This window comes from Coturnix japonica, chromosome 23 (assembly GCF_001577835.2).
Source record: "Coturnix japonica isolate 7356 chromosome 23, Coturnix japonica 2.1, whole genome shotgun sequence".
Classification (NCBI taxonomy): domain Eukaryota; kingdom Metazoa; phylum Chordata; class Aves; order Galliformes; family Phasianidae; genus Coturnix; species Coturnix japonica.
Window position 1 is genome coordinate 3530712 of NC_029538.1, and position 121896 is coordinate 3652607.

Consider the following 121896-nt stretch of genomic DNA (forward strand, 5'->3'; position numbering starts at 1 on the left):
AGGATCCAAACAGAGCACAAACCTACAAGCTTATAATGCAGAACAAATCCCTCCCGTGCTCCTGCTCATCTTTCTATTCTCCCCTCTCACCCTGGTGCTGCTGGAAGGCGCCTCTTCTCCAGCTCCAACCCTACAGCACTTCTTCACTTCTGCTCCCTCGAGGGTCTGCACGTTGTTTTCCCTCCTTCCCCTTAAACAGAAAACATGCCTTTATTTTTAGCTGCTAAAAACCATCGCCTGCACCTTTTCCTGACCCATAACCCTTCAATTATTCTCCACTTCTTCTCCCATCAACCACTGTGACCCTGGGAGAGCAAAAGCAGCAGCACGTTGCCAAGCACTGGAAGAGAGCCCAGAGAAGCCCCCCCCCCAATGCCAACAGCTGGAGGGGACGTGTGGGGCAGCTCTCCCTAATAACAGGCAGCCCTAATTTCAGCAAAGGGAAAAAATAAATGGCTACAGGCCTATATATTCTACACATCAGCACAACAAGATGCTTAGTCAATAAAATAGTTCAACTAAGTGATCTCAGCATGTAATTCCATAAGGATTTTTTTTTATTTTTGCTATTTTTTTCAAGGGGAAACGCTATCATTTTCCATTTCTGTTTAATGAATCATGTGAATTATAGTAACATTACAAATGGTTCTCTTTGCAGCCTATTAGTTTGTTTCTGTAGGGTTCTAATGGAAGACATGCTTCATTTAGATCTTAGCTTGCCCCTAAGCCATCAAGAATAAATTGTATTATCATAAGCAGTTACCTTTTAAAATGATCTTATCAAAAGAAAGTATCCTGCATTGTTGAGGAGGGTTATTACCATTTTAGGGGAAGTGCTGCAAGCACTTTGCTTTCCTTCAAGTACAAATTGCAACAGCAAAGAGACCCAGGGGCTGGAAGTGCTGAGGCACCCCCCCCACCCAAGGATGAACACCAATATCATCCCATGTAAATTGAATCATTCACAGGTTGACTTTAAGGCCACGGGCAGCAGGCTGGAACCCTGAGCATCACAGCACTGAGTCTATTTACACACCCTGCTGAAACCAGAAGCCACTGAATTTGGGGTAATGTGGCTGTGTTTGCTGAAGCACACCTTTATAAAGAGCCTCTAGTCCAGCACGGAGCACAGGGGAAGCAATGATATTCTATGCATCTAAAGAAGGTTCCTTGGCATGGATCAGAACTGCTCCCCAGTTAGAAAGCAGGTCAGGAGGCACCGAGGCTTGAGCAACAAAAAGCAGCAACCAAAGTTAGGATGCAGGCCACAGTGAGCAAAGAAATATTGCTGCCCTTATCTTTACCTGATGCCAGAGGCAGGAGCCTTTATGGGACCAAAACATGATCTGGCCATAATTGCAAGTCTCTCCAGCTACCAGGCTTTTAATTGCTTCTATATAAGCTTTGCCTAAGAGCTATTTTAATTCCAAGCAGCTGTCTTTTAAAAGAAAACAAATAGCAACAAGGAAACAACTTCATATGTAGTGCTTTCCTGTGATGTCTCATTATTGATGGAGGAGACAGGAAATAATGAAGTCGCTGAAAAATGCCTTTTGTTCCTCTGAGAAACCACAGCAATGGGCTGCGAGGTGGGTTTGTGCATCTCAGCCCAGCAAGAGGCAGATGCCCACCATGCCAGGCTGCTGGGGATGGAGAGCAGCGAGTCCAGGTGATGCTCTGCCACCTCAACCAGTGATTCTCCAATACAGCCCTGCTGGACGTGAGGGAGCTCTCCCTCTCAGAGGGGCTTTTCATCACTTATCTCAACCCATCTGGCTCCTTTTCCAAGTTGCATTGATTACGAGCATCCTGTGCCCTAGAGATAAAATCCAGCCCCATTTCCCCCCCTGTGCCTTCTCCATATTGGCTCGTAACGTGATGAGACTGGTGATGAATAGCCTGCCGGGAAATCAATAGGAGCCCAGACATGTCACAGCCCCAAGATTAATGGAAGTGACTTGGCACAGAAAACTCCCCATCATCTGCACAGCCAGCCCACAACGCCTGTCAGTTCAAGTTTCCTTAACCATGGGCACAGCCCTGACTCACACAGTGATGCTCAGCACAGGAGCCCACCAGCAGGAAAGTCCACACCGGGTCTAAACCAGGAGAGATCTGTAAGATTGAAGAGGATTTTTCTTCCCAAGAACTCATGGGTGGAATACAAAAGCAGCTGAGCAGAAGGAGCCAATGCTGCCCTTGCAGACTGGTTCTGCCAGGGTAGCAGCTGTATTTCATTAATGACAGATAATGGAGAAGACTGGGAGATGCCCACCGAGCATCCTGTTATCACCTTGCCTTCCTTGATCCCAGTTCTCCTATCCTTCCAGTAACAGAAAGTTATTCAAATAACTTTGTGTTAATTCTAAGAACTGTTTCTTAATTTCTTCCCAGCCCTTCTTCCTTCCTCAGGAAGCAGAAAATTGGGGTTTGTGGTTGGAAAGCTGTCAGCTGGTTTTGCTCTCTGGGCATCTCCAGGGGTTTGGATCAAGGCACAACAGATTGGGGCCATGCATGAGGCACGTTGGCCAGCAGCACGTCTGCAATGACTCACACAAGCATTTCAGCAGGCTGAACCCCACGTCTGAGCAATGTCACAGCAGGCAGCATCCCCACCCATAGCTACAGCAGCTTATCCAGACATTAAGCACCTTCCCCAAAACACAGGAGCAGATGGCCCACCAAGGTCACCCAGGTGCTCTGCCTTCTCCATGAGATGTGTGCAATTATCCAGTTATCCTGAACCTCATTCTGCTGCTTCCCAGGGTGCTGATTAGCTTCAACTATCACATTTCTCACGTGCATCTAATTTCAAGCACTTTACCCAACCTGTGCAGTCCTGTTCTTACCCCTGAGCACCCCACAAACCCACACAATACACCCACACTATGACATACAACTATGAAGTCTTAAAGCACTCCATGGAGCTCAATGGGCACCTGGCTCTGGGTCCTTTGCAGATGCAAAGACACTTTGGCATCTTAAAGCACAGCTCATTCAGAAGGCTGTAAGATGAAGTTTAAAATGCACACCAGCTCCCACATAAAGCCTGGATCAGAGGGTCCCCTGAGCACCAAGCTCCCCCTCTCCCCCCACCCCGCTGTCAGAGCTCAGTTCTGACCCAATACAACATGAAAGAATAATGAGGAATATCAATATTTTTTAATGTGACAAGAAAGCCATTCCTCAGCCCTGCTCCTTCCTGACATCTCCAGGGCCTTTAGTGAAAAACCTTGAAACTTTCAATCTATAATGTGCACCCAAAGGGGGTATAATTAAAAGTGCTTTTGATTAACTATCATCTAGCAGATAATAGCTGCCATTAACTACAGATTTACAAGGTCATGCAAACTCCAAGAATCCATCCTATCACTGATTCCATCCCAGTGTGCAGTCAGAGGCTGCACCCCAACCCAATGCCCTGCACTGCACCACATGCAGCCCAGCACTCCAATAGAGACACGTTTTGCAGGAAGAACTTCATGGTTAACGTAGCCAGGTGCTAAATAAACAACAGTTTGGTTTCCAGCCTGTTCTCATGGGGCCCAGCAAAAACACAGAACAAAGCTGCCCCACTGTATGCAAAACAACAGGGTGTGCTGGGAAAGCCAACCTGGATCCTGAAACAGAGGAGTGGGAGGAAAATGAATGAGCGTGTGTGTAAAATATAGATAAGAAAGCAAATCCCAGCTGTCTTCCTTATCAGCCTTTCCTATTTCTCTGGCAAGAACATGCAATTTTGAGCCGTAATAGCAAAGGTTGGAGTGACTGATGTCACATTTGAATGATACTGCTATAGCTTCCTCCTTTATATGTATCTGAAATAGGAATCTTGGAATCTGTTCTCTGGGTGCCATTCGTTTTCCCAATGCTTGTCTTAGTCCCTCCTTCTCTACAAAACGCACCTCTCTGAGATAAATACCAATAGGGCCTGGTGTGCTCAGAGCCCTTTAGAAACAGCGTATTAAGTATCCTTTCAGTGAGCTATAATTTGTGCTCAAACATAAAGAAAACAGAGACCATGGCATTAAGATTTACCCAGGCTGCAAACAAATCCCTGCTGTAAGAAAGTTCCTTCTGCCCAGGTGTGAAACACGCACCTAATTCCTTCCTAAAAGGACCAAAGAGCCTGCTGGCACTGCAAACATAAAGGTAACAGTGCCATTGTATTGCATCAATGGGAAAAGCATTAGCTCAGAGAAGAAGCAAGTAGGTCCATATGGTTGAATGGAACAGCTGCCCAGCTCAGGGAGGGACTCATGGGGACTCCGCCTGGAAGAGAATTAAGCAGAGCAAGCACATCACTTTGCCAGGCTGTCACAGCTGCTTTCAGCCTACAAGTTCCCTCTGAAAACTTTATAAAGGATCTGCTCAACAACACGTAACATGGCAGCACACACTTCATTCCCACTCAGCCCTCGAGACTTATTTCCCTAACCACGAGAGTCAGCTCCACACGGGGACAGTATCACACACAATGAAATCTGTATGAAAGAAATAGGGATTTCCAGATAATCAACTATTCTGCAATGCAGCTGTGAGCAGGAGATGAATTAGTCTTACGTCTCAAACCTTAAATCTATGCTTAACGCGCACCTAAGGATGTAGCTTAAACCCGACGTGTGCACAGTTGTTGGGATGCTGACTAAATTAATGTGGTAAATAGCTGTAGAAAGACAGATTGGGTGAATGAAACCCAGAGAGTTGTGACAGCATCACTTTGCAGGGCAGCTTTCAGGAGCTCAAATCTACTTCTGTTCTACAGCAGGGGAAAATCCAACCTGTGCTGCACTGATGGAGGAGCAGCCCTGCATGGCTCTGTGCATTGCCTGCACCCAAAGACTGAGCTCTGCCCCTGATTGATAGCAGGAAATTGAACTGCACAAAGCACTCGTTAGGAAATCTGATACATATTGTTTGGAAATATAATTGAGCTTTAATCGGAGCGTGGATTTTTTTCCACTCAGAAGCAAAGATTTCTCCACTTGTTTGTGAAGGAAGATCCAGCGTTACAAACAACGATCACAGCCAAGATAAATGTTAACCCATGTTATGCCTCCTACAGAGCCCTTTTAATGCTGTTGGTCAGTGCTGCACTGGAAAGAGCTGGGATCGCAGGCCTCCATCCCATCTGGGGGTCCAAATCCTGAGCTGCAAGTTGAAAGCGAAGCAGCCCTTATCTCAGCACCAAATGTAAAGGGAAGAGGATCCCAGGTGAGAGCTGCAGGAGACACAATGCATCATCTCACTGCAGCTCTGCACACATAGAGCAGGTGACATTCATCCCCCAAATCTTCCAACCTGCGGCACCAAATGCAGACACACCATCAAGTGGGGAGCAGGAGAGCCAACCCCATTTGATTTGCAGAGCAGTCAGCATTAAACAACACTCACACGCTTCCCTTTCCATGGTGCTTTCACAGGTTTAGTTCTGCATTTGAATGCAACGAGCACTCACACTTCAACTGTACAAACATGTGCTCCTCTAATCAGCTTCGCTAACAAGGAGCTGCTGGTATCAGCCAACGTTCTATTAAGTCAAGGATGAGCATTAGAAATTCCTATATTGCATCAGGTCAGGGCCGCTGCTGGACTTGCATGCTAACAGCTCAGCCCTCCTGCTGGATCTTCCTATTAACACTACTTCAGCTGTGCAAACAAGATAGTAACAACACTCCACTACGCAGCAAATGCTAAATTCAGATCCCGGCTCTGTGCCTCATAAATTTTCATCCTGGCATCACTTCTTGTTCTTTTTACAGCATTTTTAAAATGTAGGTTATCCTTTGCATGTTAAGCAGGAGCGATGCTATCAGATGCCTGGGTTTTACAGCAGCTGAGATGTTCCTAAGCTTGATGAACTGATCTCAAGCGAAATACGTTGTGTCAGTTGTCGGCTTTGCCAGTAGATCAGGAGTTGGCATTTCAACTGGTTTGTAAAGGTCTGATGTTACAGCGAAGGAAAGGATGCTCTTGAATATCCACCTGGCAAGGTGAGGTTAATAAGCAGTATAAAGTGAATGTCCCAATGTAAAACACTTGGAGCATCCACGCTCCACTCCAGTACATTGAGATTCTCTTCTCCAGGAGCTCCAAGATTCTATATAAAGCATCTGACACAATATTCCATCTGTGTGCTCCTTTGCTTTCCAATAACCGATGACATTTACCTCCCTCCCCGTGTCACACCACGCTGTAAGTCTGCACACAGACAGTTAAAACTGCTCAGATTTAAACACAGCATTAGAATGAGGCTCAGGAGCAGGTTGCACTTTGGATCTGAACTGTATCACTCCCAGAAACAGTGGATAAATGGAAGGGGCTGCTTATTGGAACAGCTACAGTATAGCCCTTAGAACTCAACCTGTTATTGAAGGGATAGGCATGGTAATAAAGTACGGAGATACGCAGCTTTTACACACTTCTAATAGGAAACTAATGGAAGCAATAAGGCTCTGAAACCACCTCTAAGTGAAAGGGATTCGCCGTGGAATGCACCATCCTATATCTTCCACATTAAGTTCCCTATAAAGCCAGCAGAGCGCTGGTGTAGGAAGCACTGTGCCCTACAAAAGGCCAATTCCCTATAGCAGATGCTGCAGGGATGGATGCAGCCCGTGGCTCAGCTGCCCAAACCCAAACCTTCTCTTCATGCTCCACAGCAGGACAGTGGGTTTGGATGGTGATGCTGCACTGCTCAGCATGGCAGCATGTCCCACATCAGGGCAGAACTAAAGAGAGCAGCTCATGTTGTGAAGCCATCCTTAAACCTAAGCCAGTTTAACCCAGTTTGCCTTCCAGAGCTATTTGTATTGCTTGGAAGCCATAATTTAAAAGCACAGATGGTTCCTGGAAGGAATCAAAACAAACTGTACTTCAGCCGGACTGAGAAGTGTTATATGGGATGTGTTATATTATGTGTTATTATTTGTTTGGGTTGGTTTCCCAGCCATCCCAGCACAAGGTTCTTCCCATCCCATGCACCTCTTACACCTCATCTAGGCAAAGTCCTTCTGAAAGGAGAAAGGACAAGATTTAATACAAGAATATTCCGATGGAGTCTAACATTAAAAAGCAAGAACTGAAAAACTTAAGGATACCAAAACTCTTCATGTAAATACTTGTAGTAACACATGAAAAGAAATTGGGAAATACCGAGTATATCACAGCCTTGTGAGATTATCTGTGGAAACAAAATGCAGCTCTAAGCTTGCTAGATGGCACCAAGAGCTCTTTACCTTGATCTCACTTCGTTTTATTCCTATTTGCATTACAATAGCAGCGAGAGGCTGCAGCAAAAGTCAGCACATGGCGTGCTCAGCGTTTCCCAAATAGCAGATATAGATGATTCAGGCTCTGAAAACCCCCCGAGTTCACATTTACGATGATGGGAAGAAGAAAGATTCTAATTAACTTCGTGCCACAGGAGCACACTTGAGCTCAGGCACTGAAACTGAGCTCAAACGGAGCAGTGCCCACTGCTGCTGCTATGGGCTCCCTGCTCTCAACCCTTTGGAAGGTGGGGATGGCAGCAGGATGAAGTTGTGTACATGCTGCTGCAAGTTAATGAGGCCTCCAAACAGCGGATTTCATATAACCCACGTGCTCAGGTGTGTTTAAACACTTCTCATACTGTCAATAAAAGGTCAAAGGCAAAACGTAGTGGGAGGCAGCAGCAAGGTCAGGGGGCAGGAAGCTTTAATTTCCATGGCAAGCAATACCAATAAGCCTCAAGTGCAGCCTGGGGAACACACACACCTCCTCCCCCAGCAGTCACTGATGCTTTCCCTGCATCCACTGCACAGCAATGAGCTGCAGGTAGCAGGGATGGCAGCCCCCTTCTTCTAGATGAGGTTTGAGACCGAACTGAACTCTGCTGGCTTAATTAGCGAACCATAAATAAACACCATTTACAAGGCCTAAACATTTAAAACACCCTGCTTAAGCATCTAAAACGTAAATGCTTTAATTACAGACTAGCTCAAGATTTACATAACACTGGGATAAATGCAGTAGAGCAGCTGTCTGTGAATATTTTACTCTGAGATTGCTCCCCAGGTCCGTGGAGCTGTGAGGTTAGGAAGGATGCATCCATTTACAATACATTATGTCTGCTCCCCTCTCCCTGCAGGGTCACCACCCAGCTCCCATGACCAAACCTCAGTCTCCTGTGCTCTGCCCAGTGCTGGATCCCAGCCTGCAACATAGAGAGAGCAGCACCAACTTCACCACCTGCATTCCTATCCCATCAGGAGAATTCAACACTCCTCCAGTTCCACTTAGCATAACGTGCTGTAAGCAAAAGTACCCAAGGGTTCTTGTCCCAAATATTAACATGATGGTCACATCTCTCTTATTTAATGTAAAACATGAGCAAACAGACAGTAACTGAATCAGCCTTCCAAGAGCAAAAGCAAGGCAGCCAATTTCACCTTCAGATGAGTAACGCTCCCTCTGCTAAATCTGTTGAGCATCTGCAATACACTGATTGCACTTAAACAGCTGCCTTTAGAATGCTAAACTCTGCTCTGCCACATCCAGCACTTCTGAACAGGCAGCACAAACTACCCAGGTTTTTTTTTCCCCTTTTTTTCTTCTGGGAATAAATGGAGCAAGTGATTTTTTTTTTCCCCCTTTAACTACAGACCAGAATCTTCATTCCAATTAAAGTGACAGGAATCTATTAGTTAAGGAAATAAAATCCCAGCTACAGGAAGGAAAAGATACTTAAGGCTGTATCTCAGTTCATCCTCTATTAATGGCCAACGTTTGAAGCCTGGCAGAAATCTCTCGCATTTATTGTTATGAGTACATTAAGAATTAATGGCGGGCAGAGCAATGAGTGAGAACAGCATCTTCCCTCCATCCTTCCCAAAACAATTCATGGCTGAGACAAACAGAATCGTATACAGAAGGAATATGAGAGCAAATAGCAGCACTGCATGGCAGAGCTCAGCTCTTAGGGGGGATGCACAGCAGATGAGCTGGGAGCCATGGGGAGAAGGGCCACTGTTAGCTGCTATCAGTGATGAAATCAGACTCCAGCACTCATACAGTATCACACATTCTGCTTCTTCTGGCTTCTCCCACTTGAGGTTGCCATATTCCAAAGGGTTTACACCATTGCAAGAAGCCTTCAGTGTATTCAGTTTGCATTACTTTCCATTTTCTGCATGCATTTGATCCCCTGCTTCCAGATGTTGGGCCCTAATAGGCACCAGACGCATCTTTATGGGATACTTCAAGGCATTGGGAACCACCTCAGATCAAAGCAGCTCATTTCTATCAGCATCAATAACAACACGCACAGAGTGCCTTCGTGAAAGGCTAAAGCTTCATTTGATTCCTGGTGTAACACATCATCCAACAACAACTGAAGGCAACACACTCCACAAAGAGCTTACAAAACCAAAGGGCTTATTTTCATCCTCTCTTTGGACATTACCCCTCTGCCCATCCCACAGCCCTTCTAAGCCCATTAGAAGCTCTTCTAAGCAGCCCTTCCCCCTTTAAATAGCTGCATTCTGTTGAGATGTTGCCTCCCAGGTGCTGGGGTGAGAGAACAAAGATGCTGTTGGGTTCAGCCCTCCAACCAGGCTCCTCACCATCCCATGACAGTCCAGAGTCTGGAGGCACCAACTCAGAAGTGGTTTCTGTTACAACCTATTTCTCGAGCACTCTCTCGTAGAAGCATTTATATCAGGTCTGAAGGAAGAACTGAAATTAGAAAACCCCGTGAATAGAGCAGAACACACATTGTGGTACATTTAAATGCGGTCTTTTCACACTAAACAGCGAAATTAAATCAAGGGGGAAAGGAAATCTTCCAGCCTTCAGAAGGCTTCAGGAGTGACTCGCATTCATATCTGTGTCTACATCTCTATATTTGAGCACACAAGGGATGGGAATGCATCAATTCCATCCAGCAAACGGAGTTAATTCTCATACCGAAAATGTGCCATCTAAATTCCAGGAGGAATAATGAACAGCGCTGGAAAAGAGACCAAGAAAAACACGATAAGCAATTGAAAATAGCTTTCAATGACTACAATGTCTCTTTCTATATCTGCTGTTATTTCATTTGCTGGAGATATGGCCTCTCGCCCAGTTTGCTGGAGTAGGTAAAGCAGTGCAACCTATCCACCATCTGTTCCAATTGGACACGCAGCCTGAAGGAGAGGCTATAAATATGCAGAGAAGTACAAACAGCACCCTGATGGCATCGCTGGATAACAATGGCTTTAATTTTTCATTTGTTTATTTGATTTGCCTTGGAATGAATGAATGAGTCAGTGGAGCAGCATCCGGAATGAAGGAAAAGAAAGGAATGAAACTTTATAGGGCAAAATAAACCCTTTTGAAACAAAGCTGCATCTTTAGTTTTGATGCTCGTTGGGTCGCTGAGCCCACTGCCATGAATGGGATGGGGATCCTGCATGGTGTGCCATCATTGCAGATGACAGCAAGGGGAAGGTAGCTGAATTCACACTGCATCTATATGGGACCCTACAGCAGATTGAGGCCTTCAGAACTGTTAGTTCAAGTAGGTAACAAGGCCAAAAGAGCCACCAGAAGCACAGACAAGCAACACAGGCATGCACCTATTGGAGCATCCCAGCCATCCTTAGCATTGGTGATGAGGCATTAAAACAGCACAGAGCACAGAAGCTGCCCACAAGCAACACATCCACCCTCCATCATTCCCTCCCCACTGTAAGGAAAGACAATGGAGCAGCAAAGAGCCCAACGTATGGGGGCAGATCTCACATCCCCCCAAGCTTTTCTTTGCCCGTGTTATTTTTAATGGGGTTTTAGATCGGAGGTTTCAACAACGGCGCCATTAGAAGTGAAGGGAAATAAGAGGAAAAAGAAAAAGAATAATTAAATGTAAAAGGTTCTTTCCGAAGGAAAACAGCCTTATATCATTTTGAATGCTCACAATCTCGCTGACTCCAGTGTTTCTTGTGATGACTTCAGCAACTTGCAGAGCAATTTAGAGCTATGAAGAGAGCTGGGAAATACAACCTCTAGTAAAACCACGTAGATGATCCCATTTGAAGAGAGAAACACAACAGATGTTCTTGACTCCTGAGGAGAATCCCATAAACCATGCATTCCTATGGGGTCTGACCATGCCAACACCTGCACTGCTGTGGGTCAGGGATGCAAAGCCCCACTGCTGCTGGGACACCAATGCAAAGCACACACAGACAAGCTGCTGTTCCAGTACTGTGCAACATCCAAAAGCATTTAGCATATAACTAACTATTTGATCTATTAAATTGCTTCCCTCTGTGCCCCCACGTAGGCAGGGAAAAGGAAGCTCTGGGTGTTGAGGAACCATACAACACTCATTAAGGCTTGCAGGCTTCCCCTGCACTGCCAGGGCTGAGCCCTCCTCCCATAGCAGAAGCAAACCCATCTCCAGAGAGGAGCAAAGGCCATTCAGGTCATGCATCCTCACCTCTTGTTTGGTAGGAGCCCACAAGACTGCAAAAGCCATTGCAATTAAGCAGCTCTCCATCACACCTGAGCCAACACCTCCAACTAATCCATGCCTGGCCACAGCCCACCTGGCTCCAAACATGCTTTGCCCACCTGCAACCACCTCCAGCTCCCAGCAAAGCTCTCCCCTCCCCCTGTGCCCCAGGGGGCATCAGTGTTAAAAAGCCATGCAAAGTCTATCAACGAGCATCCAGCAAACCAGCAGCTCCAACACACAAGCAACAACTGCATTTATTGCAACGCTACCAGCACAGATAAAACCACATATCACAGCAGGGCAGCACCCAGTGCATCACTGGGAGGCTCATCACCCTTCTCCATTAAAAACCAGCATCTCGCTTTAAAACAAGCCCCGCTACCAGCAGCAAACGACCACCAGGCTTCACACCGCAGGGCACTGAGCAGCGCCATCTCCTACCTTTAGACGACAGCAGTGCAGCCATTGCTCCTCCCGTTGCAGCTCCATGTGCAGCAGGGCCGGGGTTGTATCTCTGCTGCTCCTCCTGCAGGGTCAGCTCTGTATCTTCAGGTTAAGGGTCCCCCCCATCCCTACTCTGCCTGTAGGGCTCCGGGAGCGTGCAGACCCCGCACGAGCACGGTGATACCGGAGCACGAGGGAGGACGGGGCAGCACCGTGCAAGCGGAGGAACCCGGGCCGGTTCCGGGGAGGTTCGGTTCGCAGAGTAACCAGCCGTTCGGTATCGCCCACCGCCTGCAGCAATTAGGGTATCCCTACGCCTCGGGAGCACCTGGTGCAGCTGGATGCAATAGGAATCCTTAGCCCTGATGCTCACATTGAGGCACGGCTGCTGATATCCTTCGGGGATCCTGCAAAGCAGCCATAGAAAGTAGTGGGATATCTTATAGCACTGAAGTGCTTTTCTTTTCCTTCTGAGCTTGGAGTTGGTTTATTTGGGTGATTCTAAGGGCTGGAAAGGTGGAAGGGCTGCCTGTTGTTGGACATGGCAATGGAGGTCCTTACAGAGCCACCAGACCTGCAGGTGTTCCAACCATGGCAGCTGTGTTGGCAGCTCACAGAATGGGCTGGGTTGAAAAAGCCCACAAGAACCATCTGGTTTCAACCCCCTGCTGTGTGCAGAGTAAGCAACCACCTGAAAAGGCTGCTCAGATAAGGAGATATGGGGCAATGAGGGGATAGAGCAGCACCTTCAGTGTTTGCACTGTTTGGGCTCTGAGGTTTCTAAGTGAAGGAGGAAGGTTGGGAGAAGGGAGAGAGGAAGGAGGAGTGGGAAAGGAAAGGAAAGGAAAGGAAAGGAAAGGAGAGGAGAGGAGAGGAGAGGAGAGGAGAGGAGAGGAGAGGAGAGGAGAAGGAAAAGGAGAGAGAAACGAGGAAAGAGGAAAGGAAAGGAAAGGAAAGGAAAGGAAAGGAAAGGAAAGGAAAGGAAAGGAAAGGAAAGGAAAGGAAAGGAAAGGAGTGGGGAAGCTGATCCCAAGCGCTGTGAAAAGGTCATCTGCTTCGATATGAGTAATTAATTTTCTTAGAGCGATGTTGAAAAGGTTAACTTGATGTATGGAATGCAATTTAATTTAAGATGTGTTGTGTACCTTGTTAAAAGGCTCCAATTACAGCTGCTAATTCTGCGGATTGACACATGAGCCAAGGGCTGATAATAACCCGGAGTGAGGGGGAATGGATGCCTTTCAATAATCAGATGTGGCCTATTGGAGTTGGAGGGGGAAGGATGGAAATGTTAGAACAACAACTGCTTGCTTTGTATCCAGATCCCACAGTGCTGCTTTTCATTCACCTGCATTGCACTCCGTGGCTCATTGGCTTGCACTGAGAGCAGCAGCCCCAAAGCAACTGTGGTGAGATTGGAGGCTCCTCCAATGCTTTCTACTGGCATCCAATGTCTCTCTCTTTGTCTTTTGCAGCCCCTCCTTTCCTGAGCAATTAATGCAGAGCACATTAATGCACAGTGACTAATAGCTGGGGAGGGAGGCAGTCCTGCGTGTGGTACACGGTGTTGTGAGCAATGTTCTCCATTATTCCCTCCAACAATGAGCCTGAGCTCGCTTTGATATGCTTAAGATTAATGGGGGAACAGTTGTAACCCAAAGAACTGGTTGACAGAATACATTTCCCTATAAAGAGCCGAATAAATGAATTGATTATGCAGCTCCAAGCTGCATTTGTTCCCTGTGTTTCTGTGTTGATGGGTTTTGGCCAAAGCTGTGTGGGTACAAATGGTACCTTTGGAAGCATTGGTCCAAACTGCTTGTAACGGGCACCTGCATTGTGTCTGGTTGAGGGCTGCTTGGCTCTGGTGTGTTGGTAGCAAAGGGAGCAAGCAGCTAAAATAAACTCCTGTTGCAGCCACATCGTGAAGCTATAACAATACACAGGCCCTGCATTCCAAAGAGAGGTTGCAATCGAAAGCAGAAAGGAGTTTCCAATGTCAAAAATAGGTGTGTGTACCTCCAGAATACTGCAGGCTGGGAGTGCTGAGCAATTGCTGTGTGACAGATGCTGTTTCCTTGCTTCCTGGTACCCTCTCATGCATCATTTGTCAGCGGTGTTTGGGGAAAACAGGTTGAGATGTGCTCAGGAAGGTCTGTTTGTTGATAAGGGCAGCATTTCTGCTCCTTGGGTATTACATCTGCTGGGGAAGCATCTTGGGCTCACCTTAAAACCATTAATGAGGTGCTGTGCTGCTGGGGAAATAAATCAGCTCTTTCTGTTCCGTGGCATTGGAGATGAGCAGCCTATTTTTGTGTGACATTGAGCTCTGAAACTTGGACGTCTTGAGTGATCCCAAGGTTCTGAATCTTTGTATTGCAGGGTTGTATTTGAGTTGATAGCTCAGGAAAGGGATATAGTGATGATTTAGACCAATGGATGGGGACACCAAGGCAGTGAGATGGCTGCTCACTGCTCTATCTCTGCCCCATCACAACAGCCATCCATTGCCCTCTCTCATGTCCATTTTAGCATCTCATGGGGCTCTTTCTCATCCCGAGAGGATTCTGCCTGCAGAGGAGCAGACAATGATGAGCATCATCAGATGAAAAAACTGCTGTTCATATTACCAGAATCTGTCATTTCTCAGCCACAAGGAACACTTAAAGCAAATTACCTCAATTAAGAGAATAAGAATCAGGGAATGGCTCGAAAACTGTTGCATTCAGATAGGATGCGTGGTGTCTGCTTGTCATTTGGGGTTTAATATTTACTTCTGTTGATGAGATTTCGTCACGCTCTATTACAATTCATAGGCTTGTGTCTCCAAATCTCATGCACCAAAATGCTTTGATTTATAAGGGTACAGGTTCTTCTTTTCCCCCTGCAGATTCCCTTCCTGTGTTGCCAAACACTATCAGTGGTGCTTATCTCCTAATATTAATAGGCCTCTTTTAATTGTATTGTCTTGCTCAAGAGGTTGTTGGCTGATGGTGAATGCACATTTCTGGCTGCAGAGCTGAAGGATCATGCTTTCCTCTTGGGTCTTTGGCTGCTTTAGTCTTTCTGCCTCTGCTGGACCCCTAACTTCACACCTCCAAGCTGTTGCTTTGCTTTGCTTGCTTTCTCATGTCCTGTTCTGTGGTTTCTCCTTCCTACCACCAACACCCACTGCAGCCCATCTCACAGCATCCCTGCCCAGTGCTCCCTGCTTACCCTGCCCAAGGAACTACAAGCGTGCCATGGGTTTCCACTTCCCTTCTAAGGGTCGGGGTGGGATGATTCCCTATTGATTACTTGATCTGTGTAATTGCAATCAAAACGACGGGGATTTCAAGCCTGATTGGCTTCAAATTAGGAATCTATTGGCTTGGCTGAACTCCTAATCAACAGGATTAGGAGAGAACATCGTTTGGGTCTGTTTTTTCTCTGCAGGTTTCATTTTAGGTAACGAAAGATTTGACAGCAGAGGTCTGCATAGGGAGGCACTCTTCCACTCTGCAGAGCAGGGCTGGTGAGTGATTGAGCTCCTTTATTCCTGACCACAGCTGTGTGTGTGAGCTGTGTGCACAATGGGCACCCAGTGCTTGTGACCTCTTCCCAGTAACAGCGTGTATGGGAGTGGGAATGGGCTGGGAGGAACCTCAAGGGGAGATGTCTGAGCTCAGACAGTGCTTGCAGCTCTATTGAGGTGTCTCAGTGACGTCCATGAGGATGATGGGTGCTGTCAGCCCATGTGTGAGCTCCCAGCTCATGGCAAGCAGTGGGTCTTCATTCCTACTGTGTTGGGCAGAGCCAGGAGTGCCTGGATCCTAAAGAGGGACTCCATCACTCCATGGGGTTGAGGCCAAGGGCTGTGCTGCAGGGCTTGCTTCATAAAGGCCCAGAGTTTGCCTGTCTGCCCCCAGAAACTGAATGAAGGAGCATCAGCAGGCAGGGAAAGGGCTTTTTTTTTTATTCTTTTTTTATTCTTTTTTTTTTTCTTTTTTCCAAAATAGGTTTTCATTTAAAAGATGCCAGAGCCAGCAGATTAGTGTCTCGACTATATAGGTTTCCTAAAGATAAGGCAGAGAAATTGATTTCAATTACCAAAGTGGATAGACAGGCTGCTCTGCTCTCCCCAGAGGATTGTTAACCCTCAAGAGACAAGAAGTAAAAACCAGCATGAAGTTCAAAACCCCTTCCCGTCTCCTTGGGAGCAGCTGTGTCTCTCACACTAGCATAAATCCCCACAAAGGGCGAGAGGCAAAGAAAGAGGGTTTATTTAAGGATGTACTATGATCCTTGTGATACTTGGGGATTTCAGCCAGCTTTCAGGTCCTTCAGCGAGGCTCAGGAGGCCAAGGGTTAAAGCAGCTGCGGGGATTAAAGGATTTGGTGGCTGTCAAGCAGCAGGTTCTCCTTTGGAAGTGCAGCCCGGCTGCTGGGAGGGTTTGCTGCAGGGCTGAGCAGTGCTGGGCTGCAGTTGAGCAGCTCCTCTCCCTGCAGGGTGGTGGGCTCTGCTGGGCACAGAGGGCATGTGGGCCAATGTAAAATCAGCCCCACTGGAAATGCACCCCCAGGGCATGCAGGGGGATGCCACCCTTCACCTCCACCTGCAAAGAGTGCTGTGATGCAGGAGAAGGATGTGCTGTGAGCTGTGGGAGAAAGGGAGCGATGCCACCAGCATTGCTGAGAGCCCATGGTGAGCATGGGGGCAGAGGGAGGATGGGCAGGGAGAGAAAAGCAGGGATAGGGGCTGGGATGGCAGGAAAATGTCCTCTGTGTGCTTCTGGAGAGGGGAACAGCCTTTGAGAGCAGAGTGGGGTATGGAGGGGACAGCTGCCAGGAGGAGGACCACAGCTGCTGCAGGAGGTGGCAGCGTGTGGATGGGGCTGGGAGGATGAGCTGGGAGGGCTGCTCCTTCTGACAGCTGCCATTGCTGCTCCTGCATTTACACACCCAGTGATTGCTGAAACATCTCCATAATTGTGTCCGCAGGGTGCCTGCTTTCCTTCCCTCCTCAAATTCAATTCTCTTTTCTTCCTTTTTTTTTCCCCCACATCTTTGCTGCCACTCAATAATGGGCACCTTGCAATAGATTTTTTTTTTCTGCTGTTCACTTGCTGGGCGTCTTTTGTCCTCCCATGGGGAGTTGTGCCCCCGCAGGTCTCACAGTCGGTTTCTCAGCTGGGATTCTCACAGGCTTTTATTGCCAGCAGCCATCTGCTCTCCCCTCCGATTACTCCAACTCATGCCTTTGATAACGTGCTTTACAGGTTTCACCTGCAGAACCTCCATGCACACTGCATGGTCCACACAGGGTGTCTTGGTGCTGGGGAGGGGGTTTGCTGTGGTCAAACCTGATGTTGCACATTGCTATTACAGAGCAGGAGGAGTGCAGTGATGCTGTGCAATGGGATGAGTGCATTTAAGCCATCTGAAACACGCAGCGTGTCAGTAGGGCTCCATCCCAGTTTTGCTCCTGGGGGCAGCTCAGCAACAGCAGCTTTTTGTCCTTTTAAAGGGCAATCCCGTATCTCAGAGAAGCACCCCATGATGCTGAGGGTGTGATGGTGCATGACATTGAGGTTGTGCAGCTTTACTGTGCCCTGCTCCGTGCTGAGCCTCACATAGGACCTCAGTGACACAGTGATGGACACGTTGCCACCATGTGAGAGGGCTAATTGGGTAACGTTGGGTTTCAGCCATTCAGTACACACTCTCAGCTGCTGGCATCATTAATGCTGGGTTTAAGATGACACAGCTTTAATTGTATGGGACTAAGGCACCCGGTTCTGTGCTTCACTGATCAATCCCAGCTCATAAATTGTGGAGGAAACAAAACTCCTTTGCGGTGCTGACAATTAAGTAACATCCTGATAAACATCCCCCTTTTGTTTTATATAAATGAAAATGCCTTTATTCCCACGGAGTCGTATCGCGTAACAATAAGATTCACTGTCCCCGAAGCTTGGTTAATTAAACACAGCATTTGCAATCTACCCAAACAAGCTGTTTTATGCAAGCTGATAACAGGGTTTCCATTTCATAATGTGAACAATTGGGTTATGCAAATGCCAGCGTTTTAAGCCCCCGTGATCTGTTTTTGTCGCCTTATTATCTGTTTCTGTCTGCAAACTCCAAATATAGACATCCCAATTAAAGCAGCTAAATGCCATTAAACCCAACTAAAGATGTTTTTATCAGCCCCAAACTTCCACAATCTCATTAAGAATACGGTTTGATTTTGACCTTTCCCAGCCCAAACTCCTCTCCCACGCTCCCATCTGCGGGATTTCATCCTCCCACCATGGCCTCCCATTCCTCAGTGCTGTTTTAGAGCCCTTTGGGGATGGGGAGAACCCATTTCTCTGCCAATACTGCACCCACCCATTGGTACGTGAGTTGTTATGGCAGAACCTGCCACTCCAGATTGGAATCAGGATGGGGATGAGATGGGTGGGAGATGCAGCCCAGGCTCCTGGAGTGGAAGCTGACCCCATGTTGCTGGTCTCATTTCCACCATGGGGCACACAATGTGTTTGCTGTCACAGTGTGCACCGGGCACATCTCCTACCTGTGGATCAGCGGCTGTTTGAGTGCTCCTCTAATGGGATTGATGGATTCCTCCCAGTTTCCCCCAGGAGGATGCAGCCTCGCTCCGAGCAAGCTTTGTTCTGCTTCCAAAGTGCAGTAATTTAACGGGATATCAGCCGTGTTTGCTGCAGCTGTCAGTCACCACGACAACAATATTAACACTCTTGATATCTGTGTTGTGAGCAGCAGAGAATGTAATATTCTTGAGGGAAGAAGCAGCAGTCGCTCCAGCAGTTGCTCACAGCCCAAGTGACTCTCGGTTGAAGTGGGAGATGTTCAAAATGCATTTTAAACACGGAGGTAAAGAGTCGCATTTAGAGCTTAAAGTGACTTGAATGAACTTCAGGCTGACAAGGGGAAGTAAAGGGAGCCGCTGGAATAAATGTATGTGTGAGAGGGGAACATTAGAAAGGCAATGAGAAAAATACCAACTCTTTTCTTTTTCCAAGGTATTGACTCTGTAAGGGTAGATTTACATTCCTTTAAGCATGCGGAGGGTGATTAAAAAGGGATTTCTTATCCCTGTGGCCTCAGCTGAGCACGTGCAGTGGCTCAGAGTGGTTCCAATGCTGGAGCACCACATGGGGTGACCCCAAAGGAGGTCCCAGAGGGGTCTGAATTGCGGGATCAGAGAACCAAAGAATGGTTTGGGTTCGAATGGACCCTTAAAGGCCCTCTGGTTCCAATCCCTTCAATGTACGGGGGCACCCACAGCTCCATCAGTGCTCAGAGCCCCATCCCCTGAGCTGGGGATGTCCTGTCCTGTGTGCCAGCAAAGGGGACCCAACACTTTGTGCTCTGCAACAGCATGCGACAGAGAGAAGTAATGGAGCCAGGAGGATGGCTTGCAAGCTCATCCATCACAGGAGAGCTCGTCTTATCAATGGCAAACATCCCTTTGCTTTTGTGTAATGGGGCATTGAGCAGAGCACAGGGCGCTGCTGGGGGCTGCAGTGAGCAGAACTCAGCATGCCAGCAAAGGAGCTGCTGCCTCACTGCCAAGGGACCCTGCAGCAACAGTTGTTAGCCGTGCTATCAGCTGCTGCTCTCAGCTCTAAAATAGAAAGTTTTGCTGCTAAAATTAACACCGCACCAGCTGCAACGAAGGAAAGTGGGATGTGGTTCTGATGACTCCAAAGTGCAGGCGAATGGGATGCGGGCTGCTTTATTGCTGGTGCACTCCCTGCTCGCTGGGTGACTTTTGCATTGGAGGAGCAGCAGCACAGTGGGGAATTGAAAGGCAAAATCAGGCACTGTAACACAAAGCAGGGCTGGCTGGGGCAGCTCCTGGGCAGGCTGCTGAGTAGTTCAGCTCTCTCAGCTTCTCAAGGCAGAAGGGCAGATGGGAAGCCATCATTTTGCAAGCAGTGTGCAAAACAAGCCAAGGGGCCAGAGCTGTAGTGGGCCCAAATTTACCTCATTTTAAGGATTCCAGATGGTGGAGAAGGTTTGAAGGAGGTGCTGCAGCCCCTGAAGCTTTCCTAAGGATGCCCTGCTTGGAGTTCCACCATCAGGACCGTGATTAGCTGTGATTCCCACTGCTCCTGCTTTGGGAGAGCGTCAGCTGCCCTGATATCCCTAAGAGAACACGGTCTGAAGAATAACACAGATGGTAAATCAATTCTTACATCTTCCCTCCCTCCCATTTTATCAAGCTCCTAACACTGTCCTGCTGGGAACGTACTTATGAACCATAAACATCTGTCAGTTCGCTGCATACAATTCCCAGCCCACAGCTGATTTCCACCCCCCAACACCCCCCCTCTTTCTTTGCCATCTCCCTTTCTGGCAGCACTGGGTACATTGGGATGACTGGAGCACAGGTGCCCTCAGGCAGAAGCTGGCTGACATTTGGCCATCTTGAGAGCTCGTGGCTGCTTTTCCACCTCCAGAGGCAGAAAAGAAGAAGTCAGGCTGGCTTTACAGAGAGCACTGTTGCTGTTTTATGTTATTTCCCAGCAAAATTCACATATAGTGGGATAAAGTGCCGTGCACATGGGAAGATTTAGTCCCTCTTCATAAAGTCCTATATTACAAGTGAAAGGGGAACAAGCATGGGCTGGCAGCAGAAAATTGAATTAGCTCAGCAGCACGCAACACAAAATAAGATAAATATTCCACCGAAACATAATTGAAGCTGTATTATTTATCCTCCTTTCTCATGTTATTCATCAGGAAGTGTGAGCTGCAAGTTGCAAACTAAAACAGCTCTTGATACGAAAGCTGCTTTAAAATATTTTCAGCCTTGAGATCTTTTGAAACAATTATCTCCAAGTGTCATCAAACAGCCAAATCCCTGTTTGTATCGGGCTCGGGGAGGTAATGCATTGCCAGCCTCCATCCGTGGTTTGCAGGCGTTTTAAATGATGCTTTTTAATCGAGATTTGTTAACCTGGGGAGAAGCAGACGTGGAGCTGTGCTCAGCAGGGCAGTGGGTCTGTGCTGCTGAGCCAGATGTGTGGTTATGGGATGGATGGCACCCATCTGCCTTCAGCAGCGCTGTGCCCTCCCAGCAGGGATCGGCCCAGGGGTGGAGATGGGCTCTGTGCTGGATTATCAGTGCTGAAACAGAAGGGGAATGCTCACCATCACAAGTCCTTCCTCCATGGAATAACCCCAACCTGAACACCTCCATCCTGCAGCCCTGAGCACCATCACCATGGTTAACCAGGATTCAACAGAGCATTCATCCACGTCTGGATGAGCTAAGGACTAATGAACTAATTAAAGAGCCTCTTTTGTCTCAACGAGGCAGATCGATACCTTATTACTGTTTCTATGAGAAAAGAAACAAGAAGGAAGGGGAGGCCAGAAAATCTGCTTCTTCTGAAGGGTTTGGAAGCTGAGGCTGAGGGATGGTGACCTCAGTAAGAAGTGCTGGGAGGAGAAGCACACAATGAGCCCCATCCTCCTGGATGGAGCAGTGGGAGCAGATGGGGCATGGACCACAGCAATGATACCAACTGGGTTGTTTTCTGCTTGCAAGCCTCCTCTACAGACAGGAATAGGCAACAAGAGGGGAGATGTGGGTGGAAGTAATTTACCAGAGTGCTGGAAACCACTGGCCCACGTTTTCTGATATATTTTTCTTGCAAGAGTGACCACATCCAAAGAAAGCATCAAGCAAAACTCATCCTGTGCCTCAACAACGGGATGACGCACTTCTCATTAGTGCGGAGGAGCCGGGTGATAATTTTGCTTTGACTCCCACTGCTCAGCTTGATAACCTGCAATGCGAGTCGCCATCTGCCCGACAGCCAACAGCAAACAGCATCTGCATGGAAATGGCTGCAAATGGGACCCAGAGAGAGTGTGCTCTGCAGCATGGCCAGCCAGCAAGTCATGTTCCTTCTGTCCTCCTTGTGCCAGTCACAGCCCTGTGTACCCAGTGCCCATCTCCCACTCCATCAGTACCAGCACTGTGGGCAGCAGTGGACACCAGCCCCAGCTGTGCCATCATCTGGGATGCTGAGCTCAGCCACTCCAGCCTTAATGTACCCAGCAGGCTGCCTGCAGTGCAGGCAGAGCAATCCTCCTTTCCAAAGGCCAGGCTTTCACCCCAGCATCAAACATCTTTCCTGCAATGGAATTACATTCGTGCATCCCTGCTACGTATTCCCACTGTTACAAGAGGGCAAACACTCCATCCGATAATGTTGACTGTTCTTATTGCAAACCTCCACCAAAGACAAACACCTGGAAAGGTCGTGCGTGCGTTGTGCCCCACCGGGTGGATGGCAGCATGAAGGCACAGCATTCCACTTCTTTGTGGCAGAAGATATTGAGTCGAGTTGTGGGGGGGGGGTTCTTTAGGGGGGAGCAGCTTCTGTTTTGCAAAATAAACAGAAAACAGCCCTTGTGAATACAAAAGCAAAAACATAAAGCATCAAAAAATCCATCCGCTACCACGTTGGAGCCATTCTGCATGGGTCCTCCGAGTCTCTTACTGTTTGAGTTAAGGCTCCTTATATAAAGTTTATGGGTCCCATCGGGGTGTTTTTAGTAGATTACATTCAAACCAGCTCGTGCAATGTGGGTATGAAGCAGTCAGTAAATCAGCGAGCTGAGCTCGTAAGCTGGTGCATGGCTTTCACAATGGGTCTCAGTGCTGGTATAATACCTCTTATTATTAGCTGACATCTGGTAAACAAAGATCCTGCTTCTGATACACATTGTCGGTGCTTTTATAGCCCCGGCATACACGCAGTGCTTGGGAAAATTGCCACTTTAATAAGGAGCTGAAGATCTGTCTGCACAACAGCAACAGCTCACAGCGCAGCAGTGCAGCCTCGCAGCCCTTATTCCTCCTGATGCTGAGAGGTCAAACCCAGAGGATGATGGCATCAGGACATCGCAGATCAACTGCAGCTGTTGCAGCCAGATGGAGGTGTCTCTGTCTGATGTGTTTTAAGGTCTCCCAACTTTTCTTGCTCCAATCGATGTGATTTGGTTCCTGGGGATGATGGGTTTATATGGGTGCCATGACTCTGGGCTGGGCCAGCTGGTGGCTCTGACAGCTGTAGGGGCTCTGTCTGTTCCTTGAGGCTGCAAACCAGAGGCTGCTTTATTGTAGAGGTTTCTATCCCTGCCAGTCACTTCCACAGTGCTGTGTCGTCATCTGTTCCAGCAGATGCCTCCAATCCGAGCTGCCCCACACTCGTGTTGTGGTTGCTCTCAGCAGTGTGCTTTGATGTAAGCACCAGGCTGCCGAGCAGCATTGCTCACCCACACTCCTGCTACAGCCAAGAGCAGCAGCGATGGGATCTGCCATCATGATCTGCATGAGGTGTGCTTGCTTTGAAGAAACAACAACCCATTTCTTTGATACGTGGCATCAGTCGATACGTGATTTGCCAGCAAACCATCCTTGTGTTGGCAGCTGGGTCAAACCCACTGAGTCCTGATGGATCTGATGGATCCCTCCCCACTCACAGGGGCAGACTGAATGTCTTCTCTTACCAAAATCTTTTGGTTCCTGATGAGCACCAAAATGGCATCAGTGGATGCCATCTCCACCACTTCCTGCTAATTAAGCGCAATTGTTTAATTACAGGGAGACAAACTGCAAACTTTGCCATTTTCCTTCCCAGTTCTCACACATATTTTGGCTTTGAGAGCCCACTGAGAATCTCCTTCACAGCTGGAAGCCAAGGAAAGCTGCTCCTTTCTCCCCGCTTCATATGGCAAGAGCTGCATCTGAGCGTTGGCAATGTGACCGCGGCGCTTTGGGCTCCAAAAATGGGAAAACAGAATTGTTCTCCATTTAAAACCCATTTTTGAAGCTCTGCATTTTTAGAAGCACAGCCCTGAGATGCTCAGCAAAAGCCTTTTCTGCAGGGAAAATCTGTCGGAATAGACAGTTCTGAACAAGGCTGTAATTGCCGTGAAGTAAATAAACAGCTCTCGTTATCGGGACCCGCAATAAAAAATGCTGAGAAAAATAACATTTTAAGATCCAGAAGCATATCTGGTTTTTGATAAACACCTCTGAGAGTGGCACGGCTCCCCTCCCTCGGGCCCTGTCCTTCCCTGCTCGTTATGCTCTGTGTTCATCATCAGAGAGCCGCGTAATTCAGATGGTGCAGCAGATAGCACTGCGTGCAGCATGGCTGCAAATGGAAGCGTCGCTTTGATTTCCATTAGGCTTTACCTTGCTGGGCTCCTTCTCATTGTGTGCTGCCATAAATGACCTCCCAGATATTCAGGTTCAGATGTGAAGGTAAATTTAAGTCCTGAAATTTCCATCCCGTGATAAAATGGAATCATAAAAAGAAATCACTTTCTTTTGCTAATGCCTGAGCTGCTTTGGGCTGTCACGGCAGCGTTACGAGTAGATCATACCTGGTAATATATAAGCGTGGCATTCAAACCATGTGTGCTGATTTCTCTTGTCACAATATAATACAGCAAACGCATGAACGAATCAGTAGATGAATTGTTCCACATTCATTGCTATTAGTTTTACAGCAGCCGGACAGATGATTGCTAGCATCAAGTCCACTGAGTATAGAATTTGATGAAGCAGCTTTCAATTCCTGGTGCCAAACACCCCCCAGCCCCTCATTGAGGCTTGGGAAGGTGTTATCCCAAAGGGATAACAGTGATGGGAGCTGGGCCAGCAATGGCAGCAGTGAGCTCACCATCAGACACAGTGTATGTGATGCTGGTAGCCCATTATACTCACAGCTGTGTGCATATAGGATGGGGCTAGTTCTGCTCCCAGGCCTGTGCTGAGTGCCACAGACCCCCAGCATGACCCTCTGCCCCATAGATGGGGCATTTCTCAGCATCTTCTGCAAGTTAATGAATGGATGGACCAAGAGACAGAGCTTTGCATTAAAACATAAGCAGCACAGAATGCAGTGCTGCATTACAGAGCACAGCACTGTGATATTACATGGGATGAATGTCCTCGTGTTCATCTGCAGGAGAAATTTATCTACTTTATGCTGCAGCTGAGAAACATTCGTTCTTTAAACTCAAGTAATCTTTCTTTAGAAAACAACTCCCCAATTACTAACGTTACTTATTGGATTGGTTGCTTTCTCTATTAAATGGGACACAGTGCCAATCAAATCAGATAATTCAAGCCACAAAATCAATGGCACCACATTTACTCAATCAAATCCATTGCTTAGTAAATTATATCCATATGAAATTAAATAGATGAATGTACTCGCTGCTCACTGGAACTGGGCTTCATAACTTTGGCACACGCAGCTTTAAAATAAGGAAATCGATGAGCAAGAGAGAATGTATTTGACATCAGTCACTGCACTTAATACATTAATTTCTTCACTAGATTAATCAGCTATTGATCATCCTTCAGCCTTCCCAGAAGCCGAGCACGTGGAGGCTGCATGAGGAGCTCTGCCCACCAGAAACCTATGGGGTGGGGGCCAAGCAATGCCAGCCCCCCCTAACAGCACCCTATGGGCTGAGTGGCTGCACTGGAGCCACAGTTTGTAGACAAGCACCAGTTCTTAACCTCAGCCCGGTGAGGGCTTTGATTTACACCCAGACTGCTTATCTCCATGCCATTGCTCACCCCCTGCTTCCCCTTCTCAGCACCGTGCCAGCAGCACAGCTGTTGTCAGTCTCCGATAGAAGGGAGAAAATAAAGTGGTGGGGAAGGGAAAAAGCACAACAAAACCACATGGTGAGACACCATGAATATAGAGATCATCAAAGCACGTGCCCTACTTTAGGAGATGCTGATGCAGGCGCACAGTGTTTGTAACCAGGAGCTGTAGGGAGCAGGGATCTTCCTCAGCCCTGAAATCAACTCTGCCAGCACTGCCCGGCTTTGAGGAGAAGATGACAAGGGTGATAAAATTAATTAGCAAAGCAAACGACAATCCTCCAGCCGGCCTGAGTGGTTCAATGTGTTACCCATCACCGATGGCTTTATCTCCCCACAAAGAGGGACACGCTGCTGCTGAAGGTTATCACAGGGGATGTGACAGGCACAATTGTTTCCATTTCACAATTCTGCATGACAGAGCCAGACAGGTTATTGAAACAGCAATTTTCTGGCTAACACATGCCTGCCAGTCAAGTGAATTAGTAAATGCAGGCTCTGCTCACATCCTCAAGTTATATTAAAGCCGTGGATGAACCGGAGCCTTCTCCTCGTCTGTCTGGGCTCCCAGCCCAGCTCCTGGGGCAGACAGGTCTGTGATGTGACCCATTGGCAGTGGGATGGCCTCCAAGCTGTTGGCAATGGGAACCATCCCTGTGCCTGCAGACAGAGCCACAGACACCCTCCAGACCAAGGCGTCCCAGGGGCTCCATCCCCTCTATGCATGGAGGGGCTGACAGATAAAAGTGCCTCGGTTTGTTTAGAGTGATACCTTTAACCACAGCACAGCTCATAATTCATCAGCACGGGGTCTGGAGTGGCTCTTCTATTCCCGAGGATAACAGCAAGTTGTTTGTTTCCAGTCACAAAAAGACTTATTTTCTAGGGAACAAATAAGGACCGGACAGCACCCCAGGTCACCAAAGTGATCCCATGGGCAGGTGGGCTGCGTGATTCACATTCATTTAATCTCAGCCCATCGATTCGCTCATTCATCAATAACTCACTCACACCGGAGCCGTGTAAGCAGGCCATTCAAATGAACACAGACAGATCTCTAATAGTCACCGCTGCTCTCGGAAGGAACAACGCAGCTTTCTTTCCAAATGCTGAGGCAGTTAATTAAAAAGGATCGGTTTCTTGATTGGACTTTTCCTGCAGCTGCGAGAGCAGCAGCCCATGCAGGGATGGGGGAACCATTGGGACATAAGGAGCATCCTTCCCATGGCAATGAGATCCAATTTTCCCCCCAAACCCAAGGAGCAACAGGAGCTACAGGTGTGCCACAAACATCTCTGCAGTGTAATCCTTTCCTGGTATCTTTGGCAAGACGCCCCATGCTTATCAAAGCAATTAAAAGCTCAAATAGACATTGCTGGCATGGGGATTTGTTTGATAACTTGGGGGGTCAAAACACACTCTGTGTGGCTTTTCCTCCCAGCTTTCCATGTAAGATATGCAGAGCAGCAGCAGGGGGTGACCTGCAGCCACATTCTGAGCTCTGCTGCTGGAAATGAGCACTGCACACTGTGCCCATGAGGGACAAGAGATGCAGCTGTTCCTTTTGCTTTACCACCAGCAGCAACGTGCAGGCTGTGCTCCAATAAATGCTGCTCCATGTATTGCACTTTGATTATTGACTGTCCCTGTGCCATCAGCTCTGCCCCATGGCCGTGCTGGGGAGACCCACAGGCCCCCCAGTGCCACCCCACAGCCCTGCTGCTGCAGGAGGCAATGCACAGTGATGGATGACCTCCGAGGTGCTGCGCCCGCTGCTTTTACAACACTTAATGAGCTAAACTAATTGTAAATTGCAGCGAAATGGGAAACTTAATGACACTTCAGCTCTTGAAAGGAATTTAAACACTGAGGAACTCACTAAGATTTTCCAATGATGGGAAGTAGGGGGAGCTCAGTGCTTACAATGGATGGGCTTCCATGGCCCCAGTGCTCCTCCCACCCACACGTAGGCTCATGCCCTGCTGGAAGCTGGGTTCAAAGAGTGTTACCCTTTAACTTGGTGGCTCCAAAGGGGTTGGGGATGCTGTGGTGCGGCCCAGATCCCTCTGCCCAGCCCTGTGTGAACAGCAGAGAGCAGGTCTCAGCCTCCAACCAGTCCCAGAGCCTGTTCTCACTCCCCCTCTGATGTGGGACTCCCACCAGCTGCTCTCAGCCTTCTGAATGAGAGTGAAACTGACGCTAGGAATGCTGAGATCTTGGAACAAACTCTGTCATATGTTCCTGCTGCCCCTCAGTCACACATCACCGCGCTGCCAAGTCTGCCAGAACCAAAACCACATCGTAGGGTATGAAATATTCATCCTGGCTCCGCAGTGGCTGTCAGTGGCTCCACATTCCTTCCTCTGCACCTGTGAAACTCTCTGCTCTCCTTCGGATGCTGCAGATTCTGCGACCCTGCCAACCAGTGGTAACATTTCTGTTCACATCTACGTTTGCTTTCCTGCTTTCCTTTGCATGTCTGTGGTTTGGTGGAGGTGGTTCTGAGATGTGCACTGGGTTTGCAATGAGGGAAGGATGCTCAGCTTGCCCAGTCCAGGTTTCTCCTCCCTTCCCATCACACTGGGAATGCTCAGGTCCTTCAGAAGGCTGCAGCCCTTGAATGGATGGGCTCTGGTTTGAACCATCCCCTCCAGCATCTCAATGAGGTCTCTGTGCCAGTGGGGATGGAGAGACAGAGCTGCATCTCTCAGCTGACCTGAGTGTGTGGGGTTTTTCCATCTGCCATCCTGCAGGCCAGCAACGGGCTGAGTTTTCTGTGAGCTGATGCAGAACCTCTCCTCGCCCTTTGATAGACCTGGGAAGTTTTGCACATTCAAATATTGACCTTTTTGTAAATCCTTTCAGGTTCCCCCGGGGCTGCAGGGAGCAGGAGCTGGCAGGACATGAGCAAGCTGAATATCATTCACCTTAAGCAGCTCGGAGATGTTCAGGGGCATAAAACCTTTCAGAGCTCAGCGTGGCATTTTTCAACATGACGCTTCCCTCTAGAAAGGTCAGGCGGGAGTTAAACCTGGGGCCCTTCTTCCCTCCATCTTAATCAGCCCATGCAGAAGCTTTATCACATTTCCCTCCTGTCTCCTGACTGATACAACTGATAATGGCTCAGATGCTGACTCAGCACCTCCCTCAGCCCCGGGCTGCACTGAGCAGTGCAAGCAGAGCCCAGCACACCATCCCTACAGCAGCAGCTCTGCTCATTTTGCAACTGCTGCAACAGGAAAAACCCACAAAGTTCCAATGAAAGCATCAGAGAATCAGGTTATCCAACCCTAACACTGAGAATGAGGGATGGAAGTCAGTGGGGGAGGGATGGAGTGGCCACTACTGGCCATATGGGCACAGTTGTGAAGGATGCTCAGGGAAGGATGGGTTGGCTGTGAGCTGCACTTTGCTGCCCAAGCCAGGCAGGGAGCACAGCTGTTCAGCCTCCTGATGCTTCTGCCTTTGAAGAAACGTCCTTCCAATGCAATGGGCTGGGGGTGGAAGGTCTGCCTGTATTTCAGGGGGGAATCCATCATCCTGAGCACTCGTCTTGGATGCAGCCCTGCTGGCTGCAAGCAGGTGCTGTGCCCAGATTGATTCCACTGCCGAATCTCAGCTGCAGTTTGGCAGCTCCATGTTGTTGGAGTGCTTTCTCCTCTCCTTGCCCTCTATTCCCTTCTCTCAGGTGAGCTGCTCACATCTTCCCATTCCCGGTTCCCATTCCCAACAATTCACACTGCTTCTCCCTCGTGCAAACAGCAGCTTCCATAGGGAAATGATGCAGCAGGAGCCCCTTTGAGTGATGTTCTGGTTCTCTGCTGCCTCAAAAGGAAGCAGTTTTAGACTGGGAAAATCCCTGCTAACATTCACCAGCTGGTCGGATGTTTGCTGTTCTAAAAGCCAAGGTGCTGTGTCACGTGTCAGAAGTGGTCAAATTAACTTAATTTGACCTTTAAACCCCATTGTTTAACGCCTCGCTTTGGCATCCAGTGTGATTTGCATCCAGCCATCCAGACACTCAGCCTGACAAATGGCTTTCCTTCCAAACTGCCTCGGAAGTATCTGAACTTAATGGACTGTAACATTTATGAACATGGGAGTTCTCTCAGCGGCTGCACGGGGTTATTGATGGCCCAAGTGGAACGCTGGGAGCACATCCCAGCAGAGCAGGGGAGCAGAGCTCTGCAGCACAGCCCATGTGGGTCTGCTCTTCAATGCAGGGTATGTCAGCCATGGAGGAGCAAAGACAGAGAGCTTGAGAAGCAGAGCAGCCCAGCTCTGCTGCACCACTGGGCTCCAAACCACAATGCTCTGAGCCCCATGGGGAGCTCTCAGTGCTTCAACATCCTCATTGGCCATCAACTGCTCCACGAGTTAAACACCTCAACGTTTGGAAATGCCCATTGACGTCGTAATGGCTGCAATTCCTTCGTGCTCAATATTTATCCAGCGACCAGCTGATAGCGGCTGCTTTGGCACATAATTAAGCGGAGGAAAGCAAGTCATAATGTTTAGCAGCGGCGTCGCTTGAGTGTTCAGCAATAGCTGGGAAGATAGGAAGGCTGTGCTACTAAAAATAAATAGAGAATGTCTTATTAGGAGGTGTATTTAGTTCCTGTGCGGCAAATAGCTTCGGGCACTCCATTCCCTTCTATTTCATTTCAATTGATAGCATCCGATTGGCACCAGGGATAAAACGGGGGAGAAAATGGAGAAAGAGGAGAAAATCGTGACACAAAGATGAAGATGAGAGGAAATCAGATTTGTATCTGTGAGCAGATGGCTGCCGAGCCTTTCCTGGCACCATCCTCACTATCGGCCTGGCTGGGAGATGCCAATAAGCAACAAGAGATGCAGATGAGTGCTCCCCACCTTCCCGGACAGACGGGGATGGAGGTGCTGCTCAGAAAGCAATCTTTCATTTAAAAACGTTGTGCAATTTATATCTCGTGCTTGACAGAGCATCCAAAAGTAATTTCAGTGCTGTGTAGAGTGCTGCAGCTCTGTGCTGAAGTGGCAGGCAGAGCTGGGCCGGGTCCTTTCCCCCTCCTTCCCAGCTCTGCAGTGCTTTAAATGCAGCAGGGCTGTGCTCTGATGGCGACTGTGGATGTGCCAGCAATGGGAAGGTCAGCAGCACAAAAGGCTGCTTATGGCTGGAAACTGGGTGGATCTGGTGCCAGGAAACAGCATTCAGCCTTTGTGAAAGCCAAGAGAGAGGCGTCAGGGCAGTGGTTTGCTGTGGAGGAGAAGCCATTCCAAGCAGCTTTCACTGAATGCCCATTGCAGACACTGAGCATCCCATCCTAACGGGGAACACAACTGGGACTTCTCAATCTAAGCATGAGGGGCACAGAGCTCTTCTTTTGGAGAAGGTGCTCTCCACTGCTGTACCCCCAAGCATCAAATATTCCTGCTTCCTTCATTGCAGGGTGCCACGTTGATTATAGGTGGGCAGCACAGATTGCCCACACTGCAGCTCCAGAGCAGCAGGCAGCACAGCAGAGCAACCCCTCTCACTGCAGATTCCATCCCTATGAGCTCCATCCCCACTCATGGCTGCAATGTCTGGGGGATGGGCAGTGGTCCACGAAATCAATTTCTCCAGTTCCCAGAAGTGAAAGGATTTACGCTCTGGATGATAAGAAAAGGGCACTAAGGCAACAACGTGCCACTAATTTTGCAAATAGATGTTGGGTGGGAGGATTAACCTTTCCCCCCCCTGGCTCACATACTGTGCACACTGTGAGGATCACAGCTGCCCCCTCTCAAGCTGCAGTATGTGCTTCATCCTCTCTCCTCCTCCTCCTCCTCCTCCTTTGCAAACAGTGAGTACCAGATTCGTTCTATGTGTTTGCCACTTAAAGCTGCTGTCAGGAAAAGGAGTTCTATGTTAAAGCATGGGAGTTTGGAGGAGGAGACACTGGGAACAATAGGACCCTTTGGTTTGGGATCAGGGTGCTCTGGGGCTCAGAACTGAACACAGTGGGGATAGAAGGCAGGTTACAAACAGAGGGATGTCTGCAGCTCCTCCATCAGTCTGTGTGTGCTAACAGAGCCCAGGTCCTGCTCTGATTGGAAGTTATGCAAAAAATGCACAATATAAATCATAGCGTAAATCACCCGACTGAGCTTTGCCGGGGTCACAAGCAGAGGGAGCCTGGGAGTCTGGTTCCCTTCCAAAGCCATAAATCATCCTAAAGCGATTCCAGGCTCGCCGGGGTGCCCCATAAACCTTGGGAATGCTTCCAGCAGCGCTGGCTCTCATCCCGGCATAGGATGGAAGTTCCTTAAAACCTCATCAGTTCCACCTGAAGTGTCACCTGTTCCAAAGGCGTTGGATGTGAACTCCTGGAGCACCTCTGAAGGGGAATTGCAGCACTCAGGGGCAAAGCAGAAGGGATCAGAGGAGAATTCAGCTTTCTGCTCAGGAAGAAGTGAGCCAGCATGGACACTTATGAGACTCAGATCAGGGCAATGTGAAATAGGGATTATTAACGATAGAAATAATGTTGGATTCCATTGATTTGGTTGAGTTACGATGCAAGAGCTGTAGCAGGGCTGGCCTCAGAGACCTGCAGGTCACTGACACTGATTTATCTTCAACCTCACACCACCAAGTGCAGTTCAGTGGGTCAAGGTGAAGGCGCTATGTGGGAACATTGGGTCCATTCTGCAGCACCAAAGCTGGAAGGGCCTCCATCAGAGAGCAGAGAGGTGCCCCCCACCATCCCCACATCACCCTATGCCCCTATGATCCCATGGGACATCTACAGACCCTCCAACCTACACTGGTTACTCTCAGTTCCCCACTGTTGCTGCAGGGCTTTGCATTACGGTTTCACGTAGTGAAATATCAGACAATTATTATCTTTTCTTTTTTTTTTACAAGGTTTTGGTGTGCTTTTTTTTTTCCCTCCCTAAGTGAACACAGCGTGTTTTCTGATCTGCATTTGCCCGCTTTGATCATCTGTTCTGCAGATCAGTTTCCATGTTTAGAGGTACAGCAGCACATGTAATGAATGCAAATGCAATGCGTGCAGAGATAAGCGTCGGGACTTCAGAGCCTAATCCTCCCAATCTCGCACCCCGATACAATGTTTTCATATTTAATACATTCTGAGGGATTTTGCTTTTATAAATAATGAACTAATCTCATCTTCAAGGCATCACTTCGCCGTTTAGGCCTTAAAAAGAGAAAAAGGGGGGGGAAAAAAAAAGCAATGCTCTGTGCTCAGATGGATCTATTTTAACCAATATCAACTGCTCTCTCTTTGCTATGGCATTGCTGCTCCCTACACAGATCTGAGATGCTCCCACAGCTCCTGGCTCTCACTTGGGTACCCCAAAGGTAAAAGACCCACTCGTGGATCACAGAGCCCATCGCTGCCCATCCCCATTGCAACACCATCCGTGGGGAGGAGTTAAGATAATTGACCATTGCAAGGGAATGTGCTTCAGTTGGGAGCAGAAAAACAGCTGGGTTGTTTCCAGGCCAAAGGGATAAATGGGTTTTTCCCAAGCATGATGTTGACTCTCATTGGATTTGCTCCTGCTGTCTTATGAGGGGACTGGTGCCTCATTGCAAGGTGGCTGGGAGCAGAGCTGGGGGCAGAGCTTTCCTCTCCATCCCACCCACGGTCACTAATGAAGACAGCAGCAAACCCCCCATAGAGCAGAGCTGTGCCCAGAAATCCCAACATCTCTTCCCTGGGTTTCAGCACTGCATCCAGCAAACAGAGTTCAAAGGGATGAGGCTGCAGTTTGGGTGCTTTCCTTTCCCTTTTCCCACACTGGGCTGCTCCCAGCAGTCTCTGTCTTCACTGTTCTGCCATAATTACTTTCTCCTCTTTCTCCAGCCAACCTCCAAGCGCTGCTTTGCGAGGGGAATTGCTATTCCCTTGTCAGGAGATGGGATTCTGGTGTAATTGAGAGAGAAGCAGCAGCCTCTGCTCCTGACCAGGGAGCTCCCTCCTCCCTCCCACTCACCATTGTATGGGAAGCAGAAGCCCTCAAGTTATACTGGACAGACTCTTGGAAATAACCTTTTTCATCTCAAAGATCCTGCTGAATTTTAGATTAAAAAGGAAGCTTTTCTTTCAATAATGTATTTCCCCCTTGGCTCCCTGGCTATCAAGTAACTTTCCCTGCACCGAGAGCTCAAAAAAGATGAAGCTTCCCCAAATTCAGATTCATGAGCTGAATCCCACACCTCCCCGAAGCCTGGCTGCGGAGAGCAAAGGCAAGCAGGGCATGAATTTCACATTAAGAAGAATAAATAAAGCACAACCTCTTTGCTTTCCTTCTCCCTGCCCGTGCAGGTGAGACGGGGTTATCGAGCACCGTTTAAATGAGCACGTTGGGAAGGTGAGGGGTCACTGTGCTCAGTGCTGTGTTTGGCCTCAGAGGGAGCTCAGCATTGCTGTGCACTGAGAGTCTGGAGGGCAGAGATGGAATAATCCATCCCTTTGGATGCACCCTCTCCTCTAGAGCTTTAGATCCTGGAATAGCGCTGGGTTGAGCAGTGAGGGGCAGGGGATCCCCAAGCACTGTGTGTGCACCCTCTGTGTAGCTGCATGTGAGATAATATTGGAGATAAACTTCCATGGAGCAAACAAATCACTCGTGGTGCTCTCAGGGAACACACTGAGCGGCTGCTCGGAGCAGGGCAGCCCTTCTCAGAGCCCATTCCCACAGCAGCTCCCCTGGGAGTTCTGGTTTTCCCATCGTTAGGGCTGTGTAATGAGTACCTGCAAGCCACAGATCACACCACAGCCTTTCATTTCTACGTTCAGACATGGAAACACAAAGCAGGACCAGCAGTGCTCAATGAGGAGCCCCAGCAGCACACACCTGGGGCAGCATTGGTGGCTCCGTGTCAAGGCAGGGCTGTACTCCTGCACAGGGCTGTGATGCAGGGACAGGTTTCAGGGCACAGATTAATAGAGCATCCCCTATAAACCCCCAGCCCATGTTGGCACGCAGGTACAACTATTGCTTTTGTTTAGACAAGCAGCAAAAAGCAGAGACGTATCCAGAGTTCTTCCTGCTTTTTGTACCACCAAACCCTGCCAGGACACACAGTGCAGACAGGGATCTTCCATTCTTAGCACTGAGTATTTCCAACACAACGGCAGCAGCCGACAACGTTGCGACTCCATAAAGCAAACGCAAGGTTCTAATTTATGCACGGAGCAAATGGATCATTGCTCCTGTAATAAACTGCTCAGAGTGGGTAGGATTTATCAGCCAGAGGGTTGCCCTTTGCCCGTTTTGATTTCATTTTGCCTTGTTTCGCGAGGTGCCGAGTCAACAAACGATTAAACAGGAGCAAATATTTCTCCACTGGAGTTTGATCAGGTTACCTAATGCCGTTACGAGATGGGATGTAATTGCTTCTGGAAAACAAAGCTTGTTTTCCACCAGCATCCTCAATGAGAAGAAATGAATGCTTACTCCTTCCTGAGTTAAAGAGGAGGCTGCAATGTGTGTAGTGTCACCAGCCATCACTGTGAGCACAGATAGAGGGAGGCTGCTGGTGAGAGCTGGGTATCCCCTCTCCTTGCTGGCGGTGGGGCAGGGGATTGCCCGCAGCACATCGCCTGCTACACTCGGGATATTAATTACACTCAGCAGGATGAGGAGCTGCTCCTGCTCGCCAATGCTGCCATCTATAGAGGCTGTGCAGCAACATACAGCTCTGCTCACACAACCAAGCTCCATCCATACCAAAGGGCAGAGGTTCTGGGGGAACAGGAGCAGCATCAAGCCCTGGTGGGATGTCCTGCAATGGGAGGAGCTCAGCACTACATACAGGGGCTGAAGGGCACTGGGAACCCCCCAGGAGGAGCTGAGCTCTGTGCATTTACAGCCACCTCCCTGTAATTGCAGCTGCCAGACACAGTGTGTTCCTGCAGTAGATGCAGAACAGCCCGTAAATATTGCAGCTCTTTTATTATTATTATTATTTATTTGGAGCTTCCTTTTGAACGGAGCCACTGAATCCTCAGAGCATCAGCTCAGAGCAGGCAGCATCTCCTTAACACCACTGCACACTTCAGAACTTCTCCTCTTCTCTGTGGGAGCCCCTGGTAGAATTGAACTGATAGAGGCACCTCCCACAGCTCCGGCTAATGATCACAATACAAATGGCATTTGCATGCCATGTTATTCCTTTAGTGCAGGAGATGATCTGCACAATAATATCCATTCATCCCCTGCAGCTTGTTTTCAATCCATCTGATGCTGATCCCCAGCCCAGGTAACACCCAGCAGTGGTGCAGGTGGGGCTGCAGAGCCCCATCCCTGCCTGCCCTCATAGTGGCAATGGGTTAAAGATCAATAAATAGGAAAGATTTGGGGCAGACTGTGGGGTTTTAGGGCCAGTTTTAAGGGGCAATGCCCCCCGGTGCCCCACTGATTGATCAGATCCTCATGTAACATAACAGCCTATAGGGGAGGGGGGTGGCTTTGGACATGACAAGTTCAAAACAGCCCCAATTTTACTCATTTGAAGCTTTTCACATCTCCGCTGCCCCAATGCGTAATGACAGCAAGCAATAATGTTTGAGCAATGGAAGCCCAAGTGACACGAAATCAATGCCCTGATATTGGAATTCCGGAAGACTTTGTTAAATATTTTGTTTCTTATTGTTTGCTCACTGTAAATCCAGACAGCCCCACCAGAGCCAAAGGAGCTCATGAATTAAAAGCTCCCGGCAGCAGTTTGATAATAGCATTAACACTGTAAAACACACCATTGGGTCAGCCACGTCAGTATTACGGCACTGGGGAGAGGAGCAGAAAGCCAGGCTGCTTCCTGGAACCAGATGGACGGAAAGATCCCCTCCTTTTAAAGGGAGATGTGAACCTTCCCTTGTTAGGAGCAGCAATGAGGGGACCTGAGCTGCTGTCTGTGGGTCCATCCCTGTGCTGCTGGCCATGGATCCATCCTTATACCTGTCAGACCATGGGGTTGCATGGAGCAGGATGGATCCCAGCTGTGCTGCTTCCCAGCAGCTCTCTCCTCCTGTTGTATTTGCTTCACAGAAGGGATATGTGGACCCCTGGGATGTGGGTTGCTGCCATCCCCGCATCCTTCTGCCCTCCAAGTGACATTCTGGGAGACCCAGGAGCTCTGAAATCCCAGGAGCTCCATCCATTACCGCCCCGACCAGCTCTGCAGAGATTTATGATGGGTTTTACCACCCGTGGGAGCTGCGGTGTCACATCTCCATCCCTAACTCATCCCTGGGCTGAGATTTACAGCCCTGCACCTTCAGTCAGCGCTGCCAGTGTGGGATGGGGCAGCAGGGAAAGGTCAATGCAGAACCACAGAACCACAGAACCACAGAACCACAGAGCCATTGGGGTTGGGAGAGACCTCTCAGACCAATGCTCTCCCAGTGCTCCCCAGTGCTTGTTCCCCAGCCTCTCACCCCACACATCCCCATTGTGGCACACACTGTCCCTCTATACCCACACTGTGCTGCTGGAGGACACACAGTTCCATCCACGACCCAGACAGCTCTGTGTGCTGTGAGCTCGGTGCCGTCTGGCTCCCAGTGCATGTGAATAATGCATGGTGCTGCTCTGCCCGCAGCACTGCTGTGTGTCTCAGTGCTGATGCAGAAGGACAGACATCATTTCTAAATGGGTGATTCAGAAGGAAGCACTCCTGACTCCCACATCAGGACGCTGCTGATGGGCCCCTTCCTGCCAGGCAGCGGCTCAGGGGATGGAGGATCAGATGGATTGTGATGGGATGATGGAGTTCCCACTCTGCTCTGCTCTCCAGATCCAAAGCCCCAGCTCTGCAGGCCCCAGTGCATCCCAGTATAGTGGGTGGGTGCAGTGGGATATAGGGCTGAGCTTATTACATGCTTTTATTGCCACGTGGCATTGAGGGATGGAGGGGCTGCTGGAGAAGGATTGGTTTACCAATGTTGTCCTTATAATGCACATGGGAATATTAGCTCGGAGCCTGGGTTACGATGAGAGCTAATTAGTTAATCCATGTAAAGTGCTGTAAGGCTCTCAGACAGAGGAAGAGCAGCTGAGGGTGGTGGGGCTCAGGAGGAGCTGTGCTGATGCAAAGTGAATTTCAGACACGAAATCATTACCGTGCAGTGTTGGATTACAGCGAGGGCTCATCAGAAGGAAAACTTCAGCTCTGAGTGTGTCCCAGTGAATGAACATCACTCACTCAGAGCAGCTCTGTGATCCCCAGCACTGCAGGGAGCTCAGCACAGGCTGCTGCTGCCACCTATGGAGAGAGGGGTCTATGGAGAGTCCTATGGAGTCCTATAGTGCAAGTCCTATAGAGCGAGTCCTATAGTGTGAGTCCTATGGTGTGAGTCCTATAGGGAGTGAGTCCTATGGAGTGAGTCCTGCAGTGTGAGTCCTAGGGAGAGAGTCCTATAGAGAGAAAGTCATAAGAAGACCCTATAGAGTCCTGCAGAGTCCTATTAGAAAGAGAATCCTATGGAGTGTGTTGTACAGAGAGCAAGTCCTATGCAGTGAGAGTACTATAGAATGAGTCCTATAGGAAGTGAGTCCTATAGAGAGAGTCCAGTGCAGAGCGAGACCTATAGAGTGAGTCCTGTAGAGTCCTATAGAGAGAGAATCCTATAGAGTGAGTTGCAGGGAGTGAGAGTTTTATAGACAGCAAGTCCTATAGAGAGTCCTGTGGAGATCAGGACCTATAGATAGAGGATCCTATAGGGAGTCCTACAGAGAGAGAGTCTTATGGAGGGAGTTCCATGGAGAGAGAATCCTATATAGAGTCCAATAGAAAGCATAGAGAGTGGATCCTATAGAGTCCTGTGGAGTGGGGATGGGATGGGATGGGGATGGGATGGGGATGGGATGGGATGGGAATGGGATGGGATGGGAATGGGATGGTGATGGGATGGGGAATGGGATGGGGATGGGGATGGGGATGGGGATGGGATGGGATGGGAATGGGATGGGATGGGATGGGATTGGGATTGGGATTGGGATGGGATTGGGATGGGATGGGGATGGGATGGGAATGGGATGGGGATTGGGGATGGGATGGATGGGATGGGATGGGATGGGATGGGATGGGATGGGATGGTGTTGAATGGAGGGCAGGCCCAGGGGTGAATCCCCCACTGCACCACATTGCAAAGTGCCGCCTGCCCAGACCTGATTGCTCACGGTGCAGATTGCCTCTTGACATTAATTACGACGTAAATGTGTGGATTAGCAGTGCCAGGTGAAGAGAAGCACAGCGCACTTCACAGGGAGCAGCTCCGCCGTTCTATAAGTTGCCATAGAGATTATTTTTTTTTTCTCCTGGAGAAAAAAAATAAGGTGATAATAAAGCAAAACAAAGCAGTGACATCCTCACATCCTCCCATCCCACCCTCTGCTGGGGCTCTGCCTGTAGGCACAGTGACCCCGGTGACACGGTGCACATGAGGAGCATGGGGCTCCCTTTGGTGCTCCAACCCCTGGGCAACTCAAGGAGGAGTTCAGTTTTTGTTATCTCAGAATGGTTAAAAAAGAAAGAAAATGAGAATGAAAGAAAGCAAAAAAACCCTCCTTTTTCACTTGAGATTAAAGATGCATGAGAGGAATGGAGCAGGGCCGTGAGATACAGAGGCTTTGAAGGTGAGCAGAGAGCTCACAAATAAATCAATCCAATGCCTCAGATCTGGGGCTGGGAGCGGAGCAGCATCAGCCTTAAAGCCCAGGGCAAGCGGGGGGGCACAGCCCCTGGGATGCTGTGGGGTCTGCCTGGAGCTGGGACCAGGGGCGGTGTGGGGCAGGGTGGTGTGGGGTGGGATGTTGTGGGGCAGGGTGGTTTGGGGCAGGGTGATGTGGGTTCTGCCCCCAACCCACACCGATGGGGCTGTCCCTGCTCTATGTTCTGCATTGCATCTCAAAGGGAGGAGAATGCTCTTCAGCCTCTGCTAAAAGCACCAGGCCCAGCTTCTCCCTAATGGCAGCTGAGGAGCAATATCTGCACCATAATAGCTGAGAAACAAATTCCTCCTCACCCCCAGAGAGGGCTGATTATCTCATGGAGCGCTGCATTAGCAAATCCCTATGACACAGAGTGACGCTGATGCCTGGGAGCACAGTGCTGTCACCCAATGGGCACATCTCCTCACCCCATAGATTTCCCACCACTCCAGGTCCCTCTGTCCCCATCAATCTGTCCCACTGCCCCAGAGCTGAGATGTCCTATAGGGCTCCATGGGCTCCATAGGTGCTGTGCAATGGTTAACAACCACAGTCAATGACAGCAATGCCTCATGGACCAACCTGAGCCCATGGCCTCCTCCTGCAGTCCTTATGAGTGAAGGAGATGGGATGGAGGGAACAAATGGAGTTCCCCGCAATGGATGTACATTTCCATTACGTTTATGTGCTGAGTAATTGGCAGTAATGCAGGAGATACGGGCGCTGTTGCTGCGGACCAGGCTGCACTGGAGATGGATTATCCCCATCCGTCATTATCCGGGCGTCCCCACGGCTGCTCCGATTGTAGAACATGATTTTAATAACCCCAGGAGGCAGGAATCATTTTTCTTTTGTCACTTAACAACTTGGCCTCATTCACCGGTACCAATGAATACAAAGGGGGATTCATTTCTGGAGGAGGAAGCAAAGCACCAGCACTGCTCTCCTCTGCATCCCCATAGCTTCCATGAACCACAGCCCCAGAAGCACCATCCCCATCCCTATGGCATCTATGGGTCTGGGGTACAATGGGGACAGCAGGTGTAGACGTCAGCCGTGGAAAAAGCCAGCAGTGGGAGAGTGGCAAATCAAATTACAAGGCAGCTAATGAAAGTAATGGGGAATGAAGTGCTGCTGGAGGCGGCGTGGTCGGTTTCCATTTCCACGTGTCACTGCGTTTCAATTGGGGATGTTTATAGCCCCGCAGAAGCGGTGGTTAATTGCTCTTTGTGATGAGATGAGGCGTAGCAGAGACTCCAAAGGGCCGGGTGCTGCAGGCATTGCTCCCAATGGTGGGTGCTCAGTGCTGGGTGCTCAGCAACAGGGCTCCTGTTTGTCTGCAGCCACCTCGATCTGCAGGCAGTGCTTATGGGGTGAGGATGCTTAGGGTGCAAGTGGGTCCTGCCCCAAAGGGTGTCCCCGGGGGGATCTTTGGAGCAATGGGGCAGGACTTTGTGCACAGCTGGGTTTCATAGGGGAAAAGGATGGGGATGGAGATGGGAATGCAGGTGGGGAGGGCCTGGCTGCTGGGTGTCACAGCAGGAAGCAGCTCAGACCCCTCCATATCCCTTTGGCATATCATGGATTATGGAAGAAGAATGACAATGGGGATGGCCTGAGGATGGGGCAGTGGCCATCCTGCAGGCACAGAGTGCAGAGACACTATGGGAGTGGTACTGCTGCCCCATGTGCTGCCCTGGATGATGCCAGAATACCCAGTCACAGCAGGGACACTTCTGCCCCCACCCCATGCATGGATACATTGGGAACACCCAGATCTGGTGCCCCCACACCACCCCATCCCACAGACAGCCCTGTGGGTGTATGGATGTGACTCAGTGCCAGACAGGAACTGAGAGCAGCATCACGGGGCCATCCACCCCACATACACCCCATGGAGAAGCATCCATGGATCCAACCCCAGTGTGTACAGCCCCATGGCTGCGTGTCCCCCCCCTGCATGTCCCCATCCCCAGCTCTGCACAGCGCAGCCCCCAGTGCTGTTATTGCTGTTGTTGTTGTTGTTGTCCAACCTCAGCGCTCACAGCTTTCGCCATCCCTCACTGTTCCCACGGAGATGCCATGGTTACCACACCACCATCCCAGCTGTAAACATCCCGCATAGAGCTCAGTGCTGGAACCAGGGGTTGCTACAATCAAGGACAGTGTCGCAAGGGCAGCTGTGGGAAACAGCCCCAGTGGGGCACAGCACCCCAAGGCCCAGCCATTGGGGCACCCAGATGGGTTTCTGTTTAGATATGTGAGCTCTGAGGCCATAGTTCTGCATGGAAGGTAGAGCTGTGAGCAGGACCTGCAGTAGGAAGGTGTCATTGAGGAGGGATGGGGAGGTTTGGGGCTGGGATGCTGAGAGCAGTCAGTCCCAGCCCCATGGTGGGTGATGCTGGGGGATATGGGCGATGCTGGGGGCTCATGTCTTGTACCCACAGCACCACAGCCCTTTGGGGAACAGCACCATGGGGATCTCATTCTCACAGCCCCATCCTGGCAGCCTCGTCCCCACAGCTGGTTGTAGATGGGGTTGCATGAGCACCAAACACAACATGTGCTGCAGGTCCCGTAGTAAACAGTTTGCACAACTGGCACCGTTGCGAAGGCTGTGGGTGCGTGGTGGGTTGGGCAATGCCTTGTTGACCCGTGGGACGTGGATTTCCCCGGGGAACAGACAGCACTGAGCAGGACTGGCAGTGGGGCATCGTCCAGGGCTTAGAGCTGCTGACAGCCCAGGCCTGTGGGCAGCATTGGGAGGGCAGTCCCTGCCCCCATGCCATGTCCTTATACCATGTCCCCATGCTGTGTCCCTATGCCCTCCTGCTGTATTGCCATGCCCCCACATCATGTCCCCACGTCCCCCTATTGTGTCTCTTCACTGTGACCCCCAATGCAATCCCACTGGTGGGGCCCCATCCTGTATTGGGGGAGAGGAATGGGGCTGGGTGCTGCTCCCCCCGGGATGCGTGCGTGCCATTCTCCTTCCTGCGGTGCAAGGCAGCCCAGCCTGCAGGGAAGTGTTTTGCAATCATCTCCTTCAGAGAGCAGCAATTAACGGCACTGGTTTTGAGGAACTAACGGTGAGAGCAGCATGCTGGCGAGCAGGCAGAGCACAGAGAGCCATCGGGAGATGGAGAGCAGCACCGGGAGCGGGTAGTGACAACGTGGGACACAGAAGGTGCAGGGTAGAGGTAGGGATTGGGCATAGGGTGCAACTTGTCTGCATATGGCTCTGCTGTCCCTGAGCGTTGGGGTGTGCAGGTGCCATATGGGGTGGATGATGTTCTCCCCCCTGTGCTGGGTGCTGAGTGCTGGGTGCCAGCACAGGGCAGGAGCCCGGCACCAGGAGTATGTGCTGGGATGGTGAGAGGAGAAGGGGAGAGCTGGCATCGGGACCAGCCGTGGATACAGAGAAGCACCGGCAGAACCTCCAGGCCCTGCAGAGCTGCCGGCCCCGCTGCAATGCCCTCATTCATCTGTTTCCTTCTGCCAGCTTATCTCTGCGGCACAACCTCGGCTCGCCCCTCACTCTGACCACAAATCTCTCCAGCAGCAGCCGACGATGCTGCGATACGATCAGACACGGTGCAGCAGGGCATGGGGCTCTCGTGCCACAGAACTGGGCAGTGCGGTGCCAGTGAGCACAGTGTGCAGGGGGGGAGGTTGTTCTCCACCAACACCCGGTTGAGCCCTGACCCTGAGCCCCTTCCCCATTCACTGCAGTGAATGATGTGATGCCTGAAGCACAGAGCAGAGCATGGCCAGGCGTGGTGCTGGGACCCCCCTGCTGCTGCAGCTCTCCCTGCTGCTGCTCCTCAACCCAAGTGGTGAGTGGGGATCCATCCCAGGATGGGGCCGTGCAGCTCTACCCAACCCTCTTCCCCTCCCATGGGGCCCCATGCAGGAAAGAGGCCCCTCCATCCTGGATGCTATGGGGCTGACATGTTTCCTCGCCTGCAGGGACCCAGCAGAGCGGAGCAGAGCTGGACTGTGCCTCAGTGGCCGTGGACTCTCCAGTGGTGCCAATGGGGTCAGCCATCACTGCATCGTGTACCATCCGCAGGGAGCGGTGCCGGGGGCTGCAGGATGGGCAGCCACGTATCTCCTGGCTGCTGGACACTGAGCCCATGGCTGGGAGGCAGCGCCGTGGGGTGGGGGGCACCGAGGTGTCCGAGCTGAGTGTCCCTCAGCTCAACCGCCCACAAGCCAAGCTGTGGTGCTGCATGGAGTGGAACGGCACCAAGCAGCGGGTCGGCATGGCTGAGATCCGAGCAGGATGTAAGTGCACGGCTGTGCAGAGCGCCCATCTGCTCCACATGATGCAGCACAGCGGTTGGTGGCTATGGGGCTGCTTTGGGGTTATCCCATCTGGGGTGTGTTGCTCAGCTCCTCTCCTGGCTGCTCTCCCCAGACCCCCCTGGCAAACCCTCCAACCTCAGCTGCCTGCTGGACCTTGGTGACTATGGGCTGACGTGCCGCTGGCAGCAAGGAGCTGACGGCCACCTCCCCACCAACGTCATGCTCAAGTGTGCCATGTAAGCCACATCCAATTCCCCTAAAACCACCCTCGCAAGGGCATCATACGGGTCCCAAAACCACCCCATCCTCACTGCAGGAGCAGATCCCCAGCGGTGACATGCTGCACCCCACAAAATGGACACAGTCAGTGCACGGTGCCGCGGCGGCTGCTGCAGCTGTACCGACCCATGGAGCTGTGGGTGACAGCCAGCAATGCATTGGGCACAGCAGAGTCAGAGCGGCTCCGCATCGACCCCATGGATGTGGGTGAGTGACAGAGATCAGGGATGGGGAAGCTAATTAGCAGCGAAAGGAGGACATTAGAGAGCCATTAAAGCACGCTGGGCTCGTAGGTCATATTTTGCCATGATGAATGGCTTCAGGAGATGAATAGGTGCCATGGGCACGCTGCAGAGCCGCACCGGGTTATGAGGCAGCAGTTGACCCTCTGCACTTCACAACTCTCTCCAGCAATTGATTACCCATTTATTCAGGAGCTCTATGAATAATAAATCCAGCTCCCATCAACTATTTATTGGAGGAACCTTCCCGAGCAGCATGAGGCAGTGCTGGGCATGGGTTGCTCAGAGCACAGAGCTCTGCATCCCAGCAGCAAATTGCACTCTGATTCATGTACCCCTGTCCTGTGGCTCTCCCTGCAGCCAAGCTGGACCCCCCCACCCTGCAGAGCATCCACTCTGTGCCTCCCCAGACCAACTGTGTCACCCTGACCTGGGCCCTGGCCCCACGCAATGCACATATGGAGCTGTGCTGTGAGCTGCGTTACCGTGCTGCCAAGGACCCCACCTGGGATGTGGTGAGTCTGACAGGGGCAGAGCCAGTCCCCCACCTCTGCTCCAGGTTCCCTGCCCTGGTTCCTGTACCCTGGGGCTGTACTATGAGCCCAGACACTGAGCACAGCTGGGGCAGCCCCCACTTTGTGTGCCCTGGTGGGGAAAGATGACAACAGGACACACACGGTGACTCAAAGAGGATGGCTGTGGGGATGGCAGTGTCCTCTTTGGTGCTCCAACACCCGGCACTGACCCTACTCTGGTTGCTCCCAGGTCACAGGCATCGCAGGCCATGCAGGCAATGTGCAGCACTGTAAGTTCCTCTTTGGGATGCTGTACCACTTCCAGATGCGGTGCCGGCGGGACTCAGCACGAGGCTACTGGAGTGAGTGGAGCGTGAGCAGGAACTACACCACCCATGAGAAAGGTCTGTGGGGGGCTCCAAAGATCCTGCCCACCCCTGGGCATTGTGGCCATGGCATACTGCTGCTCTCATCCCCCTTGTCCCCACTCACAGCCCCTGAAGGGAAGCTGGACACATGGTGGAGCACCCAGCCAGCCATGGGCAGGATGGAGGTGAAGCTGAGGTGGAAGGTGAGAGCAGGCAGGTAGAGCTGGGCATGGCACAGCACCACTGTGCACTGAGCATCCCTGGCATGCTCTATGCCCTGTGTCCAGGCCCCACGGCCACAGGAAGCAAATGGACGTGTGCTGGGGTACCGGGTAGCCCTGGGGTCCAGAAGGAGAGGCAAGGAGCCACAAACTGTCTGCAACACCACCGACACCCAATGTGACTTCACTGTGCCGGTGAGAACAGCAAGGGTCTATCTCTCAGCCTACAATGCTGCTGGAGAGTCATCAGCAACAGAGGTCGTTCTACTGGAGAGGAAAGGTGAGGCAGCATTGAGCTCCCCATAAGGTGCAGAGCTATGGCACAGCCGTGGCTGTGGGAGCAGAGCTGGGATGCTCTCTGCCCTCACCCTGGCTGCTTATTCCCTTGCAGGTCAGCCCCTGGCCGGGCTCTGGGCTGTACCAGGGGGTGAGCGCAGCCTCTGGGTGCACTGGGAGGCAGCACCGGTCCCAGTGGTTGCCTACGTGCTGGAGTGGCAGCAAGTGTCCTCAGAGCCCAGGCACTGCCATGTGTGCTGGCAGCTGGAGCGCAATGGGACCACTACCACCACCCTCATCCAGGGTAAGCTGGGGGCTGCTGTGGATCCTGTCGCTGGTCACAGTACAGTGGGGCTCTCAGCAGCCAGAGCCCTTAGACCTGCTGTCCCCTCTCTGCTCTCTGTTGCAGACAGCATTGAGCCCTTCCAACAGTACAACATCTCGGTGTATCCCCTCTACAAGGATGCTGTTGGGACACCTGCCCACGTAGCAGCCTACTCCAAGCAGAAGGGTGTGTGTCCTTCTAGTTCTTTGGGGTCCCACAGGGCTCACCAACCCCAGCCTTGCATGTGCCCATAATTTAGGGGCTGTGCAGAAAGGCTCAGCCCAGCTCTGTACAGTGCCCAGTCTCATGTTTTGCTCCATTTCAGCACCATCCCATGCTCCAAAACTCCACCTGAAAAGCATCGGCAAGTCCCAAGCTGAGCTCAGCTGGGAGTCAGTGGCAGTGGAGCTGCAGAATGGCTTCATCACCCACTATACTGTCTTCTGGGCCAACAGCACTGCGGAGGTGTCCAGTGAGTCCTAGCCCTGCTCCCTGCCCCACCTGGGTGCTGGGGGGGATGCCAGCAGCCCCTGCCCCAGCCTGGAGGTGCATGAGGCCCAGCATTTCCACCAGCTCCTGTGTCTCTCCAGGTGCTGTTGTGAATTCCTCCCTCAGCTCCTTCACCATCCATGGCCTGAAGCCATCTACTCTCTACAAAGTGCACATCATGGCCTCTACAGCTGGTGGAAGCACCAATGGCACCAGCCTGACACTGGTGACCACGGTGCTAGGTGAGGCTGTACTGGTAGGGATGGGACTATGGGGCAGAGGTGCCACCACTGTCCCCACATCTGCAAAGGACACTCCTACACTCCTTGTCCCCTGCCTGCTTTCCAGATGACATCGAAATCCAGTTCCTCTTCCTGACCCTGGGGTTGGTCTTTGTCCTGCTCATCATCCTGTTGATCTGCTTCCAGAAGAACGGGAGGTGAACATTGGGAACTACACCACAATGCTGGGACCCACCTCTGCCCTGTGCTGGGAAGCCCCAGCCTCAGTCCTGGCCCTTATGAGGCTGCAGGAAGCAGGGAGGGCTCACCTCCTTCCCGAGGTTCCCCTGACCCCTTTCTATCACCCCCAGGGTGAAGCAGCAGTTCTGGCCCAGTGTCCCTGACCCAGCCAACAGCAGCCTGGGCACATGGGTGCCAGCAGAGCAGGAACCCCTGCAGACCCCCGGTGTGAAGGAGCCCGGCCTGGCGACCATCTCTACTGTCACAGTGCTCGATAAGGCAGTGGGAAAGCAAGCCCCCATGTGGGGCAAGGAGCCCCCAGCTGAGCCCCCTGCCCCACCGCAGCCCTATATGCAGCAGCACAGGCCCAGCACGCTTCAGCCCAACGCAAGGCTGGGGGCAGAGCCCGTGCAGTACGTGCAGGTGGTCGGGGGCAGCTCGCAGTGCCCGCAGCACGTCACCCCATGCCTCTACTTGCGCTCCAGCTCCACACAGCCCCTGCTTTCAGATCCCAGCCCTGAACCCTATGAGAACTTCTGGTTCCGTGGGGTGGCCCCGAGTTGTGGCCGGGGGAGCATGGAGGAGCCCCTCCTTGACTTCCCATTGCTGCGGGGGCTGCAGGTGAGCGGGGCCGAGGAGCTCCATGACTTCCAGCCCTGCTGAACCCCGCAAGCCCCACCTGCCACTCTATGGGGTTGAAACCCCATAGGGACCCTTTGCTGTCCCCCTCCCACCCTGCAGCCTGGCTCTGGTGCCACTGCTCTGCCCTAGCAATAAACATGGAGGTTCTCGGATCTCTGCTCGCATTTCTTGGGGTGATGAGGGAATATGGGGTAACAGGGGAAGGCAATGTGGGGCCTGAAGTCATTACGAAAGGGGAAGCAGCGCCATAGAATCATAGAATCACGCCCCAAATCGATGAGCTCGTCTATCGGCTGCACAGCCTGGGTCAACATGGCGGCGCCCAGAGGAGAGGGGCTGTGAGGCGATGCTGGCGTTGGGACGAGGCCTGGCGGGGGTCGCCCGCGGGGCCCTGACCGCATTGAGGGTCGGCAGAGGAACGAATGGGGCTGGTGAGAGGAGGAGGGGTCGCCATGGGCTGTGGGGGAGGCAAGGAGGAGGAAAGGAGGCTGAATATACAGTGATAGGAGAGGCCGGGCCTGCTGTGGGGCCTGTTGGGTCTATGGGGCTGTGAGTGGAGGGGATGGAGTGCAGGAGCTTTATAGAAGGGTCAGTTTATGGTCTGAGTGGTTTTTTTAGTCATTTTTAGGTCCAAAAGTGCAAACAATGTAGTAAACCAGGACCTTGGTTCAGTGTGAATGGTGCTGATGGGTTGGTGGTTGTGTTTAATGACCTTAAAGGGCTTTTTTAACCTCAGTGGTTCTATGGAATCTTTGTTTTCTTTCCATCAAGCTTGCAGTGCTTTTATTCAGCCAGCAAGATGTTACGCCAGACCTGTGAGAAGAAAGCTGAAAGGTATATCCATTCCATTCCATCATCTCTTATGTTCTTGGTTCTTCTTTGGAGCATTCAGTCTGTTTTCTTTGCAACATGTTTCTAGTTGGCAGCCAGATTCATTGCTCCAACTTTGTGCTGTTCCTCAAACATGGATCTTTCCCTTGTAGAAATCCCCAGCCATTTGGATGACCTCCCTCCAACAATGCTGAAGAAAGATTATGCCAACGTCCCAATCATAAATAGGTATGAAACACTGAGAGAATGATCAGTCTCTTTGGAACTTTGTATTTTATATGCATAGAACCAGTTTGTGGAGCCTGTCAGCTGCTCATTAATTAATGTTCTGTGGTCACTGGTGTGCACAACAGTTGGAAAGTTGTTCAAAAGTCAATCTGCAGAAGCAGCCACTGATTAGCAATGTGTTACCTTTACTAACATAGGAGCATGAGTGCTGCTTGTCCACATCTGTCCACTTTGTTGTGCATAGAAAAAGAAATAATATTGGTGTAATAGAAATAATAATCTTAGAAATAATCTTGGACTCATGTGCTAAAGAGGATATAATTGAACAACTCAAAATGCACAACTGCTTCCAAAACTTGGACCTAGAGTTTTGCATTTGCATGCTTTGATTCTGGAGCTGCTCATGTGTGGTGCATGGAGAGCCCCCAGTGGCGTGAATGAGACATTCACAGATCTTTGAAGAAGCGAGTCTTAATAGCCATCATTTTGTTCTTGGCTCCTGAACTTGGTGGTTAATTTTCAGCATCCATTTTGCATGCGGTGTTGGTCTGGAATTGGATAAGACTTCACTGTGACTTGAAATACTTCATGCTGTTCTTTCTAGGGCAGCAAAACTAATTGATGTTTGTGTGATCTCAATCATTGTGTATTCCTAAGTAAAATAAATATATGAAAATTTCAAGGAGAGGAGGAGAGTTGCTGTAAACTTGTAGAATAAGTTGAGGAAAATTAATGTGTTTTGAAAACCCAGCTTTGTTTATGTTGTTATACTTGTTTCTAAGCTTATAGACTAATCTTCCTCCTCCTTGCAGTGTTGATGACGTAGTGAAAAGATTATTGTCACTGGAAATGGCAAACCAGGTTAGTTTCATTGCACTTGTATAAAAACTGGATGGATTAGCAAACACTTTCATGTGAGACTTACCTATATTGTTAAATGCCCTACATTTACTTTCTCAGTGTTGCTCAGTAACTGCAGCTATGGGGCTATTAAATACACGAAGGTAATAAGTCTTGCATGCCTTTAAAGTTTATCCTGGAGTCTTATTATAAGAGAATGAAGTGTCAGACAATCACAGGAGGAGATGCAGCTGCTTTATGTTACTGCTGAGGGTTGGGAAGTGGTACACTGGACTATGGATGTTCTTCAAATGACTTATTTTTTATATGCCCAGAAAGCAAGTAAGCAAACAAGAAGGGCATCACAGAGATCTTACTGTTTCTTACCACTTAAAGAAGTGCAAAAATTAAAGGTTACTGCCGTGTGAGATCAGCTTTAGTTCTGTGTCTTTTGCTCGTGAGAATAGCATGGCCTCTTCAACACCCTTCCCTTGCAGCTTTGGGATGAGGGATGTGCCTGGACTCTTCCTTTGAACAAGGGTGATTCTGTTTCCTGCTGAAATCTTTTTGTGCTCCCTCCCTGCTGTGCTCTTTTTTCTTTTGCAGCACTTCTTACACCTTTTTGTGGTGGACTTGGAGTAAAGCTACAAAGTCTTTATATCTGGGCATTTGGGAAAGGATTTGGGATGGCTCAGACATAAAGCGTTCATCAGAAAGTGATGAGTTCTTTTGTTATTCACAGAGGGAGAAAATGAAGATAAAGATACAGCAGCTGGTAGAGAAGGTCAGGAGGTCTCCCAGTGACAATGGCTCCTTTGAGGTGCAAAGTAAGTTAGAAGAAACAGAACCATATTGTTGGCAGGTGATAGTTCACTTTGCTTTTATTCAGCTGTTCCCACCTCATCACTCCAAGTTTCCTGCAGCAACAAGGAGAATCTCTTTCAGGAGAGCACCTGGGAGGCAGGTGGACCTGCTCAGGGTTTGGGAGTGTGACCAGGCAGTGCACACACTCACAGACAGAGCGAGCAGATCGAGTACGTTGTTAGAGGTGCCAAAGACATCCAAAAGGTGCCATGAAAACAGGTTGCTGCCTGCTGACAACAAGGACGTTTTGTCTCAGTTTATTTATCTATACAAATGTCTTTACGGGGTGTGTTGGAAAGTCACTTAAGCCTTTATGGTACTATCATGTCATTACTCAATGTGATGTGAAACTGCCCCTTCTGTCAGTGTATGCTCATAAGGGAGTCTTTTATGGCTCTGCTTCGTGTAGTTATGTTAAGGCTTCTCTGAAACAGCCTGTGCTGCTGCAGCCCTTTTACAGTGATGTACATCCATCAGTTTGTTTCCATGGCTTCTGCACCTGCAGCATTCCATCTACGACTGAATGAACTGGGCATGAAAAGAAAAGCGAATGGCAGAACTTGAGCTGGAAGATCTCTCTCTGAGTTAGGAAATAAGTTCTTTTTCCTGGCCATATGCACCTTTTTAACCTGAAATCACAACAGATTTGGGAAGAACCAGGATGGGGTTGCTGCAGAACCTTTCACTTGATAGAGTATAATAATTTCCATAATTTTTGAAGGGATTCATTCATCTGTTCCCTATAAAATACCTACCCTTGCACTAAAGCTTCATGTAGTTTGGCAACATTTTCCACATTGGAACTGTAAAAGATATCACTGAAACAAAATGAGAGATTTAGCCATGGGAACCAGATTTCTTTCTGCATAGGCAAGCTCTGTCTGAAGCACAGGGCAGTGATAAAGGACACATAAAGTCACCAGAGAAATCCATCTGATTAGTTGGTGGAATTTTAAGTTCTAATTAGGCTTTATAATGGTAATAGTTATCTGAGATTATGTAGGTTGCGTTTTGTGTTTACCATTTACTCTGACGGCTGTGTGGAAGTATGTGCTGTTATGCAGTGAGTATCCATAAGAACAGCAGTGGTAGTTTGAAAGGAATACAGATGATACTGCCTCACCTTGGAAAGCTGCTGCTCTCACACAGCTCCCTACATCTGTCCTTTACAGCTGCTATTCTGACTGCCAAGATACGTACTTTTGAGGAACATCTTCAGAAGCATCCCAAGGTAACTGTCAGTAATTTGAGCCCACGTGTCTGAGACAGCAGCTGTTCAGATTGTTTTCTGAGCAGAGAACAAAAGGATTTTAATGCTGGGGATGATGGCTTTCCTAAGATGGTCTATAAAATAGCAGTAACTGCTCCTTGCTGTCAGTCTGGGAAACTCAATTGCAGCTGCGTTTGCACCAACTGAAATGTGGAACACGTTCTTTTTGGTTACTGAGTTGTTGGAGATGGTTGAGCAGATACCTTGGAGCAGAGCTCAGCTAAATCTGATAAGGTTTCATTGCTGAGCTGTCAGCACAACTAATGTGATTTTTTTCAGCCATATTCTTCCTCTGTTCTGCTGTAAAAATATTTAATGGACAAGACTTCATTAATGTCATAATGGCTGTTTCTCTATCTAAAACGACGTGGGTTTGAAGCTGAAGTTATATCAGCAGAGAAGACCTTTTGAAAGTACTTGAGCCTATTTTTAGATGAATTGCTTGTAAAGTGGAGGGAGATCGCTTCGATGAGAGAGAGCCTTGGATGGCATGGACCAAGCTATGCGCAGAGTCAGATTTAAAGTCTGTGTTATTTCTGGAGCTATACATCTCAGGGAAGGGAGCTTTTAGCCAGCAGACCTCCACTGCATTCCTTGCCACCAAGACACTGATGCTTGGAGAAAGCAATTTCACTGCAAAATAAATTAAGTCTTCCTGAATCTTCTCGTAGTGACCTAATGTTCTTGCAATATCTGTTAAGAAAAATTACTCTCAGATAATGTCCTTAACCCGATTGCGTCCTTTTAACCATAATCTGTTCAGTTCTAAGTGATTTATTGGGCTGGAAGTGCAATCTATCTGCAGTCTGGTGAAGGTAAAGTCTTTTGCAGGATAAAAACAACCGTCGTCGCATGCTGATGGCCATGGATCGCCGCAATAAACTGCTTGCATATCTCCGCCGTGTCCGCTACGATGTCTTTGAAAACACCTGCAAACAGCTGAACATCCAATACACACCACGACCTGCCTATTCCAGGAGGGTCACCAAGCGTTGGGTTGTTAAGAAGGCTTTTTGTGTCAAGGTATGGAGCGAGATAGGGGGAAAAGCTGAATAACTGGAGCAAGAAAAGATCTTGTAGAGGGTGCAGGCAGCTGATAGATGAGCTTCAAATCAGCGTTTTAAATCTGATGGGACAATGGTGATATAATGAATGTAGGGCTTAGTGAAAGGTGGGCAGTGGTGGACATATTGAGGATGTATTTGTGATTAAGAAGCTCAAGTTGAGCTGCTGGTTTGCAGCTAATAACAGGCTGTTTGCAGACCCCTATGGGGATGGGAAGGAGCTGATCTCACTGCAGCACATTACATGCCCTCTGTTCTTTGCTGCAGGGACTCAGGCCATGTATTATAGCAAGCAGATGGTTGGGATGGCCATGCTGTGCAATGCACACCTTTATAATCTTTTTTTCCTCCATTCTTAACCATCTTTATGCAGGTTTTCCAGGAGGCCAAGAAGCTGAAAGCAGCACAGAGACTCAAAGAGAAAACGAAGCTGCAAGAGAAGGACGGAGCTGCAATGGAGAAGCAGGTTCAAAGCGAGGGGACATCCGTGTAGCAGCACATTGTGTCTGCGGTGCAGGGAGACAAAATAAAGAGCAAAAAAGCAAACTTTACAACAAAAACCACTTTGCTTTTATTGCACGCGCGGTGCCAAGACGGCTCCTTCTTATTGGTTGAGCCGTTGCCTAGTGATGGTGGGTAGTGACGGTGTCATGTCGGCTCGGACGCTGCCGCTGTTGTTCCTTAACTTGGGCGGAGAGATGCTCTATATCCTGGACCAGCGGCTGCGAGCACAGAGCATCCCCGGAGAGAAGGCTCGGAAAGGTGAGCAGCCCCTTTCGAGGCCTCACCGAACCCCGGCTGCCTGCGTTGGGTCTATGGGGAGGGAGGCCGGACGTTGGGGCCTGGCCTAGGCCTCCCCTGAGCAGCAGCAGGCCTTGGGTAGCCCTCCCTCATTGCTCCTATAAGGCCAAACCAGCAGAGATCTGTTGTTCCTTTCAGTTTCTTGGTAATAATCCCCTTAATAACGCAGGAATGGGCACGCTATGGAAGGACAGAGCAATAGGACATCACTCAGCCATAGAGCATTTCAATGTGTCCTCATAAGGAGCCTTGGGGACATGGTTTCAACCCCCCCACGGTGTCACAGTGGTTGTTCACACGTTTTATCTGCAAACAGAGCCCCTCTGTAGATATCTCGCAGTGTTTTTATAGCAGTGGCTGCTGGAAGGTGTTAGTGAAGGTAATTTGTGAGGGGTTACAGTGGGATTGAGCTGGCTGTGCTCAGAAGGGGAGCTGCCACTTTCCCCTCTGTGCTGCTGGTTGTGTAGCCTTCACTTTGTAGCTCTGAGTGATCTTAGCTGTGTGTGGTGAGGATCTGAATGGGGTCTGCACCATCCCTGCATGTATGAGCTCTGCTGTCATCTACACTGAGGTGTTTCTTAACGCTTAAAGCCGCTCACTGAAATATTGCTCGCTAATAAGTGCAAAAAACACAACCCCAAAGCAATGAAACCTGCTAAATTTAAATCAAGGCTGATGTTTTTAGCTTCAATCAAAGGTTGCCAGGTAGCAGAAGGACATCAGGCACCACCAGGGTTCTTTCTTGATAAGAAAAAAACCAAAGACCATTAGTTAGATTATCTCTTTTTCTTTATTTCTTTTCTCCTTGAAACTCCCATTCTTACTTCTCGAACTGATGTTTTTTGTTTTGTATGCTTCGTGTAGATGAATGGACAGATGTGGACAGGAAACGAGGTACTGTAATCTCCTGGCTGCATGCAGTTGATAACACCACTACATGCACACATGAGGCTCGTTGTATGTGAACACACTATATGCTGTTCTGCAGCCCTCCAGTGATGGTGTCAGGGAGGAGTGATACTCATTAAAAGGTTCTTTAGCTGTAAGTAGGAAATATTTCCCAAAAATATTCATTAACTTAATGAAGGTGATGTCTGTAAGCAGATCATAATCTGTTATCAGAGTGATTTTTCTAGCCAAAATGATACACGTGGTTTTCAATGTGTCAGCATTGTGAAGTTTTTCTGCTTAATAGCATGAATTTCACCTGTATATAATGCATTTCTCTGGGATATTTCTAATTCACTGCTTAGGGTTTCAAAGAGTGAACTCCAGGAGAGATTCAAGGCGCTTCCATCCAGCTGCTTACCCAGCCCTGCCTGCGGTCACCGTCCTTGCAGCAGAGTGATCATAAAGGAGCATTTATCCACACTTCAACCAAGCTCACCTTGACTTGAATGATCACCAGGGATGGTTTGAGCTCAGGTTTTGCTGAGGTGTGAGTGTGATTTCCTCCTAGATTCAGCTTGCAAATGGTGGCCTCCAAGGTAGGGGTGCAGTGAGCAGCTGGATGAGAAAGTAAATCTCTTAAATGATCACATTTTCTTTCTGTCAGGTGAACACCAGTGTCTTTAAGCAGCTCCCTTTTAAGAGAGATCAAGGTTATGATTTCTCTTCTGTTTTTTTCAAAGTTTGTGGGTTCTGAACATTTACTGAGGGTAAATACTAATAGCTTGGATTTATCCCCCAGCTCCTCACTACCATTGCATGCTGTTTCTAAGAACGTGCCTTTCCAGCATTTAATATCTCAGAAGTATAAAGGATTACATGTTCCTCTCTTTTATCACTACTTAGGAATAGAAACATGCAACACAAATTACTTTAATTTTTAAAATATTTGGTAGATTTTACTATTTGCTTTTATCACATCCAAAAGGGAGATAAGCTTTATAAAATCCTGCTTTATCAGATTCAGATGATAAAGGCACAAAAATAGATCTCTTGTTGACAAATCAGAGAGGAAAAAAGCCCAGTCTGTGAGTGCTGCTCTTGGGATGATCTCTGAAACATGGACATAGAGCAGCCAGCAGAGCCTATGGCTGCAAATAAAGGCAGCCAGCAAGGCACTGCCTGCATCAGCTTTGTTAGGAGCTACAGACCTACTGCAAACAGAGTGTGTGACTGCCTCGGACTCGTACCATTCCCTTCACTGTCTTGAGTGTCTCTGGAGAAGCATGAGCACAATCCAGATGTAAAGACCACAGTCTCATGTCATGCATACAAGCCATGTTCCGTGATGGCACAGTAGGCGTTGGGATGTGTCTGTCTGCAGTGACATGACACATGCAGGCAAAAACCTCCGTAATCCTCAGCTTATCTTCTGTCCATTGCATTGTCTGTACTCGGTTTCCCTCTCCCCATCCCGGTTGATGAAATCCCCCTCTGCTAAATTGCTTTTCTGCTATGTTGCTTGGCGTGCCATTACCCCTGAGCTAACGCTCCTTTCTCTTTTATTTTCCATTGTCAGAATGGTGTAAGTATGTCCTTAGGGACTGCCTATATTCCAAGATCTCTTCGCTGTGTCATTATCAAGCCTACCTTGCGAGGTTTGCCCTTCACTGTGATATTTTATGTCTTTCTCAGTGATTTTTCATAGCCAATACAAGAGATTTTAATTTAAGAAGATCATCTTTGAGGCTTCTCATGTGGTTAATACAGATTCCATTCTGAATATCTCCCAGCTGCAGTTGCACAAAGTATTCCTCTTGATTGCAGAAGTTCTTATTGTTATCATAATTGATTACATGCAAAATTCAATATCACAGAATCACAGTATATAATAATATAATCACAGTATATCACAATAATATACAATATTACACCGTGTTTTATTTTCCCCGTTGAAAGAAGTGAGGATTTTTGCATCACGCTGCAAGTAGAGGTTGTTTTGTGGCTGGTTCATCTGAAAAAGGTGCGAGAGGAGGGAATTCTTTTCCATTTGTAATGAGGCTTATTTTTAATCCACACTTCAGAAGGCACTCGCCCTCTAGAAACAGCTGTCAACGTCCAGGTGCTCTGTATCTATGACAGACCCAGCAGTGTTCCCTAGGTAATAATCATACAAGAAAAGATGAAGTGAGTGGTACATTAACTTTGCTTTGCTTTTTCTTTGTTGCTTCCCCTGAGATGTCTCTAATCCATCAGAATTAGCAATCATTACAAGCTTCAGTAGCAGTGATCTGCTTAGGGAAATTCATGCTTGTACAATAATTTCTGTGAATTGAAATTGATTTTTTTTTTTCTTCAGTATTTTTCTGATAGGGAAATAAATGTTTGTTTATGGTAACGCTGTAGAATGTATCAGCTATATGATAAAGGCATCGAATCCAGCAGGAAAGCTGGCTGGCCCTGCCTGGATTGCATTGCTGTGAATGCACCCTTAAATACCTGTTGGTTGTAATCTGGGTCAGGGCATTTCCAGTCATTCATAGGCTTCTGTTTAGAAGAGAAACAATGGTTTTAAGGGCAAAAAGGGAACAGAGAGAGAGAGTTAAATATGGCTTGTAAGAAATACATGTAAAATAAACCAACCAGACTGATGAAAACAGTCTTCTTAGGAAGCAGAACTGAAGCTTTTCCGGATAATACATGCCAGCACAGCCTGTAAACAAAATTATTTTAAAAGAGGATAGTGCTAGTCGTCAGTGCAAAAACAAGACAACAAACTCAGCCTTATTCCCACTGGAAAACAAGGTTTGTTGTCTGCATCTCAGAAATATTTCTGCCTCAGGGGACAGTAGGAATCATGCTGCTTGCTTAGAACAACATGGCACTGAAAGAAGTGCCTGAATTAAGGCATAGTGTTCCCCATACTGCTGCTGGTGTGGCTCTGCACCCTCGTCTCAGAGTAAGTGTTGTGTGAGCCCACAGTGTCCAGGTTTGTATGGAAGGATGAGGTGAGCGCTGTGTTTCTGAAGCAGAAACAGATCCTCTCTGTCTTTACAGTTATGAATGACATCATCACAACCATGTTCAATAAAAAATTTATGGAAGAGCTGTTTAAACCACAGGAACTCTATTCCAAGAAAGCTCTGAGAACCGTGTATGACCGGCTAGCTCATGCTTCAATCATGAGACTGAACCAGGCGAGCATGGATAAGGTAAAACAGTGATCTGTGCTGTCCTCACTGTGCTGTACTTTGGTGCTGTAATTTGGGAGCATTTTGTAACAAACCTCTTCCCACTGGATTTCTTGGTAAAAATGGCTCTAAGATGAGAAAAGAGTGAGAAAATCTGTTGTAGTTCCAGATAATTCAGCACCTTAAGTGGAAATACTGGTTTGAGTTTCATATGTAAGTGGTTTTGAAGAGGTTTAGTAAGCACTCTTAATCAGATTTTTTATATACAAAAAGTCTATACATATATATATATAAAAATATATATATATATTCCTGTGTTGACGCTCACTATTTTCAATTACAGGCAGAAGAACTCTTGCCTGCAAACAGCATATATGGTGGTAAAAGCAAAAAGTCACAGGAACTTGCTTACCTGTCATATGGTTGAAATTGGCCAGCAGTGTTAAAGACTGCTGGAGAAACCAATGGGACAGTGTCATTGTAGAGGTGTTATTTTCTTGGGAAACAAAGCTAAAATGGTTTCCTTACCCTTAAGCAGGTGCTAAAAGAAAAGAATGTTTAGAACCCTTTCTGCACGAGCATGGAATTGTTGCTGTGTGCATTGCAATGGAACCAAAATCTCCCGTGTTACTTTGCAGCTGTATGACCTCATGACTATGGCTTTCAAGTACCAAGTCCTGCTGTGTCCCCGGCCCAAAGACATCCTGCTGGTCACGTTCAATCACCTTGATGCCATCAAGGATTTCATCTGCGATGCCCCTGGCATTCTGAACCAAGTGGATGAAACTTTCCGACAGCTGATTGAGGTAAGAATCCTTAGCAAGGTGGAGAGATTTTCCTCTTCCAAGTTGGTCTTAGGGACTAACTGCTGCATCAGGCAGTGCCCCATTGAGTGTGGAGCTTGATACACATATCAAGCATGGATTCAGTGGCATGGGTCCCTTACAAGGCCTCACCTTGGGGTGTTTCTCTTCCAGGTATATGGCAGTCTCTCTGCTGGTGAATTTCAGCTCATCAGGCAGACGCTCCTCATTTTTTTCCAGGACATGCACATAAGGGTAAGAGTCCAGCATAACTGGTGGGTTAGAACAGAAGGAGGTTTGATCGTGGTTAGAATATGAAAGTGTCTCATTATAACCACACTACATTTGGTTTTGTTGCTTGAGCTTTTCGATCATCTCGATGTGCTCGTAATTTCAGCCTTTATCGTTTCACACCCTGAGCACATCTAGTACAATAATACTGAATAATTCTAAGATGTTCTGGAGGAGAAAAAATAGACCTAATTGCCTGTTTATTTCAAAGGTGACCGTGTAGAATAATTTCAGATTCAGGTTTACATTAGTGCATGTTTCTGGGAAACCAACCCCAGTCTAGGCAGGAAGACTGCAGAGAGTTCAGAACAGAAGAAATGTAACTGATTTTCTAGAGGATGGAATGTTCTTTTTCAGGTCTCTATCTTTCTGAAGGATAAAGTGCAGAACTCTAATGGTCGCTTTGTGCTGCCAATATCAGGCCCTGTTCCTTGGGGTACAGAGGTTCCAGGACTCATCAGGTGAATACTGTGTCTCATGTTTCAAAGATAGCTGAACCTCCAGTAAGTTATTGGTAGGGCAAGGTCTGGCACTAAGTGACCCAGCAATGAGATACTAACTGTGTGTCTGGTACTCCCTATTCCAGTAAATTAGCTACTAGTCCTTTATCCTTTAAAACAGATATTTACCAATGTACAGAATAGGGTTTTATTCCCTTTTTTATGTACAGTAAGCAAAGGGTACAGGACTGAAACTCAGTAACAGATGTATTAAATATGTTTCAATATTGGGTTGTCTTTAAGGATGTTTAATTGCAATGGAGATGAAGTTAAAAGAACCGAGTTCACCACTGGTGGAAATTACGTCGCTCCTCAAAGGGAAGGATCTTTTGAACTTTATGGAGACAGAGTCCTCAAACTTGGAACAAATATGTAAGTCATTTTTGTCCTACATAGAAATATGAATTAAAATGTGATTATGGATTTGTTCAGAAGCACGTCTTCAGCCTTGGCTGTTTATTTTTTGCATCTTTGGCACTATCAGCTACTTTACAAAGTGATTGTGGAGAACAAAACGCACAGATAAATGCATGCAAACAGCTGTGGGAAGGAGCCACAGTTTGATGCATGACTATGGCAGAGCTGAAAATAGTGTCCTCATTGAGTACTGCGTGTTCTGTGAAATGGAAATGAAGTTTAATTGCATTCAAGGAATTATTTTTATTCCCTTCACATTTGCCTTAGGTAATTCTTCCATTCTCAGAATAAGAGTCAGTTATGTTCTTTCTTATGGCTTTGTTGCCTACATGTTTTAATGCCACCATACCCTATAAAATAGAACTGTAACATTGCAGTCCTCAGAAAAAAATATCCTGAAGTCACACTTAGGTCCTGTGCTGCTCCCTTCTATTTCTGTATCACAAATAAATAACAGGTTGCTTTTCCTGCTGTGTTCTCTCTAGGTACAGTGTTAGTCGGCCGGCAGAGACGCACACGTCAGGATCATCCAAAACCTTGGCATCCAGTGCAAAGGTTACTGCTTTTCTGATGCTGTCACTGGTAAAACTCATGACCCTGGCAGCAGTGTGTGTCAGTAAGGCCTGCAGGTGGTCACACACGGGAGAGGGGTTTCCTCTGGGCAGTTTCACTGCACCCATCAGACTTTACATTCTGTTTCCCCCATCTCTTAATAGCTGGGGTCACTGGATCAAGCACACACGCTGCCCTTCTCCAACTCATTCACTGGATAGCTGCATTCTCTTTCATTTATCTCCTTTCTCATGTAACATCATTTGAGTTAGTGCTCTCAGGGTACCTGTTTACTTCTTTCTCTCCAAACCTCAGCAGTTCTCCATGACCCCATCTGAGTGAGGCTATGGGCACGTTTCCCTAAGTAATAGTAGACATAAGCTGATGAAGTGGCCTGCTGAAATCTTGCTTCCTCTTTTTAACTTCTTCAGAAAACAGGGAGCTGAGTTTGCTGATTTCACTTTGATTTAGCTGGAAAACTGCCTTGTCCTGGGTCTAGAAATTCAAGCAACCACCTTATTAACCCATGACTAATAATGATGAGTTGCCTGTATCATTAACAGTACATGAATGTGTTTGTGTATATTGAGGTAATATGAGAATATAGTAGCTTTGTTAGTCCTCTTCTTCCTGGTAACCTGACCAATGAACCCATTGCTGTTTTCTGCAGGAGAATATAACCCCTAACCCTCTTGCTAAAGAAGAACTGAACTTCTTGGCCAGGCTGCTGGGAGGTCTGGACATCAAGAAACCTAGTGGCAGTGAGACAGGATTCCGACTGAATTTATTCATGACAGATGAAGAAGAAGAGTATGATGCAGCTGGTTGTGGTCTGGGGGTTGTGATTTAATGATACGTGGACAAAACCTGGAGGCTGAAGCTGATCCTTAACAGCTTTAATACTGCCTTCAGGTGATGCTGGGGCACTGACAGTCTGGTGTGTGCCTTCAGCACCCTTAGCTTTCCTGTCCTACAGTCACTTCAGAGAGATGCAATAAGTGAAGGGAGGTGAGGAGGCAGATAGGCTGGAGCACTGCAGCCCCCTCCTGGCAGGGAGACGTTTCCACTGCTTTACATTTAGCATCAGAAAACCCAAAGCAGGGTTCAGTCTCCAAAATGGGATCAGCATCCTAGTTTGCCTGCTAGAAACAGCAGTGCTGTCTAAATTTCTCATAGGTACGAGTCGCTTACCACCTTCTTGCATGGACCATTGAAAAACACTACTGACCTGTGGAACGGGTGGGATGTGACAGGATGGCACCACATTAAGCACTCTATATTTTCAATTAAAGGCAGGCGGCGCTGACAAGACCCGAGGAGTTCTCATACAAGGTTGTGAACATTGAAGCCACCGAGGTACGTTCAGCTGCAATTCACATACATTCAAACTACTACGATAAGAGCTTTATTTATCGCCTGGCTGAGCCTTTATCTCTACTCAGGAGCCGGCGAGGAGAGCGGAGCTGGATCGAATCATGGGCGACCTGCAGGTGGCGGAACAGTGCGAGGAGAGCTGCGGGAAGGGAGAGGACCTGCTGGCTCTGATGGACGGGTTGTGAGCCATTAAAGGCGTTTCTTCCATCCTGCCTCCGAGCCGACGAGTGGGGCGGGGACGAACGGGGAGGGATCAAGCGGGGCAGCGAGAAACAGGGGCCGCCCCTTCATGTTGCCGGGCGGTGAGTGGGATGGGGGCTAAAAGTGGGGTGAGGGAGCTGCGGGGGTGAGTGTGGGTTTTGGGTGGGGGTCTGAATGTGTGGGGTGGGAGTTGTGTGAGTGCATAAAGGGGGTGGGGGCACCCCTGTGTGCAAAGGGGGGGATGTGATGAGCACTGGGCGTGCAAGGGGAGGAGGCAGGCGATGGAGCTGCCATGCTGGTGTGTATATACACGAGTCCTGCAGGTGGAGGTGCTGGTGGTGCATCTCCCCATTCATATGCTGCAGCCCCACCATGGAGGTCAGCCACTCAGTCAAGGAGCGCACCATCGCCGAGAACAGCCTGGTGATCCTGCTGCAAGGTCTGCACGGCCACGTCACCACCGTGGATCTCCGCGACGAGAGCACGGCCACGGGACGAGTGTCCAACGTCGACGCCTTCATGAACATCCGCCTGGCCCAGGTGACGTTCACGGACAGACGAGGGGAGGTGTCGCAGCTGGACGAGATGTTCGTGGCGGGCAGGAACGTGCGCTACGTGCACATCCCGGATGGGGTGGACATCAGGGCCACCATCGAGCGGCAGCTGCAGGCCATCCACCGCGTGCGCTACTTCGGGGGCCGCGACAAGGGCAGGAGGGAGTTCCCTCGAGCCAAGCACAAATGAGCCCCATTCCTCAATCAACAGCCCAGCTTGGAAGCTCCATCCCTGTGTAATGGCAGCTACTCCTTTATCCCTGTCCTTATGTTTTTCCAGCTCTCAAACAAAGCCCTTTTGGCCTCAGTGCTTGGCTCTGCAGTGATCATTGCCTATAGGCTCTATAGGGCTGCCAGCTACTCCTCCATCCCTCTCTTTATGTATTTCCAGCTCTTAAAGCCCTTTTGGCCACACTGATCATTGCCTACAGGCTCTATAGGGCTGGCAGCTGCTCCTTTATCCCTCTCCTTATGGATTTCCAGCTCTTAAAGCCCTTTTGGCCTCAGTGCTCGTTGCCTATAGGCTCTATAGGGCTGTATCTATAGCTCCTGGGGCCTGGCTGCCTGCATGGGCCTGGTCTGAGGGTGGGCAGTGGGCAGTGCATGGGGTACTGCCATCATGGCGTCCATCTTAAGGCCTAGCACCACGCATGGGGGCGGTGGAGCAGTGCGCATGCGCGGGTGGGAGGGGGCGGGCCTTGAGGTGTTTCTCTTCCAATCAAAGCGCGGATAACATCCCGCCCGCCGACCAACCCGCTCACACAGCATGCACCAATCAACGGAGAGAGTTATCTCTCATCAGCCAATCAATCATCACCACTCAGCCAATTAGTGCTCGCCTCCCATCACTCTATCAACACCCCTCTCGCAGCCAATCACATCCGGGCGCTGCTTCAGCTATCCAATGAGCGCCGCCGTTCCTTCAGAAGGCGGGGCGATGACTTGGGGGCGGGGCCGGGTTGTGCGTCACTTCCGCTGTCAGGTGGCTGAGAGGAGGCCGCGCCGAGCGGCCGCTCCGGCCCCGGGGCCATGGGTGAGTGATGGGCCGGGATGGGCCGGGATGGGGCGGTGTGGGACACTATGAGAGGCCGGAGGGGGAGTAAACAACGGGTCACAGCCCTGGGTTCGGGTCTGTCCCCCTTTGGCTGCGTGTGGGGGTCTATTATCCAGCAGCAAAGCGGCCCTTAGTGCTGCCCGGCTTGTGGTGGGGCTGTGTAGGCCCAGTGTGAGGCCTATACAGCAGCATTAAAGCCCTTAGAGCTCGTTAATGCTTCGAGGAAGGGCTGCAATAATCCTCGGGGCATTAAGTGTTATCCCCTCCTGTATCCACACAGAGCTCTGTCCTATAGGCCCTTACTGAAGAGGAGGGTCACAAAGGTGATCAGGGGGCTGGAGCAGCTCCACTGTGAGGACAGGCTGAGGGAGCTGGGTTTGTTCAGCCTGGAGAAGAGAAGGTTGCAGGGTGACCTCATTGCAGCCTTTCAATACCTGAAGGGAACTTACTCCCAGGAGGGGAGTAAACTCTTGGAAAGGGCTGACAATAGCAGGACACGGGGAAATGGTTTGAAGTTAAAAGAGGGAAGATTTAGGTTGGATGTTAGGGGGAAGTTCTTCATTAGGAGAGTGGTGAGGCCCTGGAACAGGCTGCACAGGGAGGTTGTGGATGCCCCGTCCTTGGAGGTGTTCAAGGCCAGGTTGGACTTGGCCATGGGCAACCTGATCTATGGGGTCTCTATGGGGTCTCTGTGGGGATCTATGGGGTCTCCTGGGCAACCTGATCTAATAAATGTGTATGTTTGGTGGCCCTGCTAGGCAGGGGGGTTTGAACTACATGATCCTTGAGGTCCCTTCCAACCCGGGTCATTCTGTGATTCTGTGAAGGGTTCACAGCCCCTGCTGGGCTCAGCCTGTATTTAGAGCTCAATGCTGCTCTATGTCCCTGCACTGCTCTCATTGAGCCTCAAACTGTGCTGGTGTCTATTTCAATGCGAAATAACCCTGTTTGCTTACCAACGCGTGCTTCTTTCTTGTACCCGATACCATCTATCAACGTGCTTTCGTGCTGCAGACAATAGTAACGTTGGCGTGGCGGTAGGATTTACCCATATGGGTGACGTCTATGTTTCTCTCTATCTCATCCCGGGTTGATGAGTGGGGCATTGTGAGCAGCAGCCACACCTGGCTGTAAAAGTGTCAGCACGTGTGAGTCACACGCTGATGTGTGTGTATATGTGTGTATATATCTGTGTGTGAGGAAAGCCCTGCTGTGCTGTCGCTCTGCCCATAGCAACTGTAAACCAAAATAACCCCCTACAGCAACACGCCTCCCCCCCCTGCATCAGGATATGGGGCTGCACAGGGACGTGGCTGTGCTGCTGTGAAGCTGGAGCTGGTGTTTGTGTAACCCAGCAGGGAACTCCCAGCGATGAGTCCTTGGCGAGCCCTTGTGTTGATGCATCAGAAGGGTTTGGAGCAGCCCAGCCTGCTGCCAGCTCGTGGTCACGGCACTGGAATCTTGTGCTATGGAGCTCCCTGCTGGGGGCTGGGAAGGGATTTCCTCTCCTCCAGTGGGTTCTGCCCATGGAAGTGGTGTGTTCCCAGCACTGCCTGTGCTCGAGGCTCTGAGTGCTGTGAGCCCAGCTCTGTGCCTCCCTCCGAGCTCACTTGGTGCAAGGGGAAGGAGCTCACTGAGCTCCGTGTTTCCAAGAAATCAGTGACTCAGGGCTGCTGTGTGCTCTGTTGAAGGCAGCTCTTCCCAGAGAGGCTCGTGGGTTTGGTTGTACTGTCGCTTCTGAGTCATCCAGTGGACTTTTTCTTTGATTATTTGTGTTTCTGTTGCAGAACTGCTGAACTTCCTTAACTTTTGGTGTTCTTTCCGGCTCTCTACCAAACGTTGCAGTGTTGGGCTCCCAATAAACCCAAAGCTGTCCAGCAGACACCGCTGGGCTCTTATCTGCCACTGCCCCAGCACTGTCCTGTCTCCTCTCTGTCACCCCATTTCCTTCCTTGCAGAGACCAGCTCCTCGCTAGGACAGCACTGTGGCCTTTGGCATTCACCTCATAAGCCCAGACAAACCCTCTTTGTGCCCCTGTGATATAAAGCAGCAGAAAGCACCGCTGGGTTTGTGTCAGCTCTTCCAGTTCCTTCACTAGTTTCTGTGGTGCTGAGTAATCCTGCTCACACCCCAAAGGTGCTGTTTTTTCAGCTCCTGCTATTAATGCTATTATGAAGGCAGCTGGACTGCAGGACCTGCCCGTTCCTCACCCTGATGCACAGTGCAGCCTCCTCCACTTGCTTTCCTTTGTTGCTGTGCTGGGCACTGGGACGTTGCGTGGCAGTTCAGGAATTAGACAATTTCCTTAAGCTACCTAATTAAAAGACATTAGATCTGGGCCTCCACAGTTATTTGATTAACGGTTCTATTAAAGTCATGATGCAGTAGGAAGCTCTACAATTCTCCACTAAGGTTTGGATGCAGTGCTTGCACTATACCAGAACTCAGAGATGAATTCCTATGTTAGACTTGCAGCCTCATTGTCTGAACCCTATGGTGTCACAGATGGAGCGGGGGTGGCAGAGCTCAGTGTGAGCAGTTCCTGCACTGAAGGGGGTGGGGAACCACTGTGTGAGCATCCATGGACCTGCTGGGATACACTGTGTTGAGATGGATTGTACTGATGTTGAAATGGGGTTCCCTTTGCAGTGGGAAGAGCTGGGAAAGGGCACAGTGCTGCTCATCTCCGTGTTGGGATTGCTCCATCACAGCAGGATTGGTTCCTGTGCTGCCTGCTTGCTGTGTACCCATCACAAAGCACATCACCTTGCTGTGCTTTGAGCTGTGGGGCGATGGGCAGCTGGGTCCTGGTGTGCTGCTCCTTGACTTGAGGTGTCTCCACTCACAGCCTGCAGCAATCCCAAACCCAGACTTCTATGGAGCTGCTGTTTGTGTCTGAGCAGCACCAGCTTTGTGTTGGATGAGCTTGTGGCAGGGCAGCCCCTTGGAGTGAGAGCTTTGCATCAGTGCAGCTCAGAATAAGATGGATTTGTGGGCAGAAAGCAGCAGCTGGCTCTGCAGGAGGGAACCTCCCGCTCTGTATTTGTGGCTTCTACATACAGTGCCTTACACCCTGGCTCAGAGCACTCCTTCCAGCCCCATGCCAGCCTGCTGCAGCACAGCAGGATCTTGCACAATGAAGCCGTGGCCCTTTGACCAGTTTCCCTGCTCTAATGGGGGTTACACAACATGCAGGAAAGGCAACAGCTCTGCTCTCTCACAGCAGCTGCCTCAATGCTCTTCCTTTGCCCCATGACCTTCACGTAAAGCACTTTGCGTGCTCTGTGCCTGCTGGGACCCCCAAAGCCCTTTGGCTTCTGTGAGCTGTTGTGCTTGATGGGGGTGTAGGTGTGCTTTAGGAGGGGAGGAGGTGTAGGTGGAGCATTCTGTTCAAATCCAGACCTTAAGAATCAGCTCCTGTGATGGTTTAGCAGCAATGAAGGCTCTGTGACATCTGCAGCTGGGGAGGGCAAACACAGGAGCACCGTAGCATCAGCTGCATCTCATTTCACATTGCAGAGCCCTCGACCTTCCAAGCAGCCAGGCTTCTCCGAGCTGAGGACTCCTGTCTCCTGAGACGCTGGAAAACATAGTTTGGGAGAAGAGTGAAGATACAGTTGATGCTGAACTACGTGAGTCCTCCGGTTGATTTTGTTTACCATGACACCGTTTGCACCAGAGGTTCCTACCCGGTTCCCATTGCACAACGCTCGTTATCTCAGAGTTTCAGTGCAGTGGGGTTTCTCCAATGGAAATCTTACTCACACGTTGCCAGCAGAGAGCAGAGGATCCCACAGGGCTGCTCACACATTGGGTTGGGGGTGATGGGGAGCAGGAGGGAGATTTCTTGCTCAAAGATCTGAACTCGGGATGGAATCCAACAGTGCAGGGGTGTAAATCCGCTGGAAGATTTCTCACCTTATCTCTGCTGCTATCTCTGACCTTGGTGACAGATACTGCTCCCTAATTAACGAGATGAGATCACTGCTGTGTCCACAGAAAGGGTGGGGTTGCCGGAGGGTGAATGTCCCGGCTTCCTTCACAGCGTGGTGATTTGTCACTCTCTTCCATGGTGAAACTTGGGGACTTTTTTGAACCCAAGTGCAAGCCAAAAGATTTGATCAGCTTATAGGGAAGTCAGCAGGGCTTGGCTGGGACTTGCTTAGAGAAAGCAAATGGATCCGGGCTCATTTCCTCCTCTCCTAGAATGAATGCACAGAACTGAATCAGAAGGAGGCAGCCACACAAAGGATAACTGCAGCCTTAGTTTGCAGACTTTGTTTGGAATATATTAATTAACAGACTTGGGTTCTGCTGTAGAGCAAGCTCTGGTTATTTTTCACTTGGTTTCCCACCACGTCTCTCAAACCTCTGTTCTAGGAGACGTTGCTTTGAATAATGGAGCTGATTTATACCTTCAAAATGCATCCAGCCCACAGCTGCTCTAGCAGTAAATGAGCCATATTTGTTGGTTGCTGGGGTTTCCTTTGCAGAAGGATGAGTGGGCAGAGCAGCGTATCAGTAAACGAAAGCCTTCCCATGTGAAATAAGGGGTGATATAAGGAAATTAATTCAGTTGCTCGTCCAAATGTGATCTTTTCTCTCTTTCAAGAGCCAAGGATGAAGCGGCGAGCATCAGACAGAGGAGCTGGGGAAACATCCGCTAAGGCAAAAGCTCTTTGTACAGGGATCTCTGGAAATAATGCCAAGAGAGCAGGACCTTTCATACTGGGTGAGCAGAGGGGCTTCTCTTCATCTTTCATTTTCAACTGGTTGCTGTTGATGGCAAAACTGAAAGCAGAAGGCAAAGCAGATGTGTAATGTAGAGCCTATCAGCTCCCTTGGCATCACAGGGCAGCAGTCTAAGAAGTGATGGATTTTCAGCTGGAGACCAGCAGCAATCAGTAGCTGATTTGACATGGAGTGTCCTCTGTCCATTTTAACTTGCAGCATCGAGTGATCCATGTGCCTGAGCAGTCCCTGCAGAGGTGGTGGTTGGGTTGGGAGGAGCAGTAGCAAGAGTTGCCAGGGCTGTTGCTGGTATATGCAAAAGCTGCATGGTTCAGGCATGCAGAAATATGAATTTCACATCATTGCTATTGTGATTTTTCTTTTTTGCCAAAGATTTTGCAGTTAACAACTCAAAACACCGTCCAAAATGGTTTCATTTTTGTCATTAGATCGTGGTTTGCAGAAGGACTCTTGGTGTCCTAAAAAAAAAAGAGCTTGATTTAAGCTAACATAAACTGTGTGACACTTGGATACTGATGTAACCCTGAATTAGTCATTGCTGCTTGAGGAAAACAAGTCTGTTTTTGCTTTGTGCTGTTAGGTCCACGTTTAGGTAACTCCCCTGTGCCAAGTATTGTTCAGTGTTTGGCAAGGAAGGATGGGACAGATGACTTTTATCAGCTAAAGGTAAGCAAAGCGCAGGGGCTCCAGCTCTTCTCTAACTTTTGCTCTCATGGCAGTGCTTGGTGCAGGCTGAGCTGAGGGGCCCTGCAGGCAACACTCTGGGCTCGAGTTCAGCTCTGAGCTGAGGCTCTCCTGGGGCTCTGCAGTGCTCTCCCAGAGCCCTGTGGTCTCCTCTGCTGCACCAAAGCAGGAAGGGCCTCTTGGCTTCTTGGCATAAACCACCTGAGCCTCTTCTATGTTATTCAGGCTCATGCTATGCATTCTGTGCAGCTCTTAGTTCAGACAGTCTTGTCTCAAGTGCACAGATAGCAGAGTAATTACACCCAAGTGTTAAGTATCCATGTGATTACCTAAGGTGTGAAAGAGCTTGGGGGCATTTGCTTTTCCTTTTTTCCTTTGTTTCTGGGAGTTGTAAAAGTCTTTTTCCTTTTCCCTGAAGATTCTCACCTTAGAAGAAAGGGGAGATAAAGGAATAGAAACACAGGAAGAACGACAGGGCAAGATGCTGCTGCACACGGAATATTCTCTCCTTTCCCTGCTCCACAATCAGGAAGGAGTGGTTCATCACCATGGGCTCTTCCAGGTACAGCTGGTGACCACACAGCTCAGGGCAATGCTGGTGATTGCTGCTGGCTTGAGCTGCTTTTGTGTGCTGTGCATTTGGTGCTGACCCTCTTCTGGCGCACAAAGAGTTCACAGCACATTGAGGATCCTCAGCACTGCTTCAAACAAGCACATTTTGTGGCAAGGCCTTTGGGGTGTTGTGTGTGATATAACAGGGTTGGGATCTGGGAAGTGTGAGAACACTGAAGACAAGGCAGGTGCTCAGCACACCCTCTGATGCTCACAGTTTGACACTGACTGCTGTCATATTGCACCTGGGGCCTGTAAACCTCATGTAATGACATTTATGGGCTGCCTCCCTGCTTTACCAGCAAATTAACTTGTGCTCACAGAACTGAGGTTGTGTTTTATGGTGGCTGCTAAGAAGGAGCAAGGTGCCAAGGAACTGTTTCGGTGTGTTGAAACAAACCAGTAAATGTGCTGATCAGCATCCCCAGTGAGTGAACGTGCTCTTAACACCTTCGGGGCTGCTCGTGGGTAGGAGTTACTACTGGGATATGCTGGTATTGCTTTGCTTGCTGCTTGTGTTTTGCCAACAGACTTTTCATTCCAAGCTGTCTGTACTGTATCTTAAATAAAGCAAATGTCCAATTTGGTTGTATCCTGCTCACTGTTAGGAAAGAACTGTTGATTTTTCTGTTCTTCTGCTTCTTAATGATCCATAGGGTTTGTTCAGGTTTTACATATAGTTGCACGTCTTGCTGTCAGTGCTGCTGTAAGCCAAGAGCACAGACTTTCTCTGGCTTCTTCAAGCAGAGATCATGCATCATCTCTCTGAAATCCTCACTTGGGACAAAGATCAAGCCCTGTAACTGCTTCCACTTATTCTGGGATCAGCCTGTATTTATTTTCTAGTGCTCTGTCTGATAGCTGCCTGAACCATTGCTCATGTGTTTGCTTCCCTGCAGGACCGAGCTTGCGAAATTATAGAGGATCTAGAAGCCAACAGAATGGTCAGAAAAATGAAGAAGCGCATTTGCCTGGTGTTAGACTGTCTCTGTGCTCACGATTTCAGTGACAAAACAGCAGATCTGATCAATCTGCAGCATTATGTCATTAAGGAGAAGAGGCTCAGTGAGCGAGAGACTGTTGTGATCTTTTATGATGTGGTACGAGTGGTGGAAGCATTACATAAGGTGAGGTCTTTGCTGTTCCTTTCAGTGCTGGAAGACTTTGTTTTCCCATGTTAAATATCTTGGAACTTCCTCATGTGGGCTGTGGGGAGGTTACAGAGGATGGAGCTGCATGTCAGTAACTGTGTTCTGTGTAAGCCCTTGTGCCCCAGGCCATGGGAGCTTCCCCTCCCCTTTGGTTTTGAAGCATGGAAGGGCCAGCTGAGCTCAGTGGAGATGGGGTGAGCTGTGTTATGAACCCAGAGAAGTGGTGGTTGAGGAAAGGAGCAGAGGCTGATGAGCTGCAGGAGGCACTTGAGGCTGTTTCCCTTTGAAGCACAAAGAATCGATTCTTTTGAGTTCAAAGCTCAAGTTACAAGTTCGCAATCTATCTGCTGTGAAGCCCTGCAACAAGAACAGATTAAGCTGCTGTTTGACCACTTGCTCTATGAAAAGGAGTTTCCATCTTTAAGCCTGGGCAGTGATGTTCCAGGCTTCCTAATGCTGTGCATTGATACTGGAAAGACTTCAGGTGTCGTAGTTATTTTAACATAGTTGTCATTCAGTGCTCTGCTGTATATTATCATCAGCTCTGCCTTTCTTAATTTATATCTAGAAGAAATTGATGTGATGTCTGTTTCCCACCTGTATTTTTGTAGCCTGAGAATGAAGATGGCCTCATTTCAAAGGATGGATGCTCAGTGCTTTTATGTAAGCATCACATTCAGACCAAAAAGCCTTTGCTCATTGTTACACAACTCTTTATCTTACAGAAAAATATCGTGCACAGAGACTTGAAACTAGGAAACATGGTGCTAAACAAAAGGTAAGTGTGCTGGAGAGTCCCTTTGTGGTGCTTGCCCTGAAGCAGATGTTTCTGTAGGAACAAAGCTGGAGGCGGTGCTGAGTGAGAGCACTCTGTGAGAAGGCTGAGGGACACGGAGTGTGGAAATACAGACCCAGTTCAGGGCTATACAGGCTGATATCCAACAATGAATCGAGCCTGATGGAGGCAGTTCTGTCTTTATAACACTTGGTGACCTCGTGTCAGCATTTCCTGTTGGATTCTGAAAACTAAGTTTTGTAGTAATCCAGAAACCTGTAAGAGAAGCAGTTCTTATAAAAAAGAAGGAACTAAACCATGTGGAATGGTTCTGTTTGTGTAATTCACTTCCCATCGTGCTGCAGGAACTCCCAGCGCTGCACTGTGCACTATAATCACAGCACTGTTAAATCTCTGGCTGCTCTGCTGCTGTGTTGGTTGTTTTTTTTTTGCTAGCAGCAAAATATTTACTTATCTAAACAAAGTTCTTCTGTCTGTATGTGCTCTTGAAGCGGCTTCCTTGTTCCCATCAGCTGCTTGGTGCAAGGCTCAGCACAGCACAGAGATGCATCCATGGGGCACAGCCTCAGTGCCCGCAGGGGTGGCTCTGCAGGGTGCTCCTTGCAGCTTGGTGTGTCTTATATATGCAGTTACTCAGCTGGCAAGTTCAGATCCGTTGCTGTATCCTTCAGCATTACTTTACTGGCTCAGTATTTTGCACTCGCCTTAGGAATGAGTGGAATTTGTCTTTTCACACTGTTGTTTTAACTGTGGAATGAATACAGACTTGGAAAGCTTTGGGTCCTCAGGCTCCCAGGCTGTAGGAAGCAAGTGGATCCTCTGTGATTGCAGCTCGCTTTGCCCTTATTCTCCTCCCTAATACTATTTGAAAGCAAGCAGGTTTTACCTACCAAGGCTGGTAGGTTTTCATACCAATCCCCATATTATTCAAGAATACAGAAGATGGTGTTTTCTGAAGCATATAAAGGATGTTTTTTCTGCTCAGTCCAGTGGGTTGTACATTAAGAGCCAGACTATCTGAATGATGTGGAAGTTGAAACATGGTGGTAGTTCTGGAATGGGTTCACTTTCCCTTGGAAACTGCATTATCTGCCACTGGCAAAGCCATACTTACAGTGTTGGAGGCTTCCTATGGCTCATTGCACGTGCTCCTTGCTCACCCATCCCTCTGCTTCTTCCCAGGACTCATCGGATAACCATAACAAACTTCTGCCTGGGGAAGCACCTCGTGAGTGAGGATGACCTTCTGAAGGACCAGCGGGGGAGCCCTGCCTACATCAGCCCCGATGTGCTCAGTGGTAGGCATTGCTTCCTTCGTGCTGGGAGCTCACAGCCCTGCATATAACACATATTTCACTTACTGTGGCTCTTAAAGTGGCTCCAGCAGGCACTGGGGTGCTGGGTTTGCTCTCATCCAGCTGATCCGTGGTGATCCTTGCCATTCTTTCCCTAGAACACTGAGAACACCTCTGCAGAAGATTTGAGTCCTCCCTTATTAGTCTGTGGTCTCCCAAGCAGCTCTATATGGGAGATACCCTCAGAGGGAGCTGTTTTTTTCTGCTCACCGTGTAAGATCCAATAGGCCACCCCAGTAAATTCACTGTCAGGTTCACAGGCAGCAGCAGCCAACGTAGCTGAGCTCTTCCTCCAACATCCATCAGGCAGGTCTGAGGCTGCTTCCCCTCCTGGGCAGGACTAGGCCAGGAAGGGAGGTAGAAGCCAGCAGGGAAGTGGAATTCATGCTTTTTGCAGGCCTTTCCTGTTCTGCAGGATATCCTGAGGCCCTTGGAACCAGATGGGTGATGTAAGCCAACTGCTTTATAGGAGTATGGAGCAGTTGCAGCTCAGCTGGATGGTTATGGAGCTGCTCCTTCCTGCCAGCCTGGGGTACCATGCAGCCCTGCTGTCAGCATCCAGGCTGCATCTGATGGCTTTGAATGGCCTCTGTGCAATTGCTGCAGGGCTCCCGTGTGCCTCAAAACTGCTCCAAAGTGGCTCAGTCTGCAGATTCCTTCCGGAGACAGAAGTTACTTGGGGACATCTCAAGCTTCACCATCTGCAGGATCTGAGCATCCCTCTGTCTGTGTTGCTAAAACTCCTTTGCAAAGGGAAGCTGAAAAACCCAGAGAATTAATCATTGTTTTAGTTGCTGGGACAAGCTGTCTTCTATGGAGAGATGGGTTGTGTTTTATGGCTAACGAAATGTCACTGCAGGAAAAGCTGGGGGAGGAGGGAGAGGTGCCTTTTTTTTTGAGCGTATAAAGCAGAGAATAATTAGTACAAATAACAAATGCTGCAGCAGTGACTCACTGTGTGACTCAGAGGAAGTCCTTCCCTCCATCCTATGCTGCGGTGCAGTGCTGGAGTTTGAGTTTTGAGCCTCACACATGCTGCTGTTGGCTTGATTGAGCAGCACATCCATTACCTGGCTGCTGGGGGGCAGGTTCCAAAGGGGGAGGTTCACACATTGGGCTGCTCCATGTGCTGTATAGTCACTGACCCTGATGTTTTCACCTCCTCCCTCCCTGCAGGTCGGCCGTACCGGGGCAAACCCAGCGACATGTGGGCGCTGGGCGTCGTGCTCTTCACCATGCTCTATGGCCAGTTCCCCTTCTATGACAGCATACCTCAGGAGCTCTTCCGCAAAATCAAGGCTGCCGAGTACACCATCCCTGAGTGAGTGCCACCTTCTCTCCCCCTCCCCTATGGAGCCCTATGGGTGGGCTCAGCCCTCCCCTATGGAGCCCTATGGGTGGGCTCAGCCCTCCCCTATGGAGCCCTATGGGTGGGCTCAGCCCTCCCCTATGGGTGGGTTCAGCCATGCTGCTGGGGAGCAGCAAGAAGAGCTGGGATGTGTAATGTAATGGTGAGGAAGGCATCGTGCTGCAGGGTTCAGCTCCAGGTTAATTGTGTTGGCTCAGAGCTCTTGTAGCTCCTGCTGCTGGTGCTGCCCACCTCAAACCCAGCCTCACCAGTCATTTTGTCCACAGGGATGGTCGGGTCTCAGAGAACACTGTGTGTTTGATCCGAAAACTGCTCGTTTTGGATCCGCAGCAGCGCCTGACGGCTTCTGAAGTGCTGGATTCTCTCAGCTCCATCATCGCATCCTGGTATGTTGCAGAGGATTTGGTGTCTCTGTCTTTGAGTTGTGTTACAGCAGCTGCAGGTTCCAGGAGGACTCTGCAGCAGAAGCTCACCCCGGCAGTGTGTGATTTGTGCTGCCCTCTCCCCAGCCTTGTGACCTCCTGTCTGCTCCCAGCAGCGCACACAGGCCAAGTTCTTGTTCTGCCTGGTTGAGTCAGCTGCTCAGCCTGTGATTTTTGGAGCCGTGGCTGTTTTCTCTCCCACCTGTGAGAGGCGTTTGTTCCACATCCTGTCTGAAAACTAAAAGCAAAGCCCTGGGGGGGGAAGGGGGAATAAAGGGGGGTAGTATGGCTAAGTGTGGTCCTGATGGTGTCTCTCCCTGCAGGCAGTCCATGTCGTCTCTGAGCGGCCCTTTGCAGGTGGTGCCGGACATTGATGACCAGGTGGCCAACCCTGAACACCCACAGGAGGTAACTTGAGCGTATGGGGGTGTGTATGTGTGTGTGCTGGGAGCGGGGCTGCACTCTGATGGGCTCATTGTCCCTCAGGCAAAGGTGACGGAGGAGTGCTCACAGTACGAGTTTGAGAACTACATGAGGCAGCAGCTGCTGCTGGCCGAGGAGAAAAACACATTGCACGAGGCCAAGAGCTTCCTGCAGAAGAGGCAGTTTGGGAACATCCCCCCTGTTCGCCGCCTGGGCCACGATGCTCAGCCCATGAACCCTCTGGACGCGGCCATCCTGGCCCAGCGCTACCTGAGGAAATAACTTCCACACCTCTGGGTAGGAGCAGAGCACGCCCTGCAGCCCACAGCACAGCCCAGCAGCAATACAGGCTGTCCCACAGCAGAGAAATCATGTAGCAGTTCTGAGCTCTGCTCTGGGATACGCAGCAGAGGGAGAAGAGACTTTTCACAAAGCTCCTTTTGGAAGCGACGGCCTCAACGGTGTCTCCTGGAATCTGTTTTTAAAGCGAAGCCTGGGTGACTCATCTGCTTCTCATCACGACTGTAATCTACCTCTCTTGTCTTTTTAACCGTGCTGTTCTCTGGACCGAGCGAAGCCCTTTGAGGGGGGGGGAGTAAAGGAGTCTCCCTCCCAGGGTGAAGCGCTGGCTTTGTTGGCACGAGAGTATGGCTGTGTAGCATGGAGAGTCGGCCGATCGCATTCGCTCCATATGGTTTGAATAAGCTTCGATTTTGATCCGGGTTTCTTGAAAGTCAGAATTTCCTGAAGCCTCCCCCTCAACCTCCCCCCCCCTCAACCTTCAATCTATCCTTACTGTGCCCCCCTACCTGCCATGCTGTGGCTGCACTGCCCTGGCTTGGCCCAGCTTCCATCACCAGCTGTTGGCACAGGGATGGAGCTGTCCCTGCAGCCTATGGCTGTGCAGACCCCCCCCTTATGGCTGTGGTTGCTGAGGGGGCTCCCCCCCTTTTCCCCCCCCCAACCCTTTTAGTTTGGTTAAGATCACACGTTTTTAATCTTTTCCTTTATTCTGGTGTAGCTTATCCCAGGTGCGGTTCAAGTTGCATTAATTCTCACCAAGCGTTTTTTTCACACTTCAGTTGTGGTACAGATCTAATAGATGGGTTATAATGTGAACGAGCTGCCCCCCTTCCCCCCCATCATCCCCATCATCCACCTGAGCTCCGTGCTGCAGTGGGGATGAGCAGCAGCTCAGCTGTAGCATTGCCTTCTCTTGCCCCTCATGGTGGGGCTGCTCCCCTGGCCGCAGCCCCCAGCTGAGCCAGTAGCTTCGAGCCCTCGCCTTATTTATTGAGCTGACAGGTCTGTCCCCTGCCCTGACACCCCCCTTTATCCCAACCCCCTTTATTCCTCCCCATCTCTTTTCCCTTATCCCAAAGTCAAAGCAATACTCTGGGGCCTGCAGTGCGCTGTGATATGGAGTTGCAGTGAACTGGAACCAGGGGGGGATGGGGGGTAACAAGTGGGGTGTTGGGGGGGGGGGAAGGGGGGGAAGGATCTTATTGTAAGGAAAAGGAGGAAAATAAGAGAAACCAAACCAACCAAAACCCATTTGTATAAAGATGTTATTTTTGTACTGCATCCAAACCTCCTGCATGTCGGCAATAAAAGTTGGTACGGAGAGCCAGGTGCTCAGTGAGCCCCGGGGGGGTGGGTGTTCAACCCCATTGCTATGCAGCCCCATTGCTATGCAGCCCCATAGCTGTGCAGCCCTATAGCTGTGTAGGGTCCCAATCCACTTGGCTGGGAGGAGATGGGCACACAGCTGTGTTAGGGCTGCTGTGCTGCACTCTGAATGGAGGAGCAGCTCATTGCTGTGAAGCTGTTGGTGCTGGTGGATTCAAAGCAGAGTGTGAGCTCTTATGGGGCTCAGAACAACCCCACAGCTGCTGTTTGCATCTGAAGGATGATGTGAAGTTGGTCCCGTGGCTCCGTACTGCAGTGATGTGCAGGTAAGGAGACCCTGCTGCAATATAAGGGGGGTGTTTGTGCTGGAGGGGACCCCAGCGGCACATGAGCTGCCCCCATTCCCCATAGCTTCGTGCTGTCCTGGCTGTGCAATGCAGATGGGGCTGGGATGGGACTGGTCCCATGGCTGGGAATAGGGCCTTGCTGCCGGGCTGTGCTCCGTGCATCCCATGGGATCGGGACGGAGCTGCCATTGGCTCCAGCAGGGAGTGCTGACCGCCAGCCTGCGCCGAACTATTTCCTGTTGCTGCAGCGTTAATGCTAAACAGACCTTTCTCTCTTTCTCTCTACAGCCAAAGTGCGGAGGCTGCGCTGCCGTCCCGGTGAGTACAACGTGGGCTGATGGGGCTCCTCTGTGTGTGCTCAGCATGAAGGTATCGGCTCTGTGATGTCCCATACACAGGGATGGGGTGTTGGGGATGTGGGGAGAGGGGAGGCCGTGCTCAGTGCTACGGGACGGCTCCGTGTTTAGGGGGATGTGGGGTTGTTCAGTGCTTGGGGGGATCACAGTGCTTGGGGCTTTGGGGCTGTCCTTGTGGTGCTGCTCTGGGGAGGGTTAGGGCACCAGTCCCCATCCTTATGGCCGCAGTGGCCCCATGGCTGCCCTTGTGTTGGTCTTAAAGCAGCTTTGTGCTCCAGCACCCCATGGCAGGGCTGTGTCTCCAACCCAGCATTGGGGCTGGGACCTTCCTGTGCACCCCGACAGCCCCGTTATGGGGTCTCCCCACTGCAGCAGCTCCGGACGGTCCAGGGCTGGTTCTGCTGATGTGTCACATTTTCTGCATTTCTTTCCTCATTCCTTCGTCCGTGGAGACGTTTCTGGGAATTGAGTTTCCTTCTGCCAGGGCCTGAGCTCTGCATCGCCTCCGCCCCATAGAACGGCCCCATAGCACGGCCCCAGCCCCACACCAGCACTAGGGGGGACCCCAGAGGGGGCTGTGACTCCCTCCGTCCCCTCCCAGCACTTTCCCATAGGAAGCTCAGCACTTCATCCCATGGGGGTCAGCGCCCGCCCCACGTCCCTCCCTCTGCTCATCCCACCGCTGCCCTTTGCCCCACGGCCCCGTCCTTGTCCCCATGCCACAAGGCAAACAGCCCAGGCTCGTGGTAGGAGGAGCCCTGGGGTGCACAGGGTGAGGAGGACCCCGCAGGTCCCATCCCGGAGCTGTGTCCCACGGCGGAAGGGCCCATCCCGGTACCACGGATCCGCTTGGAGGAGCCACATCCTGCCCAGCCCTGCAGGAAGGGCAGAGGGTGGTGGGAGCTGGACGGTGCCCCACTCACCCCATGTCCCACAGATGTGCTGTCCCCAGAGGCCCTGATTGCAGCCATGGAGAGCCGCAAGCAGGACATGGAGCTGCTGAGCAACAGCATGGCCGCATACGCACACATCCGAGGTGAGGACATGGGGCACGTCCTACTGGGGACCCCTTAAGGCTCCTGCCCACCCGCTGAGCCCCATTGTTCCAACCCTGCAGCCAACCCCGAGAGCTTTGGGTTGTACTTCGTGCTGGGTGTCTGCTTTGGGCTGGTGCTGACGCTGTGTCTGCTGCTGCTGCGCATCTCCTGCCGGCCCCGCACGGCCCGGCCCGGCCCCTCCGACCTCAGCGAGGATGATGATGATGATGATGATGAAGATGAAGAGGACACTGTGGATCGCGCCGCCTCCGAGTCGCTGCTGCCGATGACCGAGATCCCGTTGGAGTGTCACAGCCCTGGGGACGGTGCTGCGCCCATCAACGTCTTCGCATCGGCCGAGGAGCTGGAGCGGGCGCAACGACTGGAGGAGCGAGAGCGGATCATCCGCGAGATCTGGCGCAATGGGCAACCTGACCTGCTGGGCTGCGGCACCATGAGCCGCGGGCATCACTACTGAGCAACCACCACCGGGAACAGGGGGACAACGAGATGACCAGGAACAGGGGGACAATGAGATGACCAGGAACATGGACCAGTCCATCACCAGATGCACTTTGAGCCGTCGGTACGAACCAGGCCGGGGCTGAGCAGCCCCTGGGATGAAGGCAGCGCTGCTGGTGCTGCCCATACAGCGCGGTGCTGTCCCGCTTCCCATCCCTGTCTCCATCCTGATGCATTTATCTGCCCCCTCCGGATGTTTCCCGGTGGGCTCAGAGCTGCTCCCCCCCTCCATATCCAGCCCACATCGCTCCCATCCCCGCCACTTTCCTTCCATATGGACAAAAATAGCTCCAGCCCCGCCGGATCCAGATGTTTTCCAGATGTTCTCCCAGTCCTACAACGGTGGCCAAAGGCCAAACCGAGCCGAGGGCGGCGGATGGGAAACAGTGCGGGGGCTGCGGGAGGAGGAGGAAGAACCACCACCCCCCCATCAAAGCCAGTGGGGCATCAACCCCACAGCAGCCACAGCCCTGCATGGAGCTGAGTCCTCCCTATGGAGCCCTTCGCTGCTGCTGGGTATGGAGGTTTGAGTGGCAGAGTAAAGCTGTGAAAGGCAGAGATTGAAACACAGAAGGAAGCCGTGACACCTAACCTCATTTATTGTGTTTTATTTGCATAAACAAACGTCGGGGGGTTTGGCTGAAGAGGAGCCGTAAGAGTCCAAACAAACCCAAATCCTACTCGGTGTGTGCAAAGGGGGAGCACAGCAATAAGGGGGGGTAGAGCGGAGCAGGCCGTGCCTTCAGCCTGGTGCTGCCACCAGCTCCTGCTGAGGGCTCTCATTGCAAGCAGAAGCCATAAAGCAGGACAAAGGGAGGGGGGTTGCCTTCATTGTTATAAAAAATGAATAAAAAAGACTGAAAAAATCCTCGTTTTTGAGCTTTTTTTAAGCCGGGGGGGGGGGCTGAGATGCCTTAGGAAACCATTAGCAGGGCGCTGGGGGGGCACAAAAGGAATTGGGGGGTACAAAGAAGGCAGCAGCACACACCAGGTCTAACACTGCACAATACCATGGGGTGGGGGGGCAGCTGTTCCTTTTGCTTTCAAACCAAGCTCATCCCGTTGCCTCTCAGCCATAAAAAGGGGAAGGGGTGGCTTATAAAGGGGTGATTTTAAAGGGGTGGTTTTTAAAGGCCCCCCCCCCCCCAATTAAAAGGTGACATTAAAATAAAACAAACCCCCCCATTTATAAAAGCGAATGGTTTGGTCCCAAGGAGTCAACACTGAGATCTTTATTCACATGCTTCAAACGCTTCTTTTTCAACGTAAAGAACCGAAAATGAGTGTTGAAATGACCATCGAATGGATTTCCCTACGTAAAAGGCCTAAAAAGGAGAGGATGGGTTAAAAAGAACTGAATACACAACAGGGATGGGGGGGGAAATGGGGCTGGGGGAACCAACCCCGAGCTGCACTACTTCAAATGATAAAAGAGAAACAAAAAACATCAACTAAGGGGGGCACGAACCCGACCCCACGGCGCCTTCAAAGCCTGATAGCAAAATAAACCCCAAAGAACAAAGTGAGGAACCAACCATCCTGGGAGGGGACGGGCAGAACAGCCTCAGCCACAACTGCACCTCATTCAGTCCATAAAGTCTTTGGGAAGAGACGCGCTCGGTGAGCGGATCCCAAGCAGAAATGATGCATCAGTTCCGGCCCATATTGAGGGGGGCAGAGCTCTGACAAGGCGGGGGGAACATCGGGGTTAGAGCAGGGCCCCCCTATAGGGGCTCAGCTCCTGGGGCTGCCCTGAGGCCCAGCACAGCCAATGGTGCTCCCAGCACTGCAGCTATTCGGCCACAGACTGCAGGCTGTCCTTATCCTCCCTGTTCTCCGTCCCGCTCTCGTCGTCTTCGATTTCACCTTCTTCCCCACTGAATTTATCGTGGGCCCATTTGGGGCTGGTGCTCGATTTCCTGAACATGAAACGGCCTCGTCCCCTTGGGAAAGCACCGCGGCCACGGCCTCTGCTCACCCACTTCTCTGCGCCTTCACCCTCGCGGTCGTCGTGCTGTATGGGAGGAAGGCAAGGACAGCGGTAACACAGAGCTCAGCACCAAGGGAGGGGGATGAACCCAACCCTGAGCTGCACAGAGATAGAAATTAAGTGATAGTGAAAGAAATGAAACCCTGAAGGTCAATTAAAGGCAAAGCACTCCTACCAGGTAGTACTTCTTGCTCTTCGGTGTGTACTCGGGATCCCAATCCTCCTCCCTGCTTCTCTTCTGGAAGTCGTTGTTGCCGCCGCTGTTGCTGTTATTGTTGCCTGAAAAGTTGCCTCTCCCCCATCCTCTCCCCCTGGCCCTGAATTGCTGTAACAGCAAAACACAAAAGGGAAGTTAAACAGATGGACCAGCAGTGCTACTTCCAAGGCACCAAGAGATGCAGGGCAGCTTCTGACTGCACAGGGGGTGGGGAAGCACTTACAAAGGTCCCTCGGGCTCTTCCTCTCTCATTTGGGCCTGTGAATTCCTTAGTTCCAAGTCGGGACTTGTCAAAGCCTGTGCTGCTTTCCTCCCTCTCCTCGGTCTCCTCGGGATACTCCTCTGCTTTCACTGAATGAGAGGACCGTGATGATGATGAGCTGGATCTGGATCTTTCCCGCACCCTTCGGTGCTTCCTGTTCCAGCGATAGGAAATAAAGGTGGGGAGGGGGGAAAACAGCACCTGGATTAATCACTCAGCAATAACCTGCTGGCTAACAAACTATTTCATCAGCCCCCCAGCAGGACAAGGCTTTCCTTCTCCTGCTATGAGGAGTCACAGTTCAGCATCAGCTGCGATGTGCTGATCTAGTGGAGGCCCCAAGGTTCCTCAGTCCTGGTTCTGCTGCTTTTAAAGCAGCCCAGTAGGAGATAAGGAGCCATTGGAGACCAGCAGCCTCTCTCCTCTCAGCCTCCTTCCCATTCACAGACTTTTAGCCAGGCAGAAAAATTAAGCTAATAAAAAAGGTTCAAAGTGAACTCGAAGCAAAATCACTTCAACGCTGCCATCGCCTGTAACTGGAACAAGAAGAAAAAGGAACTTACCCACTGCGACACACGGAACCTTCCCATTTACCTTTACCAGTTACTTTACGTTCCAGATAGACACAACGGCATCAAGGAGACACGCAGGGGAATAATTCACACCTCAGCAGCAGTTATGTCACAACCACATAAACACGAGGCTGCCTCCAGCTTTAACAGCAGACACACGAAATGCAGAAGGAAATCCCTATGGGGGTTTTCTACATACTTTTTCTTTGAGCCTTTGTGACTTTTCTCCGTTTTCTCAGTCGATCTTTCCCTTGAGTGACTGGAATCCCTGGACTCCACCGACTCTCTGGATTTATCACGTTTAAGATCTCTTTCCTTATGTTTTTTACGGCGCTCGATATCAAGGCGCAGGTCAACAGGGTCATCCTTGTATTTCCCTTCAGCCTACAAGGGCAGGGATGGGGAGAGTTGAACACACAGACCTGCAGCACCCACCATTCAGCACCATTACTTTACTACTGACTGCACTGAGCAGGGCTTTATCTGAATGCTACTGCATCACTCTGCATCCTATAATGGAGCATTGGCTATCAAACTCAGGTTTGATCTGTGAGATTTCAGCCTTTCTACATTAATAACCCTTTAAAACAGCATTAGAATAGCCTGCTTATAGGGGAACGCTGATACTTATTGTACACCACAGCCAGTGAGATGAGAGCAACTTGGAAACCCAATGTGTGTGTGTGTAATGCTGGAAGGCCTGGGGTACATCACAGGGCAGCAGCATCCAGCAGGGCTCTATGAACTTAAGGAGAAGCAAAAGCTGTTTGCCAGCTTGGATTCACCAGGGGCAGTTCATTGAGTGTGCCAAGAGATGGAGGCCACAGGAATGCAGCGATCGAGGCTGTTTGTTTGGAAGGATCCCACTGCTGTGTTGTCTTTAACAGCTTCCCCTTGTCTAGGGGGCACCAAATAGAAGGTGCTCAAAGACCATCCAGCTCTATAGAAAGCACCCAGCTCATGGTCTATGTGTGTCAGCTACACGATGTGGCAATGCTTGCTCGAGGTTCAATTCGAATGGCTGCTTAAACGCCAGCATCAACACAGCCCCCAAAGCAACTGCTGCTACACAGCTCTAATCTCAAGGACTTGATACACGACATAAATCAGATTAATCGCCTCGAATGAAATACAACAGGATTAGTAATTCTCCAGCTATTAAACTTTTTACTTACATGAGTTTCTAAACACTCTCTTTTTGTTTGTTTGTTTGTTTAAATAAAAATGCCAAATAACGCAGGACTGGGAGCAGTTTTGGTTGGGTTTTTTTTTGTGCTCTTCTGCTTTCCCCAGGCAAAGAGCTTTAATTTCTACTCTGAGAACACAACTGCTCCCAACACGGTGGATGGCAGATAAGTGATAAAATCATCAGCAGCTCCCTTATGTGGTACAGCAAACAACTATCGGGTTTGGGAGGGCACGTCTGTTTCACGGAAGGCTGGCGAGCTGTTTGGAACCCAGGTTTATAATATACTCTGCCAAGCTGATGCTCAGAGTTCAGGCCCATCAAATCCATCTCACCATCGTCCATGTCAAGCCACCAAGTGTTTGGAAAGAATCGAAAACAAATATGAAACAAGTGAGGTTTCAAGCAGGACTGTTCAAAAAAATCTCTTCAATGTAAATATGCACCGAGGTGAATAGACAAAGGTTACAATCCCAAACATCGCGTTAAGCCGCTTCTAGGATGGTTTAAGGTAAGTAATTATGGCTTAACACGAGCTACAGCTAAACACACTCCATTCCCAAAGGTCTGCTCTATGACAACAGGTGCTGAATGTTAACTAACAGCAATCAACAGAAACGCTACAGCAAGTTGTTAGAACAAAATCCATCACCCTCTTAACAGTGTATTTCACTTATGTATTACACTTATTTACTCTCCTCTCTTTGACATGCATGTCTCTTTGAAAACATGGTTGGCAATAGTGCATGGATACAATTGATTTGATAATACTTACAAGCAGACAAATATCACAAAAAGTCTCTTCTCTCATCATGGGCACTTGTTCCAAAAATCCTCTCATTTTTCTCAAGCTCACCTCAATTGACTTTGGGGTCATTTACCATAGTCTAAACCACTTCACAAAGGTTGTTGATACATTTTTAATAAAAATTAACCCTTTGTAGTTCATTTTTAGAATTATGCCCATCCTTAAAAGAAAAACACAAACTTAAGTAGAGAGTAATTTAAACAAAAACATCACTGTTAAGTTCATGCCCAATGCACTCATTTTGTTCAATTAAACTAAGCAGAGTGACAGTTCACCTTGAAGCCGGGATCTCTGGAGCTTTTCGATTCCTCTTGAGAGAATCCATGTTTTCTAAAAGTACTGGGAGAAATATCTATCCTCCTGAAAGCAAAGGAAGCACAAAGATAAGCTTGGTTACAAGGCGACATCCGACATGAAAGCTTAAGATTCGCTTTAAAGGAGACTATCATATATTCCCAAAGGGATTGGAAAACTCATTTTTCCCCCCTTTTGATGAAGCTGCTACAGAGCGAGTTAAGTTCTCTGAGCCAACAGTTCTCCTGATGTGAAGTTACTGTTCACTAAGTGTCTGTTCAAGTTCTCTTCCATCTGCAGACAAAAAGACAGCTCACTTTTGCTTACCCAGTAACATCTAAAAGACGTCAGGTCTAAACATCAGGACTCCAACGACAGCCCAAGCCATTGCCTCCCCTCCGAGGCATCACTTCTGCTCATGGATTTAATAACTGACTTCCTTAGGCCAAGCAGAAGATCAGACATAAGACTAACACGAAGGCCACGCTGTACTACTCCCTTAGCCAGGCACAGATAGACCCATTTTCTCCTATTTTTTGAGTTATTCCAGAACGACTGTCGAGCTTAAAGCCTGAAAACCCTCCTGCCACGGCACCAACCTGTGAATTTCAGGGCTCTTTTTATTTTTAGCTGCTTCTTGTTCCATTCCTTTCTTTAGGTATTTGGTAAAGCGTTCGTTCAGCGTCATTCCTGACGATCCAAAGTGATGCTCTGTTGGAGGGGTTGAGTAAACAATGCCACAACATTAATACCATTTTTTTGTTAAAATAAAGAGCTCGTCAGTCCTACAGCTTGGTCAAATCTAACAATGGTTGTCTTCCACCACCTCAAGGGTTTTACAGAAGGTACAGCCAGACTCTTCTCAGAGCTACATGATAAAAGGACAAGAGAGGGTTACCACAGGCTACAAGAGAAGTTCTGACCACATATAAGGAAAGCACACCCCCCCAGCCCCCCACCCACAAGTGAATGTGGCTGAGCACTGGAACATTCAAGCTCTACACTTTTCATTTCAGCATTCAACCTGATTCAACCCCAGACAATGTGATCCAATGCACATGCTAACACTGCTTCGAGCAGGAGGCTGAGCTAGGTCTCTTAGAATCACCTCCAGTCTGAATTATTCTATCACTACGTCATCATCAGTTGCTTTTGTTGTCTACAACTTATCTACTAGAGAACAGCTTTTCATGCACTCTGGTAAATGCTTGGAAAGAACTCATTTGGACAAAGCAGGAAGGAGTGAACCTCCACGTGAGGACACGCAGACTTTGACCTACCTCTTACATGATGGACTATGGTCACTATGTGTTGAGCAAACAGTTCCGAAGGACTTCGCTGAGACTGAGCAGATTGAATGTGATGAAATATGGAACGAAACTCCTGCTCTTTTTTGTTGCTGTGCACAAGGTCACGACACAGCTTGCGTTCCTGAGCAAGGATGCCACTTGGACTAGAAAAACAAACAGGCCACACAAAACAGAACATAGGAATCAGTCCAAGATGACTTAACATTTCAGAAGTCAGAAGCTGACTGCACTTTTTTTTATGTAATGCTATGAAATCACCTACAAAACATTCAATAGCTTAAGCAGATCGTTTATTTAAAACCCTGAAATACACTAATGTAGGTTACTGGAGTAATTCAGATCACTGCTGCTCTGCATAGACACTGAGTGCCGTGAGACACAAGCTCCTTCTGAAGCACGGCTGGCTGCAATGCTCTGCTGCTGCTCCTAAATCCCAGGTTAACTTCTAACATCCCACATGAGCACACACAAACACTTACTGGCTGCTCCTGTCCCAGCGCGCTCTCTGAAGTACATTTTACTGTCTCAAGATTTCTTGAAACAAGGCAGAAGTGGCTGTCAGTGCTTCCTAGAGTTTCGGTAATGCTACGTTGAGAATAAGTGTAAGTGCTCTCCAGAGGAAATGCCATTTAAGCTGCACTGTCATTTCAATGTACCTCTAATTCTCTATCAGCAAGAAGACACTAAGCAGCCAGCTCTTTCCAGAGGCCGTTGTAACACAGAAACTGATGCAGAAGCACTTACATTCTGAAATGACCTTACATCTAGTTGTAGGAAAAAAATCAGGACAAGTTATTTAACCTTTGTACTATACCTTCATCATTGTACAGTGGCAATCCCTCCAACCTCCCGCCATACAAAGGGGCCATACAAGTCCTCCAGTGCCACAAAAATTCAAGCTTCAAAATGCAAAATGTGATGTAATATTGATCCTTCCTCACACCTCACACTCATGTGAAGGGCTCCAGAGCAGAAAGAGGCAGCAAAAATCACTGTTTCAGCAGCCCCAAACCACAGCAGACACTTACCGCGCAAGATCTTCATCAAAGGAATCCATCCGAATATTGACCTGGGCCTCACGAGTAATGGAAAAGGAGGACTTGCCAGGAGCCAGCCCATCTCCTTTGGAACCTGGCTTCTCCTTTACCTCAGAGGCCTTTCGTGGTGGGGGAGAAGAGCTTTTTTCCTGGCTTGTTTTATAAGTGGTCACCCTGAAATTCTTTTCAGGAACAAAGCCCCGGTGACCAGACTCAGCTCTCTTGGACGCCGGCCTCTCTTCCTTCTTAGATCTCTCCGAGTAGCTCTCCTCCTCCATTTCCTCAGACTTTCTCTGCTTCTCTTTTCCAGGTGGCAAGAACACCACACCTTCCCATTTGCCTTGCCTATCCTCTTCTTGACTTTTACTCGATGTCGCCACCACTTTCGACATAAATTTGGGCTCATCATCAAAATCTGAATCCTTACGGCCTTTGGCCTTTTCTTTCTTTTCCTGATCATCCGATTCCTCTTTGCCATAATGACTTTCCTTGTGGAACTCCGGGGCCTTTGGCTTGTCAAAGTCATCCCGGAACTTGTAACGCTTGGGGGACTGACTGCCACGATATCCCTTCTCAGAATCTCCTTTGGATGTATAGGAATCTGATTTTGCTTTTCCATCTGTCGATCCAACCTCAGAGAAATTCCCTTTTTCTTTATTTTTTTCCTTCTCAACGTTTGTTACTTTCTGATCTTTGTCTTTCCCATTCTCCGCCTTCTGCTCTTCCAGATACCTGTTCAGAAAACAGACATTACTGTTAGTTTCCTTATTAAAAGAGGTCAGTATCTCAATGAAAAGCAGCCAGCTCTTACAGAACACTAAGCTATGCATGTACAGAGGGCTCTCACTAAGCCCTAAGCAGTTAAGATGTACAGCAGATTTCTCAGCCTTGACTTAGGCTTTCAGATGTCGATAAATAAAACAGATGTAGAAGAAAATGGATATGCAGAACTGATGAAATGAGGCTTAAAACAAATAAAACAGCTTACCCACAGATGTATTGGAAGGAAAATAGTAACATCTTACCCAATCGGTTTGTTTACTTACAAACCTGCTTCAGGAGAACAACACATCATAACTTTCAAACTGGGCTGTTCTGCTTTAAACAACATACTGGAAATAAAAGGCTCAAAAGCTACTTCAAATTTGGGATGCAAGTTTCATAGGTAAGCTAAATATTTCATGACAGACTGCAAATACAAATAAAAGCAAAAAGGTTAACAGAAGAGAATATTGACTTTGCTGGGAGAAGACAAAACACTCTGAGAACAATTCATCACAAGATAATTTAAAGCATTGAAGTTATGTTTTAAAGGAGTCACTAAGCAAAACCTGAGGTTTAAAAAGCCCAAGGACATGAGTCCAGAGCTCTGGAAAGCCCAGAGTCACACATTTCTCCGTTCCTTCTTTAAAGTTTGGACATCCCAGGTAGGGGATCAGTCCAAAATAACTTAAAAGAATCAATTTTAAAGCACTTATGAATGCTTCCATCCCCCGCGCTTCCCCAGCCTCATCACGGATGGAACACATCACTTGCCTCTTGGAGAAGGCTCCTCCACCAGGAGCTGTGCTTTCCTCCTTCTGAGATGCACCATACATGGAACTGATTGGCGTTGGACTTTTGCACACAGGGCTCTTTCTTGTTGGACTCAAACCTGACGAGCCGTGGTCAAATGGGCTCTGATGAGATCCTGCCTGAAAGGAGGTGCTGCTCTGTGACACAGAGCTCATCTGTGAGGGGTTGGACAGTGGGGAGCTCGACTTCTGCAATGGACTCGGCCGAGGAGAACGCCGCCTCACCACAACTGATTGCAGAGGGCTTTTTAATGCAGGGCTGCGCTCCCTCGGGCTGAGCTCAGGTGCAGCAGCTCTCGATGCTGAGCTGCTACCATAGGTGGACACATCCTGCCATGGTTTTGATCCCTCGGACGCCTTGGCATCTTGAGCAGCTGCTCCTGAAAACTGCTGCTCTTTCGAATCATCTCCTTGGTTCTCTCCTGAAGCCTGAGACGCCCGGGCTTCCTTGGAAGATGACTTTTTGTCCTTTCCAGATTTACGCTTGGAAGACTCAACCCGGCTGTGGTTGGAGGAAGACCGAGAAGAGGAAGATCTCCTCGACCGATCAGATGAAGACTTATCTGAATTTCTAGAGTGACTCCTAGACCTTGGGGAAGGAGACCTTCTCTTGGGTGAACGGGAGCGCGATCTCCCCCTCCGAGGGCTGTAAGCTTGGCGGTAGTTTTGCCAGTTAGACCTGTAATTCCCATATCCTCCTCTGTTATATTGGCCCCATGGATAGAACCCTCGATTTCTGCCTCGGAAATAATATGGTCTCCTGTATCCTCTGTTATGACCTCTGAAATCTCGGTTCTGATAGACTCTTGGATGGTTCCTTTCCCTGTTATGAGATGGGGAATATGACCTTGAACGGGACCTAGAACTGATAAAAAAAGACACGTTGTTATTGTTGGCACAACTTAATATATGAAGAAGGGCAGTTCTGGAGCATATGGTGCACTGCTCTAGAGATGAAGCTCCACAAGGTGAACCAGCTGCCACAATTCCAGAGCTCCAACTCAAACTAACAGAGGGATGCACTCACTCCTCCGACAGCCTGACACCACGAGGTGGCAATGTTTGGTGCTCCCTCTGCTCACTTCCTCCTGATGTGAAAGCTCTGGCTATTCAGAAATAGAACTGAATCCAAGACAAGTCCAAAGCCTGCAAGAGGACTTCCAACTTCCCTCTGCAAACAACTTGGTTTGATGGAAGTCTCCGCCTCTTTGTTCTGTCATGCCCTCTCACTCCAACTGTATGTTTATTACTACTATGAACATTATGGATTTCTCAGAGCTAACTGCAGTTAAATTAACTTTCTCTACTTCATACAGTCAGAACTGATGCTTTTGTTAACTGACTGCTGTATGCTGAGGAGAGGGGCAGGGATCTATCCTATCTTTCCTAGTTGTGCCTATTAACTGACATGGAGACTTGATTGTGTTTTTAAGGCAGAAAAAGCACACAACACGTGCTAAAGTCTCTCAAGTCTGGGATCAATTATATCAAAAGCCTGGGGAAAAAAACCTTGAGATGTTTAACAACACAAAGCAGTATGTTTTGCTATAAATCTTCCTTGCTCTGACCACAGAACAGCTGGCTGGGGGAGCAGAGAACCACTCACCAGGAACTGGCTGGGCACGGTCAGCAGGTGGTGAGTGATTAGACTGCGCACCACTTGTTCTATGTACATCTTTTTTAATCATCAATATTATTTTCCCTTCCTTTTCTATCCTATTAAACTGTCCTTGATCTCAAATCAGACATTTCCCCCCCCACCTCCCTCAACTGTGCTCAGCTGCCTGTCAGGTTAAACCACAACACATACAGGTTGGCAGGAAGCATCCTAAGACGCAGGACGCTGTCTGTCCTAAATGTAATCCAAGGCTTCCATGGAAAAGAAGGAAGAGACAAAGCACCTGAGCAGGAGAGAGGAGGAACAGTCACACACACAGACCTGAGAGCTGCACACACTCACCTGAGCCTGCGCTTCCTCGAGCGTGAAACAGAGCGAGAACGGGAACGAGATTTGGAGAAGGAACGTGAGTGTGACCTCGATCCGGATCTCGAACGAGAAGAACGAGATCCAGATTTGGATTTGTTGGTTTTAGACATCTTGAGAGCGCTCGTCAGTTACACCTGAAGGAAACAGTGAAATGAAGTCAATGGAATGTGGAGTCGTACCTCAGACCTGGGGGAACAGGCAACACCTGCAGCGATGTGAAGCTCAGTAAGGCTGCAAATATGGGCGCTTCAAGGGGCTGCGCCTGCTAACAGCCACATGAATTCAGAACAGAACATTTATCTCAGTCAAAGGAGGAAATCTGCAAAAAGAATAAGAGGTTTTAACCCTGAATATTTACGAGTTTGAGCGCTACAGTTGAAAGCAACAAGTTAATAGAAAAACCAGGAACAGGCAGAAGCCGTGCTGTTGGCTTAGGCATGACAACCTTTAAGGAGACATTTAATTTCAACCACATCACCAGCAATACAGACAGCACCAACAAGCACGGTCTGTGATCTCCTCCACGCAGGACTAGCAGCAAACTTAATGTACCAGGGTGACAGGTCAGAACAGCTCTGGTGTCACTTGTGTCCTGCAGTTCCACTGCTTGCAGTGGTTGACCTATTTAATCTCTGGTATCCAGCCATAAACAAAATTCCTTAGAATTTAACATTCGATCATGTTGCAAAATATGCTCCAGGATTTGATTCCCTGCTGGTTTTTCTTTCAGTTTAGTTCTTCGGTCGAAATGGAAAATGCTTTCGTCCCTGACTTGGAGAAGAGGAAGCGAACTCCACTCCCTCACTCCCCAGATTAAGTTTCCCGTTGCTATTTGCCTTCACAGAAACCTGAGAGCTCAGCTGCAGGCTAGGAAAGGAAACAGATGCCAGGGGGAGCTGGTGATGGGATTCTCGACTATTCCACATGGGGGTTAGTATAAAGATTTGAACTCTGCAATGCCAGAGACAGTTGATGAAGCTGAGAAGAGAAACTGCACTCATTAATCAATACTTAAGTTTCATTCACAACATAGGAAGCAATTCATCTAGCATTTAACAGGCCGCTGACTTCACCCCACCATCTGCATCATTTGCTTCCCATGAAGGAAAGCAAGACTGGAAGACCACACTGTCATCACATCAGGCAATTTCTGCATGAAAAGCCATGAATGGCTTTGGAGAGGTTTCAGCAGGTGCTTCCCTCTCAGCACTCACCCACGTGAGCCAACAAATTTGTGGCCAGATAGGAAAACCATCTTCAGCAGCTTGGCAGGCTGATCAGGTTAAGATAATGAGGAAGTAAAAGGGGTGGACTACAGTCCAATGTTTATTGCACTTAGTACCATCACCAAATACAAAGTGAGCTCAGTTCTAATCCCTTCAGCCCTTCCTGAAGCTGCTCACTCCTGTGCTGATGAATCAAGTCAAGGAACTGATCCAGCTGCAACGTCAGTTAAAAATAAAGCAGCCAAATACGAGTCCTCAGAAGCCTGGAAAAGGTCTTAAAAGTATCACCTGTGTGAAGCCATTTATATCTTTGTAGTGTACCTGGATTCACAGCTCTAACTAGCCAAACATTAGTGTGGTACAGGTGCCAGAAGTTCCCTTGTTTTTGTAGTTATTTTTAATCTTTGCCAGTGCTTTTCGAGTTGCTTCACTCCTAACACGAGGCAACTCCCTAAAGAATAGGAACCAAACGTCTGGGTTCTATCAGTAATCACAAGGTTAAGCAAACCAAGTGTTGGAGCCGTTTCATCTCCCACATTAACAGGGAGTTGTAACCTTCCTGCGATATACACACAGTCCTTCTAACAATTATTTACTTACTGAGATCAAACGAGTCCTGGTGCTCAAAGAACCAGCTCTGGAATACTCTGTTCTTACAGTGCTTCCTAAGGATTGCTCTGAATTTAGAGCCAGCTGGAAAGGAAGTGAAGACGAGCTGTGAGAGCAGCACTGGCTGCTCACTTACCTCACCAGTTCTGTTTCCTCACTGAAGATGGTGCTGGGCCTTTGCAAAGCATTAGAAATTAAAGTGTGGCTGCTCCTGCAACTGCAGCAGAAGCATTTACACAGTGCTGTGGTGACTCTGCATTAACAATCTGCTCTGAGAGGGGTCAAGTTTCCTTCCTGCTTGCAGCGAGGCAACCGCCGCCCCATAGCACTGACTCCCTCTACCTTAAAAGGGCCACAATTGCATCTACTGACCAACAGAAGGTTTACAAATGGAAAACCAGCAGCCTGGAATCTCCTCACTGACAAAATTTCTTATATTTGGAGACTATTAAAAGAATCAAAAGTTTGCCTTCTTCATTTCTAAGCCCACTCACCGCAAACCATCCCACTCAGATAACACAGTAATAGAGAATGCTCCGACTGAGCCACTTCAATGGACTTTGCCCAGAAATGAAACTTTTGTCATGAAACAGTGGCAGAGAAGTTAATGTTTTACAGGCTTTAAGTCTTCTGACAGAACCCAACTCTGCTCCAAGCAATGAGAAAAATCACTGCCAAGTCCACTGCTGTCAGAAACTTCCTCTGGGCACCCAAGATGCACAATAGTTTTACATTGCTTTTCAAGCAGCCACTGACTGAAATCAATGCTTCACACAGCAGCATGGACAACAAAGAGAATTCAATTGAGCTTAACTTGCAGCATGGCCACAATAAGGGATGGCAGAAGGATATTCCAAATCCTCAGACAGTTTTACCAGCTTTGAAGATCCTGTTTTCTGTGGTGTCCTACCTGCACGAGCAGCTTCACACTCTGCACCTTCAACAGTCAGTTTTACCGTCTGAGTTGTGTCAATTAGGAAACCAGGAAACAAACCTGAAATGAGAAGATAAATACATTGAAGCATTAAGTATTTACAGGATCAGTTTCTGCTGTCAGAAAGCAAAAGGAGCCAGCTTCCTCAATTCCAATTTCAAGTGCAGCCTTTGTCCCAGTCAAGATCCATCTCTGCAACTTTAACATCTCAGGAAACAGAAAATCTGACTGAGCAATTAGAAATAGAAAATCGAATAGAAATAAAATAATAATAATAGAAATAGAGCTGACTAATATTAGGTAAGATACAACGATGAAAGATAGGAAATCAGAAGAGGACTGAGCAGAACTCAGCAGTAACCAACCACTATCTTTAGCATGGACAAACTACAGCTCATCAACTACAGATGTCACCAGGGTTTTACTGCTGCAAACTGTGCCTTAATGATGAAATCTGAGCTAGAAGCCTCAGCGTTAGGAACCAGAGCTTAGTTTTCTCTAAGGGTAAATTAAAAAGAAGAAAAGACTATGGTAGATATGACCATCATGAACACCTGTATATCAGGTTGATGTCAGGCAGCTGGTGAGCACAGAAGAAAAACATCTATAATAAGAAGGGAAAACGTCCCATCAGCATTTTGCTTCCAGACCCACAAAAGCCAGGAACAGAAAGTCAGCAAGCAGAAAGTGCAGAGAACTCAGAAGAAACTGAGTTCTCATTTACGTAAAAAGGGAAATAAGGGACTTAAACTCATCCAGATATTAACAAGTCCTCACGTTTCACAAGCAAAGTGAGAGATTCTGATGTCAGCCATCACATCTTCCTGTTACCATGGAGTGCAACACTGCAAACACCATTCTCAGCTGGCATGAAATGTAACCCCATGATGGGACTATTCATAGCCCTGACATGATAAAGCTAAATTAAGCAGGAGCTCTTTGCTTTCCCTGACCTAGTGGCAACGATTCCCCCTGTCACTCAGCCCCTGCTAACGCTCTGACCCACCCAATGGGGTGGATGTTTCCCTTATTGCAAACCCAGCCTGAAAACAGCCAACAAAATGGCACCAGGAGCCAGAGCAGCTGCTGCTGTTCATGTTATTAATCTCCCTTCCAACAGCCACAACCTGAACTATATGGATATAGACCTGGGTAGATGGATACGGACCTGGGTAGATGGATACGGACCCAGATAGATGGATATGGACCTGGGTAGATGAACATATATGTCACACAGAGCAGTTCTCTGCACCATGATAACTCAGTGTGACCCCAAAGCCTTGATATTGGGCTGGCATATCAAGCTATTAAACAACTGCTTCCTAATAGCATCGACCATGGGCCACTAAGGTGCCCACAGAAACCCATCCATGCAGCCCTTGCTGAATGAATGAACTATGGACCCACAACATGGAACTAAGAATGAGAAGAGCAGAAAGGCACCAGCATAAACCCAAACACAAAGAGCCACAAGCAGACAAAGTATCCCTCCAAACACACTGCAATGTCTCAGCACCCATCTCTGCAGGCTCTATAGTGCGCTCCCTTGAAGGCAATTTGCAAGACCCGTTTCCTAAAGCTTTTCAACCAACCCGAAATCAGGTTCCACAACCAAAACCAACACAGAATCCTCCTCAGCCACAGCATTCGCCAAGAGCAAAACCAACAGACACACTGGAAACAGCCCTAATGTTTCACACCAGCCTTCCCAGCAATAATTACATTAATTAACAACCTGACCTCGCTACTAGAGGGAAGGGATATTCCAGCAGCCCTAAGCAGGGGTAATTGGGTGATTGACCTGTCTGTGCTCTTGCTGAGTGGTCCCTATGGGCTCCTATGGGCTCCCTACGGGCTCCTATGGTTCCTATGGGCTCCCTATGGGTTCCTATGGGTTCCCTACAGGCTCCCTATGGGCTCCTATGGTTCCAAATCGCCCCATAAGTGGGTCCCAAATCACCCCATAAGTGGGTCCCCAGCCCCATAAGTGACTCCCCCAGCCCCATAAGTGGGTCCCCAGCCCCATAAGTGAGTTTGGGGGTCCTAATGGGTCCCATAAGTGAGTTTCGGGGTCCCAAATCGCCCCATAAGTGGGTCTCAAATCGCCCCATAAGTGAGTTCTGGGGGTCCCAAACCCCATAAGTGGGTCCCATATTGCCCCATAAGTGAGTCTGGGGGGCACACAGAGCCCCATAAGTGACCTCCAGCCCCATAAGTGGGTCAAAATCGCCCCATAAGTGACTCTGGTTGGTCCCAAACCCCATATTATGGGCGGCGCCGTTAGGGCCTAGGATGGGAGGGGGGGGGGGATGGGAGAGCAATACGCGGCCTGAGGGGGGAGAACATCGTACCCATGGGATGGGAGGGGAAATAACAGGGGAAATAATAAGGGAAATAGGGGAAATTAATAAGGGAAATAGGGGGTCGGTCCCGCGGCACTCACCGGGCCCAGCTCCGCCTGCGGCCTGCTCGGCGGACAGACACCTCCACCTCCTCCTCACGCACTTCCGCTTCGCGCCCGCCCGCCGCCCTCTCGCAAAGGATGCCGGGAGGAGTAGTCCATACCCCCACAGCGCTCCTCCTATAGCAGGGAGAGCTGGACTACATAACCCAGTGTGCATTGCGTTGGGTGTAACGCCACTTCTGCTTCCTGTCCCCCCACCCCTCACGCCACCAAGAGGGCTCAACTTCCGGCATGAAGGCAGGCCGCAAAATGGCGGCGGGGCCTCCACCCATAACCCACCATTACGGCCGCATTGAGGCGAATCGTGTGATGTTTTATCCACTTTTATTGTCGGCAGAGGTTGATCCGGATGCATAACACTGTCACAACGGCACGGAGAGCAGCGTGGGCCCGGCCCAGAACCGGGGGAGAAAGAAAACACGGGACCCCCCCCCCACACACACACACACTGTGGTATGAAGGGACCCCGCTGTGGTGTGAGCCGGGCTCTATGTACAGTATTGACGTCCATTGTACACAGCGGTTAAATAAGCGCAGTGTGTTTCTATGACGGCAATAGGGGGGGGGGCAGTATGGGGCTGGGGGGGGTACGGGGTGTCTAAGGTGCACGATGTGTGTGTGGATGTGGGGGTTTTTGTTGGTAAAATGGGATAAAATGAAATAAAAACCAACTGAGAGTGAAACCAACAGGCCCCTGGGGTTGATGGCTGCCATAGGAAGAGCTTCATGTTGTCCTTATGGCACTGAAGGGAGCAGCAGCGAGGTGGTTCCGTCTGATAACAGCTCTGGGTCTGCACGGTGTAACATGGGTCTCACAGCACCTCTGTGGGCACAGAGCTGAGGTCAGAGCTGGGGCACAGTCACAGAGTCACACAATGACCCGGGTTGGAAGGGACCTCAAGGATCATGGAGTTCCAACCCCCCTGCCTGGCAGGGCCATAAAACATACACATTTACTACATCAGGTTGCCCAGGAAACCCCATCAATCCCCATAGAGACCCCATAGATCAGGTTGCCCATGGCCCCGTCCAACCTGGCCTTGAACACCTCCAAGGACGGGGCATCCACAACCTCCCTGTGCAGCCTGTTCCAGGGCCTGACCACTCTCCTAGTAAAGAACTTCCCCCCAACATCCAACCTAAATCTTCCCTCCTTTAACTTAAAACCATTTCCCCGTGTCCTGCTATTGTCAGCCCTTTCCAAGAGTTTAAGGGAAGAGTAAGTTCCCTTCAGGTATTGAAAGGCTGCAATGAGGTCACCCTGCAACCTTCTCTTCTCTAGGCTGAACAAACCCAACTCCCTCAGCCTGTCCTCATAGTGGAGGTGCTCCAGCCCCCTGATCATCTTCCTGTCCCTCCTCTGGACTCTTTCCAAAATCTCCATGTCTTTCTTGTACTGAGGGCTCCACACCTGGACACGGTACAACAGATGGGGCCTCACAAGAGTAGAGAGGGACAATCACCTCCCTATCCCTGCTGACCACCCCTCTCCTGATGGAGCCCAGGATCCCATTTGCTTTCCGGGCTGCCAGAACGCACTGCTGGCTCATGTTAAGTTTCTCATCTATCAGGACCCCCAGGTCTTTCTCTGCTGAGCTGCTCTCAAGGCACATCCAGCCCCTGCCCCCCCTTGTGAGCTCCACTGCCCCTCACCTGTGACCTGGGGGGGTTTCACCACCGCCTGCTTGAGGAACGGCTCCTTGTCGCCGAAGGGGATGATGCTGCCGGGGCTGCCGCTGTGGTGGGAGAGCTGCAATAGCTCTGAGGAGCCCTCGGGGCCTGAGAAGCCGTTCTCGTGCTTGCTGGGCTGCACGCCGTTCACCACCGGGGCTGCCACGTCCTTGGCTGGGGAGCTGTGGGGCAGTGGGTTGGTTGAGCTGGGTCCTGCCGGCCCCCTGCCCCCTTTTCCACCCCCGTGCTCACCTGGGCTGCAGCCCGTTGCCTGCTGGGCCCTTCAGTGTCCCCAGCGTCCCCGTGCTCGGTGTCTCTGTCTCAGGGAGCTCCTCTGCCTTTGGCATTGGCCCTGCTCTCTTCTCACCACCTGGAGGTACAAGTAGAGCCCTGCTCAGCCCCAAGGAGCAGGATGGGGACAGGGGCTGTGGGAGCTTCCAGTATTGAAGCAGGAGGGAGCCGTGTACCTGTGCCGTGCTCCTGCTCTGCTGCTTTCCCATTCACTATCTTCTTGTCTTCCTTCTTCTGCAAGAAAAGGAGAGCAGTGAGGGCTCCACGCTGTGTGCCATCCCCAGGAGCTCAGGATGAGGAGTGCAGGACAGGCACCCACCTTGGCATCTGCTGCATCCGATTTGCGCGTCCGCTTCATGATCTCCTCCAGGCGCTGCAGGGCAGACAGGGGCTCACACGCAGCCCTCCCCAGCAGGACCCTCACCCTGCACTGGGCACCCAGCAGTGACCCCAGCCCTCACCTTCTTTCTCTCCAGCCGCTCCTGCTCCTCACGCTGGAAATGCTTCTCCCGCTCCAGGCGCTGCCGTTCAGCTTCTTCACGTGCCTTCGCCTCGGCCTCTTCTCTCTGCCAGGTCAATAGAGACAGGTGAAGTGGGAACGGTGGGGACAGGCTTCATCTCATCACCCATCCCATCCTTCCTCCCCGTAGCCCCACACCTGTCTCTGCAGCCTCTCCATCTCCTCCCGTTCTGCCCTTGCTTTCTCCTGGGCCTCTCGCTCCTCCTGCAGCTGCCGTTCCTCCTCTTGCTGCCGTGCCAGGGCCTCCCTGCGGCTCTGCTCCTCCGCCGCCCGCTGCGCCCTCTCCTCTTGCAGCCGCCTGTATGGACACAGGAGCCTTCAATGAGGTGGGGGACACCAGGGCCAAGGTGGGGTCCTTGGCTGGTCACTCACCTCTCCTGCTCCTCCTGCTCCCGACGCTCCCGTTCCTCACGTTCCCGCTGCTCACGGGCCTGACGCCGTTTCTCTGCCAGCAGTCGGGCGGCCTCCTCCCGGTCCGTAGTGCCAGCTGAGGGTCTGCTGGGGGGGCTGTGGGCTGTGGGGGCTGTGGGGTGTGAGCACCATCAGTGCCGTTCCCACTCCTCCTGACCCCTAACCATGACCCCTAACCACTATGTACCCACCTGCTGCCAGCTCTGTGGAAGCTCTGGGTGGTTCAGGGGTTGCTGAGCCCTTCTCCTCCTCCTTCTTCTCGCGCCCCTTGGCCTGGCCATCCTGCTCACCCCGCTCATCCCTCACCTTGGCCCGCACCTTGGGGGAGGAGTGGGCACTGCGGGGCAGGGGCGGCTTGTGGGGTGAGCCCAGAGCTGGACTGGGGGACGCTGGGCGGGTTTTGGGGGTGGCAGGGGATGAGGGACGGTTCTTGGGGCCTGGGCTGCGAGCAGAACAAGAAGAGAGATCAGCAGGGTCCCCATCATGGCCATGGGGCTGGGCAATGTGCAGTGCTGGGTCCCAACCTGCTGTCAGCTGTGGGCAGGAGCCGGGGCTGTGCTCCAGGCAGCGACTGCCGCTTCTTGAGGCTGCGCTCGCGGGACAGCGCACTGCGCTCCTTGGCGTTCTCCCTCTCCTTCTCCTTCTTCTCCTTCTTCTTCTGTGCCAACCAAACAGAGACAGCATCAGCACCACAATGATGGGCTCAGCTGGGAGCTGGACATGGGGTGTCCCAGCAGAAGGTGGCACTCACCGGTGAGGACTCAGCACGGCGCCGCGGTGTCACATCGGGGCTGCCAGCGGTGCCCCTCCGTCGCTCCCAGCAGCGGTGAGGCAGCCGGTGGTTGTGGCAGGGGCTGAGGGGGCTGGCAGAGGCCGAGCGGGGGCACACGGGCACTGCAGGGATGGGAATGGTGGTTATAGGATCCCAACATGGAGCGCTCCCAGCCCTCTGCCCCATTCAGTTCTGTGCCCCCCATGCTCACAGAATCACAGAATGACCCGGGTTGGAAGGGACCTCAAGGATCATGGAGTTCCAACCCCCCCTGCCTGGCAGGGCCACCAAACATACACATTTACTACATCAGGTTGCCCAGGAGATCCCATAGATCCCCATAGAGACCCCATAGACCCCATAGATCAGGTTGCCCATGGCCCCGTCCAACCTGGCCTTGAACACCTCCAAGGACGGGGCATCCACAACCTCCCTGGGCAGCCTGTTCCAGGGCCTAACCACTCTCCTAGTGAAGAACTTCCCCCTAACATCCAACCTAAATCTTCCCTCTTTTAACTTAAAATCATTTCCCCGTGTCCTGCTGTTGTCAGCCCTTTCCAAGAGTTTACTCACCCTGCTCCTTGCCATTCCCAGCCAGTGTCACGGCGCTGCGGCTGCGTGCCAGGAAGGACAACGTGGGCGTCATCAGCCGGTCCACTATGCTGCTCTCCCAGGGACTCAGCTGCAGGCTGCGGTCTGCAGAAGGAGAGCAGCCCTTAGCACTCCATGGAGCCCTGCAGCACTGACACCAACCCTCTGCTTGAGCCCCACGGCTGCCAGATCCCCACTCCTGGCACTGACAGTCAAGGCACAGCACTGAGGCAGGATGACGACGTATGCCCACAGCAGCATTCCCCCTCTCCGTGCACCCTGTGCCAGTGACACTGAGCCCACAGTGCACTGCAGGGCTGCCACCGTGTGCCCCTGCACGAAGGGAGAGGGGCTGAGGCCACCATGCAGTCACAGGAGCCAGGCTGGGCTTGATGGTGGCCCCCATGCACACTGCTGGCCCAGCTGGGCATGGTGACACTGCCATCTGCATTGCATTGCTGCCCCAAACACCCCACAGCCATGTGGACTGAGATCGATAGCAGCCCTGTGCCCCCCTGCTGCTGGGAGGGGACAGAACACAGACACTGGAGCAACACTGGGCACTGCATCCAGCTCCAGACCAAGCGTTGGCTGCTCAGCACAGCCCCGTGTGCCCCCCCTGGCTGAGCCCCAGCATGAGGCCGGCAGAGCTGCCTGCATCAGCTGCTCCATCTATTTATACCATCCGGCTCACAACCATCGCCAGGCAACTCAGCAGCACAACAGCACCCAGCCCCACGGCTCCAGCAGCTCACCCAGACCTCAGCGACCTCATGGCACCCAGCGCTGCACCCACAGCACCGCCATGCACTCCAAGGTGTCACAGTGGGCACCAGCCCTATAGAGGTGGTGTGAGATGCATCTCACACAGCCCTATAGAGGCCATAGGGCTCCCAGTGCCATCCTGGCACCATCCACCTCCCAGCCACTCTCCATAGCTGGGCAAGGAGCCGGCGCCAGCCTCCTCCAAAGCTCCTCTAAAACAAACAGCACACGGCTCCTCCTCTCCATGGGCACTGTGCATGACCTGGGGGGGTCCCTATATGGGGTGAGGGGGCTGAGCCGTGCCCCCCTGCATTGCAGGGCCATGCAAAGGGCTCTTACTTCTACTGGGAGAGTTCCAGAGGGTGGCAGAGGATTTGGAGAGCCGCTTGTTGATTATAGAGTCGACGTGTTTGGGGAGGTTTACGGCGGACACCGAGCAGCGGCTCGCACCTGGAGGAGGGAAAAGACACAGGGCATTACAGACCGGGGGCCGGGGTGGGTCCCCGCATGCAGCATGCACTGACATGGGGCAGTGGGGCTGCGGGGTGGTGGGAGGACGTGGTACATAATGATGGGCAGGACAGTGCCTGTGTCATGCAGGGGACATGCAGGGATCTCAGCTCTGGGAAACACAGCCCCGCCACTGTGGTGTCCCCAAAACAGCCCTGGAGACAGGGGATTTCAATGGATTAGGGGCAGATGAACACAGGATGGTGGGCTCACCAGGACCCTACAGCAACATGGGGTGGGGGACAACAAGGAAGCTGGGCAGCCAGAGCCCACTAATGGAGGAGGCAGCAGTCAGGTTGGGGGACAGCTCCATAGACGTGGCAAGGAGCCCCATACAACAGTTGTGCATCTGTCCCCTAATGCTCCACGACTCTCATAGGGCACCAAGTACCTGTGTGTGCACCCTGACCATGCACCAACAACACCCAACGCCGCACATACAGCCACCCCACGGTGCAAAGGCACCCAGAGAACTGGAGACACAGCACTGCCCATCAGCTACAGCACAGCCCTGTCCCCTCAGCAGCACAGTGACCCCATGGAGAGGAGCCCCACATTGAGCATCCCACACAGCCACGTATGGTCACCCCCATGTTGGCACCGCATGCAGCCGGGTGCTGTGGGGACACATCACAACACACACCCTAATACCAACAACAACACAGCGATGCCTTCACGGAGCTCCAAGCCCCACACAACGTCCCTGCATGGCGCAGATGGGCACAAGCAGCACAGCCCATGGAACAAGGAGAAGCCACGGGGTCCCACTGGGCCCCAGCACAGCACGAGGGGCAGCAGAGCGATGCTGCAGGCGCTGAGTTCTCCATCCCTTCATCCACAGCCCCGTCCTCGTGCACTCACCATCCTTGTGTGCAGCAGAGCCATGGTGCAGGGCTCCTGCCCACGACCACCGCTGCTGCCGGATCTCTGCCCACGTCTTCTTGGCCGAGCGCTGGATGGCCGCCTCGTAGCGCTCCTGTCCGGGAGAGGGATGGGCTCAGAGATGGGGATGGGCTCAGAGATGGGGATGGGCACATAGATGGGGATGGGCTCAGACATGGGGACCTTCAGTGGGCAACAGGGCTGTGATGCCCACCCTAATGCACATAGATGTGCCCGATGACTCCCAGCTGTGCTGCTTCAGACCCCATACTGAGCTCACCCACCCCTTCCCACCTTGTTCTTCTCCAGCTTTTGCCTCTGTCGCTCCTCCAGCACCGCACGGCGTTTCTCTGCCCGCAGCCTCTGCTCCTCCAGCCGCCGTCGCCGTTCCTCCAGCTGCCTTTCCCGCAGCACTTTGGCCTTCTCCTCCTTCTCCAGCCACAGCGCCCGCTTGGCCGCTGCAGGGGGGAGCCCATGCGGAACAGTTACAACCCAGCCAAGGGGATGCAGCACCCCATGCACACAAAGAGCCCCCGTAGCAGCAACGTGGGGCTGAGGGTTGAGGGTTCCCCCAGCGCATGGGGCCGGCAGCATTGCAGCCAGCGTGATGGCAGGGAGGAGTTAGGGAGAGGACAAAAGGGAACCGGGAGCCCGCGGAGCAGCTTGGAGAAACAATGGGGGAATGAGGGTGGAAAGAGCGCGGGGATGAGGGGGCCCCATGGGCAGCGCGGGGGCTGTGCAGCCCCACACATCCATGGCCCCACACATCCATGGCCCCACACATTGCTGCCCACTTGAACCCACCCAGATGTGGGGTGCCATGGGCCTGAGAAACCCCCAACTTTGCGCAGCGCGCCCGGAGGGGACAAACCTGCAAGTGCATTGCTTGCACTAATAGCAGCTAATGGGATTGCTATGACCCAGCCAAGCTCCTTAGCTCTCCCGCCTGCCCCTTCCCATCCACTTTCCCTCCCAGCCCCACTCCTCACCCAGGTACTTGGCCCGCTCCTCTCGCCGCTCCTTCGCCTGCCTGTGCCGTGCCTGGGCCTTCTGAACATCTGCTGTGGGGAGACACGGTCAGAGCAGAACAAACTGCACCTCGGAATGAGGGGCCCCATGTGAGCAGTGGGGCAGACAGCTGCCCTCCCTCCCACCCCCCTTCTCCAGGACACCCACCTTGCTTGGGCCTGGGGCTGGCAGCTGAAGACGGCGATGCAGCAGCTGGAGTGGCACGGTCACCTTTGGGGGGCACATCCTTGGGGGTCACGTCCTTGGGGGGCACATCCTTGGGGGTCACATCTTTGGGGGGTACATCCTTGGGGGTCACATCTTTGGGGGCAACATCCTTGGACGGTGTATCCTTGGGGGATGCATCCTTGGGGGGGACATCATCCTTGGAGGGCGTTTCCTTGGGGTGAACGTCCTTGGAGGGTGTATCCTTGGGGGGTACATCCTTGGGGGGCTGGGCTGTGCTGCCTGGGGGGCTCTTGGCATCGGAGGGTGCCCCTTTGCCAGCAGTGGGGGTCACGGTGGTGCTCCCATGGGGCAGTGTCTCCGCTGAGCACGGGGCAGTGGGGACAGGCAGCGGGTGGCTGGCAGCGCTGGGTGATGCCTCTTCTTTGGGTTGCTCTGTAGTGCGAGGATGGGGGGGTGCAGGGGGGGTCTTGTCACACCAGGGTGGGACACTCTCTGCTGAGGGAGCCACAGCTGCAGGGATGGGTGACACGGGCTGAACTGGGGGGGTCACGGCTGTGGGAACGGGGCAGAGCTGTCCTGGAGGGGGGGTGGCCATTGGGGAGGGGGGCACGGCTGGGAGGACGGGTCGGTCACACTGCAGGGGGCTGTCTCCATGCAGAGGGGGGGGCAGCACGTTGTCTCCCATCGGGGACGGTGTCTTCCCTGCAACACAGAGCAAAGCAGGTCAACTGCTGCCCCAGTCCAAGCAGGAAATCCCACATCAGGCACTGGGGGGATACAGGCACTTCCCAAAGGATGCAGGGAGCTTCCACTGTATTGGAAGGGTGCAGGATGGGCGCAGGCTGCCGGCCTGACGTCACAGCACAGTGCGTGTCCCCGCACACAGCCATGAACTCATGGCCCAGGAATGCACACGAGGCCGCCACCACCACCAGAAAACAACTCCTCCCCAAGTGTGTGGGGCTGGGAGTCCACTCAGCTCTGTCTATAGACCCACATGGAGCACTGGTACGGAGTGCTGACCCATATGGGGGTGAGCTGTGCAGGGCGCAGTGGAGCAGGAGCACCCTGCAGGGAGCAGCATGATGCTCAGCCTGTCTGCACTGTGCAAGCAGGACCACAGCCCCAATTTAGGACCACAGCCCCAATTCCTGTGCAGCAGAAGGGGTCAATGAGTCTCCCCAGCCCGGCCCTATGGGCACAGCCATGTATATGCCCCCAGCTCTGACTGCAATGAGGACCCCGGGGACCCGCAGCCCCACGGGGCGATGTCCTGCAGCACTCAGCTGTGTTTGTGGAGCTCTCTGCAATCTTCAGAGAGGGGCAAAGTATGGGCTGTGCAAACACGGCCGGCGCCGCTCCTTCACACTGTATCTGGATGAGCACAGGGAAAGCTGCACCCGCACGGGGGGCTGCACCCAACCAGGACCCCCCTGTGGGTGCATGGCTCCCCGGATGGGCTCAGCACAGGACCGGCCCCTCCTGCTGCTTTCCGGCTATTTATGCTGCAGGAAGGAGGCCGTGTCCTGCTCCCACAGCCCCAGCACAGCCAGAAAGGACGAGGGCTCCCACCCATCCCCACTCCCACCCGCAGGCACTGCAGCAATGCAGCCCATGGAGCCACCAGCTGAGCCGGGACGCCATTCAGGCTGACACCGAGCAGCAGATGGACATCCCAACCCATCATTGCAGTGCAAGGAACAGCACTGAGTCCTTACAGCCACCCATGGCCACAGGGCACGGAGCTGCCACGCAGCCCACAGGCAGGATCCGTCCCACCCATAGGGATGGCAGCACCCAGCGCTGTGGGGCACAACCACAAACCCCACAAGCCACAGCCCAGGAGCAGCCCTGCACCATCTGTCCCTGTCGCTGCCATAGCACAGCAGCTGCCCTGAAACCCAACGCTGGGGCATTCCAGAAGGGATCAGCTCCCAGCCCCAAACACTGCGCCCCACAGCCCTGCTGTCCCACAGAGGGGACATCAACATGCGCATTGGGATGTGGGATGGGATGGGAGGGATGCTGAACATGGAGCATGCCATGCCTCGAGCTGGCCCTGCTGGAAGAGAGCTGCAGTGCTGAAGCCCACCCAGCTCTATGGGTCCCTGTGCCACCAGCACACCCATGTGCCACCCAGTGCCACCAGCACATCCAGCCCAGCACGAGGCCGGCGCTGCTCAGCCAGGCGGAGGCAATTCCCAGTGCTATGAAGCGAGAGCACATCAAAACCCCGAGGGGGTGGAGAAGACGAGCAGCCTGAGCCCAGCGCTGCAATGGGGCCCTGGGGGGCTTCCCATTGGGGAGGGCAGGGGGGGCAGCGCGGTGTCTTCACCTCAGCTCCCCCCGATGTATCCTCACATACACGGCCAGCACCAGGTTGTTGATGGGACATTGGATGGGGCTGACCCCAACCTGGAGGGGGGTGCACAGATGAGTGCAGCTCATCTGTGGTGTCCCAGTGTTGGGACCATGGACTCAGAGTGCTTGGCCACCAAGAAACACATCCCTGCATGGGGTGGGAGATGGCTTCTGTGATGCCCAGGGATGAGTCCCTGGTGCAAATCTCAGCCCCAAAGCCACCAGTGGCTCCGCAGGGCCCAGTGAGGACACACACACACACACACATGTCCTTGGGGGACTCAGTTGTGTCCCAGCCTCAATGGCAGCACCACCAGCCCCACAGGGACACAGAAGATGGGGAAGGCTGAGACTCCAGAGCTGCTCTGTGTCCCCATCAGCTCCCAGTGCCTCCTGCATGGAGCAGGTGTGGGTACCCAGCAGGGATAGGGGCTGCTGAGGCCACCAGAGCCCCCTTCCCTTCCACTGCACAGCACTGTGCTGTGCCCACACCCACTTGGCTCCTGGGGTGGTGGGCACAGTGAGTGTCCCCTGCATGTCCTTATCAAGGGGTCTTTGCTCCTGCCTGGGAGCCAGCACCGCACCGGGGCACAGAGACACAGGGAGCAGGGACACTGTGGCCAGCAGTGATGTGGGGAGCTGGAGAACAAGGGGAACTTGAGGGATGGGATCTCACCACAGCCGGGGGGTTTCCAAGGCTTAGAATACACCCAGAGGAAAGCAGAACGTGCCAGGACTGCTGCTGGGCTCCATCACCCCCAATAACAGGGCACAGGGCCGTGGGCAGCACCTGGCTGCCATCCGTCTGCACAGCAGAGCGAAGACAGGAGCTGCCCACGTCCTTGGGGTGACCCCACAACAGCCAGCACAGCACTGGGGAGCAGCACTGCAGGCAGGGCAGGGGCTGTGCTCTATGAGGGGCAGAGCTTGAGGAGAGCACCCCCAAAACATAACTCCTATATGAGATGGGCACTTACTGGGTGCTCTATGGGATCCCTCATGCACTGCTCGGTCCCCAGCCCTGCTCACAACCAGCTGAAGGCCAGACCGACTATTTTGGATGTGGCACCACGGGACTGTGACTGTCACATCGCTGCTCCACACGTCACATCACGTTGGCTCCATCGGGCTCTCCCTGCTCTCCCATTGCTGCCACTGGCAGCCGACCAGCTGCCCCGCACCCCGCTCTGCCCCTGTGCCAGGAGATGGGACCCAAATAAGCCCAGCTCTGCATCCCACTGCTGGGCAGGAAAGGGGAACACACTGGGCCTGCTGCACATCAATACATGGAGGGTTACCCGACCGAGGGGTGAGCACAGAGCTCCCTCATCCCCGGGACCCTCCGATGCTCACGGGCAGCGCTTTGGGGGCTGCATCTCCGTCCCTCGGGCCCCGCAAGGCGCAGCGATGATGCTCGGCGGTGTTTGCGGATGGGGGGAGCAGCGGGTGGGACGGAGACAAGATGTCTGCAGCGCTGTAGGGCGAGCACTATAGGGCGAGCTCCGTGCGCCCCTATAACCGCCGCACGGCACCGGGGCGACACGCCGCCCTCCCCCGCTCCCGATGAATCACAACGCGGAGCTGAGCGGGGCCGGGGGGGGCTGGGGAGATGATGGGGGGGGAGGGGAGAGCTTCTCCTCTTCCTCCATCGGGGGAAGCGGGGCCACAAAGGGAGAACGGCCCGGAGCAAAGCGGCACCGCCGCCCTCTGCCCGTTCACACCGGAGTTCAGCCCGGGGCACCGGGAGGGCACCGCCGGGATCCGCTCAGCCCCACCCGGGCCGCCCCCGCCCCGCAGCGCTCCGTGCGGAGCCGCGAGCAGCGGGTGGGGGCGATGCCCACGACTCGGGCTCCCCAAGGGCTCGGGATCCAGCGCTCCGCGGGGCCGGGGGCTGCGCTCCCTTCATTCCCCCCCCCCCACTTCTTCCTCTTCTCCTCCAAAATGGAGGGGCGGCCCCACACCGCCGAGCTTTGTCCGCTCCCGGCCCCGCGTTGCGGGCGGCCCCTCCGCTCCTTCCGCTGCCCCCACCCCCCTCCCGTTCCCGCACCGCATCCCCCCGGCTCCGGGGCCACCGCCCGCACCGCTACGGAGCACCGAGGCCGCGTCCCCACCCGCACCGCGATGCGGCCCCAACCACCCCCCTCCCCGCCGCCTCCCGCACAGCCGCATCCCGCACCCCCTCCCTCCCCGGTCCCGCATCCCTCATCCCTCTCCCGGCCCGTTTCCCGCAGCCGTACCGGGCTCAGTTCGGGGTTGGGGCTCCCGCCCGGCACGGCCGCTCTCCATGGCGCGGGGCGGTGCAGGGGGCCGGGCCGTTCCGAGCTGTACCGCACCGCCCCGCTCCCCCCCGACCAGCGGGGGAGGAATCTCAGAGCTCCCCGCCCCGACCCCGACGGCACCGATGGGGATGGGATGGGGATGGGGATGGGATGGAGCCGAGATGCTCCGCCCGACGTCACCGCTCCGGGCCCCGCTGCCGGTGTTAGAGCCGCAGCTCAGCCCTGTGCTCGCCCACCTCCATCCTTTCTTGTTTTCTTCCCAAGGTTGGGGCTCACAACCACGCTCATCTCTCCCAGCATCACCTGGAGCCCGTCCCCAACGCTGAGGGTGGAACCTGCCCTGCCTGCACAGCCACCAGCAGCATCCCCGTCCCCACAAAGGGACGCTCATTTCCATCCCAGAGCTCCATCTCCACTATTTATGGGGCCTCACCCCCATCCCTTTTGCCTCCTGCACCCCCCAGCAGTGGCTCAATCAATGCAGCACCGCACCGGACCACTCCACATCCCACCCCCACCATTACAACAGAGACACAGCACCTTTGGGTGCAGGAGGATGCGGTGATGCACAGTTCAGGTTCCCGCAGGCATCGCCCCATTGGAGGCGCCTGTTTTGGGGGTGATGTCACTGCGAGGCCAGGAGATCCCCTGCCATCCCAACTCCTGCCAAACAGGTTCTCCCCAAACCCTGGCCATGAATGTGCTCCTCTGACTCAGCGATGGGAGCAGGCCCAGAGCTATCAGAGGGGTGACGTGGGGCTGGGGTCACCTCTGTGCATGGATCAGATGGGGTCACACAGCTTGGCACACCCTTGGGTTGGAACCAGCAGGGACCCACATCAGAACTGTGTGCCCCTCTCTTGGCATCACCAACTGCACCCCATGGGCTCCTGGCCTGGCTCAGAGCTGGGATTTTCCCCATATTCCCAGTAGCTGCACAGCCCCAAAGGGATGGGATGGGATGGGATGGGATGGGGCACAGCCCCACTCAACACCTCACCCAAGCTGCCATCGATTGCTCTGCTGCAGGCACATCCCGTGGATGCTGGGAACTGCTGCCCTTCCCGAGCTCATGGAAAAATCAATGAGCTCATTACAATCACTGCACAGAACTGCACCGCTTGGCTGCGCTCCCCAAAGCCCCCTGTGCTGCCCAGACCCCCGGCCCATGTTACGACCCCCAGCTCTGCTCCATAGAAATGGGGGCTGCCACAGGTCCCCCCCAGCCCAGCCCCAGTATTGGGGTTTGCTCCAGAGCCTCACCCCAACCACTCAGTTTTGCTGCCCCCGGGGTGCTGAGCACCCCCAAAATCGAAGGGTAATGACGTCTGCAGCACTGCCCCGTGACTGGGGCAGGATGGGTGCAAACAGGGATGGGAGAGCAGCAAACAAAACCCTGCTGGCGGGGCTGACATCATGGAGCAAAGTGCTGCAGGACTCCCCATCCTGACCCCTCCACCTCACATCTCTTCCAGCCCCAGGCTGCTCCCACCCCATAGCTCCGCATGCCAAGGCCAAGCTGAACCCCAAAACGCTGACCCTGATTGCTATAAGATCCTGGGGGTGAGGGTCTGTGCCCTGAGCTGCTTGCTATGGGGCTGCAGCCTGGCAGGAGCCGGTGATAAATGGGCCTGCATCAGGCTGAGCCCTGCCCTGCCCCAGCTCTGTAATTATCCTGGGCAGCATCTGTAATTAGTGCCCTGATGTCATGGTGCTGGGCCTGGGCTGCCTCCCATGGTCCCTGCAAGCCCCATCTCGTCCTCCTGCCCCATGGCTCAGGGGTTGGGGGGGATTGTTCCCCCATAATGACACCCCCAGAAGATCCCAAACCCCTTGTGCCCCCCCCAGAACATGGCTGCAGCCCCACACCCATCCCATGCCTGGCAGCCGCCGGACCCACGTGTGCCCCAGCCCTATTTATAGCTGCCCAGCCGCCTGGGCCAGCTCCAGCACATTCCCCACACCGAGGGGGGAGCACCTCCCCCCAACTCCAAGCAGGACAGAGCTGGATCCATCCCCAGGAGGGAGGGCGGTTGCACAGCCCATGGAGCCAGCATGACAAGGAGTGGGGCCTGGGGGGCAAAAGTGCAGCATGAAATTGGCCCTGAATGGGCCAGAGCGCTGGATCTGACCCTAGAGCAGCTCTGGGTGCTCTGAACTGGAGCAAAGAGTGCTGGGGTGGCACTAGCACACGGCTATGGGCACCTATAGGGCATGCACACAGCATCCTGGAGAGCAGAGGGTGCTTTATTCCATTTATACTGTGCTCCCCATGTCCTGCACAGCCACTGCACCTCATCCTTCCCTCCAGCTCCCCACACCCCAGGCCCCATCCCCACCTCTAGCAGCTGTGCAGCGCCCGGGCAGCCCCAGTGACACTGAACTTTGCGCTCAACACCTCTGAGGGCACCCGTATCTTCTGCTCTGGCTGCTGCCCGCCAGCAAAGAGTGTGAAGGCTCCGGGCTCCAGCTGCCATTGCTGCATCCAGACGGCACGCTGGGCAGCCAGCACCACAAAGGACAGTTTGGTGGCACCACCAGCCTGTACGGCCACGCGGCGGAAAGCCACCAGCTGCCAGCGTGGCACCGGCACAGATGGCTGCTCCCAACGCAGGTACAGCTGCACCACCTGCAAGGAGGGGGTCAGCAGGAGGGACCCCAGCCCCATATGAGCCCCCCAGATGGCCATGGATGAGCAGAGCAGACACACTCACCTCCTCGCTGTCACGCGGCCCCGTGTTCTCCAGCACCACCGACACGGTGAGGTTGGCGCAGATGGGCAGCACTGGGGGGCTCAGCACCAGGTCCTGGTAGTGGAAGGTGGTGTAGGACAGCCCGTACCCAAAGGGGTAGAGAGGGGCCTCCTGCCCATAGTAGCGGTACGTCCGACCTTCCATGGTGTAGTTCTCCATTGAGGGCACCTATGGGCAGAGCAATGCCATCAGGAGTGAGCACGGTCCCCGGCGACTCCCCGTGGCCATGGAGGAGCTGTGCCCTGCCCTCACCTGGTGCATGCCTGCAGGCCACGTGGCTGGCAGCCTGCCTGCAGGGCTGGCCCCCTGCTCACCCAGCAGGACGCTGGCGATGGCCAGGCCAGTGGCCTGGGCAGGGAAGAAGCAAGCCAGGATGGCCCCCACACCATCATGTGCCTGCGCCCAGCTCACATCCAGAGGCCCCGCGTTGAACAGCAGCAGGATGACGGGGTGCCCAGCAGCTTCAGGAGAGGGGTTTCACTATGAGCACACGGCTGGCATTGCTTTGGGGTTGGGAGGGGGATGTGTGCCTTGTCCCCTACACACAGACCACGTGCAGTGCCCTACCTGCACGCACAGCATCCTGCAGCAGCTGCAGCTGGTGTCCAGGCAGGGACAGGTCCTTGCGGTCCCTCCCCTCCGTCTCCACATCTATCCCTGTTGGAGGGGGAACCAAGAGACACCCCACTGCACCCCATCCCCACGTTCCCCACATGGCAGTGTCCGTGCCCTGTGCTCCCACCTACCCGTCCCCAGGCAAACCAGCACCACATCAGCTCCCCGCACCGCATCCTCCACCTCATCCCGTGTGTATACCCTGCACTGTGGCTCCTGGCAGCCAGCGGCAAAGCTGACATTGGCTGGCAGTGTTTGCAGCCCCCTCCTGTGTGGGGCACAATGGGGTCAGTGCACCATGGGGAGAGCAACCCATCGCCCCAGGGAAGGGCTGAGAGGGGCTGAGCACAGCTGGGGGCTCACCGTGGTGTGTAGATATACTGTGGCTCTGGCACCGGTGCGTAGTCCCCAAACAGCACACGGGGGTTGTCTGCAAAGGGACCCACCACCTGCAGATGGGAAAGGGGTGAAGACAGGCACCCACAGCCCCGTGCCAAGGAGGGGATGCACCGCTGTGGAGCAGCCCAGGTCTCACCGCCAGGCGCTTGCCGTGCAGCTCACGGAGCGGCAGCGTGTCCCGCTGGTTCTTCAGCAGCACGAAGCTCTTGATGGCTGCCTCCAGAGCGAGGCTGCGGTGCTCAGGGCTCTGCACCACGCTCAGCTCCAGGCTGCTGTAGGGGTTCATGGCCGGGGGGTCGAACTCCCCCAGCCGCAGCCGTGTGTAGAAGAGGGGCCTCACACGGTCACGCAGCGTCTGCCAAAAGCCCAGCATCAAAGTCTTCATCACGCTTTGGGCACGGGACAATGAGGGCACAGGGCTCCTCAGCACCAACCTCCAGAGTGATGTTGCCCATGGCCAAGGCCTCAGGGATGTGCATGAAGACGTTCTTCTTCATGCCGTAGGACAGCTCCAGGTTGAGGCCGGCATTCACCGATGCTGGATTAGAGACAAAGAACCACTTGCCGTGGCCACGTGGCATGCGGGCACCCCGCTCCCATCACACCCACTCACCAATGGCCGTCTCCAGGAAGGTGTGTGTGTAACGGTGCCCCAGCAGGATGAGCTCCACAGCCCCTTCATCGCTCACCACGTAGCCCTCGAAGCCCCACTCGTCCCGCAGGATGTCTATCAGCAGCTTCTTGTTGGCACAGGCAGGGACACCATTGATCCTGTTGGAGAGGGGACAATGTGGATGGGGTAGTGCCATGTACTCCCCCCTGAGCCCCCCATGCTCTGTACCTGTTGTAGCTGCACATGAAGCTGTAGGACCCAGCACGCACACACGCCTGGAACTGGGGCAGGAAGGTGGTGCGCCAGTCCCGCTCCAGCACCTGAGAACACAGTGGCAGAAACAGTCAGCACTTGGGGGACACCCGCTGCCCCGTGCCCCCACCACACTCACCTTGGCATCAAAGCTGAGCCTGGAGACAGGGATGTTCTCAGGGCCACCGTGAACACTGAAGTGCTTGCAGCCAGCACTAGCCTTGATGTAGCGGGGGTGCTGACCCTGCAGCCCCAGCACGAAGCTCCTGGCCAGCTCTGCTGTCAGGTATGGGTCCTCCCCATATGTCTCCTGGAGCAGAGGGATGCTGGGTCACTGCGCTTCCACAGCCCTCCCACCCCCACAGCCCTCATGCAGAGCTGCTGCAGCACAGCCCTATGGGGCTGGATCCCACCCTGACCCCACCCCCATGCCAGCACCTGGTTCCTGCCCCACAGCGGGTGCCTCATGATGTTGAGCACAGGACTGAAGCAGCTGAGCCCCGTATGGTCATCGTAGCGGCCGGCAGCAATGAAGGAGTTGTGCTTGGCACGCACTTCGGTGGCCGTGGCGTTGGCCACTCGGTACACGAGCTCAGGGCTGCAGGGACAGCACGGGGGTGTCAGTGCACACAGGTGAGTGAAGGCTCCACCCCACAATGGACACCACCAGCCCTCGTACCTGAAGGCAGCGGCCAACCCCAGAGCTTGGGGGAAAGCTGTGGCCCACCCGGGCGCCTCCGCATCGCCCCGCAGGCACTCGGTGTTCCAGTTGTAGGGCCCGATGCCCAGCCGTGGGATGGGGGGAGCGGGGCCGTTCCCCAGGGCTCCCCCTCTCGCCATCTGTGGGCCCACAGGCGCTGAGCAGGAGCTGAGGGCTGTTCCCCCACCGCCCAGCGTGCCCTCACCTGCAGCACCATCTCGGCGGGGGTCAGCCGGCCCAGCAGATCCTCCAGGCGGCGGTGCCAGGGCAGCGTTGGGTCTCGGAAAGGAAAAGGCTGTGATTCAGCCCAACCAGGACCCGGCATCGTGCACAGCAGCACCAGCACGGCTCCGAACCACGCTGACACCACGCTGGGACGCATCGGGACAACGGCCCTCGGGGTTGGGACACACGGGACAGCAGCTCTGCACGGCATGGATCAGCTCAGCACATCGGGAACAGCCCCCTCCCGGCGTCCGCTGCGTGCTGCTGCTGGGGCGGAGCGCAATGCAGCCTGGCCCTAAACCAGAGCAGGTTCGGAGCGATCCCAGGCCACGGGGAATGGGAGGAGAATGACGGTGTGGGGAAAGCGAAGGGGTGCCGTGAGTGATCCAACCCAAACAGCCCCTCCATATGGATCCTCCCTGGTGCAGCCCCCATCTCTGCCAGGCGGCAGATGGCAGCAGCACGGCTGCGTTCTGGCTCCCAGCCCATCCCATCCCATAGAGCCCCTGGGCCAGGGCAGTTCCAACAACAGGAACCGGCAGAGCCACCCCGTGCAATCAGCCCGGCTCCAGGGAGCGCCCTGCTGCCCTGGGCCCTATCACTAACACTGGGCTTTATCACTAACCCTGCCCTGGGCTCTATTAGAGGCTGCCCCGGCCCAGCCCCAGGCTCAGGGCACCACCTGCCCCACATTCAGCCCCTCACACCAGAGATGCGTTGCCATCAGGACAAACAGCGGCAGCCCAGAGCTAAAAGCCAAGCCCGAACCACCAGCCCTCTACCCCACATCTCCCATTGCCATCAGGAGCTGCTCAGGACGCCTACGGGCCTCGCATGAGGCTGATGCGGCCTAGTTCCTCGCACAGACCCTGCAGCCCCCTCCCATCTCAGCGCCCGCCGGAAGCGGAGTCAGCTGACCGGCTCCGCGCGATGGGATTTGTAGGCGCACTGCGGTCACGTGATGCAAGGCATGCCGGGAAATGCGACCCACCCACGCATCACGCATGCGCACTCACCTCGCGCGTTGCACTGTGGGGCGCGTAGTTCTACGCTCGATGCGCAGCGCCAGAGAGCGAAGCGGCGCGGACTACAAATCCCGTAGTGCTTTGCGGCGTCGGTGTGTTGACAAGCGGGAGGGCCGGGTAGAGGCAACGGGCCGGGCAGGATGTCGCGCCAGGCCGGGCGGGGAACCGAGAGCAAGAAAATGGTAACGGCGGGGCCTGGCGGGGCCTGGCGGGTTAGGGGCCGGGCCCGGTGTAGGCCGCAGCCTGTTGTTCCTATGGCTTGGCCTACACTGCCCGCCCATTGATAGAGAGCCCTTCATAACGTCTATAAGGGAGTCGTTTGCAGGCTGGAGCCCATTGGGGCCCATAGTAGTGGGTGGAAGCTTCGTGCCTTGACACTGTAACAGCCCGGGGTGGGAGCAGCCCCATCCCCTCCATCCCCCTGTTTCCAGCTTCCAGGAGTCTAAAATGTACTAAAATGGCTTCAATCTTTAGCAATAATGGACCCTTCTCTGCATGTTGGTTGAGTTTCGAGTTCAAGGAGACTTCCACTTTGTCATTCAGGAGTGATGGGAACTTAATTAAGCTCGTATCTTAACAGGATGAAGGCTGAGCTGGAAGTAAAGCAAAGCAGCACCAAATCTGTGTCAATTCTTTAGCTCTAAAATGAAGCCAAATGAGCAGGAGCTGCCTGGCTCCTTTGCTGGCCCATTGGCCTCATGAATTACAATGACAAGATGGGATTCTCTGCCTCTTCTAACAAACCCGGTGTCTCTATGTTGAGTGTCTGTCTTGGCTTCATGTGAACTTGTTTGCAATGACTTGCAATCAGTGTTGTCACTTAACTCTGATGTTGTCTCTTTTCCCTTCCTTTCTGCCCGCCCTGCTGCTTTCATTCTGTAGTATTGGTATTTGCCATTCATTTCACCTTCTGCATCTATGCATCTCATGGTAGGTGATAGGCTTTTAATCTGAGATTAGATTTTCTCTAATGTTTCTGATTGCTGAAACCAAAAGCAGAAATGAAAGTCACGATGGCTTATTTGCTCCTGAACGCTTGCTTTGGGTTCTGTGGAAAGCTGAAGCTTATTGTAGCTTATTGTAGCCTTTGTTTTGCAGCCATGTAATCACTGATCTGCTTCATGGCTCCCAAAGGAAACGTGCTGTGAATCACAGGAGCTGTGGTGGTGGCTGTGAAAGGAGACACGATCCCATTGTGTCCTCTGTGCAGAGTGCAAGTAATACAGCTCCTAGCCTGGCACAGAGAGCAGGAATGCACAGCGTATCTGCTGACCTGACCTGGAACACTCCTTGCTCTTCCTCTTCTGGGTCTGAGGAGCTGATTGTAGTGTGTAATTTACACGCTTCTGTAACTTTCCAGGGTTGAGATGAGTACCACTTTTTTTGGCAGCAGAATATAGGAGATCTGTGAATGGACGAGCATGTTTTGTCCTGCTGAAAAGACCAAAAATGAGGTCTGGCCAACGTTGCCAATTGTTTCTGAAACAGAGAAGAGGCACAATCTGAGCTGCAGGACCCTTCACCTCCAGGTCATTGACTGAAAGAAATTCAGGTCCTTGGCAACTGCACGTTATTGCCTGGAGCTGGTCGGTACCATGTGTGAGATGACCTGGAGGTGCCATTCCAGTTATCTGGGAGTGCCCTCGTTAAGGCAGAGCAATGCTAAATAGCAGCTCACAAAACATGCTGAAAATGACTATGGAGTGTGAACAGCTTTCTGGTTTGCCTCTTCAGGTCAGCTGTGGGGCATGCTAATAGCAGTGCTTCTGTGGAGAGAGGGAGAGAACAAAAGTGCTTGAGTGCTCTCTTGTTCCAAGCAGAAAGAGGATTTCTCTTTCCAAGGAGGCTGAAGTTGCCTTGCCAAAATAAGAGCTGGGACCTCCTACTGCGCAGCAAATACCTTTGAGATGGCAGCTTTCTGTTCCCCTTCTCCAGGCCACCCGAAGCAGCAGCGCTGGATGTAGATGCAGCAGTGCTCTGTCGGTTTTCATTTTGGCTCGTGCTAATTCCTTTTTACCTCTGCTTAGAACTCAGAGCTCTTCACGCTGACGTACGGCGCTCTGGTCACCCAGCTGTGCAAGGACTATGAGAACGATGAAGACGTCAACAAGCAGCTTGACAAAATGTGAGTGGATCTGCTGCAGCGGAGCCTTGTAGGAGCTCAGGTTTGCTATGGAAACAAGGCAGACTGAATTTTACTCCCCAGCTTTATGCATTTCTTTCTCCACTGTTGTCTTCTGTAGGTGCTTGTTGTTTTTCTGAAGCCGTGCTCTTTAATCCCTACCCTGTGTTCCTCTTTGTTCTCACAGGGGTTACAACATAGGAGTTCGGCTGATAGAAGATTTTCTGGCCCGATCCAATGTTGGAAGATGCCACGATTTCCGTGAAACTGCAGATGTTATTGCAAAGGTAATTGTTAGAGCCCAGCTCCGTTGGGCTGTTAATGCTGCTTGCATTTATTCCAGTGGCACAGCCAGTGTGCGTGTGCTGGGTTTTATCATGTGAAGTCAAAGGATTTCAGATCAGATTCTAGTATAAAGAGAGAAATTGAACAGTGAGAAATACGTTCTGAAATGTATTTAGTAGGCAGCCAATAACAGAGTGTAACTAGCATCCTTGTTCATATTCTGTTTGACATAACAGATAGCATTTAAAATGTACCTGGGCATCACTCCAAGCATCACCAACTGGAGTCCTGGAGGAGACGAATTCTCTCTGATCTTAGAAAATAACCCCCTGGTGGACTTTGTTGAGCTCCCTGACAACCACTCCTCTCTCATCTATTCCAATCTGTTGTGTGGAGTGCTGCGAGGTGCCCTGGAAATGGTGAGCCAACATCTCTTTTCCAGCAGGATATGAATAATCCAGGTATATGTAGCACTGATAATTGGACTCTGATCTCTGAAGGGACTCTTGGTTACTCTGTAGGTGTTTGCTTGTCTAGGCAAAGTGCCTGCAGTCCACTGAAAGCCAAGATGTAGAAAGAAGGTGTGATCTTGAAGACTAATATGCACTTTCCTAGAGCTCTGCATTGCATATGGTGTCCTCAGAGTCCTTAAGTTGGTGCTTTAAGATCAGGCAAGAAGCTGCTACTATAAAGGAGATGACAGCTCTGCTTTTCTATCACCCAGGTTCAGATGGCTGTGGATGTAAAGTTTGTCCAGGACACGCTGAAAGGGGACAGCGTCACAGAAATAAGAATGAAGTTCATCAGGCGGATTGAAGACAACCTTCCAGCTGGTGAAGAGTGAATGACAACCCAACTTTAGGGCTGGAGGGGACCAGCTGGTGTTGGCCATTAGCTTTCATCACAGATCTGTAGGGATCTAGTACCCCTGTACATTCAGACTGACTCACTGACTGTTTAAGATGTTATTATATTCTTCTACTGTTACTTCCATTTTCCGTAGAGGACAATTATCTAGTTGCTGTTTGTTCCACAGGTTCATTCTGAAGCTTTTTCATAAGGTGATGTTGTTTTCATATCCCCCTGGGAACTCTTTCTACACTCAGTTTCTAATTGTGACCTTTGGTTGTGCAAGAGCTGCTGCTCAGACTCTAAAAGAGCTCCAGTCTGTCCAAACCTGAATCCAGGTTTTATAACTCGTATTGGAGACTAAGGCAAAAGAACCCACTGACTTACTGTTAACTGCTGTCCTTAAGAAGGGTTGGTTAGAATTCACTTGGAGATAAGTGCATAGCATTTCTGTAGACCAAAGTAGCTTTCTGTAGTTGGTAGTAGTAAAATACAGGCTTGACACGAAGGGGAGGAAAGCATCACACAGCACTGAGATTCAGGAGACCCTCGTGGTTCTTTCTGCTGTTTCTCTTCACAGCATTGATGAAAGCAGACACAGCATCACCTTCCTCCAACAGGACGTTGTGTGTAGTCTCACCATTCCCCTCTTGGAAGGGCAGAGCCAGTAAATGGTACAAGAAAACCACTGAGCATTTTAGATGGGAGAAAGGCACTCACAGCTCTAACAGCATTGCTATTCTGCAGCACGCGCAGCCCGAGGGCTGTGTGCTGACTGCACAGAACCAGAAACTGAGACTAACAACTGGAAGGTATTAAATGTGTTTCAGCAAGTATTGCCTGCTCTCCTGTTACAGCATATAAACACTGCACGATGCGGAGGGGGCGGTGGGGGGATATTCTTACACAGATGTTTAGGCTGGAGCAGAATTTCCCACGTTACTTGAATTGGCGAGCTGTGGCAGCCTGTAACACCTGCTGCTCTGCAGAACAAAGGCATAAAGTAGCATTATATCATACAAAGCAAGGTGATGGGAAATCAGCTTCCTCCACCACCATCCTATCAAGGCAGAAAACAGTCAGATATTCATTCTCAAATCGCTTTACGTAGCATGAAGGCACAAACCTGCAGAGAGAACCAGGAGCCTGAAGCTGTTGTCTGAAGTGCTACAAGAGGGGAGCTGATGGGCTGGATGCCTTTGTAGGTTTGTGCCTGAGTGTAAAGTGTGAGAGAGGAAGGTCCAGGTTGTGCTGCCATTTGTTGGGGGCCTCCATGTGAACACTGTCCTCACCCTTTTTGCCCAAGGGAGTCCTCCACCCAAAGGGTTTGGGGTGCATAGGTAGAAAAGCTCAGATGTTTCTCATTGTTGACCATTATAAAAATCATTTGAAGGTTGCATTTTAAGAGCTGTTGCATTAAAAGAATCCCGACGTCAACTGGTTTCCCTTTGCTTTCCTGGGTCAGAGGGGCTGCTGCAGGCAGTGTGGGGGTTCCTCCCTGCCCGGTGATGGGAGCCCAGCAGCAGGAATGTCTGCAGGGTATGTGAAAGCTGCTGCTGGGGGCAGCGCTGGGAAACCAGACAGTCAATGTTTGCTTGTTTGAGCAGCAGCCTTTTTCCGCCCCATGAATACCCCATACGTGTACATCAGCACAGACTGCTGTCAGCCCAGGGCTGCCTTACAGCACAGAGATGCTATTTGGGATCATTCACAGCAGAGAAAAGCCACATCGAGAGGCTGCTGGGCCCCTTCCCGTACCCTCAGCACAAGCACTGCAGTCATCAGCTCAACCCAGGGCGCAAAGCACTCAGTGCGAGGGCAGAGGGTGACGGCCCCTATTGGGCTCAGGGCTGTAGAATGGGAGCAGAGCAAAGCAGAGCAGCAGCTTAGAGCTCACAGAGGCTCCATCCCAAGCAGGAGGGGCCGGGGCCGGGCAGCAGAGCCGGCAGAGGGTGCTGAGAGCTCGCCAGCTCCAGCTCCAACCCGACTGCTCGCAGCCCCGAGGGCTGAAGGTGCGATACGCTGCTGCCTCTGTAGCCGTCCTGAGGGGTCTGCAGCCCCGGCTGCCCCTAGGAAGAGGATTTAAACACGGCAGGGTTGTCCCAGAGCCCTGGTGACATTGCGTTTTGGGACTGGGCAGGCACAGCGCTCAGGGGCTGTGCCACCTTCAGTCCCATCCCATGGTGGGGGGGAAGGATGGGGAGCAGATGGAGGCTTTGCACTGAGGGGCACCGAACTGCTGGTGCCAGGCACGGTGCAGCCAGGCACCCTGCCAGCAGCTCCTGTGCTGAAGGGGCTTTTCCCCTTGGCTGGAGCTGGTGAGCATCACAGCATCACATGCTGCCTGCTGGCCTGCAGATAGAAGCGAGGCTTGTAGCCAGCACAGCCCCAAAACACACCCAGCACAGCCCCAAAACAGCCACTGACTGCCCCCACATCCCCTGGGCTGCTCCAGGGCAGGAGAGAGCTCAGCACCTTGCAGCTTTCTCACTGCTGCTGCAGCCGAATTGGCCTCTCCATGCACCCAAATAGGGCTGTATGGCACTGCAGTACTCACATGGGGTCATCGTTCCTCCATCAACAAGCAGCAGGATGTGTGAGCTCCAACCCCAAAGGATCCTAAGAGTCAGGACCCCTTAGATGGGTCAGAACCAGCCCAGGAACTCTGGAAAAACAAAAAGCAAAAATGGCATTAAGCAAATCAGAACTGTCTATTACCAAGTAGCTCACTGTAGGCAAGGGAGAACATGCAAAAAGCTCTGTTTGAAACCTACTAAATATTACCATGTGCTGTTTATAGGAAACAAATGGGGAAAGGCATGCTGCATCCATAAAAGCCCGAACATGGTTGGAGTTGGACTGAAGCCTTTCCACGGCTCTAGGTTATTGAATACCCTCCGCTTTCATGTGGTGCCAGCCCTGACCCCTGGACACATACCACGAAGGGGAAAGTTGACTTGTGGGAATAATAGACATTCCTGATGAGCAATTTAACCTGGCAGGAGGAAAGGCAGCTTTCAGCTCCTCGTATCTGTGTGATATCTGTGTGACAAGAGGGAAAAGCACTCCAAAGGGAAGGGGCTGTAGGACCCCAGGCAATGGGTCCCCTCTTCAAGACCATATCCTGAACCCATGCCCTGCTCTGGGTGCTGGCACTTGGTTTTGCAGATTTGCTGCAGAGAGAACAGGAGCTTTTCCATCTCTCCTCCTGCAGAGGAAGGGCCACAGAGCAGAGCTGGACACACAGTGCTGCTAATCCATCCCAGGAGGGTTTGAGCTCCCAGCTCTCAGGGCTCTGCTTCTGCTCTGCCACTGCTGGGATGGGGATCTCTTTGGGAGGGACACATCTCCAGCCTGCTGTCCTCACTGCTGGGGCAGCTCCTGCAGCTGTCAGCCAGATGTGCAGTGCTCACTGGGGCTGCATAAAAAGATGTTCCCCCCCCCACCATGGCTCAAGCACAGGGATGGCAGCTCCCCAGCAGGGTCTGCAGCCCAGGGATATTTCCCCAGTGGATATTTGTGTCACATCCCTCATCCTTCCCCCAACACAGAGATGGGGGCAATACCATTCTCCTAAGCTCTGCTCACCAGGAACCCCCCCAGCTTACCGTGCTCATCTTTGGGTTCATCATCTATTCTTCCTCCTCATTATTTGCTCTTCATTCTTCCTAGGAAAATAAATAAATAAATGGGAAAAAACCAGCCCCAGCCTATACTTGCAAGCAGCCTGCTGTCTCCTGACTCATAGAAAGGCTAAAGGCAAAAAGCAAGGTGCTGCAAGAATGGACCAGCCCTGCTTTGCTGAGGGTCTTTAATTACAGGCACTGATTGCTCCTCAGCCTCAGGTTGGGCTCACAGCTGTGCCTGGAGGGGCTCAGCCCAGCAATGTGGGGACCACCCCCTTCCCTTTGGCATTTGGGCTCAGCACCATCCCTGGTGAATGAACAAACCCAGATTTCTAAGCAGGATCCCATTGAGTCACAGCTTAAGCAAACCCCAGGGGTGGGAGGGTTATGGGGGGAGCAGTGCTGGGTGCTTGGGGCTATTACAGCCAGGCTATTACATCAGGCTTTATGGCTGCTGGAGAGCCAGCATCCTTTGCTCCCAGCCCGAGGCAAACCAAGAAAAGGTAGCATTACAGTTTTAATTAGCACCTTAATTATTGTATGAGGATCTGCCTGCACCTGTGTGGGTATGACGGAGGGAAATGGTGAAGTGCTCTGTATGTCCTCCAGCTGCACTCAATGGGGTTGTAGGGTGTGGAGCTGTGGGCAGCACAGAGCAGAGCTCACGTTGCTGGGTTAAATCTGCCCTCCAGCAGCTCAGGGCTCAGCCCAAGGCTCTCACCATCCCTATGCATGGGAATAGGGCACTGGTGCTGGTGCCAGCAGGTGGCCGTGGGCTCCAGGGGGCTCCTCCTCATGGTTTGGGGGTTGAAATCAATGCCAGACCACAGCACCACAGCCTGGAAAGGCAGGATGTGGCCCAACCCTGACCCCATTCCCATCCCATCCCACTGTGGCTCAGACAGACCTGACCCGGATGGCTGTGGTGGAGGCCTCAAAGCCATTAAGTGAACAGAGAGAGGAGAACAACCACGTGAGCATTTAACAGCATTCCCTTCCCTAAGCAAAGCACAGCCCCGGAGCTTTCATCTCATCCCAGAGCCCACTGACATCCCTGCACGCTGTGCCCGGCCAAGACATGGGAATGCACACAGGGAAAGTGCTCACC

At 51.5% G+C, this 121896-nt stretch overlaps 10 protein-coding genes and 1 long non-coding RNA gene across 20 annotated transcripts; 7 read left to right on the forward strand and 4 right to left on the reverse strand.

The window, feature by feature from the left end:
• The first annotated feature begins 42060 nt into the window (after positions 1-42060).
• On the forward strand, positions 42061-47577 carry CSF3R (colony stimulating factor 3 receptor). Its single transcript, XM_015883768.2, has 15 exons — positions 42061-42499; positions 43032-43135; positions 43269-43586; positions 43720-43843; positions 43924-44093; positions 44489-44643; positions 44894-45047; positions 45138-45214; positions 45299-45512; positions 45624-45812; positions 45918-46019; positions 46159-46305; positions 46424-46564; positions 46671-46761; positions 46915-47577. Exons 2-15 carry the CDS (start codon positions 43066-43068, stop codon positions 47444-47446), a joined length of 2484 nt encoding a protein of 827 aa, XP_015739254.1. The 5' UTR covers positions 42061-42499; positions 43032-43065; the 3' UTR covers positions 47447-47577.
• Positions 47578-47704: 127 nt separating this feature from the next.
• On the forward strand, positions 47705-53073 carry MRPS15 (mitochondrial ribosomal protein S15). The gene is made up of 8 exons (XM_015883693.2): positions 47705-47856; positions 48197-48259; positions 48409-48484; positions 49297-49345; positions 50067-50151; positions 51361-51419; positions 52290-52481; positions 52896-53073. Exons 1-8 carry the CDS (start codon positions 47772-47774, stop codon positions 53013-53015), a joined length of 729 nt encoding a protein of 242 aa, XP_015739179.1. The 5' UTR covers positions 47705-47771; the 3' UTR covers positions 53016-53073.
• Positions 53074-53133: 60 nt separating this feature from the next.
• OSCP1 (organic solute carrier partner 1) lies at positions 53134-61546 on the forward strand. 2 transcript variants are annotated; one of them, XM_032448963.1, is made up of 11 exons: positions 53134-53284; positions 54188-54217; positions 57269-57423; positions 58041-58208; positions 58380-58460; positions 58854-58957; positions 59240-59368; positions 59899-59968; positions 60636-60775; positions 61258-61321; positions 61408-61546. In XM_032448963.1, the coding sequence occupies exons 1-11, from the start codon at positions 53152-53154 to the stop codon at positions 61522-61524; spliced, it is 1191 nt and encodes a 396-aa protein (XP_032304854.1). In that variant the 5' UTR covers positions 53134-53151; the 3' UTR covers positions 61525-61546. The 2 variants fall into 2 exon arrangements, with proteins under 2 accessions (XP_032304854.1, XP_015739177.1); XM_015883691.2 differs by lacking the exon at positions 54188-54217 and having other exon boundaries at positions 53135-53284; positions 61408-61545.
• LSM10 (LSM10, U7 small nuclear RNA associated) lies at positions 61534-62402 on the forward strand. Its single transcript, XM_015883694.1, has 2 exons — positions 61534-61641; positions 61906-62402. Exon 2 carries the CDS (start codon positions 61913-61915, stop codon positions 62282-62284), a length of 372 nt encoding a protein of 123 aa, XP_015739180.1. The 5' UTR covers positions 61534-61641; positions 61906-61912; the 3' UTR covers positions 62285-62402.
• A 630-nt stretch (positions 62403-63032) lies between these two features.
• Positions 63033-76339, forward strand: STK40 (serine/threonine kinase 40). The gene is made up of 12 exons (XM_015883432.2): positions 63033-63127; positions 66669-66781; positions 67762-67881; positions 68482-68567; positions 69004-69147; positions 70097-70324; positions 71074-71126; positions 72327-72442; positions 73676-73820; positions 74135-74254; positions 74614-74698; positions 74777-76339. Exons 3-12 carry the CDS (start codon positions 67770-67772, stop codon positions 74993-74995), a joined length of 1308 nt encoding a protein of 435 aa, XP_015738918.1. The 5' UTR covers positions 63033-63127; positions 66669-66781; positions 67762-67769; the 3' UTR covers positions 74996-76339.
• Positions 76340-76464: 125 nt separating this feature from the next.
• On the forward strand, positions 76465-80036 carry EVA1B (eva-1 homolog B). 5 transcript variants are annotated; one of them, XM_015883439.2, is made up of 4 exons: positions 76465-76668; positions 76978-77058; positions 77983-78081; positions 78163-80036. In XM_015883439.2, the coding sequence occupies exons 3-4, from the start codon at positions 78015-78017 to the stop codon at positions 78558-78560; spliced, it is 465 nt and encodes a 154-aa protein (XP_015738925.1). In that variant the 5' UTR covers positions 76465-76668; positions 76978-77058; positions 77983-78014; the 3' UTR covers positions 78561-80036. The 5 variants fall into 5 exon arrangements, with proteins under 5 accessions (XP_015738925.1, XP_015738922.1, XP_015738926.1 ...); XM_015883436.2 differs by having other exon boundaries at positions 76978-77007; XM_015883440.2 differs by lacking the exon at positions 76465-76668 and having other exon boundaries at positions 76682-77058.
• On the reverse strand, positions 79807-95126 carry THRAP3 (thyroid hormone receptor associated protein 3). Of its 3 annotated transcripts, XM_015883429.1 has the most exons (13): positions 95054-95126; positions 92587-92670; positions 91668-91760; positions 89815-89975; positions 87817-88719; positions 86272-87012; positions 85214-85386; positions 84533-84644; positions 83915-83999; positions 81845-82029; positions 81035-81227; positions 80770-80919; positions 79894-80618 (listed from the first exon to the last, which is right to left on the reverse strand). In XM_015883429.1, exons 4-13 carry the CDS (start codon positions 89949-89951, stop codon positions 80397-80399), a joined length of 2901 nt encoding a protein of 966 aa, XP_015738915.1. In that variant the 5' UTR covers positions 89952-89975; positions 91668-91760; positions 92587-92670; positions 95054-95126; the 3' UTR covers positions 79894-80396. The 3 variants fall into 3 exon arrangements, with proteins under 3 accessions (XP_015738914.1, XP_015738915.1, XP_015738916.1); XM_015883428.1 differs by lacking the exon at positions 91668-91760 and having other exon boundaries at positions 79807-80618; XM_015883430.2 differs by lacking the exons at positions 91668-91760; positions 92587-92670; positions 95054-95126 and adding an exon at positions 91813-92045.
• Positions 95127-95381: 255 nt separating this feature from the next.
• Positions 95382-107435, reverse strand: MAP7D1 (MAP7 domain containing 1). 2 transcript variants are annotated; one of them, XM_032448962.1, is made up of 18 exons: positions 107283-107435; positions 102664-103386; positions 102477-102548; positions 101782-101945; positions 101467-101581; positions 100435-100545; positions 99313-99435; positions 98719-98861; positions 98492-98625; positions 98158-98409; positions 97929-98087; positions 97695-97854; positions 97498-97602; positions 97356-97409; positions 97213-97270; positions 96998-97115; positions 96728-96927; positions 95382-95897 (listed from the first exon to the last, which is right to left on the reverse strand). In XM_032448962.1, the coding sequence occupies exons 1-18, from the start codon at positions 107329-107331 to the stop codon at positions 95887-95889; spliced, it is 2751 nt and encodes a 916-aa protein (XP_032304853.1). In that variant the 5' UTR covers positions 107332-107435; the 3' UTR covers positions 95382-95886. The 2 variants fall into 2 exon arrangements, with proteins under 2 accessions (XP_032304853.1, XP_015738909.1); XM_015883423.2 differs by having other exon boundaries at positions 97929-98079; positions 98159-98409; positions 107283-107434.
• Positions 107436-109552: 2117 nt separating this feature from the next.
• Positions 109553-113782, reverse strand: LOC107323912 (probable beta-D-xylosidase 2). Its single transcript, XM_015883431.2, has 14 exons — positions 112862-113782; positions 112636-112796; positions 112395-112554; positions 112096-112266; positions 111933-112024; positions 111705-111862; positions 111526-111629; positions 111228-111446; positions 111056-111141; positions 110824-110960; positions 110645-110734; positions 110330-110538; positions 110039-110245; positions 109553-109953 (listed from the first exon to the last, which is right to left on the reverse strand). Exons 1-14 carry the CDS (start codon positions 113090-113092, stop codon positions 109666-109668), a joined length of 2313 nt encoding a protein of 770 aa, XP_015738917.1. The 5' UTR covers positions 113093-113782; the 3' UTR covers positions 109553-109665.
• A 145-nt stretch (positions 113783-113927) lies between these two features.
• On the forward strand, positions 113928-118599 carry TRAPPC3 (trafficking protein particle complex 3). Of its 2 annotated transcripts, XM_032448964.1 has the most exons (6): positions 113979-114088; positions 114789-114836; positions 115934-116031; positions 116216-116315; positions 116550-116732; positions 117038-118599. In XM_032448964.1, exons 1-6 carry the CDS (start codon positions 114047-114049, stop codon positions 117155-117157), a joined length of 591 nt encoding a protein of 196 aa, XP_032304855.1. In that variant the 5' UTR covers positions 113979-114046; the 3' UTR covers positions 117158-118599. The 2 variants fall into 2 exon arrangements, with proteins under 2 accessions (XP_015738919.1, XP_032304855.1); XM_015883433.1 differs by lacking the exon at positions 114789-114836 and having other exon boundaries at positions 113928-114088.
• On the reverse strand, positions 117393-120933 carry LOC116654348. Its single transcript, XR_004309533.1, has 2 exons — positions 120771-120933; positions 117393-119827 (listed from the first exon to the last, which is right to left on the reverse strand). It is a non-coding gene; the product is annotated as an uncharacterized LOC116654348 (long non-coding RNA).
• Between the last annotated feature and the right edge of the window lie 963 nt (positions 120934-121896).

Coding starts and splice junctions, on each gene's coding strand:
- CSF3R (XM_015883768.2), top strand. CDS start 43,066: ATGGCCAGGCGTGGTGCTGGGACCCCCCTGCTGCTGCAGCTCTCCCTG. Junction 44,644..44,893: donor AGGACCCCACCTGGGATGTG/GTGAGTCTGACA, acceptor GGTTGCTCCCAG/GTCACAGGCATCGCAGGCCA. Junction 45,813..45,917: donor TACCACCACCCTCATCCAGG/GTAAGCTGGGGG, acceptor TCTCTGTTGCAG/ACAGCATTGAGCCCTTCCAA.
- MRPS15 (XM_015883693.2), top strand. CDS start 47,772: ATGCTGGCGTTGGGACGAGGCCTGGCGGGGGTCGCCCGCGGGGCCCTG. Junction 48,260..48,408: donor TGTGAGAAGAAAGCTGAAAG/GTATATCCATTC, acceptor TTTCCCTTGTAG/AAATCCCCAGCCATTTGGAT. Junction 48,485..49,296: donor AACGTCCCAATCATAAATAG/GTATGAAACACT, acceptor TCCTCCTTGCAG/TGTTGATGACGTAGTGAAAA.
- OSCP1 (XM_032448963.1), top strand. CDS start 53,152: ATGGTGGGTAGTGACGGTGTCATGTCGGCTCGGACGCTGCCGCTGTTG. Junction 58,461..58,853: donor TCCAGGACATGCACATAAGG/GTAAGAGTCCAG, acceptor GTTCTTTTTCAG/GTCTCTATCTTTCTGAAGGA. Junction 61,322..61,407: donor TGAACATTGAAGCCACCGAG/GTACGTTCAGCT, acceptor ATCTCTACTCAG/GAGCCGGCGAGGAGAGCGGA.
- LSM10 (XM_015883694.1), top strand. CDS start 61,913: ATGGAGGTCAGCCACTCAGTCAAGGAGCGCACCATCGCCGAGAACAGC.
- STK40 (XM_015883432.2), top strand. CDS start 67,770: ATGAAGCGGCGAGCATCAGACAGAGGAGCTGGGGAAACATCCGCTAAG. Junction 70,325..71,073: donor TGGTGGAAGCATTACATAAG/GTGAGGTCTTTG, acceptor TTTATCTTACAG/AAAAATATCGTGCACAGAGA. Junction 74,255..74,613: donor AGCTCCATCATCGCATCCTG/GTATGTTGCAGA, acceptor CTCTCCCTGCAG/GCAGTCCATGTCGTCTCTGA.
- EVA1B (XM_015883439.2), top strand. CDS start 78,015: ATGGAGAGCCGCAAGCAGGACATGGAGCTGCTGAGCAACAGCATGGCC. Junction 78,082..78,162: donor CGCATACGCACACATCCGAG/GTGAGGACATGG, acceptor CCAACCCTGCAG/CCAACCCCGAGAGCTTTGGG.
- THRAP3 (XM_015883428.1), bottom strand. CDS start 89,951: ATGTCTAAAACCAACAAATCCAAATCTGGATCTCGTTCTTCTCGTTCG. Junction 84,645..85,213: donor CATAGTCCATCATGTAAGAG/GTAGGTCAAAGT, acceptor CCCCTCCAACAG/AGCATCACTTTGGATCGTCA. Junction 82,030..83,914: donor CCAGAGATCCCGGCTTCAAG/GTGAACTGTCAC, acceptor CTGCCCTTGTAG/GCTGAAGGGAAATACAAGGA.
- MAP7D1 (XM_032448962.1), bottom strand. CDS start 107,331: ATGGAGAGCGGCCGTGCCGGGCGGGAGCCCCAACCCCGAACTGAGCCC. Junction 101,946..102,476: donor GGAGCGGGCCAAGTACCTGG/GTGAGGAGTGGG, acceptor TCCCCCCTGCAG/CGGCCAAGCGGGCGCTGTGG. Junction 98,088..98,157: donor TCCACAGAGCTGGCAGCAGG/TGGGTACATAGT, acceptor ATGGTGCTCACA/CCCCACAGCCCCCACAGCCC.
- LOC107323912 (XM_015883431.2), bottom strand. CDS start 113,092: ATGCCGTGCAGAGCTGCTGTCCCGTGTGTCCCAACCCCGAGGGCCGTT. Junction 111,863..111,932: donor TTCATGTGCAGCTACAACAG/GTACAGAGCATG, acceptor CCTCTCCAACAG/GATCAATGGTGTCCCTGCCT. Junction 109,954..110,038: donor GGCCGCGTGACAGCGAGGAG/GTGAGTGTGTCT, acceptor CCCTCCTTGCAG/GTGGTGCAGCTGTACCTGCG.
- TRAPPC3 (XM_032448964.1), top strand. CDS start 114,047: ATGTCGCGCCAGGCCGGGCGGGGAACCGAGAGCAAGAAAATG. Junction 114,089..114,788: donor GAACCGAGAGCAAGAAAATG/GTAACGGCGGGG, acceptor TTCATTCTGTAG/TATTGGTATTTGCCATTCAT. Junction 116,032..116,215: donor AACAAGCAGCTTGACAAAAT/GTGAGTGGATCT, acceptor TTGTTCTCACAG/GGGTTACAACATAGGAGTTC.